At 35.9% G+C, this 144,179-nt stretch overlaps 8 protein-coding genes across 10 annotated transcripts; 4 read left to right on the forward strand and 4 right to left on the reverse strand.

Annotated features, from left to right (window-relative positions):
• Positions 1–718: 718 nt before the first annotated feature.
• On the reverse strand, positions 719–8,440 carry LOC120631596 (probable N-acetyltransferase san). Its single transcript, XM_039901240.1, has 3 exons — positions 8,259–8,440; positions 7,799–8,122; positions 719–2,363 (listed from the first exon to the last, which is right to left on the reverse strand). Exons 1-3 carry the CDS (start codon positions 8,264–8,266, stop codon positions 2,165–2,167), a joined length of 531 nt encoding a protein of 176 aa, XP_039757174.1. The 5' UTR covers positions 8,267–8,440; the 3' UTR covers positions 719–2,164.
• A 2,188-nt stretch (positions 8,441–10,628) lies between these two features.
• On the forward strand, positions 10,629–16,841 carry LOC120631680 (1,25-dihydroxyvitamin D(3) 24-hydroxylase, mitochondrial-like). Its single transcript, XM_039901349.1, has 10 exons — positions 10,629–11,044; positions 12,416–12,653; positions 13,253–13,446; positions 13,890–14,088; positions 14,411–14,481; positions 14,696–14,799; positions 15,077–15,246; positions 15,861–15,926; positions 16,017–16,230; positions 16,683–16,841. Exons 1-10 carry the CDS (start codon positions 10,690–10,692, stop codon positions 16,791–16,793), a joined length of 1,722 nt encoding a protein of 573 aa, XP_039757283.1. The 5' UTR covers positions 10,629–10,689; the 3' UTR covers positions 16,794–16,841.
• Positions 16,842–17,043: 202 nt separating this feature from the next.
• On the reverse strand, positions 17,044–19,317 carry LOC120631682 (protein lin-52 homolog). The gene is made up of 4 exons (XM_039901350.1): positions 19,242–19,317; positions 19,009–19,110; positions 18,669–18,767; positions 17,044–17,515 (listed from the first exon to the last, which is right to left on the reverse strand). Exons 1-4 carry the CDS (start codon positions 19,282–19,284, stop codon positions 17,376–17,378), a joined length of 384 nt encoding a protein of 127 aa, XP_039757284.1. The 5' UTR covers positions 19,285–19,317; the 3' UTR covers positions 17,044–17,375.
• Positions 19,318–20,898: 1,581 nt separating this feature from the next.
• LOC120631392 (40S ribosomal protein S19a) lies at positions 20,899–24,188 on the forward strand. Of its 2 annotated transcripts, none has more exons than XM_039900939.1 (4): positions 20,899–20,960; positions 22,171–22,241; positions 22,875–23,084; positions 23,979–24,188. In XM_039900939.1, the coding sequence occupies exons 2-4, from the start codon at positions 22,171–22,173 to the stop codon at positions 24,157–24,159; spliced, it is 462 nt and encodes a 153-aa protein (XP_039756873.1). In that variant the 5' UTR covers positions 20,899–20,960; the 3' UTR covers positions 24,160–24,188. The 2 variants fall into 2 exon arrangements, with proteins under 2 accessions (XP_039756873.1, XP_039756872.1); XM_039900938.1 differs by having other exon boundaries at positions 20,944–21,055.
• A 39-nt stretch (positions 24,189–24,227) lies between these two features.
• Positions 24,228–27,153, reverse strand: LOC120631745. Its single transcript, XM_039901425.1, has 3 exons — positions 26,539–27,153; positions 25,771–25,873; positions 24,228–24,238 (listed from the first exon to the last, which is right to left on the reverse strand). Exons 1-3 carry the CDS (start codon positions 26,983–26,985, stop codon positions 24,228–24,230), a joined length of 561 nt encoding a protein of 186 aa, XP_039757359.1. The 5' UTR covers positions 26,986–27,153.
• Positions 27,154–28,426: 1,273 nt separating this feature from the next.
• On the forward strand, positions 28,427–84,681 carry LOC120631391 (sortilin-related receptor-like). 2 transcript variants are annotated; one of them, XM_039900936.1, is made up of 28 exons: positions 28,427–28,744; positions 29,923–30,177; positions 38,057–38,218; positions 42,008–42,259; positions 52,551–52,813; positions 55,909–56,096; positions 58,538–58,619; positions 59,970–60,002; positions 62,929–63,192; positions 63,833–65,354; positions 66,176–66,374; positions 67,161–67,285; positions 68,360–68,581; positions 68,916–69,234; positions 69,950–70,164; positions 70,928–71,089; positions 71,960–72,126; positions 72,802–72,917; positions 73,564–73,790; positions 74,714–74,951; positions 75,589–75,864; positions 76,691–76,829; positions 78,026–78,131; positions 79,481–79,606; positions 80,164–80,309; positions 80,829–81,040; positions 81,613–81,819; positions 82,461–84,681. In XM_039900936.1, the coding sequence occupies exons 1-28, from the start codon at positions 28,493–28,495 to the stop codon at positions 82,520–82,522; spliced, it is 6,537 nt and encodes a 2,178-aa protein (XP_039756870.1). In that variant the 5' UTR covers positions 28,427–28,492; the 3' UTR covers positions 82,523–84,681. The 2 variants fall into 2 exon arrangements, with proteins under 2 accessions (XP_039756870.1, XP_039756871.1); XM_039900937.1 differs by lacking the exon at positions 59,970–60,002.
• Positions 84,682–85,358: 677 nt separating this feature from the next.
• On the reverse strand, positions 85,359–90,342 carry LOC120631746. The gene is made up of 8 exons (XM_039901426.1): positions 89,699–90,342; positions 89,099–89,628; positions 88,697–89,024; positions 88,232–88,393; positions 87,102–87,240; positions 86,828–86,936; positions 86,140–86,273; positions 85,359–85,502 (listed from the first exon to the last, which is right to left on the reverse strand). The coding sequence occupies exons 1-8, from the start codon at positions 90,340–90,342 to the stop codon at positions 85,359–85,361; spliced, it is 2,190 nt and encodes a 729-aa protein (XP_039757360.1).
• Positions 90,343–120,515: 30,173 nt separating this feature from the next.
• Positions 120,516–124,977, forward strand: LOC120631662. The gene is made up of 4 exons (XM_039901327.1): positions 120,516–120,637; positions 122,492–122,671; positions 124,178–124,340; positions 124,779–124,977. The coding sequence occupies exons 1-4, from the start codon at positions 120,548–120,550 to the stop codon at positions 124,847–124,849; spliced, it is 504 nt and encodes a 167-aa protein (XP_039757261.1). The 5' UTR covers positions 120,516–120,547; the 3' UTR covers positions 124,850–124,977.
• Positions 124,978–144,179: the final 19,202 nt, after the last annotated feature.

The following is a 144,179-nucleotide window of genomic DNA, read 5'->3' on the forward strand; positions in this document are numbered from 1 at the left end:
TGGAACCGGCTTAAAACTAAAGGGAAAAATAACGGGTCCAGATAACGAAACAGGTCGATCAGTATAGAAAAGTAATAAAGATAAGGATCTTGACTGTTTTTGCTGTAGTTTGTACATCCAATAAATAGTTCGCTTGCAGTCATTGTGTTCTTATTATGTAAATCTTTGTGACGGTTAGAAGTGGCATGCGTGGTTCTCGAACACAAATGAGTATGTAAGCTTGTTTTTTTTTTTTTTGTTTTTATAATCATTTTTTACTTTTCTGTCTCATTTAAAATTAGGCCTACCCTTCTCACATTGATCTTTGTGGCAAAAGGAAAACTTTATCTTTATCATTTTTATGCCACTCCCACCAGTATGGCAACAGTTGTCCTCTTCCCGCGAGTGTCGTACGAGGCGAATAAGAGAATATCGCAGAACTGGCTGCGGCATCCACTATGTTGCTATTACAATCTAACAAAAGAAAATGTTATGTTGAAAATTTGTTATGATAATTTTAAGACTTCTTTTTATTTTTAGACAAACTAATTTAATTAAGAGTTTTGTAAATCAGAACCACCAATGTCATCAGGTGCAAATTTCATTCGAATAGTCGAATTCCAATTTCGTTTGGACATTAAACAACCAAATAATTAGTATTTGGAGAGGGAGTTATTTAATTGGATTTTTACACTTATTCTAATATAAAACCGGCTGTTTATAGAAAAGAAAGACAAAATTGAAATTATTAATCATGTTTATTGTACTAAATCTAACAGTTTTAGAAAACATGACAATCAACAAAAAGATTTTTTAAGAAAATTTTTCGACAGCGGGCAAATTGACTTTTGGTAACACCTATTATTAAAACAGAGAAAGACAGTTTTACATAAAACAAAAAAAATAAGCAATAAAATAATACTTTAACAAATTTGGGTTAAAAAATAAAAATCGTACAATATGCTTAGTATTGACAAAAATAACAACATATTTTTACATTTTTCTTACGTATTGACAAAATCTAAAACGTATTATCAAATAATTGCGAGGTGATATCTTTAAAAAAACCATCCTGTTATGTTTTGAATCAAAATTATTGGGAGCTCTCTATTCGTATTGTAAAGCTTACATTATTATACAAGTACAGTAGTAAAAAATGGACACAGAAATAATGCCATTAAAGTTTAGGTAAAAGAATGCCTAGAGCTAAATTATGTTACTTTACACATACTGGAGAGAAATTTACAAATACTAAGCTATTTTCAAAAATGTATTATAATATTTAGTTTCCTGTAAACATGTATCAGATAGGCGCATATCGGAAAATTTAACAAGATATCGGTCAACTAACACAAGTATCCACATAAGCATTACTAGGATAATATGAACTGTACGCAAATATCATAGAAAAGTGAATAGGCATCTTCTTGGCAATCCATAACAGCATCATCACATTCCACCACATGATTCTACACACCAGAGAACAAAGTTTTTAGAAATTTACATTGCGCTTTTAGTCATTAATATTTTAGTTCAGTAAAATTGTCAATCACACATTTAAAAAAAAATAAGATAACAAGCCCCATGTTTTTTATTCCCTTTCATTTGCCTAACTTGAAGCAAGAAAATGCTATTTGTCATGGAAAATAAGTTCGGCAAAAATATTGTAACAATTTTTCCCTTTGTGACCAGGAAACCTCTCCCAATTACGCCTATGTAGTACTTTAACATATATATTATCTGTACAGTACAAGATTTGACATAGATATTAGAATGAAATCAGTCATAATTTAACTACCTCAATTATGGCCTCAATATTCCAAAACCACAACCCTACTATTCTTAATCCATCGTTACAAATAATTGTTTGTGTAAATATAAAAGTGACTTGATTATGTTCCTTATTTTATTTATCACTTGCTCTTTTAAGCCTCATTTACATGAAGATAGTATCTCGTCCTGTTAGTGTTAAGATATTATTGCTTTTCTGTGTTATTATTCATGTAAACCTCAACTACTTTCATGATCGTTACTATTAATCAAGGGCTTCTTAAATGTGATATAGAATTTAAAAGGTTCAGCTTTTTATATTTCTTTGATTTTTAAGAACGGGATACTCTCTTCATGTAAATGAGGCTTTACGCAATAACAACTTAGTTGAGACATTGAGAATCCTTGGTTAGTTTCAATCGTGTCCATTGGTCTTCGCATGAGGAACAGTCCCATTGACTAATGGCGCAGGCTGTGGTTCTCTGAGGGTCTTTTGTAGGACGTGGGCATCGGCCGGCTCTATCCGTTTGTAGTAATGTTCTTTCGTCTCGACAATTTCAAAGCCAAACTTCTTATAAAAATCTATTGCACCTTCATTGTTGACTTGTACATGCCTGAAAACAATGTTTTTTTAATAAATTTTGTTTGTTAAATAACTACTAACTACTAACTAACTAAATGTATTTTTAGTGTGCGATGGTGGGATCAATGAATATAAACTAGAGACCCTTATCTGAAATATACTTTATAATCTATTCTCTTCTTTATATACCTGCCAAATATACATAATCGATTTGATTTGATATAAATAGGTTAACAAAGTGGAACGACAAACACTGACACAAGATTTTTTATATGTAAAAAATTTAAGATTACTGCCTTCAAAATTTGTGAATTCAATTCAAAAATTGTACCGTTATCACAAGCTAAAATTCACCCACAAAATGATTTACCCACAAATTAAGATTTCGACACAGTTAGGAAGAATATTTAATCTATCTATATATATATAATGAAAATGGTCTTCGTTTGAGGCTCAATCACGCCTAAACCACTGATCGTATCGACATGAAACTACCACCATTCGATGCGAAATTTTTCCTAGATGGTTTATGGCTATCTATTTTTTGAATTCCAACATTCCTTCATTTTTTTATTGCTGTTTTACTTTTATGAACATTTATCCCGCTAATAAAAACAAAAGATAAGCATTTTCTCTTGATTCTTTTGTTTTCATGGATTTCAACAGAGTGTATTAAACGGATTATGGTTTTTTACATTCAGCTAAGAATCTACTCACGGTAGTGGAGAACGGCTGGACCAATTGGGCTTTTTTTTTATCTTCAGAATTGTCAGGAGAAAGTTTTGTATGTAAGAAAATTTTAAAAAAGCCCGATAAAAAGTTAAAAATTTCGATGATAATCGAAGAATTCCCATCTATATAGTCACTCACTACGAAATCTCGGGAACCATAAGACTTAGAAACGTGAAACTTGGTAGGAATATTACTTTTGCTATGTAGAGGTCAGCTATGAATAGATTTTAAGAAATTCATTCCCCAAAGGGGATTGCGGGGGCGTTAACAATGAACAATTCCCGTTTTTAAACTATAGCTCCTATAGACTTCAAATTTGGTAGGAATCTTCTGTAAGAGGTGTAGAAATAGGCTATGAACGAATTTTACGATAGCTCACCCCACAGGGGGTTGCGGGGGTGGGTATTAACAATTAATATTTTTAATTTTCTAGCTAAAGCTCCTACAAGCTCCAAATTTTGTAGGAATTTTCTATAAGTGATGTATAAATGATTTATGAACAAATTTTACGATATCCCACCCCAAAGAAGATTGCGGGGGCGTTAACAATGAAAATTTTCAATTTCCAAGCGATAACTCCTATAGACTCCAAATTTAGTGAGATTGTTCTATATGTAATATAAAAATGATCTTCGAGCGGATTTTACAATGAATCACCTCCAATAAGGTTCGCGGGGGTGGGTGTTAACAATAAAAAATTTCAATTTCAAAATAAAGCTTCTAAAAATTCTAAATATGGTAGGAATCTTTTATTATTCACATAAAGAACATCTCAAAATGGATTTCAATAAAGTCTACTTCCGACAGGAATTGCGGGGGTGGGTGTTAAAATCTAAAATTTTTATTTCTAACCTGTAACTTCTACAGACTCCAAATTTGGTGGGGATCTTCGTGTATGTAGGGATATTCGTGTATTTCCTTACAACAATCGTCTTTTTGGCAGCGGAGAAAAAGTCATTGAGAGGTTTCAAAAACTTAACTTTACATGTAGCTATCCAATCAACGGACTAAGAATTTTACATTCATTTTACTTTTGCAGACTACATAACCGACGAATTCTTTTATTGCGGGATCGCGGAAATGTAACAGATTAAAATGAATGCATTTTCCAAGCACAGGAGATGTGGAAAAGAAATTTAGTTACTTATTCCAATAGAATTCATAAAAAACATGCACAATTAACTTTCTATAAAAAATTGATGTCACGGAGAAAATTTTAGTTAACAGAAAATTCGTCGCACTTGAACCTAGACAGATTTCAACTTCACATATGAGACTTGCAATGACTTTAACTTAAACTTTCAATGCTCATTTCAATTTTTTTTCTTCATGTCAATTATTATTAATTTTTGGAAGAAAGGCACGGAAATGTTATAATGATTGCACATTGAAAGTTACAATGAATATTAGTGAGAAAAATCACCTGGATGAAAGATACAGGCTAAATCGATGGAATTTGGAATTTGAGTAAGTCTAAACAATATCGATGCTTACAGTTCTATCCGCGGGGCCTATTTATGTTCATACAAAAATAAAAAAAAAGGAGAATGATAAAAATATGAAAAAAATAAATAAAAATGAAACATAAAATGTAATTTATTTCCTTTTTCAATTCGCCCAGCGAAGCGGGCGGGAAACGGCTAGTGATAATAATAAATATACTATAACAATACATACATCACCCTCTAGTCCTAAAGCAAGCGTAGCTTGTGATATGGGTACTGAGATGACTGATGCATATTTTTATGAATAATAGACATAAATTCTTGTAATATACAGACAAACACCCAGACACTGAAAAACATTAATGTTCATCACACAAACATTTTCCAGTTGTGGGAATTAAACCCACAGCCTTGGACTCAGGAAACAGTTGCTGCCCACTGCGAAAATTGGCCATCAAAAGAAAGAAAACATTTTATAAGGGTGATTTATTAATTTACTTAATACTGAAACGAGCTATTTAAAGATTGAGCTAATAATCAAGTTTAATTAGGCAATTAAAAATAAACACTCCTTGTGCATGTTAAAAATATTAAGAGCATTACCATCCAAATTAAAAATAATAATCAACTAACATGGGCAATGTTAAATATTAAATGTATACAAACCTAAGACGAATTCTGTTTGCTGTACAAACAAAATGACAAGCAAAAAAACAATAAAAGAGCTCTCAAATTATATTATAGTTTTGGTTACAAAATAAACATGAATTCATGCTAAATCATATCAGCTCTTAATGCTCAACTTTAATTTGGTTCAGTTTTCTTAGCCAGACAAAATAAGTGTAAAAAACTTCACTAAATCCTTATCTCATTGTACCATTTTATAAATTACTTTTTCTTTTCTATTTAAGGAACAAAATTTACTTTTTAACACTATAAAAAATGTGTAAGTGTGTTTGCTTGTTCGACCTTTCCTTCACACCCTAAGGAACCAATCAACTTGTTTTATGGCATACAGCTAGACTCTTCAACCTTTCATTTCAAATACGGACAGAAAAAGCAAACAACAGCGATTCAAATAACTACTAAAATAAAAGACCAAAGTCAAAATTTAAATTTCGCTGCGCTCCGCTGGTGGCCCAGAAATTTAAATGTCTAAGGCTTGGATCATTTTTTAATAAAAATCGTGTTTGCAATACAAAAATCAGGTTCTGAAGTTTGTAGGAAAATATTGAAAATAAATAATGTACAATCTTATATCTATCATCTTGTAATGAGGCCCGCTTCAGCGGATGCACTTTGAACCTCCAGGATCTTTTGTGCTCTAAAATGACAATCCTAAGTTATTACATAGTTTACACAGGTACAGATAACACTGCTCACTGAGATCAGTTTTATCACACTTGAACTTGTGCAGCCATACTCTTTGCATTCTATAGGTCTGCTTGCTTTGCTTTAACTGTCCACATTAAACACTGTATTACACAAGCTGTATTACATATTGAAGCACTAACTATCATAATAACTTCTAGGCAGCTTGTCAAGAGGTTATAATTAAGTACATATTACATAAAACCACTTAGCAACTGGTTTCATGCCTTTTTGTCTATAATAGTAATTAAATAAGCAACAGTGGTAAGCATCTTTGACCAATGATCACCAGGTCCTTCCTGAGATTGGCAAAATTAGTTATCAATTAAGTTTTACTGCTGCAAAATTCCACCAACCTACAAAATTTTTACTGTCTAACACCCCATACACTGGAAACATGTTAAGCCAACGATCTTGATTAATGATACCCAAATATTTAATTCCAATCAATAAAGCAGCCAACCTATAGTGCAACAGTTTTGTGGGTCAATGCTTTAAAAAGCTATATCTATGAAAGAGGCGATATGAGATTAATAGCCTGTGGATGAAATAAAGGATGATAGTTTCATCCTAATATCTATTTGGATGATAAGTTGACACACAAAGTTTATCAACGAACAATATTATTTGTTTTATTAGTTAAAACCATCTTTAGTTTTACTTAAGTTTAATTGGTTAATATTAACACCCCTGAATTGATACTCTTCAAAATGCAAAATCCAAATCAAAATAAACCATAATGAAAAGTAGTACTATTAAGTTTTGTTTCTTTGTTCATTTAGTCAATGGAGTCAGACAGAACCTTTTAAGACACAGCTCAGGTAAGTCAAGCAAATGGGTGCCTTTCCCACTTTAAAACAGTGGTGTTGCATTGCATCTCAGCATTATGCCTTCATTTTCGCTAAACAATATTATTGACTATTCTCTGATGGATCATAGTATGGATCGTCTTTTTTCTTTTACCTAATGATAATGAGAATTGCAGAAGATCTATCCTGTCCAGAGTATGGTGAGGTGGAAATCAGTTTTCATTTCATAGCTGAGTGCCCAATGTACGCTGGTAAGATGGGAACGACAAGGTAAGGAAAGCATAAGTGTAGAAGACCTGGCAAACCTCTCTATAGGGGATATTGTGAGGTTCACAAAAGAGACTGGTAGGTTTCAGTGGGGGATGCTGCCGGGACAGTGCCAGTGTCTAAAACATGGGGAATAGTCCTTACTGAGGACTGATCACCCATCTGGCAATGGCAGGCGTCCCTTTACTAAATATAATATATATATATATATATATATGTGGCTCATTTTGTGTGAAAGTGAAATTGAAAGTGAAATTTAATATATTATTATCGAACACGCTATAAGTATAAACTAACATGCCACTAAAAAATATTTACACTTTGTTTTGTAAGGTTTTTTTTTTATGTTATCTATATTTCCTCTATGTTCTGAAAAATTGGTTAGTCCTTTAAGAATAATTAAAGGATTCATTCATTCATTTTTTTTTTTTTCATTCATTCAGTTAGTAAACCCAAAATTACCAATAATAATAAAATCTATATATATTGATTTACGTAAACTGATTCTGGAGAATTTTCTTTCAGATTTTATATTACAGTGTTTTAATGGTTATAAATTACTTTTTATTTTTATACATAAAATAGAATGTCATTTTAGATGTCTAATAAAGAGAAGATTAACTAAGAGTTGGTTTAAATTGCTAAATGTTTTAATCTCCAAATCGAATTTGGGTGGAGTTATCTTTGGGATTTTGTAACAGGCAGCCCTAGGATAAATTAGGTAGATTAAAGTTAGACATGATAGGTTACTTTTGCTCCCAACATTGTATGTTTGTCTAACCTTCATCCTATTAGTTTTAATGTCACAAATTAAGTAGATACAATATAAAGTGAATACTTACAAGAAAATGCTGTCGAAATTGCCATCCTGCTCAACATATTTTAGCACATGCTCCACCATTAGGCTGCCTATTCCTAACCTTCTGTACGGATAGAGACACCCTAGGGTCATTATATACAATCTTCTGGAGTTCTCTGACATGTCTATTCTACAGCAAACGGCACCCACCACGATATCATTGTAATAAGCAAGTTTAGCCAATTCGCCAGCCTCTAGGACATCTTTGTAAAATTTGTCGTTGTATGACACAGGGAATACTACCGTGTTCAGCTTCTTTAATTGCTTTATATTATGCGGTGTCACGTCGCCGAGTTCTATTTTAGCTCTGAAATAGCAAAGATGTTCTTTTAGCACACGATTTCGAGTGATACTCTAAAGACGTACTTTGATTACACTTGAGGAATGCAAGGGCATGTATATCACTAAAAATATAATTCATAGTTCTAGTAAATGATTATTACCTAGTCATTTTAATAACTACTTTTTATTTTACACTAAAATTTAAAAACTAATATAACACAGTTATATCACACGAGATCACTCCCGCCATCTACTAGTTCGCTTACTCGCTCACTCTTGGTTGCTCTTGGTCACCTTTTGAGCATGAAGGGGTGGTTTCATGGCCACACAACCATACAACGCACATTTGACATTTGACACTTGACAGAAACGGGCCAGTGCTTTCATACTTTTATATTTTGTTTGCCATTAATTTCTTTTCTACGGAAAATAATGTATGTTAGAGCTTTAGTTGAAATTAGCTGTATCCAATGAGAATACAAGTACTAAATTATTAACTAAAAGCTTTAATTTTTATTTATTTTGTCATGGTTTCCTACGGATGTACCGTTAACTGTTTGAGCCGAGGATTATATCATGGTAGGCTGATGGAGTAACCAAGATATAATCCTAAGAAATAAGAATGAATCAACAATGAATGAATCCTAACCCAAGAATTAAGAATGAGTAATATTGAATGTTATTGAATAAGGTATATATATTTTAGCCTCGCGTTGCAAAACACAAAAAGGTCATTTGAAAATTCAACTTTAAAATACCACTTCGTCAAGCGATTGTAGTGCCCAAAGATGAACACTTATTTTCACATATATCCATAAACTAAATAGTTTAGTTTAGTTTATGGATATGATATATCCCTACTAATCCCTATCCCTACCCTACTTTTTATATAATAAATGTCAATGTAAGTTTGTTTGTTACGCTTTCACGTAAACACTACTTAACCGATCCTCATGCAACTTTGTACACATATTCTTGGACGTGTTAGAAGTAATATAGGATACTTTTTATCCCGACATTAAGCTCGGTTCCTTTGGGAGAGGGGATGCAAGTGTTTGACGATTTAACACCATAACTCCGACAAATTATAACCGATTTAAATAATTATTTTTGTACTATAGAGGTTATAATATGTGTTTAATTTTGCCCAAACTTTGTGTAGATCTGAATGTGGTTGGAGATAGAGGACAGAACTCCTCAGCGGACAGCAGCAAACCCCTCATTTAAGGCTAAGCGATACTGAATAGTTTAAATTTTTTTAGAACTACAACTAAATTTCATGCCACATCAAAAAACAAAATCAAACGCAGACGAAGTCGCGGGCAACAGCTAGTACTAACATATAGGGCATATCTACAAAGTAACATATAAAAAAAAATCAATGATATCTACAAACAGTGCAATCCATAGATTTAATATCTTATTAAAGATCGGCAATGAGACAGCCAAAACTTGGTACAACCGTATGCTAGAGAGAGATAGATCAACTATCAGATATCAGAAATCTCACGGACCGCTAAGGACTTTGCATTAGCAGCAGTTTAAAAAGAAACAGTTATCAAAAACGCGCATTCATCGAAATTGTTATTATATTAATAACAATTTCGATGAATTTTCGATATAACTTTATTTGAGGAGAGAAAAAGTACCCAATATTCTTGACCTTAAAATACGTTATATTATTAGAAATAGAAATATTATGGGAACCACATTTTTTCTCCTTTTTTGAAAATGAGAATTCCAGTCAATCACACCAAATTCTTAATTTGGTGTGATTGACTGGAAATTGAGTGTGAATTGACTTCTATAAGATTTTTTACTTGATTTGAGTGATTATTTATTTGAAAAGGATTAGTTGTTTTAATCATTATCGAAGATCCTAATAATAATAGCTGCCTATTGCATAGAGTTCGAATCCTGCATCGGGCCAAAAATGTTGTGTTGTGTATTTTCTCTCGTAATCGTGAGGAAACCTACATGTTTCAACCCAGTTCAATATGATATTGAACTGAGTTTAATTTAATTTTAAATTAAAAAAAAATATATTACCATTAGATTGAATTACGAAGCCAATTACCAAAATACTTAAAGGAAAGTTTAAGTCCTTGTTATAATAAATAATTTAAGTTTGGACAAATAATATTTTATAATGGATATTATAACAGTTTCGTGTCTTTAGATTAAGCGCAATGAGAATACAAACGCTACGATATTTGCCAGACATTGATTTAATTATAGTGTGTTAAATCAAAAAATATTTTATTCCTCTCTGAAATTCTGCAACTTATAAGCTTCAACGAGGATCTAAACCTGAGATATAAACATTACCAACGAGGTAACAAGAAGATTGGTATTAGCTAATTGTTTCAAGTAATGCTTTTTTAATTAAATCTCGAGGTATCATTCTTCATAGGTATGCATAGATATTCTTATTATTTTTAAACTACATTCCATTTATAGGCGGTTAATTCAAATATTCAACTAAAACAATACCTATCTTTTGTTTTCGTGTCAAAACGCTAAACTGACTGCACTGCGTAAAATATTATTAAAAAAAAATTCTAATAAGCAAAGCAAACCTAATAAGGAAAAATGATATTGACCCATTTGAGGCTTCTTCATCCCAATGCAGGAAAATATTTTATTGTTAAACTAAATATTTGGGAGAATGCTAGAATGCATAATAAACCTTTGGAAATCATTACTAGTCAGGAGGATTCTAAAGAGCAACCGTCCGGTTTAATTACCCCTGCTGAAACTGAATGCGATATATTTACTAGTCCACGAGTAGTTCCTATGGTGTTAAATAATAGAGATTCGATAGTTCTGCCATTTGACGAAGTCCCTGGACCGAAGTCGTTGAAGTATTTGTCCACCTTACGGAAATATTTGACGGAAATCGGTACCCAAATTACTGTTGGTTTTCTAACGTTCGGACTTAATATTGGTGAGTTATTATCAATTTATATTATTTACTAGCGGATCCTCCCGACTTCGCCCGCGTATGAGTCAATCGAGAAGCTAGAATAGATCTGATGCTAACATAATAATCATCGTGCCCATTATTATTTTACGTGGTGTACTGAGTTAGTAAGCTGTCATCATAATAGTTGATACACACATACATACATAATTCCTCAATCCATCCTTTCGCATTTATATTATAAGTAGGATGGTATGCATGCATTCATCGTTTTCCCATATGCCTTGCGACTTACTGTTATTTGTGAAAGTTATGTCCTTTATCTCCGACAATATTTATCAGAATTTCATTAAAATTAGACAACACATGCTTGTAGTGCAGTGTGTACTATACACACTTTCTAATAAAAAAGAATTATTATAATCGATTCAAATTTAATGGAGCGATGAAGTTAAATTGATAAAAATTATCAGCCCGTTTCCCGGAGGAAACTTACTGTTTATCGGTATAAAAAGTATCCTATATGTTGACCCGGAATATCAGCTACCAAATTGTATTCAAATCCGTTCAGTAGTTTTAACTTGATGCCCAGACAGACAGACAAAAATTCAATAAAAATCTGTTTTGGACTCAGTATCGATTATAATCCCACGGTCAAAATTTTCAAAATGTATTAAATGTACAGAAATCTTCCAGTTACAGCTTTATTATAAGTATATATTGTTATTTTTAACAGATAGGTATTTTGCTGGGATTTCTGTACTCTATGGTTTTGCGCCGCTTGCCAGCGACACGTTTTATATCGTGCTTGTTGCATCCATCTATCAGAAGTATAGCTATAGTTAGCAACGCTGTACTGTCCGTTGGTAGGTCGCCACTCTAGCACCTCTACCACAACAACAATTTGATAATAAGTTTATGAGATTTGCTCAATTTCATCGCTCGTACGTTGCATGCAAGGAAGGCCTGGGGGATCCTAGTCGGATCACGGTGCTCCTGATAACACAGTAATAGAACAGACTATGACAGCACAAAATACGAAACTGCCGCTTGCGCTATACGTGCGGTGATCGTGTATAGGCGATGCATTGAAATATGTTTCGCCGCACCATCTTACGTAGAGCAACGTAGAAGTTGAAATAGTTTGATTTCGGTTAAAATAACAACATTTTATTTTATATCGGTTAATGAATGATAACTAAGATGTTTTTTTATTCATCAAATTATTAAAACGGCATTCCAATACAGCGGTCCTCGCCAGTTCAAATATTGGAATATTTAAAACCTTTTTTAAATATAAATTGGTTGGTACACTAAATCTATGATAATAAAAATACAGAGTAGTTAGGTACCAACTTACAATTGTAGTCTGCTACTTACCTCTCATTATTTCAGGCTCTTTAATAAACAAGAGGAAATCCATTCGTAAAATATCGACATTATTCGATGAATTCGGTCCAGTGGTTCGTTACGTAAACCCAGTAGGCACTGACATTGTATTGGTCAATCATCCTAATCACATCCAGAAAGTGTTTAGCCTCGAAGGAGAACACCCTGTGAGGTCCACGCTCGAGTCGCTCGAAAACTTTCGTACTGAACATAAAAACCGACTTTACGGAGGGATTTATACTAAGTTAGTTGATTACCGTACTACTTATACTGTACTTTTTATTTTGTTTACAATATAATTTAAAATGAACAGTTTATTTGCGTAGATTTTAGGTACCTACTTGAGTTTTTGGATGATGAGTAAACAATGCAATAGTATCTCAGAATGTATTATCTTCGTCACCTTTATCACTTCAACCGATTGAAGTATTTGTAGGAAGTTCCAAAATCCACGGTCTTGAGCCACTCCCAGCGTCTCGCTTGATGTGGTCGGTCCACCTTGTTTAGGGCGGACCAACGCTGCATTTATAGTGGCTGGGCCACCATTCCAGTACCTTGGAACCCCAACGTCCATTGGTCATCCGAGCTCTGTGCCCCACCCGCCACTTCAGCTTCGAGTCTCGCTGAGCTCTGTCGTAAGGTTATTATATTTGAGAGTTGTATATAAGCTATACTACCTCTTTGCCAGCTCATAGCGCACGGATTCTAGATTTTTTTATAACTAAGTTTAGTTATCAAACATTTGTCATGAAACTACACCGGCAAATTAGGTTGTAGTTGTGTAAATTGCTAAGTTGGTTCGTTTGCAAAAACTAAGTTTAAAAAAATATCATTTCTCTACAGCCAAGGTCAAGAGTGGGCACGCCAAAGATCTGCTGTACACACTCCAGCAAATAATTTGATAACACAGCATGCGCAAGGAATGTACGAAATTTGTGAAAAATTCGCAATAAAAGTGTATAACATTAGAAACTACCAGGATGAGATATCTAAAGACTTGTACAAAGAGCTGCATAAATGGGCATTTGATAGCCTCGGTTAGTTTTAATGAAGCTAAAGTAGTTTTCAATAGTGTCATGGGAACTCAATTTCTAGTTTTGAATATTGGTTAGATCTGTTGGAAGTTTTACTTAAAGAAGCCTCATTGCTGAGGATTGCTGTGGCTATCGCCGATTATCGTGAGACCCAGAATTTTCCTTAACCCCGAGAAGGGGTAACTTCCATCGCTAGAAATATTGACTTTTCCTATCATGACGCCCCTAAAGTAGGCTAAATGAAATTATGTTTTGTTCGGCAATTCTTGTACGATCATTATGCCAATCATTCACTCAAACATTCTCTCCCTAAAGCTTATGATAACAATATTAATTATACATTCAATTAAGCAGTTATTTAAAAGGAAGTTCTCGTGACGGAGTGGAATGTTGTGAAGTCAAGCAACATTTATACAATACTACGTTTCAATAATGATAATTTGTAGGTCTCATAATGTTCTCTAAGAACTTTTCGATGTTAGACACTGACTTGGTGTACAGTCAATGCGACTCGTCGTGGATGTACCATAGCCTGGAGCACGCAACTGAAGCGATCGTAAAGTGCGAGACGGGCATGCATTTCTGGAAGTTCTTTACTACGCCCGCCTGGTACATTCTAGTGAAATACTGCGACAGTTTGGACAGGTACTATCAGTTGATTAATGGAGTAGTAAAACAAACTATAGTAAACCTTTTAAATATTTTGGGTTTTTTGCAATGGGGTCCATAAATGCTCGCATAAATATTATAGGTTATATATTGCAGGAAGTAAATAAAGGTAATTAAAGATGTGGCGCGAAATTTTAATATTATGGTGATACCATAATTTTTTTTTTCTATACCACGAAGCTACCGTAAGCTTACATTCATGAAATAAAGTGTTTGTGTTTAAATAGTGTAATCAAAGATAATTTATAATTTATTTTTCCATGGTAAGAGAAGAACTAATAAAACATATTTTTTTCAGTTTAATTGGTAAAAAAGTTTTAGAAATTGAACTTGAACTCACAATGAAGACACAAAATAACGACAAGCCGTGTAAGTTTTATTTGCCATACCTAGGTGTCGCGTCACCTAAACAAACCTTCAATCATCATGTCATCTGATCACTACAAATCAGGCAAATGTAGAGAGATGTAGAGGTAGTAAATCTTTAAGATTTTAGAATCCAATTGGACAAAGATTTGCGAGTGATAATATCTTTAAATTCTACCGCAGATATCGACCAATATATATATTAATTTTATTACAGCTTTGGATTCTTTGACAAGTGCAATGTTACTTCACGAAGATAAGTTAACAATCGAAGACATAACAACTATGTTAATGGACATGATGCTTATTGGAGTGAATACGGTAACGGAAAGAATTTAAAAATTGTTTATTATTATAATATTAAACAAAATCAAAACTTAGTCGAAATCAAATTATATATCCCAATAAACAGACGATCCAAATTTTTAAAGCCTCCAGCTTCCCTTTAGCCCTCTAATCGCACATTATCACGTACCTACTGCGTACGTTACTAGTATACTGGCCAGTCGAGTACCTCGTCCTTTTAAAATGACCTCGAAAAGACCGAGAGTTTTAAAATTTCACGTTTATAATAAAAACAAACTCAATTATTTCACAGATTACCACATCCATGGCTTTTTTATTATACAACATAGCGAAACATCAAAAAATTCAACGTACCCTTTACAACGAAGTCGAATGTATACACCCTAGTTCAACAGTACATGGTATTGAAAAATTGCGAGAAAGCACTCCTTATCTACAAGCATGTATCAAAGAAACCCTAAGGTAGAGATTAGTGTGCAATGATATTTCAGCAGGTTTTCAGGTTATTCAGAGGACTGAAGAGTAAAAAGGCCACTTTTCTTAGCGTTTGTGGACTATTAAAAAGCCTTTGATTTGGTGGAAACTTGGGCTGTGTTTAGGTCACTGTAGAGATGCCGAATTGACTACCGGTTTATCCAAGTGTTGCAGTGTTTATACAGAAACGCCACTATGTCAGTTCGTATACAGGATCAGACTACGAGACCAATCCAATTGCAGCAAGGTGTGCGACAGAGAGATGTTATCTGCCCAAAACTATTTACCGCTGCGTTGGAGGACGTCTTGGAACGGACTTGGCATCAACATTAACGGCGAGTACATCACTCAACTTCGGTTTGCCGACGATGTAGTCATAATGGCAGAGACTCTGGGAGACCTAAATACTGTAATAAATTGATTAAATTTGTAGTTTCAAAATTTCCTAGTCATTGTAGTCAACGCCTAGTTAATTTAAATAAAAATGAAAAAATCCTATCTTTCTCAAAACTATGCTTTTTAACCTAACACTTCACAGCAAATACACGTTTTAAAAGTGCAGTATGTTGTTTGCTGAAAATGTAATGTTAAATTTTTAACAGGCTTACCCCACCTATACCAATGCTGTCCCGGGTTCTACCAAAAAATATCACACTAGACAAATACAAGTAAGTTGTAACAACTTAGTATAAATGTACAAAATATGTTATCGATTAGATTATACTTTTCCGAACGTGACAATTAAACAATAATTGCAGTATCCCTAGAGGGACATTGATTTTAATGTCAACACAACACGCTTCGCTAAAGGAAAGTAACTTTGAAGATGCTACAAAGTTCCACCCCGAACGATGGCTCAAACCGGACGCTGAGGATTACCACGCATTTGCATCCATACCGTTCGGGCACGGTGCGCGGAAATGCTTGGGACAGAACATGGCTGAAACTATGATGTCACTATTAGCTATAAGGGTAAGAACGGAAAACGCTTTCTTCTATCTCGAGAAAGATAGAAGAAAGCGTTGCGGTGCGGGATGGCCTACAAGGTAAAACTGAGACATACTCACTTTCAGTGGGACATATTTCGATCCCGATTTTCGGTTTTAATTCAGGCAATTAAATTATCATAGATTTAACGGTAGAGGAAAACATAGTGGGGAAACCTACATGACGGAGAGGTTTCCATAACGCTCACTGACGTGGGAAGATTGACCAATCCGCAATTAGCCAGGGTGTGAAATTAGAACTACGGCCTTAAACCCTTCTCAATTTGAGAGGAATCAAGTGCGCTGTAACCTTAGTACAAGATTTGCTGGATAAAATGGACCTAATTTCTGCAGTTTTAGAATTTTGAATTCTTTACTTCCGATTTTTTTTTCCAAATGTTCTGCAAACAATTGTAGGAAAATTTTCTGATTTTTAAGGTTCTCCAAAAATATAAACTGGAATATCACTATGGCGACGTGAATCCTACAAGGAGTTTTATTGCAAGACCGGATAGACCAATCAAAATAAGGTTCATTGACCAAATATAATTAAGGTTTGTTTTATTATCTTTTATAGGAAATAAAAACAAATTACTAAAATTATAACAAGGCTTTATTATTGCTTATAAATTTACACAACACCAGATATCACAAAGGCACCTACACCTCAAAATCATTCTGGTCTTAACCATGGTACTAAGTAATGTACAAGTACAATCAATAATGTACAAGATCTGCCGTCCCTTAGAGAAAAATTTATTTAGTGATTACATTACTTTCTATAAACACAGATTAAACACAGTAGTAGTGACTATCAAGTCACAAGTTTTATACGTTTATAAACATTTAAGCTAGCTGACTAATGCATCTATATGTTATTTTCAAAAGGGATTCCACCGATAAAATGATTTACAATGCATTTATTACAAAATGCAATTGTAATACCAGTTCAAACAGAAAAATTCTTCCGAATGAACAGTGTATATTCTAAACAAATGCCTAGACAGTGTAAACAAAGTTTGACGTTATTGCAAATGAGAGAAACTGCTGTGCAACTTTCCTCTGACATGTTTTTGTATATACATTTTAAAGAGTGTATCAGTAAAATACTTACTGATAATAAAGAAACTGTTATCGGTTTCTCCTAGAAAATATGTTTAAATATTTGCCCCTTGTCATTTCTTTAGCCTCTTCTAAACCCAACTGATAGGCAAGATCATGAAGTTTCTTGACCTCCATTATTAGACTGCTTGTTGTAAGGGTGCCTAATTCTGAAATGAATAAAAAAAAACTTATTATATTGGAACTACAGAGACAAAAAGTTGCTATATTGAGAAGTTATTTACAACTAGGTAAAGTAATTACTGCTATTACAAACACACAGAAGCAAGTCTTAGAATCGCAGGGGGAAGTGAAATTTCAGGTCAATTATTACAATAAAAAAAAATGACTACCTAGTGAACTAGTTTTACAACTTTGGCTTCCCTTTCAGTGGTACCCAGTTCAATCTCTGGCAAGCACCTGTTAATTTTAGGATTTAAATTGAGTTTTTAAGCAAATAAATCTCACATGAAGTCTACCAATCTGCATTTGGCCAGCATGGTGGCTAGACCCTTCTTATTCTGAGACAAGACTTTCGTTTTAACATTCTTTAAAACAGCTGTCCCAAATAACTAACCATTTTTCATTTTTCAAATTAGGCTTGTCTAGAGTCAACAAATCTATATTTTCAGTTAAGCATAAATAATGCATAATAAATGTTACGATTACTCGATTTTATAAAGTCTAGTGAAATTTGAATCCCTAATTTCTAAATAAATACTACCTAGTTTGATAACTATCCTCATCACTGCTGATCAACCAACTGGCAAAAACAGTAATCCTATATATGTTCCCGAGATCCAATACTACACAATGTTTTAAATAAATATACACAATTACCTAGTAGTAATAATAAATAGTCAAATCTCGAGTAAGTTTCAAATGTGAATATATTCATGTCTACTTGTGTCCCTTGCCAGTCAGATTTTCAGCTAGCAATACATTATCATAAAACCAATGCATTTAATTACAAAACAGTATTCACATTACATCTGAATTTATTGTTTATTCAAGAATATTTAGCAAACCTTTATAGGACTAAAATTGGGTAGGTTAGGACAAAAAATACACCTTTCTGTAAGATGTAAAATCATTCTCTCACTTAAATATTTACTAGGAGGTCAAAGTTAAACAGATAAGGTAGAACTTATAAAAAAACATCACCAGTAAGAATTTCAGGTTTTTAAATAGTTTCAAAATAAAATGTTTACACAAACTTGCCACATAATCATGATCACAGCAATTAAAAAACTACCGTTTGATTAAAATTTTACTATTTCTACACACAAATTGAAATTGTATAAGCACTGTTGTTTTACTCACGTTGCATATAAGCGTAGTCTTCTTTCGTTAACCCTTTATTCCATGACGGTGGCGATTGGTTGGGATTCTGTAACGGCGCAAACTCCGAGACACCGGGAACTGCGAACGAATCGTTTGAGCACCTTGAGCGTTCGTCATTTGAAAGATTACTATTTCCATCGCCCATTTCAAATTTTAATGTTTAAAAAGCAGTCGTTATTAACCGATATGCCAAAAATGAAGCGTAATGGAGGTCGGAATGACAACATTAGAATGGTAAATCCCGCCACATTTTAAATTAATGACCATATGAATAAAAATATTCGATAGTCTACAAAATGCAAAACCACAAAGACCTTACTTTGTTCGGGCCATAATTCTGGGGAAGCCCGATCAAGCTTCTCCAAACTTAGGAGGCTTTCTTCTAAAGATGTCAGAGGAATATCATCAGACGTTGTTTGACCTGCAAGAATGTCATTTAAGAGTAAAGTAAGAAATCATATAAAGCACATGACCAATTAAAAATATACAGCAATCGCGGTGGTAATATAATTAATCATTTAGTGAGAAAACTGCACAATTTACGAGTTCTACCTATTTTATCTTCGTTTGCAATAGAATTTTGTTTCGCGGCCATTTTCTCAAATTTGACAACAACAAAACAAACATAGACAATTTAGAAAAATGTCATAGACAAGAAAATCGGATAATTAGATAAACACTAATAATTATTCAAGTGTGTAATGAATAGAGAATGATCCAAAGGGTTAAATTTTTAAAATAAAAAGTCTAATCTAGTCTAGTTAAAATAAATAAGAAAGTTAGGAATCTATACTTATAATAAAACTGTTTGGACGATTCTAGAATTTAATATTTTATATATTTTTATTGGATACATTGTATCATCAGTTTCATCATCAACAGCCTTCAAGCGTCCAACGCTATGCATTAGCCTTCCCAACCGCCACCACATATGGTCCTCCGCCTTTCTTATCCAGCCGCTTCCAGCCACGCCACTTTTTTACCCAACGCAACAAAGCTCACTCCATAGCGTCTTGTGCGACTTTGAATTTGCAGATGAAGTCGGCTGTCAGTTTAAACGACTCCACTCCATATATCATTATAGGCAGGACACACTCATTAAAGACTTTCGTCTTTAGGCATTTAAGCAATTAAAATATCACTTGCTTCAACGGTAGAGAAAAATATCGTGATGAAACCAGCATGCCTGAGAGTTCTACATAATATTCTCAAAAGTGTGTGGAGTCCACCAATCCACATCCGCGTGGTGGACTCCGACCTGAACTCCTTCTCTTTGCGGGAGGAGACTCGTGCTCCGTAGTGGGCCGGTAAAGGGTTGATGTGATGATAAAGATAATGATTTTTTAATTTGATTAAACTTTCTTTGTCATCCTTCTGCATACAGGTAAACTAAACGTAAATTGGCTTTATATATACTAGTTTATTTTCCCTCAAGGAACGCTGGGCTTGCAAGGATCTAGAAATTTAAAACACTCCTGGTATGGCGGTGGCCAGGGATGAAAAAGAACAGAATAGAGTAAAGTCATGTAGATCACGCTGATACCTTTTTCTTCTTCTTCTGACTGATACATTATTATTAACGCTTCAATTTATTTAAGAGGACCTCAGTCAGGTCTACTTCAGGTACAGCTTACAGGTACAGGTTCAGCTTCTGAAATGTTAACAACCGGAGATTATACATTATATATGATTGAAAGTCATCAGCGTAAAGATGATAAAGCAACAAAATATGCTCATAGACAGTTTTTATAAAAATAGAAAAAGAAAGAGGAGACAGTACTCTACCCCGTGGAACACCAATACTGGGAAGGCTGTAAGCTTCGAGGCTAAGAGCAGAAGGAGAAATATTAATAAATTTGAGAAAAGCCAAAATAATTTCAAGTCATTTTTGTATTCTATTTTGTATTTTTGGCTTTAGTATTTCTTCTTCAAGTTCGCATTGGTGTAGTTGGGTTAGGGTTGTCGAAATCGATTATTGTGTACATATATAACTATCGGACCCCAGCGCCATCTGTCGGGCTAACTTGTGAATCTAAACCATGGTAATCAGGGTGCCACCCAAACGTATACCAAAAAACTCATTCAAATCGGTCCAGCCGTCTAGGAGAAGTTCAGCGACATACACACGCGCACAAGAAACAATATTAAACTAACATGATTAAAATCTAAAAACCTAGAGCTTAAAGCCTTGTCATAGAATAAAGAGGAGCGGGTTATTAAAAATAATATATTTTATCTCTTTCTTTTTCCGGCTGCCAACTTACAGGCAAGGTGAGTGTCGTGTTTAAAACCGCATGGTATTTATTAAATTAATCAGTGCGATATCAAAATAGAAGTGTATAAACTGTAAAACAACACTAATTAAGGTAACTGAAATAAATATGTATTATTTAAAACAGTTAGACTATGTGTAAACAATCGCTAAACATAACGTCAATGAACCTGCATGAATGGGTGAAAATAATTTAATCGGGCCTTCATTTTAACGTAGCGAGACGCATATACGCGTATCATTTACGCGTTTTAATTAGGAGTGTTTTTTGTACAAATTTAAAGTTATACTTATTAAAACTCCTGGTGAATATCACAATATTTTCTGGTCTTCAAAACATAACCTAAGTTGGTGACAAGGTTGAATTTAGTTACCATCGCTGAATGCCTTAGAATTAGATTCTCGGTTTAGTCAATTATGAAAAGAGTAGTGCAAATACCAAGTGACAGAACTTCTGTTCTAACTTCTAATGTTCTAGAAAATGTTATGAGAAAATTAAATGATTTTTAATATACTTGTAACCTGAAACCCCTCAAAATCGTGTAGTAAGGTTTGGTATCTAAACAATTAAAAAAGCATTTATAGTACAAGTAAGACCTTTGACCTGGAGTATGCTTTTCAGATGAGTCCATATTTAAGATAATAGAATCTTTGAAATAGCTCAGAGAAGAGCCACTAAACTGCAAAGGAATTTGAGAAACCTTACATATGAGTAATGGCTTAAAAACCTGGGATGCAGCACCCTCTAAAGTAGTTGACAAGGAGTTGATCTCATTGAAAGCTAAGAAATACTCAACAAGTATTCATCATCATCATCATTATCATCATATCAACCCATTACTGGCCTACTACAGGGCACAGGTCTCCTCCCACAGTGAGGAGGGGTAAGGATGCAGTTCACCACACTGGCCCAGTGCAGATTGGTGGACTCCACACACCTTTGAGAACAGTATGACGAAGCACAGCATGCATGCATGTGTTTCTTCACTGCAAGCAAGTGATATTTAAATTGCTTACAACGCACATCACTTAAAAGTTGGAGGTGAATGCTGGGATTCAAACGGCCCCCAGAAAGTGAAGTTGAAGTCCTATCCACTGGGCTATTACCACTTCACAATAAGTATTACAATATTCCAAATTTTAGGGAAATATTTTCTTGTTAAACTATTTACCCTCGCCGCCAATATTAATTATTTGTTACAATTTCAGATGCGTTCCGTCACATTGAAGGATGTTGAACAAGACAAGGTCGTCAAGACCGTTGCTGCTCACTTGAAAAAGTATGTATATCTACAGCTCGACTTATGTAAATTGATTCCAAAACTAATTACATAAAATTGTAAACACAATGCTATACTATTCTTGTCTACAATCACATTTATATATTTCTATAAGATAGACTATTCTTATCAGAAAACATCTATTGCATTTATAATTATTATACTGGCATGACTTATTATATTATAAACTGGCATACTGCCAATGACCCCTGAGGCAAAATTACTGGATTTTTGAAACAATAATTTCATCTTATAATTTTTTATAAGTGTTTTTACCTACACTTGGAGGAATTATTAATTTTATAAATTTAAAATGCATATAAAAATTTTCGGAACCAACAGGATTTGAACCTGCGACTCGGGCAATCGCGGCCTGAGCGCTTCCACCAATTAAGCTATGGTCGCTATAAAGACTGATGTGAAAGGCATATACTAATTTCAGAGTTATTATACAATCAGAGTTCAGGGAGTTTCAAAAACCCCATATAAAATCTATGCTGCAATACATGTAGCCAGAAACTCTTGTGATAAGCTGGCCTATGTAAGAAAATATATGGAGCAAATATTTGAAGAGACAGTTTGGCATTAAGTCTAAAATGTAATTTTTCTTGATGAAATGTTTTGTTGTTTCAGGATTGGCAAGGTCAAGGTACCAGAACACATGGACCTTGTGAAGACTGGCCGTTTCAAGGAATTGGCGCCATACGACCCAGACTGGTTCTATGTACGATGCGCTGCTGTGCTCCGCCATATCTATATTCGCTCCCCAGTGGGTGTCAAAACTGTCACTAAAATATTTGGTGGCCGCAAACGCAATGGTGTCACACCCTCTCACTTTTGCAGGTAAATGTAAAACATTTAATACTTTCTTGAATAGTGACAACATCAGTAACAGTTGGTGTCTAGATTTTGTACATGAAAGGCAGTGAAGATATACCATAAATCAAGCACATCTTCATTTGTTCTTGATTACAGATGAGATAGTTTATAATATTGAAAAATGATATACCCAATGTTTCACAAGTTCCAAATTATTTGCAAGACCTGCTGAAAATTGCACTGTTTCTAAGTCAGAACTTATTTTGTCAAGACTGCTTACATTGCAAGTAAAGCAATATTTAAAGACAAACTAGTCTTAAACTTTGGCTTCTTAGGTTAACCTATCTGATAGATAATTTTGAGTGGTAAATCCATCTGTTGTGCCATATGCTTATTGTGTTACACATAATATGCTAATGTTGTCCCTTTTTTTTGACGGCCGATTGGCGTAGTGGGCAGCGACCCTGCTTTCTGAGTCTACACCCAGGCTGTGGGTTTGATTCCCACAACTGGAAAATGTTTGTGTGATGAACATGAACGTTTTTCAGTATCCCAGACACTTGTTTATATGTATATTATAAGTATTTATGTATATTAATCATAAAAATATTCATCAGTCATCTTAGTACCCACCCATAACACAAGCTATGCTTCCTTTGGGGCTAGTTTGAAATGTGTGTATTGTCATAGTATATTTATTTATTTTAGTTTAATTTAGTTGTTTAATATTCCATTCTAGCATTTGCAGTATGTATTCACACTATAATATCCTATGGTACTTTATGCCACAACCAGTAATATTTCATGATTTACTTATAAGCTATTGATAATAAATACGCTTAAAATTAATTTTTTGCACTCTTTTTTTCTTTGGTATGTACAGTTGATATTTGAAACAATATTTCCTTTTTTTCTCAGATCATCAGGTAGTGTTGCCCGAAAAGCACTGCAGGCGCTCGAAGCGTTGAAGTTGGTAGAGAAAATCGCAGACGGTGGTCGCATCCTCACTGTACAAGGCAGGCGTGACCTCGACAGAATTGCCGCACAAGTCCGTCTTAAGGCGAAACAGGCCGCCAAACAGAGTGTTATTGTTCTGTAATTTTATGATAAATAAAAAATAAAAAATTAGATTTGTTTTCAATTAGTATTTTTGAAGTAAAAAATAAGCTAGAAATATCCTGTAAATAGGTTTACTTGTCACTTCTGTTACTGGTTATCCCTTCGTGTACCAATATACCAGTATTTAAGAAATTTTACAATACAGTCTTAAAATTATCTCTGCTGATTGGTTAGATAAAACACTGCAGATCATTGATTTATTATTTTACTATAGTAATAATTCAGAAAGTAACACAAATCTATGATATTATTTTGAAATTGTAACGAAGTGTTTGTATTTTCATTTATACCTATTTTGGCGCATCCACACATGCCCGGCGGCACGGCCGGCGGCATGGCCGGCGGCCGGGCCGCCGGCCATGCCGCCGGCTCATGCATCTTTTACCTGCGGCACGCGCGGCTTTTGGTGCCGGCGGCAGTTTGCTTGCGGCTTCGATACGGAGTGGTAGTGTTGTCGTATTCATTTAAATAACAAAATGACAGAATTTAACTGGGATGATAGTGCTGTACTTTTATTAATAGAAAAGTATCAAGAAAATGAACTATTGTGGAACCCAAGGCATATGGATTTCAAGAATCGCAACAAAAGAAACGATGCTGTTAGGGATATTGCTTCTGTGTTCAACATAGCATCAACAGAAATTGAGAGAAAACTGAAGAATTTATCTAGCCATTATTTTCGAGAAAAACGCAAATTTGAAGAATCTAAAAGGAGTGGATCTGGACGGGATGATGTTCAATTGCCGAAATGGTTTGCTTATAAGGCGTTATCATTTCTTAATGACAAGAATGCACCGGTACCGACTCTGAACAGCCACACACCTAGTGTAAGTACCCATCAAATTCTTATAATTACCTAAGTAGACTAGTTGGTCGACCATAATAAATTTAAAATACATATTTCATTATGCAATATTTTCGTTAATAGGGGTAGGTACAAAGTTTTTGCTTCGCGTATTAATATTTTAGATACCTACTACCTACAACCCGGTAACAATACATAATACCACGGAGCGCGGGCGAGCATACTCTCGTTTTTGACCTTATGTAGTCGGCATAACACTTACCGAAAGCGAAGTATTCGGGAATAAGCGCTCGTGAAGAGTGTACAGGGTTACTGGTGAGACACAAGCCATCACGACAATTTTTGCTTTCTCATTTTGTAAACCAATGCGTGAATGCAAAATTCTGAATTTATTAGATAAAATGCCAAACGCGTCTTCTACAACCATGCGCCCGCGACTAAGTCTATAATTAAAAACCCTCTCAGGTGATCCTTTTGCATGATATCCAGAAAACGGTTTTATTATATTCTGTGAGATGGGGAAAGCATCGTCACCGATGAAATAAAAAGGTACAGGTGTATTTCTCCCTTGTAATGGAATCGCTTGTGGCAGACTTAAAGTTCCATCTCGTATCATATCAAATAAAGTTGAATTTCGTAGAACTCCACCATCAGATATTCTGCCCTGACATCCAATGTCTACGTATAAAAAGTTATAATTGGCATCGATTAAAGCTAGCAAAACAATACTGAAATATGACTTATAATTAAAAAACTCAGAACCGCTATTAGTTGGACATAGTATACGTATATTATGTTTCCCATCGAGGGCACCTACGCAATTAGGTACATTCCATTTCTGCATGAAACTTCGAGCCACTGATAGCCATTCTCCATGTGTATTCGGCATCTGTAAAAAAAATTGTTTGTGATATTTGTGTGTTTAGTTCTAGTTATATGTATGTAAAATGTGTGTGAAGTTCCAGGTAGGGGAGAGTGGGTAACGGTGGATCAAGGGGTACAGTGGATCGAACGCGGCCTATATAATGCGCACATTTACACGATATAGCATTTTACGTTCTATTTTGTATTGCCCTTGACTCGCTACCGGGGTGCGACGGAAAAGTAAGTATGAAAGCAAAATATTTTGAAGTTTTAAAAATGTAATGCTGCAGTTTGTAAAAAGTATTTAATATGAATCAAAAGTCACATGGCGTCATCAGATATGACTATTTTTTTTAAAGAAAGGGAAATCCTTTCTTTAAAAAAATAGTCATATCTATAAACCTGAGAAAGGTAGCCCTAAGATTGCTATGGCAGTGTGTACCTTATTGATTTTGCTCAGGCTTTATTATAAAAACACATTCTAAAAGTGTTAAATTGTGGCAATATTTAGCTCTACAAAAAAGTTGATTCACTGTTACCCATTGCACTCTCCCCTACAGTATAAAATCAAATATTATAATTGTGTCTTGTACATGCCGTAACTGTGTGAATGTATGTGGTCTGTTTTGTTTTCTAATGTAGGTGTTCAGTTTCTAACTACCTAATGTGTTACGGATATTTTGTACTTACCCTTAAATAATTGGATAATGTAGACACCAAAGTTTGACAAACATCTAGAATTATTAAAGAAATAACTTGTGGAGACACTTTAAACAGTGTACCGAGTGAAAAATAAGAGTCTCCTGTAGCCAGGTATCTCAAAGTAATTGCTAGTCGATCGGAAGCTGACACAGCATTTCTCCAGCGGGTGTCAGTTTTTGATATCATGGGTCCAGTTAAATTCAGTAATATTTCAAATTCTTCACTAGAGATCCTTAGAAAAGTGTTAAATTTCGAACGAATATTTCTTCGGTTTATGTCGTCCCTTCTAAAATCTTCAAGTATCGGGGACACATTAGGCCTATTTCGAAGACTTGGTCTGACCCAATATCTTCGTTTGATTTTGCGGTTCTTTTTATGAATAATGACATACAACACTACACTTGCGATACACGCAACTATATCATAGTCCAACATCTTTCGATTCTACGTACACGACTAATTTCAACGAAAGTCACAACACTACTGCGTAAATTGCAACCGCGACTGCAGGCCGCCGGTAAAGCCGGCGGCAAAGTCAGCGGCAAGGCGGTCTGAAAGTCGGCGGCAAACCCGGCGGCATAAGCCGGCGGCATGTGTGGATGCGCCATTTCAGAAGAGTATCCTTTTTAGATTTAGATTTTATCGTATAAATATTTCACCACAACAACGTGCACGCAACTTCGTCATCCTTTACTTGTTTTTTTTTAGTTTATTATGCTAAGATTGTTTAAGCTTAGAAGTCGTGCGCAAATAATATAACCTGTTAAATCCATATATTGCATTGTAAACCCTTAGTTTACAATTGAGTTTATTTAAACTTTGGGTTAGGCGTTTTATTGAAGGTCAACTACAGTGGCTAGCTAAATTTGGTTATTTGGGATACATGATCGGCATAGTCATTGTTCTTATGGAATACTGGCCCTGTTATTGTGTTTATTACTTTGACTTGGGTATCGTCTTAGTATACCCAAAATAATAATAGTTTACCGATAAAAATAGCCTAGTAAAAATGTTGTGACATTGCTTTTCTTAATTGTTGTCATGTTTGTTTGTTTGTTGTTTTGTTTTTAATAATCTGTGAGATGCCAAAGTCAATTTAAAATGGCGAGGTTGAGGCGGATCTTATTGTGCTGTTTTGGCACTACGAAAAGCCATAAATTAAAAGAAGAAGAGGCGGGAACTTTCTGACGAGGTGGCGCGTTTTTTTAGGATATCTTGAAGTTTTTGTTTTAGATGTCTATTTGGGATAGTTTCGTATATCTAATTACGGTTTGAGTTTATTATTATGCGGAGAGAGACTGAAGGAACCTGGAGGGGAAGATAAGGGAGTGTAAGCGTCCATCGGGTTTTCAGACGCTGATGGTGTCTTCGGTATTCGTAGAGACTGCGGAGGGCGGAGGCATAAATAATATCAGGGGAAATTGAGCAGGGGAGATTGATTGAGAATTGAGAATTTGATTTTTTCACCAAAAGTTATCCCCCGCACATCTCAAGACCTTATAAAGAACATGGAAGCTTAGAAAATAACTTAAGAATATATTACTTCAAAAATTTAAGTCATATGAATTACCCGAAATAGGAAAAATTACTTTACTGAAGACACGGCTTTACGCCTTTACTAACAACCAAATAAGATATGAATATTAAAGGCTGAAAACGTGGCTGTACGGTGATATTCATTTGCCTTTTCTCGAAGAGGAAGAATAAGGAAAAAAACAAACAATTAAAATGGCGGTTGTCACTATCCAGGGTAATGGGTAGGTTATTGCTCTGTGGTTTTCGCAACTGAACCACAGATAGGTTGTCACAAACATTCCGTCACTTATCTGTCATTTGACAAATGACATTACTTTTCATTGTTTTGTAAATCATCGCCGCAACTCGCAGTTTTATCCAAATTACGGTCGAAGTTGGATGACATTGGATTTGCAGTGATGACAAAATGATAGCGGCATTAGGATTTAAAATTAGTTTTATCGCAACAGTGAGTTTATTATTGTGCGTACACTGTAAACAACAATATGGTTCGCCTGGAGGTACACTTTACGTGGCAGATGTGCATGATTCCCAGAAGATAACTGTAATAAATAGATCCACCGATGAGAAAGATATATCTTTGGAAAGAACGAAACGCGATGCCACGATACCACCGCCAACGCTGGAGAAAACTGCTGACCGAAGTATTAGTACATGGGTAAATAGTATTTCCTTTTCCCTAATAGTTCAATAGCTTGGGACCCTTTGTTTTCCTTGTACTTTACTATCGTTCGATGCCCGCATGATGTGACAGTGATTTATTTTGTTGCTTGTCGCTTTCCGATACAATAAGATAATTTGCTTTATATGTTTACTTTGTTACGTAGGTACTTTCTTCTATTTTTATCGTAAAACGTCGAACGTCCGCGGCGTCACTCAAGGAAGACCTTTATTATTTGTTTGTGAAGGGCACTCGAAGCGTAAATAATTATTTTGGGAAACATTACTTGCAATAACACGTAATATTTTACTAACTGCTTAGTACCGTATCTTCAGAAAATCTCGATACATCTTTAACACAACAGTTAAATATTAGTTATTAAATTAGAGGAAAATTTATTAAAAATACTTTCTTATAAATTCAAAATGGGATAAAATATATTAGGTATACTAGCTTAGTTGAGCTTTGTTTATTAAGATTGCATCATTATATGAAACCATGATAATTTTAGTATGCAGTATAGGTAAATGTAATTTTTGTGAATGATTGAAGAGCACAGGCTGAGGGTGAAAACAAAAAGCATATATACCACTTTATAATCCCAGGCAAACAAATATAATGTTAAAATAGTTACTGGTAAAAATGAGAATGTAGAAAGTATAATTTTCCAACAATAATGATAACTCATCTATTTATCATCACAAGGACTACCTTTTAACACTTACTAACAGTAGAAGTAGAGGAAAACTTTACAATTAAAATATAACTTATAAATAGAAATGTAGTAGGAAATAATATACACTTACAATTTACCTTGTTATATTGATAAGAAGTATTTGGGTTAATTATTGTATGCAAACAATGCCTTCTTTGTTTAATTTCTTTTGTTCTTCATATTTAAAGCAGTACTAGGTATCTAAGAATATTTCATTCCATAAAGGACACACATTACCTGGATCCATGGTAATTCTTTATTTGCTCCTTATGAAGATTATTGAACAGTTACATTCAAAAACAATCTGGCTTTGTAATCATGTGTTCTAACTTTCCTAAATCAGATTTACTCTTTTGCTCCAGTTATTATTATTGTAGGTATATAGTATTGGATAGAAAGTCAAAATTAGCCTGATCTATTTGAATGCATAGTTTGTATACTCATAGTTTATTATTTCCAGACTACTCACCTAAATGATAGCCACCAGCAATTAATGGTTCACTGGGTTGGTGAAGGCTCCAATGTAATTATTTGCCTGGCAAGAGACTCCAGTACAAGAAACAAAGGATCCACCTCATCATCCGCTCTTTACATTTCCTATGATTATGGAAAGAATTTCACAAACAAAACAGAGAGCTTCAGGCTTGGAGATGACGCCAACAGTGGTTATGCTCAGCTGGACAAATTCTTCAATCATGCCAAATATCCAGAATTTGTAAGTTTTTAAATTTATTTATTATATAACTTTGGTAACTTGCAACCCTGGGCAGCCAGTTGAGTACCTATGAGTTTTTTACTATCATACATTAAATATTAAACTAAACACTACCTGCACTAAACAAAGACACTTTTGGTTAGATTGCCAACCAAAAATTGTTTGTTGTAACATACTAAAGCAATATAAATAAATTGTAATTGTAGGACATGTTATTCATTGTGAAAATGACAAAAAAAACCAAGTCTATGTTAGGAGTATCTCGACGTGATCAAATCAGAAATGAGGAGATCTGTAGAAGAACTAGAGTTACCAACATAGCTCAGCGAGTCGCGAAGCTGAAGTGGCAATGGGCGGGGCACATAGCTCGGAGAACCGATGGATGTTGGGGTCTTAAGTAGTGGGTCGTAGATGCTGGAATGGTGACCCCGCACTGGTAAACGCAGCGTAGGTCGGCCCCCAACGAGGTGGACAGATGACATCAGGCGAGTAGCTGGGAGCCGTTAGATGCAAGCGGCCCAGGACCATGCATTGTGAAACTCCCTACAAAAGACCTATGTCCAGCAGTGGACGTCAATTGATTGAGATGATGATGATGATGACTTTTATGAATAACCTATATATAGGTATATTAGGTATATTGGATTCATGCTTTGCACTGACAATTATATGCTTAACAGATTTTATTCAGTTTTCTCAGTCTCAAGTTTGTTATACCTTAGAACTCCATCATTTATGACACCATTTGGTTTTTTTCATCATTATCATCATCATCATCATCATCATCATCACATCATTACCGGCCCACTACAGACTTAAGGCAGGCAGTCTATTGCACTGACCCAGCGGATTGATGGTTTTTGTTTAGTAAGATATTATATGTTAAGTAGTAAGGTTTATGGCTTAGGTTAGGTTAGATAGCTAGGGATCCCGGTTTGTCCCAGGGGAAACCAAGAACACAAACATTTTTACCAATTGCCTATTGCACCACTTGAAGTCAATACGTTTGGAATTATTGTATGCATATTTTAAAATATTTTTTCAAATTCCTTTTATATGTATGGAACATAGATACTGTAAATTTACTTAGTCTACTTAAAATTTTCAATTTCAATGACTATAATATCTTGTGTGACAAGAGGTAGCAAGTGGAAGACACAAAAACTGGCGTTTACGCATAAAGCGATTGTTTTCATATAAGCCGATATCCTTTGTTCTACCAAATAAAAACATTATCATCCTTCATCATTCAAACGACGGTATCATTGATAGACGATATCCATAGGCTTTCATTAGCTAAGTAGAGGTCAATGAACTTTGCTGCACAATAACAAAATGCCACTTGCGTCGAATGACCGCATGAGGTTTCGTTTTTCATTACTTACTAGCTAGAACGCATAGTCAACTAACTATTTAGTCATCTACTTATCGAAGACGACGCTATGATAGTTAATAATGATTTCATATAAATATTGGTTCAATTGTTAAATTCAGGCTACATTTTATGTTTTAAGCTGAAATGCATGTCAAGAAGCAAATTTACCTTCGTTTTTGTCTAGTTTTTGATCGTTTAAGATAAGCGATAAGGATTTTAAAAGCAGAACATTATTAGCACGGACTATGGACTGATGGCATCCAATGGACACGTATCTGCGAAGCACTTTGCTTCCTCATTTCTATATTATTAGTGTTAGTATTTTTTCCTTGCCGGCTGCCGTCTTTCCCATCACTTGTATTATATTATCATTATAATAAACCTTCTACGTGCCCACTACAGGGCACGTGGGCACGTGGAGCTCGTGAAGACTTCTCAGGCATCCAGATTTCCTCTCGATGTTTTCCTTTACCGTTCGAGCAAGTGATACATTAGTGGCTTAAAACGCACTTTAACATAGAAAAGTTAGAGGTGCGTGCTAGGATTAGATATCGGATCCCCGATAGTGAAGCCGAAGTTCTCACCACTAGGCTATCGCCGCTTCAGTACAGCCAATACGTTTTTTGAAATAGATACCTATTTTATTATTCACATGCCTGTATACTATCATCTCTTCCTTCTCCATGCACTTTGCAATAGTAGCAAAATCTTATCCAAAATATGGATAGTGCTAGTTGCAGTCAAGGGCTAAGTTGTAGTGGAATTAAAAAAAGGATTTAAGGGTTCATCGTAATAAATTATTAGACTATGGCCGTTTTCACTAAACCTACTAACCTGATTTTGGCGATGTCTGTAAAAATCGTTTCACCAACCTTTAGGTTATAACTAGTTGTGAACGGTTGATGTATGCCTAGGAATCTCCATGTCTTTAGATTAGGCGATTATTATTTAGGCATTGCCTTGTGCAGCATTAGTGAAAACGTGCATACAAATTTTAACATTTGGTAGGTATCTAGTTTCTTGCCTGAGTTATAAAGCAACGTGGTTGGTTAGTATTCCAATTGATCGACTTAATGATAGTTGAGGATGAAGGGGGCCCCGGCATACAGTTAGTCTCAATTTGAGACCCGTATCGTTTTTTTTTTGCTGCGTTGAAATTGTTTTAGTTGCGCCAGTGGTCAATGTACTTATTTCGAAGTCTATGTCCTTATATCTACTAACGGTTCACTGGTCAGTTCTGTATGTTAAAAGGATGGTATTATTCAAGTCTAATGTTGAAATGTCGCTATTGTTTCTTTTTTTTTGATAAGCTAATTACTTGAGAAAATCTGTTACCATTTAACATTACGAAACATTTACCTTTTAAAAATACATGAAAGAGACTAAGGGGAACCTAGAGGTGGTCTTCCTTAAAATCATGACATAAATTATTGAATCTGCTCAGTTTTGGATGAGGAAACAGGGGAATACAAAACGTCGATCTCGTCAGATTTTTATAGGTAAAATCGGTCTGAGTTGCAGTTGTCCCTATCGCACTCTACGAACATGAGGAGTAAAGGCAATCATTTGAACAACTAATTTCCGGCCCACTACAGGCCACGGGTTTGTCCCCACAATAAGAAGGGTTTATGCCGTAGTCGCCCACTTGGGCCCAGTGGGGATTGGTGGGCTTCACACGCCTTTGAGAACATTATGAAGAGCTCTCGGGCATACAGATTTCCTTACGACGTTTTCTATCAGCGTTAAAGCAAGTGGTATTTTGATTGCGTACAACGCACTATAATAGAATAGTTAGAGGCTGAGATTCGAACTCAGCCACCCTAAAGAGAAGCCGAAATAGTCTAGTTTTGAAATAGGTACCTAAATATAAATTATACCTATGTACTAACATAAACATCCTCTTTGCAATAGTAGCGAAATGTTTTCCGCAATATGGCATGAGGTAACTTTAGTCTGTAACTGATTAGCACTTTTCCTCTACAGCCAAAAGTAGAATTACTTACGCGCTGTTAGCGCTCCGTAATCCCAAAGATAATTATCATCAACATTAGATCGCGTGTTTTTGTTTATTTCGCATTAAATACAAAAATCACCTCTACACGATAAGTCACCTTGAAACATAGATTAGATAATTTGACAAACAAATTCGTAAATATATTAGTAACTGTAGCTTTATTCAAAATTTGTACTTCACTACTAAATATTATGTAAAACTGTGATAGTTGGTTTGTCATTATTATACCTAGAACAACAGATTTATGTGCATTTTTTGCGAGGTTTTTGTTATAGTTATCTGATCTATTTTATGTTTACTAGTTTGACAGCTATTTTCGAAGTTATATGCGTATTAAACAACTGAATATCACTGCTTTAACGGCCAAGGAGAACGTCGTGATTGAACCTTTTTGTCTAAGAGTACTCCTTAATGTTCTCAAAGACGCGTGAAGTCTATTAACTATTCTCTTTGTGGGAGGAGACCCGTGTCTTGCAGTGGGCCGGTGATGGCATAGTGACATCGAAAGGTAAACGCGAGCAAAGTTGCGTTCTCATCTAGTTGACAATAATCCCCAATTATTGACACCTGATGAAATGACTCAAGAAATTTATTGCTTATCATATCGTCAGAAGTGATAATAAAAATAAAATTTAACCTATTGGCCAATACTTTTAGATTTTATATAACTGGTCGAACAGAATTAAAGTATGTTTTTGATTGGTATAATTTAGATTGTGATGTTAAATATTGTACGTAATTGACTGGTTGCAAGGACAAACAAATAAACAAACACACTTTCGCATTTATAATATTCATAAGGTAATGGTTTTTAACGCGAAAGTGCTAGTTAATAGTTTGTTGCCTATTAAGGCAAACGTCTTGGCATCTGCATCCGAAGAAATTTGGCACGAATGACATAGATAAAATCCTGGAGATGGGGCATGGAATACTGCATTTCTATCCCGTGAACGATTTATGGTCCCTCAGGAATTTTTAAAACCGATAAAAATGCGGACGAAGTCGCGAGTAACAGATAAATTACGCTGTTATCAGTGGCGTGCATCTCATAGATGCAAATAAGCAGTGCATACCCTGACATCAGGGCCTCTTTGACCATAAGGACGACTTAAAATTTAAAGATTGAAAAAAAATTAAACAATTTATAGAAAACTATAAAAGCGCCATCTAGTTAAAACCGGCCGGACTTCTATGTAAATCAATGGACAAGTCCCGTGTCATGGTTTAGAACTAAAATAGACAAACTGCATAATATTTCGACTATATTTTAATTTTGAGTTGTAAACAGTATCCCTAAATAAAAAGTAACGCTTTAAATATAATTTAAATTTCATAAAATTAGCTGGGGTTTTCACGATTAAGTATCCATTGCCGGGCAAATCGTTTATTCGTCGCTCGAATGAATGCGCCGCGCCGCCGCGGTCTCCATAGAAGCACGGCGATTGAATGCATCTGTCGTTACTTGTGTGCACCAGCACACATGGAAGTTCTGGTGTGTAGTGATATAATCGCGTGCGTGCTTACACAATATTTGGCTCTTTCTATGTGTGCGAGTTTTCCAGGTTTCCAGTATAGGGGTTTCGCTTGTGTGCAAATCTTAAAAGCACTGCTTACGGAAATTTGAAATCCAAATGTATGCTTTGTTTTTTTATAAGCACAAGTAATTTGCTTTGTTTGTTATTGTTTTAAACGGCAATAATTCTTTTTTGTAGTTAAAAAATTTATCAATGAATTTTATTACATTCAAGGTCTTTAGAAATTTATAAGTACCTAATTTGTTCAAAAAGTATATTAAAATAACCAAATTAAAAGTTGCCGAATTATGTTAAATAAATTATTAACGTATACCAGGTGCCATTGGTAACTGATGAAGTAATATTCTTCAAATGACAACTTTTAATAGCATTTGTGTACTAAGAAAATATTACGGACATATTTTGACTATGATATTCTCATTATCGCTGGCGATCGCTCAGCGCCATTATTGTTTACCTTTTACCTTCTGTCATAACAACTTATATTCACCGAATTAGAATTAATTACTGTTTTTTTCGTTTGCTGTACGGTTGTTTGTAAATAGTTACAATTATTATTGTTAACCTTTGTGACAGTGTACTGTTTGTAAATGATTGTGAGGAATATTCTTAGTGTAAGAAAGTTCTTATATTCGGCGTGTGATCTGATGGTTCAGTGTGCTTGGAAAATGTAGGTAAGTTTAGAGCTAATTCTTAACTAACGTTTAATTGAGATTATTCGTAAAGGAAGGAATGCACTTACAAGGAGCGGCACGTAAAAAGAGCTCTGACTGACTTACAGAAACAGGCGAATAGCAGTGATCAATGTTTTGTTTCATTATTTATTTATAATAATACCTATGTTTGTTTATTGTTTACACTAAAAAACATTATTTAATGTAATTGCCGCAATGGCAGACAATTTAAAAAACTCGCTAGTCGGTCGTCTCAGAGCTTACTATACCTACTGGAAATAGGAGATGATGAGAAGATCTACATGGGTATCACAAACAATGTTAGGTTAGGTACCTACTCACAAATAAAATTATACAGTAACATCAAAATAGCATGTTCAGTACCTATTTTTTTTTATGCATACCCTTACCGAAAACCCTATGCACGCCACTGGCTGTTATTCTATTATACATCTTTACTAATATTATAAATGTGAAAGGGCGATTGTTTGTTCGTTTCCTTGCTTGTTTGTTCGTCCTTCCTTTACGCCCCAGCTAAGCCATGATGAACTTGGTTTTTAGCACAGAGTTAGTTGAAATGGCGGAGAGTAAAACAGGCTTAACTTATTATCCCCGGAAAACGAAAAGTTCCCACAGGATTTGTCAAAAGACTGCAATAAACCCGGATGAAGAACGCGGACGGACAATAGCTGCTAGATAATAAAGTTTTTCGGGATATGGACGGGACGGTTCCGGGTTTATTTTCCCGGATAAAAATTATTCTATGTCCGTCTTCGGCTAGAATCATCATTATCATATTAACCCATTTCTGGCCCACTACAGAGCACGGGTCTCCGTCCACAATGAGAAGGGGTCCATCACGCTGGCCCAGTGCGTAACTGTGTTGTCATATGTTAGCCACATATCTTCGTCTAATTTCGCCAAGATCAGTGCTGTGGTTGAGCCAAAAATTAAATAGGTAACGCCTAACGGGGGGGTTTGCCCATAATGACTTATAGTATATCAGTAGATGGTAGTAATATTACAGAGTACGCTGCTGCTTGACTCCGTTATATTCCTTTAGTCGCCTCGTACGACACCCTCGGGAAGAGAATGGGTGGTGACAACTATATTCTCATCTACCGTCGCCACACGGCACATAATCGTGTTTACAATATTAATATCGATTATTATAGTTGTAGTTGTTGGTGGTAGGTTTTAACATAAACACCTGACCTTACACGATTTCAAAAGAACAAGTAAAACTTGTCTGCCTTTGATTGAAGTATAACATGAATTTTTATGAATTTCCGCCGGTTTACGATACGTTCATTTTTTTTATAAAAAACTAGCGTACCCAGTCCGCTTCGCCGGGCTAGATTTTGCTTTATTTTATTTCAATAATAAACTTACATCATTAAATTTTTAATTTAAGTCTCATAATATATTAAATCATTTATTTCTCTCCGTATTCATTATCTTCCCCAGCGGGTGAAGATCATTATCTACACCCATGTACACCCAAAAATAGAATATCATCATAGTAAATAAAAGCTGTATTTGTCAGTTTGACAGTTCAAAAGACAAAAATAGGAGTGCTCCGATCGTCACCAAACTTTACAGAATTACTCGCCAGGTCAATCCGGAGATTCCCTGAAAGTTTTATTGAAATCGGTCCAGTCGTTTCGGAGCCAATACGGAACATACCCACACACTTTCTCTTTTATATATATATAGATCTGTTCTTCAATGCGTATAATTTGTACGATATTTAAAAAAAGTGATACTATTTGTTAGCGGTGATAGTATACGCTTCCGGGGTACCGAGTTCGAACCTCGGCACGAACCTCAAACTTCCGGGGGTTTGTGCGTTTTTAATGTAAGCAATTAAAATATAATTTGCTTCAACGGTGAAGGAAAACATCGTGAGGAAACCATGCCTGAGAGTTATCCATAACGTTTTCAAAGGCTTGTGTAGTTTGCCACTTGGTCAGCGTGGTGAACTATCTACGACAAAAACCCTTCTCATTCTGGACGACGAGATCCGTGCCCTGGAGTGGGCCGGTAAGGGGTTGATAATAACGATGATGAAGATATTTAATTAGATAAAAAAACAGATACCTACAATTGCATCTTTAAAATACACCTTTACAATATTACCAAGCCAATAATAATATGACCTTTACGATAATTTTATGTTGGACTTGGACGATTATAGGTTGTCATATATATAAATAACACGTTCATTTCTATAGAATACAGGGACAAAGTGGCATTTACTTATCGCTTTTTTTTATTTTAGTGCGTATTTGTGGACTCGACGAATAACAAGCTTTATTATACGCAAGATAACGGAATCACCATACATAGATCGGACCTCAGCTTCCACCCTAGCGAGCTGGCATTTGACGAAGAAGTTCCCAACAGATATGTTATCTTGGATAAAGTAGATTCATCGAGAAATGTAAGTATTTTATCCTATAATTAGGTATCTACTATAATAATTAATTTATGTATGTCTATAAGATTAAGATTTAGTAGCGGAAGAGTTTTTCGTGACAGAGCTCGTCCGTGGAAGTACTACCATACCACCATGCTTTCTGTCACAAAGCAGCGTGTAGCGGTCTCCACATTACAGAACTAGATGGCGCTACCAAAAATCCTGCATCGCGCTAGCGAAGTGTTCACGAAGAATGCCTATATATACAATTTCCAAAAATGAATGTTCGGACCTCGGTCCCCGAGCTCGATCATTCGCTCGGAGGAAGATCTTCCTGTTGTTACGGTTTAGCGTATCACCATAGCTCCCGTACAAGCGTTTCTGTCATTTCATTGCTGTGTTCCGCTCTGAAGGGCGTGGTGGCCTATGTAGTTACAGGCACATGGAAGCTTAACACCTACTCCTCGGATTAATAGATAAGACGATGGGTTTCTACTTACTTTATCATAAAAATTAAGCTTAATTTGTTATACTCTGCGAACAGCAGCAGACAAAGATGAATAATTCATTGTAAAGTCAACATCATCTGAGGATGCTCCGGTTTCGGAGCGAAACGTGCGTAGAAAGTGCATTGCGGAGGATCTGTTTGGTGTGGAGTATACGGATTGAAGTAATTATAAATTACAAGATTCTGCTGCTGTGCGCGGAGTAAAGCAAATTAAACTTAATTTTCATAATATATTATGGATTTCCGCAAAGTAGCTTCTATCCAATATTTCCACTTACCATAAAGTGGGCCAACTGCTTGGTCCGTCATATTCACTATTAATAAAAAAAGAAGAATTATTTCTACGACACATACTTAGTCTGCAAAAGACATAATATGTCTACAAGAGACATATGTCTACAAGTGACGCATGTCTACAAGCGACTTATGTCTACAAAAGACGTATCCCCAGCGGTGGACGAATGCTGCTGTTGAATTCAGATAATGAATAATTAAATTATCTTGTGTGTCCAAGAGAGTCGAGTCATTTGCTTCCAGCAACTAAGTTCTTTTTTCCACTCTATGGTGCAGTCTAAGGTGGTAGCAAAATAACCTTTTGTGGGTATACCTGTTCTATTAAATCCATAGCCCTAAACAGATTCTACGCGGTATCGTATTGAAACGGTGAAAATAGGGCTGTAATCCCCCCATCAGATCAGACGAGAGAAAATTTAGATATTATAAACTCCCAAGAATCGTACCTGGAACCTGCCACTTATAAGACCACAGCGCCACTGCGCCAGGGAGGTTGACGATTGTTTATTTATACTAAAATTAAAACCTCTTTAGGTTAATTAATATTTTTTATTGGGAGGACTCGCTATGGTAAATTCATACAAAGTCTCTTATCACTAGGATATTAATAATAATTATTATTATATTATTGTAGATATGAGTCAGTTCATACATCAGGTCTGGGTCAAGTTTCGGTCCCCGATGAACGCTGATATCGTATGTTGTGGGAAATACTAAGTATTCTCTTATTACTCATTGAGGACTCTGCTCATAGGACGTATCATGCTATGCTAGCGTATGTCGCGGGACCTTATTGATGAACGTGGCATAACGTCGGAATAGTTGTGCAGAGATTTTTCACGGTTTTTCCACTTAATGACTTTCCTCTAAATGTGGCAAAATGTAGGCAGGGGTAAAATGGAGCTAATGAAGAGTATGAAATTTCCCACACTCACAGTTTACATAGAGCAGGAGTGCAGAATGCTATTTTTTTTACTACGCATAAAACATACATTATATCAATAAAAAAAACATTACCCACACTACCATGTATTTACACATACACGCATATATAGAGTATATATGCGTGTAGGTAGGTTTAGTAATATTTTTTTGGATTGCCTGAAAATAAGAGGCAAATTGACAGTGCAGCCTTGACAAAATCTGTGATTAAAGATTATTTTGTTGTTACTGTGTTATTAGTTATTTATAATTTCGTTCTGTTACAATAAAGTGTATTTTCATTTTATTATATTAGCCATTAACTCAAGGAAGAAGTATATTCTTTGACAATAGAACCTTAATGATGTTTTAATTTATAATTTAAATTAATTATGGCCGAATATCGACCCGCGGACGACCACTAGTAATGCCAATTCTATGTAGTGTTTCGTAATGCACCTTGGTATGAAACCCACCGTGTGTGAGCCCAGCTCACACTGAGCCGATTTTTTTATTATTATTACTGCAACCTCGAATGCGACTCCTCGAGTGTGACTCGACCATGTGCCTCATGCGTGTTAACATGTGAAATGTTAATAAATACTGGTTAGAAGGAAGAGTGATAAACCGAAATATTCCGGTGCAGATATTATTTTGGTTCATATAACTTTCGATTTTGTTCCGTTCCTAGAAATATTAACTCGAGATATTGATGAACGATCTTATTCGTTATGTTAGTTAGTAATTTAGTTTTATTTAACTAATTCAGTTATACAGAATTATTCGTAGAACTTTAAAAAAACGACCATTCTTTAAAAAAAGTTTAATAACATTGCGGTATTATATTGTAATGTTATTAAACTTTTCCAATGCTTGTAAGTAACTAACTGTCCATTTACGGTACCTATTCCTTCTTCTATTTCCGCAGATCTTCGTCAAGTTTTTAAAATGTGAACTACATTTTGTTAAATTCTTTTTAAGGTACAATTTATTGAAATGGGCTAAAGTTTCACGGATAAAGCATGTAGTAGGTAATGTCGCGAAAATAATAAATCGATGGTAACCTTCTTTTCGCAATTCTTTTCGAACAAAATCATGCTTCACTATTCGCCAAATATAATGAGGAATGAAAGGATTGTTTTAAACCAGTCATAAAAACAAACCAGTAATTAAATATTAAACAACTGCATATATGACCTGGTGGCTAGGAGGTTCCATCTCTGATCATGTGCTGGATCTGGCCAGTACTTCTTAGCCGGAATTAGAAAAGAGACTTACTCTTCTTGCGTGCCTCGAGGAGCACGTTAACCTGTCGTTCCTGGTAATTATCATTATCATGTGATAGTGACCGTTAGTTCACGCCAGCCCTAAATCAATGAAACCGTCTCCCCGGAAAAAAAAAACATTTAGAGTAAGAAGGCGTGTGCCTGGCTAGACCATTTAGTAGTAGCACTGCTTTTGGTGACAGAGCTCGTCCGGGTAGTACTACCGTCTACCGCAGTCTTTAATTCTTTGCTGGGTTCCATTCTTAAGCGCGCGGTTGCCGGTTGATTAAACAAGGCGCCATTTTGAAGGACGTGTTCCTTACATGTCCTGCGAACTTACCATCAGGTGCCCCATCAGCTTGGTCCGGCAATCTTCTATATATATACAAAAGAGAAAGTGTGTGGGTATGTTCCGTATAGGCTCCGAAACGGCTGGACCGATTTCCATGAAACTTTCAGGGAATCTCCGGATTGACCTGGCGAGTAGTCCTGTAAAGTTTGGTGACGATCGGAGCACTCCTATTTTTGAACTGTCAAATACAGCTTTTATTTACTATAATGATATTCTATTGTTGGGTGTACATGGGTGTAGATCATTATCTAAGATCATTATCTTCACCCGCTCGAGAACAGAATAAATACGCAGAGAAATATGTGATTTAATATATTATGAGACTTAAATTAAAAATTTCATGATGTAAGTATATTGTTTAAATAAAATAAAGCAAAATCTAGCCCGGCGAAGCGGGCTAGGTACGCTAGTATTAAATAAAAATTAAAAGGCCGAGAGTGATGACGATGGTTAAAGTTATAATTTTGTTCTAGCTGTACATGACCTTGGATGGCGGGAAAACCTTCAAGTTGATACAAAGCTACGTGAAAACGTTCCTATGGTCTTCAGCTCCGGGCTATTCCAAAATGTTCTACGTGGAGAGATGGAAGCCAGGTGGAAACAGCACGGTTCTCAGTGTTAACGACCCGGCCAATATCATGGTGAACGCCCACGAACTGTTCGCGGACGCTAAGGACTTCCAGATCAAAGGAGATTTCATGTTCGCCACCAAGCAGTCGAAAGAGGTAAGTCTTTTATCTGCACTCCTAGTTTACTTTGAATATATTATACAGAAACAAAATCGTGTAAGTTGATAATCAACGAAAATATATGCATAAATAAATATACATCGTAATTCATAAAGTTGCAGGTAAGCCTTGTTGGTTTTTTTTTTCTTGCTACAATAGTTTGAACTTTGACTATAATTTGATGCTATCTTTAGTCCATTAGTTTACTCTGCATATTATAATGCATCTAGATACAAAAACAAAAAAAAGATGACAAACAAAGAAAATATATGCATAAATATATGTATACATCGTTATTTATAAAGTTACAACAAATTGCAATGCAATTTTGCATAACTCCGAAATATGAATTGTATTTGCTGAGAATTTAACTCGGTCTCCACAATAGTACAGGCGGAGCCTTTCTAACTAGACTATTGCCGCAATTCTGTATTAATTTCATAATATTGTGTTAAATTCATGAATCGTAATTTGCCATCACCATCATCACCTTCAAATCAATCGATAGACGTCCACTGCTGGACATAGGACTTTTGTAGGGAGTTCCAAATTCCACGTTTCCGTGCCGCTTAGATCCAGCGGCTACCTGCGACGCGTTTTATGTCGTGTGCCCACCTCGTTGGGGGTCGAACAACGCTGCGCTTTCCAGTTCGGGGCTGCCATTCCAGCACCTTGGGACCCCAACGTCCATCCTTTCTCCGAAATATATTAGATTTTAGTTGAATAGCACATTAAGCTGTTAACAATATTGAAAAAAGAACTTTGCTTTTATCGGTTACATAAGTCGGTAATAGTATGATAATATACCTATTCTACAGTAACTATGTATCGCAAGCGACGCGTCGGTGCACCGTGTATGTAGCACCTTTATTTGAACCCATAAATCGATTAGTCTGATGCAGCATGACATAACGTGTGAGGTGAGGTGTACACTTTCGCTGAACAAGGCCGAGATAATAGTTGCTCTTCATCCAATCAAGCTCTCGACATCATGTTTTATTCATAATATTGCTCACCCGGGCGTTTTAATATTCACAAAATGCGATCGCGCGACTTTTCAAGGTTCCTTGTGTGATTATTATGTATAATTAAGTTAATGCCTCGGTGCTCTAGTGGTTAACAATGCGGGACACGAAGTCCTGGGCTCGATTCCCGGGTTGGGCTTGAACCGGGACTGGTTGTTTAATGAGCTCTTCGCAAGGGGATAAACACTCCTAATTCCCTAGCTCAGATCTGGTTCTGAGTTTTTTCAGAAGATAGAAAATCGGAGATCATTACGTTCGATCTCCAGGTCGGACCTATAAACAGTATCGGGTTTTCTGTCCAAAAAATATCTTAGTACCACACTGATGTTTGGCAATTTTCGCATTTATCCCCGTGCCTTGTAGACGTTGTCCCGCGCCTGATCTCGGTCCGCTCGTATCGGAGCTGCCGTCTGATTGGGCTATAAGAGTGAGGAAGTACACCTGTGTGTTAAACCACGATATACTCTATCTCTATTCTAAATTTCAGTCAATTTATTGCGGAGTGAAGGAGTTAAAAACGTTCATACTTACCTACATACAAACTTTTGCTGGTAAGTGATGATACAGTCTAAGATGGTATCCGGCTAATCGGTATCTACGCAACGTGGTATCCGAACTATAAATCTCTTAAAGGAACGTTTTTCTCGGTAGGTTGGTAACTAGCCACGACCGAAGCTTCCGACCAGACCAGAACAGAGAAAATTCAAAAATTTTAAATTCCAAATTACAAATGAAGAAAATCGATTTTCAATATAGTGTATATTATTCCGCAAGTCCAGCCCTTTAATTTTACACCCGTATAGAGGGAGTTTTACAAAATGATGTAATTCGCCAGTTTGGGGTTGCGGCCATCTTGGATTAGAAATTTGCCAGCATGTATGGTATTCTACTAGACAAGCCCTTTCATTTGATACCCATATAGAGGGAGTTCTGAAAAATTATGTGATCCGCCATTTTGTGGCGGCGGCCATCTTAAACCGATTTTCAGACGTAGCTAAGAACACTCCCGACTAATTCACCTTTCAAACAAAAATAGAAATCAAAGTCCGATCATCCGTTGATCCGGGAAATGCGATGCCACAGACTGACACACACACAACAGACAGGTCAAACCCCCCGTCGTTTTTGCGGGGTTTCGGGGGTTAAAAACCACAGCGATGCGCCAGGGAGATCGAAATTCAGTGTGATACTAAACGCGCATCTGTTATTCCCTTATTATCCCGCACTGACAGTTGTCATTCCACTCTAGCGGCGGCGCGGCGCGAGGATGTAGTTACTAAAGTGAATAATGCGAGACAAATTTGTCCCGTTTAGTCCTTTGAGTCTAGAACGTTCTCGTTGAATCACAACTTTGACCTCTGACCTAAAGTGATACATGCATTATTTCGTCATTTTATTTACCTACTAATAGTTCGATACATTTCTGTTTTGTATTTTCTATTAATGGTATGAAATGGAAAGTAAACTGTAGCTTTTAGTAGTAGTAGAACTTTTAGTAGTAGTAGAACTTTTAGTAGTACCTACTAGAAGTAGACCTTTAAGTAGAAGTAAAGCATTTTGCGACACAGCTTGTCAGGGGAAGTACTTATTCTTATTTCTTCCACCAAAGAGCATTGCTCCGTTCCGGAATGAAGGGTGTGGTAGCCGGTGTATTTTGCTTTTATAATAATAATGGGCGGACCTAATAGGTTTCCCACCTGATAGTAAGTGGAAACCGTCATCTATAATTAGAGCAACACTTAGCAAAGCATGCAAGGAACACGATCTACAAATTTCTGCCCTGTGTCTATCAACTTGTGGCGTAGGTGTTAACTGGAGCTATTGCCCTTTTGAAATGTGCTAGTTGAGTTGCTAGTTGAGTTGTCCATCGTCATGCTGATTCGTCTACAGCCGAATCTGCATCACGCTGGACGATAAAGAGACGTGTGGACCATTTTTTTGTACATTTCTGTAATGCTTCTTGTCCAAAAATGACGGCCGACTTGCGCAGTTGGCAGCGACCCTACTTTCTGTGTCTGTGTCCTAAGTCGTGGGTTCGATTCCCACAACTGGAAAATGTTTGTGTGATGAACATGATTGTTTTCAGTGTCTGGGTGTTTATCTGTATATTATGTGTATTATATTCATAAAAATATTCAACAACTATCTTAGTTCCCATAACACAAGCGACGCTTACTTTGGGGCTAGATGGCGATGTGTGTATTGTCATAGTATATTTATTTATTATTATGTTAAAAAAAAAAAAAAACCATGATATAGATTGTTATTCTTGTAACCTGACATTTTCCTTTTCGAACAGGAAAGTCCGAACGTCGTCGATGAAAATCAGTTCACGGAATACGATTATTGAATAGCTTAGGCGTACGAGTAGATGAAGCCACTACGTTTAAAAAATATATGTTTTTGCATAACAAGATTAGGTACGGTGGTTTAATGACATTAGGTAGGTTAGAGAATAGTTTGTGTTTGTACTTGAAACAAAACATCGGGTATAATGAAAATAATAGACTTTTTTATGAAATCTCCGAGAAACTCCCGATTTTAGATGTAAGGTCTTCTTGTCTTCTGATAGCCTCATATATAGCGACACAGGAAAAAGAAACGGTCACTCTTATGTACGAAATAATTTAATAAATACCTACTCTATAGACTGCATATGCAACGTATAACCGAGATACGAAACAATTTTAAAGGATGCATAAGATGCATAAGTATATTTCATAAGGAATCCAGCTGTATTAGAACCTATTGGTTTGGCGCGAAGCGATGGCAAGAGACCTGATGGTATGACGCTCATACCTTGGAGGCTTGGAAGGTCACTTCTGTGGGATGCAACTTGTGTTGATACCCTAGCTGCATCACACATCCAGGCCACTTCGTCAATGGTAGGTGCGGCTGCTTCCAGTGCCGAGCAGGCCAAGAGGCGTAAATATGAAAACCTGGATAGCAGCTTCATTTTTGTGCCTTTTGGTGTAGAGACTTTGGGACCGTGGGGTCCGGAGGCAAGAGCCCTTTTCAAAGAATTATCGAAAAGGCTTATCGAGTCTACCGGTGATCCTAGAGCGGGCAGTTACCTTGGCCAACGAATTAGTTTGGCCATCCAGAGGGGCAATGCTGCCAGCATCTTAGGAACTGTGCCTCGCTGCGGTGGTTTCGAGGACGTTTTAGATTTTATTTAGTTTTTAAATAGTTTATTTTAGGTTATAGTTATGTATTAATAAAAATTATATTTTAGGAACTTCACTTAAGGAATCCGGTAAAAATATTAAATATATTTATTTTTCCATACAAACGAATTCAAAACATTCTAAGACTGACATTCTTTTCTTTTCTACTGCAGATAAAAGACCGACACACAAAGCACCTACACTAGGCGACGCGTACCTAAAAAAGTGGCAAGAGTCACATGATTTTAATTTTCCTTGTGATGTTAGGGCTGAATCTGATATTTTACAGTAAAAACTTTGGCAGCGGGTTACTCAAAAACTATTAGGTTTGACGAATCTTAAAATAAAACATCGCGCAATAATGCACCAAGATACTGGTGTATCCGGAAAAGTCCTGGTTTTAGATATAGGATCTTATCTCCTGATCGGAAATGCTAACGGTCAGTCTTTATGTACGACCAAATTTTATAAATATACACGATTCGTGCCATCTCAATAATGAACTTATAATGACTGATTTACTGATAAAGCTTAAAGTCAAATATTGCGCAATAATGAAGCAGTGAACAGCCTAGTAGTTTAAACTCCGGCATAACTTTTGGGGTTCGAGTTCGAGTCCCAGCAGACACCACTAACTTTTCTAAGTTATGTGCGTTTTATGCAATTTAACACACTCGCTTCGACAGTGGTGGAAAACACCGTGAGGAAACCTGCTTGCCTGAGAGTTCTCTATAATGTTCTCGAAGGCGTGTGGACTACGGCCCTTCTCTTGCCTGGGAGACCAGTGGGCCGGTAATGGGTTGATATGATGATGATGAACAAGACGCTTTTCTATGAAATCTTCCAGAAAATCCCGGTTTTAGTTAGGTCTCATTGTTCCCTCATACATAGCGGTTAAAATTAAGACATCAAGAGAGCTGCGAACAATAAAATGTAGTGCGACACAGGAAATGTTAACGGTCATTCTGGATGTACGACCTGATTGAATAAATACGGACTATACCGTACTATATAATAGTACCAATATCGATTGTCTAACAGTCGACTAAACCGCTAAAGAAAACAACATTTTGTGACGACGTATTTCTTAAGGGTTTAGGAGTGCACTTACGAATTACGATAGGTAATTCTGTCATTTTTTTTTTGATTGAACTACAAGTTAGTAACACACCTGGTGTTAAGTGATGATGCATTCTAAAATGGTTGATGGCTTCTTAGGCAGTAGGGCACTTATATTTAACCCATACCTACACGATATCGGAACCCTGAATCTCTTTGTCGATTCACGAATTGAGTGTACTAATAAAAGTGAGGATCTAAATATGTCTATAGTAATGTTACAAAGCTGAAGAGTTTGTTTGGTTTAACGCGCTAATCTCAGGAAATAAGTACTGATTAGACCATTTATCGAGGCAGGCTGTAAAACCTCACGCCCAAAAGGAGCGGATTGCAAAAACGGGAAAAATCATTACTTTTGAGAATTCGTGTTGCGCGTGATGTGCGAACGTTTGAAGTTAAGCCATAACGGAATTATATCCATTTTTTTTTTAAAAGTTTGCTACGTCGTCGGCGTATCTTTTAAGAAGATACGCGGATAAAGTCGCGGACGGCCGCTTGTACGGAATAAAACTGAAGAGTTAGTTATTTGTAGCATCGCGATATTTTCGGGTACAATAATCGGATTTTAAAATATATTTTTTTCAAAGTTAAAGTCAAATTTTCTTTATTCAAGGGCACTTTTGTTGCGTTTATTACATATAAAATGTGTATACAGTAGTGAGTAGTGATGACGATAACTGCATTCGTATTACATTACATTTTGCATTTGATATAGAAATTCTTGCGGGAGATATTTATTTACAAGCTAGTCGCTACGATCCTTACGGACCCAAGCAAAAAGAAAAAAAAGTTAGATAGTACGAACGTAGCGTAGCTTATGGACTCTGAATTGTTTACAAGTAAAAAATTTTTTTTTAATTAAATGGCGGGGGAAGCTAGTTATAAAACTATTTTTATTTTTTATTATAGAATGAAATCTACGTATTTCTGTTTTAGAAGTATAAATACATTATTATTATACTCTTAATAATAAAACTATAGAATAAACATGGCAACTGAAGTTTTGGCAAGTATTTATTTCATAACTATCCACATAAAGTGGCTAAGCAAACTATTTACAAAAAAAAATTTAGTTTTCTTAAGTATTTCTTCAAAATTCATCCCTAGGATGATAGAAACAAGGGGTGAATATTCAAAGAGGCAAGGAATGATTTGATTATTCCGATTTGAAATAAAAAGAATAATAGTTTGCAGAGATTGAGTACGGACGGTTCACAGTTATTTAACCTCCAGCTGTAAGACTGTAGTTATATCAATATCTATCTATTTATTTATTTATTGTTGTTTAATTAGAACGGACTAAGCCTAATTGTACTAATCAAATGAATTGATTGCAAAACTAAAAAAATACATTAAATTTGGAATACTTAAATTCGGTGGTGATATTTTGTATATAATCACCACAGAGATAGGAAGTCATGGAGGCGGACGTAGGCTTATTCCGGAAATTATCGTAGTTCTACGAAGTAACTGGCGGCGTTGGCACCTTGCAATATTACTTATTCGAAAGTGTGAATGTTTCCGGTCTCTTAGTTCATTATTTATTGCCATAAAAGATAAGTGATATGAATGTAATACACAGATCTTTTATTATTTTAAGTAAACAGACCAGTCCTGGTTTAAAAACCATTAAAAAGGAATTATAAAACTTTTATTTACTAAAGATTGTCTGGTTATCCGAGGTAATTGAATTTAATGGTACTTTCAAAGGCAGTTAGAGCAGTACATAGTACATAGGCCATACGGGCCATGCCATGGGCTACTTTTCATCCTAAAAATCCATCCCTAATGCTGTTCGCACACAGTCAAAATTATTGTGAATTTTTAAACTAGGTTTATTTTAGATTACATAGTTTCATCGACTAGGAACGCTATTGTAGGTGTATTGTAGGTGTGGAAGCTTAAATTTAGTGGTACAACTAAGCGCAATATCCTTATCTTATCAGTGTACCCCTACGGTTTGAGGATGAATAATCGTATAAGAAAGTGTTACTTATTGAAAGATTGTTTGCAGTCGCTGGCAACTACTAGTAGGTGTACTGTATGTGTGGAAGCTTTTATTTAGAGGCAATATCTTTATCTTACCAGCGTACACCTACGAATTGGGGATGAAAGATCTTATAAGCAAATACTTATTCAAAAATGCAAACATAAATTTGTTGGCATTTTTATTAAGTAACACACATATTGTATTAACAGTATGTGTGGAAGCTTTATTTTATAGTAATGCAACTAAGTGCTAGTCTTATCTCGCAAATGTACACCTACTGCAGGGCTAGCACGGGCAGGAGACAAAAATTATATCCCCAGATTATATCCCCTGACAGGGGATATAATTAACGTGTCCATCTGCTAAAGTACTGAAACGTTATTATTACAAATAAATTATTTGGATGTTATTTCCACTTGTGTGCAATGCTCTGAGATTTGATAAAGCTGTGGGAGATGATACATTTTTATCCTTTCCGCGGGGAGATAATTGTCTCCTGCCTATGCTACCCGTGCTACAGCGCTAGCACGGGCAGGGGACAAAAATTATATCCCCCGATTATATCCACTGACAAGGGATATAATAAACGTGTCCACCTGCTAAAGTACGGGAATATGGAATAGGAGAAGGTTACCCTTTTATTATTACACATATATTATTTGGATATTATTTCCACTTGTGTGGCACTGTGGGAGAAGATACATTTATATCCTTTCCCCGGGGATATAATTGGTGTGCTGGTGTGTTAGCTGTGCTGGATGGATTTTAAGAACAACTTTACACACCTTTATATTATGGTGTGGCAGGTTTCAACAATAACAAAGCGCATATTATGTTTTCCTCGAACCGTGCATTAATCAAAACAAACTTAATGTTTAGTCTAGTGCTATTCAAGGTCTGGTGGGCAACTTACGCCGGCGGTTGCTATACCGACAAAGACGAACAACCGCGATTTTGTGTGGGTATTGCTGTGGTTCATTACATTGCCATACTCCTTCTGTCTTAAAATTTCAAAGAATACTTATATATATATAGAGTTCTACATAATGTTCTCAAAGGTGGAGTGGAGCCCACTAATCCGCACTGGGCCAGCGTGGTGGACTACGGCCTTAACCCATTCTCATTGCTGGAGGACACCCGTGCCCTGTAGTGGGTCGCTAATGGGTTGATATGATGATGATGATCATGACGCCTCGGGTGGATGGACACATAGCTGCAATTCGTTGCAAGTGTTACTTGCAAGCCCTGCGATGTATTGCTTTGTATAAAGGCAATGGTTTTTGTCTTGCTATCAGTTGGACCATCTTCGTCCGCAAATAATAACGATTAAAAAAGGAAGATTCTAATAGCTCTGTGTTGGAGTTATTAGTCTTCTGTTACAGTAATTTTATAAGAAAGTGGGTAAATAAATAACTTTTGATAACTATAAATTCATATTTGCCAGATATTTTATAAAACTGATAAGGATTTCACTACTACATTTATACTACATAATACAAATTACATACCCTAATAATTATAAATTAGTTAATAGATAGTTTTCAAGAAACAATAAAAATTATATTTGCTTAATAACCAATGTTCATGACATTGATTTGGTGGGTATTTTTATATAAATATGACTGCATATACCTATAGACTGCAAAGATACCTCTCGGTGTCTCAGTCGTTTATCACTTCAGAACCCTGTAACTTTTCAATGATTCGGTTTCCTGGTTTATTTTAATAAAATAAAGTCGACGAATTCATCATGAATCATGTAACTAGCTTTTATTGTGAGTCACAACTTAACTAACTTATTAGTAATACTGAGTTTCTAGTAAAAAGTTAAGTACTTGTTTATACATTATCACAAAAAGTTATGCTTTTTATAGAATGTTCATTCAAGTAACTAATAATTATCTTCGTTGCAATTGCTATTAACTGTAATAAGTTTATGTGCCTTATGAGTTATGGTAGCCTGGTAGTGCTGAGCGATGTTGTTCAGCAAAAGTTCTCGGGTTCGATTCCCGTTCCTTTCTAGCTCTGAGCCAATTTAAACTTTAAATCAATTGAACAAATAACCTTTTAGGGTTCAAGGTTAACTCTGCTATGTACATTAATTAATCCAGACTATCCGATACATGTATATCTACTTTTAGATGGCGATGTGTGTATTGTGGTAGTATAGAAAAAAAAACATTTAATTTGGATTTACAAATTTGATGCCGCTGATTAATATACATAAGTACATATTTTATTTGTTGCATGAAACGACTGCAATTGATTGATTCGATAACGACGCCGCACCGCGCCTCTTAAACTCGATATAGGAAGCTTCTTTTTCACACAACTGTTAATTTAATTGTATTTATATATATATATTTTTTTTGTTTGTAAAATAGTAGATATTAGTTAGATTAACTGGGTCACTGTTGTAAGATGAAGAAAAATTCACCGTGTATATTATATAGTTTAGGAATAGCTTTTTTTTTTTCAAACAGAAATGCCAAGTGTCAAGGTTACTGTTACTATACTAAAAAGTAATTTAGTACAGTACTTAAGTTATGTAACGTGTTGAATGGTTTTTTTATCATCAGAATGTTTTGGGGTCAGGTGTGACCCGAGATATGAACAATATCGCATCAAATTTTGTGACAAATTCGATAGAAGAACGTAGTGCTTTACAGTCTTTATTAGGGTTCCGTATCAAAAAGTTAACTTTTATGTCTTCGTCCGTCCGATCGCTACTACTAATAGGTATACTAATACCCGATTTCAGTTCTGTTTATATTGAATTATTTCTTTAGATAATCTACAGATTACGAAGTTTTTCATAAAATATAAATATGTATCTGTTTCATAAGCCCATAAAATTTTATCGTTTTACTTTAATACTTTTTGTTCTCGAATACGGAACCTTCGCAACTTTTGCAACCTTCGGGTACTGAACTCTAAAAATGGAGTATATAGGTGAATTCTTTATTTCATTGTTAACTTTGTTTCAGAAAAACTCTCTGGATCTCTACATCTCTCACCAACGAGGCCCTTTCTTCAAAGCCGAATTCCAGACTGAGTTGGACCTAAACAAATTCCACATCGCAGATGTGACTGACAAACGTATATTTGTCTCTGTCATGCACACCGAAAACTTGGCTAACTTGTACGTGTCGGAAATAAGCAGGAACTTCACACAGTACAACTTCGTGTTGAGTCTGGAACAAGTGCTTTGCTATTTCCCTGATGGTAACTGGAAGGACAGTTGGTTGGAGTAAGTATTCATATATCAGTTACTAATCTTTTTAGGACCTCCCTGGCGGAGCGGTGAGCGCTGTGGATTTTAGTTGGAGGTCCCGGGTTCAATACCCGGCAGGGGAAATTTGGTAGTTTATAATTTTAGAATTTCCTGTGGTCTGGTCTGGTGGGAGGCTTCGGCCTTGGGTAGTTACCACCCTAACGACAAAGATGTGCTACCATGCAATTAAGCGAGCCGGAACGATGCCCCGTGAAAACCGTAAGAAGGGATATGGGTTTAATAAAAATGCCATACCTCTAATGGGTAAGCCCACTACCATTGAAGACTGCATCATCATTTCATCAACGTTTAACTTAACTGATCATGCATTATTTAAAACGGAGTAAGGTAATCCGCCTTCAGTTATATGCGTAGAATCAAATTCAGCCGTTTCTTGGGTTATTTAGTTTATTTAGTTACGGGAAATGAAATTAAAATCGAAATAAGATTTATTATATATAAAAGTTTCGAGTGACAATTTTAGATATTGGTTTCTTATGAATAATAATGGGTAATTTATTAAATGTCAAGAGCAGCGCTGTTTTGTTGTCCAATAATAAATATACACCGTTCAAAGAGACAGTCTTATCATTATGTATGCTTTAACGACCGAAATAACACAGCAATACCTATAAATAGTTTTCCTGTTCAGTGTAAACAAATTATTTGCTTACATCAGGCCACAAGGTCCCTATGCCGGCCGATTAGCGCAACTTCCCTGCTTTCTGAGTCCAAGGCCGTTTGCAGATTCGATTCCCACAACTGGACAATGTTTGTGTGATGAACATGAATGTTTTTCAGTGTCTGGGTATTTATCTATTTGTTTTTAAGTATTTATTCAGGTATATTATTCATTAAATTATTCTTCAGTTATCTTAGTACCCATAACACAAGCTTCGCTTACTTTGGGGCTAGATGGCGATGTGTGTATTGTCGTAGTATATTTATTTTAATTTTTTTTCAAATTCTTAAATATAATATAAAACACTATTAAAAATTAAAAGAAAAAACATCCACCCTCCGCTTGCGTGGCTTTTAAATGCCCAAGCAACCGGCGGTCAGGGCTCCAGAGTGAGGAACCTCCTCACAATACGCGCCGTGTCGAGGATTACTGCCTTCTGTATCCGACCCTTGATCCAACAACCAAGCGAAAGCTTCTTAAGATGTTGGTCGAAGCTTTTCGCGAGAAGACCATTGACTGAAACGACTATCGGAACAATAACGGTCGACTCAACATTATTTATTATTATTTATTATATAAAAACACAAAATACTACAGTTCATATTCAAAGGTTACATACTATTATATTCGGCCTTAGCCCTCGACTACAACTTGAGTGTTTCCTTTGTGTGATTCCTATGCTCTGCAATAAAATTGTACCAAAAAAAAAAAAATACCCCACCTAGTGATACCGCAATCTAAAATAGCAGCGGGCTAACCTGTTATTTATAACATGCAAAACAAAACCATACGTAAAACTAAGAAGAGACTCTTTGACTCGCTTCTAGCGACGGTACACGATGCCCGCAGCGTGGCTAGCATGGACAGGGAACTATTATATCCCCGAGGGAAGGATAAAAAATTATCTTCTCCCACAGCTTTATCGACTCGCAGAGCACTGACGCACAGTGGAAGTAATATCCAAATAATACAATTATGTGCAATAACAAACGGGAGTTAACTTCTCCTATTCCATGTTCCCGTGCTTTCGCAGGTTGACACATTCATTATATCCCTTGTCAGGGGATATAATCAGGGGATATAATTTTTATCACCCTAGCCCTGACAAGCAATAAAATTAACGTGTCCACTGACCAAAGCACGGCAACAATAGGAGAAGTACCTTTTATTATTACACGTATAATATTTGGATATTATTTTCAATTGTGTGCAAACGCTCGGAGAGTTTAAAAAGCTGTGGTTGGAAATAAGATTTTATTTATTTATTAATACTTTTTATATGTACACCACATCAAGTTCAGATACAAAAGAGAACAAACACTTGTACTAGTATGTAGTAGGATACAAACGGCGGCCTCATCGCTAAGTAGCGATATCTGACGGGCAACCTTAGGATTAGGGAAACTAACAAGGAAAACGAAAAGGTGGGGTACACTGTTTAAAACTTGCATACGAATAACACAAATTTCTAATTCAAATTCAAAAATGTTTTATTCATGTAGACCTTATTACAGGCACTTATGAAGCGTTCATACATTTAACATGTTACACTAATGTTAGTGATGGTGATAACTGCATTCGTTAACTTACAACTAAAGCTAGGAGGTTTCCAAACGCGCCCTGCGCTGAGAAGAGCCCACAACAAACTTAGCCATAAATGCATAAACCAGACAACAACAATACTATTGATAAATTTATATTAAATATATATATATATATATATATTCTTTACCCGGAGAGAAAAATACTAGTGCAGTGCAATGTGTACTTTTGACCTGCACGGGGCAGGTCAAAAGTACACAATGCATGCTGTATGTTGGTAAAAATTATTAAAAACTGCAATTCTTTACAGTATTTTAATTTGTTATGACCATCTTATGTGTCATCAATAATTATTTTTCGTGGAGAACATTAAAATGATAATATTAAAAAAAACCTGACATAATCAACATATTCACATTATAGGAGAAACCCCGTGACTATGAAATTAAATCTATAACATCGTCATCAATAGCTTATAACAGTTTACCGTTGGACTCTCCCAATACTTATACTTTATACTGTCAAAAATCATCTTTAATTTTTAGAAAGTCCTATCAAAGCAATGTTTGTTTTGTGGGTATGAATTGATCTTACTTCATAGCTAATTAATTAATTGTCGCGTTTTGGACCCTCCTCGCTTTAGTATTAAGTTACCACCTCGCAATAATGGAGCTGTAATGTATAAACGCTTCTTAATTACTTTTGATATGAGTAAAGAATTTTTGAATTTAGAATTGGTGATGCCACGCCAATCTCTTCAGTGCTTAATCAAATTTAGTTAAAAGAGAGAAGTGGACTATGCATCAATATAGTTAGATATAAAATAATAGCCTTTATACTATTGCAGAGACGTAACAGAAGATCCATTCACGGACCTATACCGCGTCGAAGGACTAAAAGGCATATACATAGCGTCTAAAGTGAACCACAAGTCACAAGTTTCTAACATAGAACCGGAACATTTGGTATCGCTGATTACATTCGACCATGGAGTCACATGGTCCCCGATAAACCCACCAGTGGAGGATGAAAACGGTAAGTTCAAGAATTTTCTATTTTTTCATAAATCAACTCTTTACCGCGGAGAGGAGGGTCTTCGGAACGAGTAGGTATTAGAGCGTAACCAAAACCAGTGCCACCACGCTGGACTGTGTGAATTGGTACATTTCACGCGACTTCAAAAACATTGCGGAGAACTCTCAGCGCGGCTAGCATGGGCAGGAGACAATTGTATCCCCGGGGAAAGGATAAAATAAATAAATATACTACGACAATACACACATCACCATCTAGCCCCAAAGTAAGCGTAGCTTGTGTTATGGGTACTAAGATAGCTGTTGCATATCTTTATGAATATAATACATATAAATACTTATAATATACAGATAAATACCCAGACACTGAAAAACAATCATGTTCATCACACAAACATTTTCCAGTTGTGGGAATCGAACCCACGGCCTTGGACTCAGAAAGCAGGGTCGCTGCCCACTGCGCCAATCGGCCGTCGAAAATTCAAAAAAAAATTAATTTCTTCAGCAGCAATAATATCCAAATAATATATGTGTAATAATAAACGGGGGTAAACTTCTCTTATTCCATGTTCCCGTGCTTTAGCAGGTGGATACGTTAATTATATCCCTTATTGCGGGATATAATCGGGGGACATAATTTTTATGCAGTGCAGTGATGTATTTTTCCATCACTGTTAGAGCAAGTGATATTTGATTGCTTAAAACTCCGGAAAGTGCGTTTTGGGGATCCAACTCAGTCCCCCCCAAAACGAGTTTGAGTTGGAGTCCAAACCGCTGGGCTTTCACCGCTTTTATATATATAAAGTTACTAGCGGATCCCAGCGCCATCTGTCGGGCTGATTTGTGAATCTAAACCATCCAGGGTGCCGCCCAAACGCATACCAAAAAATTCATTGAAATAGGTTCAGCCGTTTAGGAGGAGTTCAAGGACATACACAAGCACACAAGAAATATATATATATATATATATTTAAGATAAACAATAGGGTAAAATAAAGCAACGATCTAGACAAAATATCTTACTTCCCACCAATAATATTGTAAGTGACAGAGATACGATTCTTTAGGTTTTGATTGCAGGCCGTGGGCGGTACTTATCGAATAACAAACAAACCGAATTAGTTCATAGATTCTTAGATTTAGTTACGGGTATTACTTTCATTTCTACTACGTGCGTCATGGCCAAAACGCTGACCATTCAAATAAAGTTTAACAGAAAAATATATTAATTAAAATAAACGAGCTAAGTTGCATCATTACATAGGCAGCTAAACTTTTGCAAGTTAGCAATTAATAAAAAATCAGAGGTTTCTGATAAAAGCTTGCTTCATAAAGATGTATTTGACGGCCGACTGGCGCAGTGGGCAACGACCCTGCTTTATGAGTCCTAGGCTGAGGGTTCGATTCCCACAACTAGAAAATGTTTGTGTGATGAGCATGAATGTTTGTCAGTTTCTGGGTGTTTATATGTATATTCTAAGTATTTATGTATATTATTCATAAAAATATTCATCAGTCGTCTTAGTACCCATAACACAAGCTACGCTTACTTTGGGGCTAGATGGGCGGGTGTGTGTATTTTAGTATATTTTATTTATTTACTAGGCTATCACTGCTTGTTAAAATAGTGACAATGACTGCACTACTTTTACAACTGTCAATTTTGTTTAGTTTAGTGATTTGTGTGCAAATTTCAAAATTCTAATTCAAATTTAAAACTTCTTTATTCATGTTGGCCTATCACAGGCACTTATGAAGCGTTCATACATATAATAAGTTTACATAATTGTGAGGGGATGGTGATAACTTCGTTCGCCAACTTAAACCTAAAGCTACGAGGGTTCCAATCGCGCCGGGTCAAGAGCCCACAACAAACTTAGCCGGGTAAAATTGTTTTTGTTATCACCATCGCACAGTAAATTTATATTACGCTATGAAGTTAGAGCGATTCACACCCAAGCTTTTTTATCGTAAGTAAGTAAGGATTACTTAACGTTATGATAGGAAAAAGATTAGCCACCAATATGCTAGTGCCCAATCTGTCGGTTAGAGTATCACGAGTGTAGCACAAGGAAGGTACCGTTTTTGAACACCATCCTGGTGAAGTGGATAGTGCTGTGGATACCGCCGTAGACAATTTGGGAATTAATGATCTCTCATTTATCTCTGGGATGTTCTGGTGGAAGGCTTCGGCGGAGGCTAGTTACCCTACCGACAGGACATGGCGCAAAGCGATTAAGCGTTCTAGTACGGTACCGCGTAAAAACTGATTACGAGTATGGGCTTAATATAACTGACATACTCCTAACAGGTTAGCCCGCTAACTTCTTGGACTGCATTATCAGTTAGCACTAGGTATATTTCCAGTCAATGCCTAACGTGTAAATGAATTTAAAAAAATGAGGAAAAGCAAGTTTAAATCATCATATTTTTTATTTACAGGAAATCCACTTACTTGTCACATAGATAATTCTTGCAGTCTACACTTGTGCCAGAAATTCAGTCAGCTGTATCCAGTTACGAGGTAAGGATGATATAATCAAATCTAATAAACCTCACTTACGTATGGGTTTATATTAAGTAGTTTAAACTGTGGTAATGTAAACGAGTTTGACCCTTATTCCTTAGAGACAAGGTGCTTTTGTGTTTGTCAGTAGTGCCCCGTAATTATATGCATTACTCCAATTACAGCAGTAAAAGTTTATAATGTCAATTTATTCTGAAATCGTACCTATGTATAGTTCAGGTTGTTTATTACTTGGAATTTACCATAACCTGTATCAAATGCTAGTATAGTGAAACAAATTAATAAGTAGGTATTATCTATATATAAAAAAAAACTTGTTATTTATAAATCTGAACAGACAAATAAGAATATTAATGGTATGCGATCTACGTATTTATAAATATTGGACGGTTAAAACAACTGATTATTATGCATAAGTTTAAACAATGTGTTTTATTACAACATGGTTAACATAGAATTGATGTTTTTTTTAAATGACAAATTTGCTTAGAAGCAGAAAAATTCAAAATTTTTCTTGGCTGCTGTTTTCGTTAGAATCTGCCTTCCGAACCGGTGGTAGAGTCGCATCGAATGTACAGACTTGCCAGAGTTCCGAATTGCTTATAAAGCAGGCTAACTTGTAATAAATGACGACTGAATTTGGACAACTGATGCTATGATACCATATTTATTTGTTTACCATTTTTCTTTGATTTGATCCAGAACAAAGTTTAAAATCCTTATTCTATATCCTTATTGGCTAGAATAAGTATTGAACTATTAGATGTATATATACCATTGTCTGTTTACTAACACCGAACTATTAGGTTTGAAAACTAGAACTATTGCAAGCACGTGAGTTTTACTAGTGCTTCATATCGGATAGAACTGCTTCTAACGCGGCAAAATAACGCCTGCGCGTTACTTTGCGGAATTCTACTATATAAATACAGTGAAATCTAGCTAAATTTGCTATACTCCGCGAAAAGCAGAAGAATCTGTGCGGTGGAATTTATAATTTTTTCACTCTTTATTCTCGTACTTGCCGAAGATCTGTCTGGTGCGGAGTTAAAAGATTGGAGAAATTATAAATAACGCCGAGTATAACAAATTAAGGATGATTTTCAGTGTAGATGCTGATATTTATAACGTCTAAATATCGGTACTTTTCTTATATTTAATTCTTTAAGATACATCCAAGTAGGTTAATATTTTCTAAATTAAATCTTTCGACGTTGATAACCTCGGGTTTGTTTTAATGTTTAATTTCTGCTTTGTTCACAAGTCGAATACTTACGGAATACATAAATCGACATAGCAATTAAAGTAGTTGGCATACATAATGTAATAGATAACAATTCTTTGCAGTCAACCTGGAAATGTCACAGACAGTGAGCCGAGGTAAAAAAATATGAGATATAGAGAATGTTGTTGTGATAATACATTTTGCATTACACATAGGTAGCTTTTGTCAATATTTTTAATGAAATTTGAAAAAATAACTAAAAATTCTATTATGTGGGATGATTTAACTAGGATTTTGTTTCATTGTGTTTTTGCAAATATTTCATTTGTGTTTTTGCTTGGGTAGTTTAGACATAGAAATCACGTTCATTGTAAATCACTTATTCACGTTTTATTGCATCGCCTCGTATGTGATTATGTTCGCTAATTATATGCTATTTATTTTTATGATTGGGCATATGCCCATGTTGTTTCATCACGATTTGTTTTCGTAGAACTTAGATGTGTGTACACTTTGTAGTTCGTTATAAAAAATACGAATTAGATCTTTATCATATCACGTGGGTATAAAGCTAAGTTGGGAATATCGCACGTATTGAAAGCAGTTCATAATAAATATCAACTGGCAGTTCATATAAAAAATGGCTGGATTTCCGGAAATATATGTAAACATTCACCATCATCAGCTTATCGGTTTACTTTTGCTACGCACAAGCGTCCTCTATCACTGGGAAGAGGTATACAAGGTGATTTTTTTTTACACTTGGCAACCCGTTTCATGTACCCAATCTACAATAACTGTAAGCAGTACTCTAAATAATTTAATACACAATAAATAAAAAATAAAACAAAAAAATTGAGAGCAGCTGATCAAATAAAGTACTTATTCCAGTATTACTGCTTGATAAAACGATTTAAAAATTGATACCGACGCCGCACCGCGCCCCTTACACTCGATATTGGATGCTTCTTATACACCAAACCACAAATTTAATTTTCTTAATTTTTTTATTTACCAATAAAAGGGAATTGGAAAGATTAATTGGGTTTTAGTTGTATGTCGTAAACAAAGTCACCGTGTATAAAGCCTAGACCTGACTTTTGCTCAGTTCAGGTCATTATGCTTGCGTTGCATTATGCATTCGAGCGATCATCACATATCAAACAAACATAATATATGGTTAGAATGTTATAACAGGTAACGTTATAAGGTATTCAAAATAATAATACCGCACAAATAACAGGTTTTAAAACTACAAGTAATAATTCACAGGCAAAGGAGAGTGCCAAAACACATTATATTAATGTAGAGATTATATAGATGGCCATAACATATTCATTTATGCTTATATTCCATATAATACTATAAATGCGGAAGTGGGTGTGTTTGTCCTTCTTAAAAGCCCTAAGTTAGCAACCAGATCAACTTAATTTTTGGCATAGAGTTAGTTTAAAGGATGGAGAGTAACATAGGCTAGTTTTAGTCCTGGAAAACTATTAATTTCTTAAGAGTATTTTGGGTGGTCCTTAAAATGTAAACAAACGATTTGGTCACCTCGGGGAGGACTAATTCACAGGCAAACGAGAGTGCCAAAAAACATTATAGTAGGTATTTAGTTAGAAACTTTATAAGGCGCCGCTACTCGTTCTACATGACAATCAAGGACTGCCAAAGATTACTATAATACGGCCATCTTTTATCGTCGACATTAACTCACCGTTTAGTTGCGCTTTCAGGGGAATCGGTCGATAGTAAACACCATTTATATCTTGCAGTTGGACAAAAGGGAAAAGTTCAAACTATTGACCAATTCCTCTTTGTTTATTTATTTATTTATTTAGGAAGCCAACGTTATATACAATGTTTTAAAATTATTATAAACATAACAGTAATATTCTGAATTTTACATTGTATACACCACTTACAGGCTAACTCTGCATGCATCATAAAATATAGACGTTCTTCAATATACAGAACCTAAAACTAAAGAGATAAATTAAAAAAAAAATATAAAAGATACTACAAACTAAAATAAAATAAAAATAAAAATAAAAGAGGATTACGTAACAAACAGTTTTTTAATTTTGCGCTTATAACTCAGAGCGGAATTGTGAAAAATATCTAAATCAGCTTTTTTAAATGCACAATTGTAGGCTGAGAAAATTCTATTTATTGTTCTTTGTTATTCTCTGAGTATTATGTCTTACAGCTAGGTACACTATTTTTTTATACTCCATATTTACATGTAAAGCAAATTAAATAAATAAAAAACACAAGAATACAAAATAATAAATAAATAATAAGTCTTTATTGTGTCTCATTTACAACGGATTCTTATAATGTAACGAACGGTAACAACTGTATTAGTTAAAACTGTGTTTCAGCTATTAACGCCCACCTCCGGGCTAGGCAGCCTTATCGCTCTGTAACCAGCTCTTCCAGGCAACCTTAGTATTAGGAAGACACAAGAAAAACCGACTGCCAGTCGTGCATTATAAAAAATATACAACCAAAAAAATATATAAAAGAATACATGCAAATAATATAACAAATATATAAAAATAATATTTAAATCTAGTTAATAATGTAAAATGTATATGTATATTTAAATGAAAGTGTATGTGTTTTAAGTTCGTTGAGAATTTATTATCATTAATGCGTGTAAATAGAATAGAAGCAGGTAAATAATGGCGTGCGCTGCATACATGAATTAAAAGCACTACTTACTCTAGTGCGTACTCTAAATTATCCATGCAATTCTTTGTTCAAAGTTGTACCAAATAAAAAATGTGTTTAACGTCGCCGAGCTTTATAACTTAACTTAAATAATTAATTAATTAATTAATTAATTCACAGGCAAACGAGAGTGCCAAAAAACATTATAGTAGGTATTTAGTTAGGAACTTTATTAGGCACCCCTTCTAGTTCTACATGACAATCAATCTTAATTTTTTTTAACTTTGAATACTGGGCATAAACCTTTTGGTTGTTTTGTTTATCATTTTATCTTATATTTAAGTACTTCGCACCTTTCAGAACTACCTGTCGATGACCGTTTCTTCTTCTTCTATCTTCTTTCAGATCGGCTAGCATAATGAGTTCTAAGTCAGCGCCAGGTATAATAATGGCCACAGGAGTGCTGGGCAAATCGCTAAAAGGTATCCCTGGGGTTTATATAAGCAGAGACGCCGGTCTGAGTTGGAGGCGGATATTGAAGGATTACTACTTCTTCAACTACGGCGATCACGGCGGGGTTTTAGTGGCTGTAAAATATTTTAAATCCAGGGGAGAAACCAGAAGGATATTGTATTCTACTAATGAAGGCATCGAATGGAACTCTTATCAGTAAGTTAAATAATTGGTTCATATTATGTAAGTTTATTTGCATTATTGATTATTTAACAAAATTAATGATATTGATATTGGATAGAAGCGGGCATTACTTTGCGGAAATCCAGTATATAATATGAAAATTAAGCTTAATTTGCTATACTCCCCGAAAAGCAGGAGAATCTGTTTGGTGTGGAGTATAAGGATTGAAGAAATTATAAATTACACCATACAGATTCTCCTGCTTTTGCGGAACTCTCTAAATTAACTAGTTTTGTAAGTCTATAAATAGCGCTATCCCTTTTAGTAAAGAACATGGTGAAAAAGACGGCACTACTGTAGACCTGTCCATTTAGTTTTGTTGAGAGATTCGTTTACAACGGAATCGACATCACAATCCATTTATATTTATTCTGATAACAAGAAATAAATTAAATATTGTCTGAAAAGGGTTAAATATGCCACTTTGTACAATACCCTTTGTATTGTTAATGAAATTAAAACTTAATAAAGTGGCATATTGATGAAATATATAGCTGATTATAATTTGAAGAGGTACTTGTAGTAGAACATAGGGCGTACGTGATAAGACTGCGGAATTTGATGTTAGTGAGATAAACTTTCCAGCTAAGTAACTCCTTTATCGCGTTCTTAGGTTCAACGCCGATGACCTGCGGATATATGGACTAATGACCGAACCGGGCGAAAATACAACAACTTTCACTATGTTTGGCTCTGCCAACGAACAACATCAATGGATAATAATTACAATCGATCTATTAAACGCGTTCCCCCGCAATTGTACGCAGGATGATTACAAATTTTGGTCTCCTACGCCGCCTAACACGGCAGTATCCTGTGTACTCGGCAAACGTGATACCTTCGAAAGACGATTGGCTCATACAAACTGTCACAACGGCGTTGGCTACGAAAGACCGGTCAAAAAAGAATTGTGCGAATGCAGTAGGCGTGATTACGAATGTGATTATGGATTTGTACTTTCCCATAAAGTTTGTATCCGTAATCAAAGCTTAAGCTATGACCCATACGCTACACCCTCGGACTGTCGTCCAGGACATTTCTACCAAAGAACAAAAGGTTACAGAAAAATTGACGGGGATGTATGCACTACATCGTATTACATTGCCTACGAACCTGATCTCGTACCTTGTCCCCTAGAAGAACCTACTGAATTTATTCTGGTTGCTCTAAGAGACAGAATCGCGCGTATCGATTTATCGGATAATTCAACCTTGATACCGGTTCGAGGCCAACAAAATATAGTAGCGATAGAATTTGATATGAAGAATAACTGCATTTATTGGGCCGATATTGAAGTTGACAAAATCATTCGACAGTGTTTCGATAACGGAAACGCACAAGAGACCGTTGTCGATACAGAGCTATCTAGTATAGAAGGTATGGCTCTTGATTGGATTTCGAATGTACTTTTCTTTGTTGACGGTCTCAGAAAGAAAATAGAAGCTGTAAGGACTGATCTCTCTAGCCGGGGTAGAATGAGAGCTACGATTTTGGACTCTAAAGTTCTTTCGAAGCCTCGTGGTATTGCCGTACATCCTAGAGCAGGATATCTATTTTGGACTGACTGGGACCGAAATAGCCCTTCTGTTTCAAGGTCTAACTTGGACGGAAAAGACGTCAAAAAGCTGTTCACAAATTCAATTGTCAAATGGCCTAACGGTATAACCATCGATCAAATGGCAGACAGGATATACTGGGTTGATGCTATGGAAGATTACATAGCCAGTGCAGATCTGAATGGTCAATATTTTAGAAGGATCCTTTGGAACGATGATAAAGTGACGCATCCGTTTGCCGTTGCGGTTTTAAAGAATAAGATGTACTGGGACGATTGGAAGGCAAAGTCCATATTCACAGCTGATAAGGACACTGGGGCTAATATTGTTACGATCAATGACTCTTTGTCTGGATTGATGGACTTGAAAGTGTTCGCTTATTTCATGCAACACGGCAGCAATGCTTGCTCTTACAAGAATACAAGTTGTGATACACTCTGCTTGGGCGGTCCGGGTAACAGTTTTAGCTGCTTATGTCCGGATGGGTTCAAGAAAGTTAACGGGAAGTGCATGTGCCCTAGCGGTTTAGAGCCGGCCCCGAACATGACTTGTTCTAAACAAGATGGTTCCTGTAGTCCGGTGAGTAGCTAGATTCATGATACTGTACATCATCTTTAATAAATAATAAATAAATATACTACGCATCGCCATTTAGTTCTAAAGTAAGCGTAGCTTGTGTTATGGGTACTGAGATAACTGATTAATAGTTTTTATGAATAATATACACATACTTATAATATATAGATAAACACCCAGACACTGAAAAACATTCATGTTCATTACACAAATATTGTCCAGTTGTGGGAACCCACGGCCTTGGCCCAGAAAGCAGGGTCGCCGCCCACTGCGCCAATCGGCCGTCGGCATCTTTATATCCTAACTGATATTATAAATGCGAAAGTGTGTTTGTTTGTTTGTCTTTCTTTAACGCCTTAACTAAGCAACGAATCAACTTGATTTTTGCCATTGAGTTAGTTGAAAGGACGCAGAGTAACATAGGCTTAATCCCAGAGAAACTAACGGTTCCCACGGGATTATAAAAAAACCGTAATAAACGTTAGTTAAAATTATATATTTTCTCAAGGGGGTCTAATTCCGATCCCTGGGTCAGCAATTCTGAGTACTATCCCGGAATTTAGAAATACACCCCCGTGCCTCCGGAGAGTACGTTAAGAGGTCGGCCTTGCGTACCATCTCTTTTAGGCCGTGTCGGATATACCTTTCCATCGCTATGAGACTGAGGTAATAGTTAGTGCAACTGTGTTTTGCGCACACACTTTGGCACTATTATATCTCGCGTAGTTGGAAAAACTTTTTGGACAATGGAAAAACCACCGTGGCCGAAATCGGTCAGCCAAACTGTTGTTTCTTTTAATTTCAATTGTAATCGTACATTTTAGGACGAATTCACCTGTAAGAACGGCGTATGTATTACAAACACTTGGCGCTGCGATGGTAACGACGACTGCGGCGATAATTCCGACGAGGCCAGTTGCACGTGCGCGCCGCATATGATTGCGTGCGAAGACTTGCACTGTTACTTACCGCACTGGAGATGTGACGGCGACACAGACTGTCTGGACATGAGCGACGAGAAAGGTAAATATTAAAGATGTCTGATTGAAGGCAATTCCTTTCAGTTCATCCTTAGGAAGATATCGCACTTTTAGTTTACGAGTGCTTTGAAAGTGGAACAGATGCGCAGAAAACACGCTGCGGGTGCATTACACATAGTCGTGGTCAAGTCGAGAACTTATAATTTAATTTTGATGACAATAGATAGAAGTAAAAAGTAGGTATTTTATTAATGTACCTAAGTACTGTACTTAAAATTTTTTATTCTTTATTGTACACGTACATAATGCCATCTTCTCTTGAAGACATCCAGAGAAGTATTATCACTCACGGAATGAGGCCGCCAATTTAAATGTTTGTCATGACCCCCTCCAAATACTGCAACATCCTCGCATTTTTTGTATAAAATTTAAAAATACTTGAGTATTTGTAAAGCCATTACAGTACATAATTATGTAAACAATTGTCTACAAGATCCGCTTTGCAAAAAAAAATTAGCTCTCCTATTACATCACATTATTTCGAATCAAATAGCTAAGTCTGTAAGTATTTTTTTTTTAAATAAGAGACATAAGTCTTGCGCTTGATTGTGAATAAGACTTCAGTTATGAACTTTAGTAGGCTATTTATTTTTGTTACTTAACAGTTAACAGTTAACACTCCACTTAAATGACAGTTATCAGTTATAGTGACAGTTTTTTTTAACCGGTCGTTATAATTTAGGGGGTTAGCTTGATAAAATAAAGATCATTTTTATAATATGTTTGGGGTCTAAGTGTGTTTCGTTTCTACGTTTTAATTCTCTTGCAGATTGTGCGAAGCAAAATTGTTCAGAGAGTCAATTCACTTGTGCTAATGGGAACTGTATCGAAAAGAGATGGATGTGCGATGGAGATAACGATTGCAAGGATGGGTCTGACGAACAAAACTGCACGGTATTTATTTTTCACAGCTGTAGATATTATGTCACTTACGAATGTACTAGGAGTATATAAAGAAGAAGGGATAGTAGCGTCCTCTGTGCTCATACTACCGACCAGTCTTCAGCTTGGTGAGTATGGACAAACCCTTCCGGTGAGAGAGGCCTTTATACCAGCAGTGGAATTTTATATGCTAAAGATAAAATGGCTTACCTCGGATTACTTTCCAAAATTTAAAATTTAGTTTTTTTTATTTCTCTTAAATCTATTTGTATTAATAAAAGCGATAAGTATTTTTATACCTGAAAACCACACATAATATTATTAAGCTTTTGTTTTTGCGTTCTCATTAAAAGCGTTTTGTACACCCGAAATGCTAATGACATCAGGCTGTTCACTACAGTCCGAAGCTTGGGCTATTTTGTTTTTTTTTCCATTTATTATAATTATATATATATTTATATATATATATATATATTATCATCATATATATATTTATATATATATAATTATAATATATGTAAAAAATATAATTAACAGACCAATTAGATAGTCCACCTGATGGCTGTGGAAAAACATGGCCTTATAAACAAAGCAACACTTCGTAGAGTATACGAGGAACACGTCGTGCCACGTGGCGCCCTGTGTCCATAAACCGTAGGTGTTAAGCCTTAATAATATGCCCTTATTAAATGTCCCACTGTTAAGGACAGGCGTTTTCTTCAATAAGATAAACATGGCTCAAGAGCTAAAAAATTTAAAATTTTAATAAATCAACTTTGTAGGCCCTCGTTCGTCGAACGGTTAGCATGATCAACTAGAGATCACGAGGTCCTGGTTTCGAATTCCGGGTCGGGTCAGAAATGATAGTGTATTTCTTTTAAATAATTTTCTGTACCAGCCCGAAATTAGTGGTGACAACCTCAGAAATATGCTCTACGAAGAACTGTAGAGCATATTTCTTCGGTTGTTATAACTTACTAGTAATAGTTTAAGCCCACCGATCAGCATTGGAGCAACGTGGTGGGTCGAGGCCTGCGCGCCCAACTGTTGGACGTTAATAGTGATTGATGAATATGACTTTTGTAGGAAACTTTACCAAAGCGACCGGACGAAGCAAGCTGCGTATCAGGCAACGTGTTCGTATGTGGTAACAAAACCAACGGTTTCTGCATACCGAACGCGTGGGTGTGCGACGGAGAGAAAGATTGCCCCGGCGCAGAGGACGAGAGAGAAGACAGATGCCAGAATTATACGTGCGCGCCCTATATGTACCGATGCCCCAGCGGAAAGTGTATTTATATGTCTTGGGTAAGTATTATTTAGTTGTGGGTGGCAGGCAGTGGCGTGCACTTCATACATGCACAAACGCACTGCCTACCCTAAAATTTATATATAACTCCTATAAGAGGAGTATTTTTGCAATTTTCCTAGTGTATGCATACCTTGGTAAGAAAACCAGTGCACGCCACTGGGGGCGGGAATTGAAATTAGTTACGGACAACCCATATATATTTGGTGCCGGAATGGCGACTGGGTTTTAGTTTCACATGTAAATGGCACAGACAGTATATAATGTTACCCTAAAGCCTGTTTAGTAATATTTCGGTTCTCATTTACATGTTGTATATTATGTTAAACTCAGGTGTGTGACGGTGAGAATGACTGCGGTGAAGCCGAGGCGTCTGACGAGAAGGATTGCGCGCCTAGAACTCACACTAAACTACTTCCACGGCCGGATAAGCTAGAATTCCCCAACAACGGTAGCTGCGCAGACTGGATGTTCATATGTGACAATGGCAACTGCTTGCCGTACTGGTGGCGGTGCGACGGCGTCAACGACTGCGAGGACAATTCCGACGAAGTCGCCTGCGGTTTGGTTTATCATGACAAAACGGCTGTCAGTCCCGAGCACGACGCGGCCAGGCAAAAGTGCGGCAAGAGCCAGTTCACATGCTCCCCTGGTAAGCAATTTTTAAAATTATACGTCTTTGAAAAGTTATGACAGTAAATTTTTACGATGCGCGCGCAAACCGCCACTAAAAACCGACACCCTGAAGATAGCTATACGGTTAGACAGTGTACACTTTTAATTGTCAAAGTTTGAGGGCTCATTCCGGTGATTTCATTCATTCAATTGTACAAACATCTCAAATTTTAATGTTGAGGGAAACTTGATTTTCCGATAATGAGTCTATTAGTATTCCAATTTTAATTATGTTTATAATATCCATTTCTTTAATTATGTAGAAATATTTTTTTTCTGACATTTAAATAAACTTTATTGAACTAGATAATGCGTTACAATAAAACTTTCTATGTATTAAAAACCGTTCTTCTATTTTGAGTGTAGTTTTTTCTACAAACGTAGAATAAGGCGTAAGAAAATTTTTTTTGGAAATATTTTTATCTTTTTACGCCAAAGGAGTATAACTTCTAACGCGTGTACATAAGAACACACACCTTTTGAACCATCAATTATGTGATGAACATGAAAGTTTTTCAGTATCTGGGTGTTTATCTATGTTTTTTTAAGTATTTATGTGTATTATATTCATAAAAATATTCATCAGCTATCTTAGTACCCATAACACAAGCTAAGCTAACTTTGGGGCTAGGTGGTTGTCACATGGGTGTTGGAAGCAGTAAACTCTTAAAAATCTCACCTGTTATATGCAGGTATATGCATCCCTCTATCATGGGTGTGCGACTCCACAAACGATTGCTCGGACGGCGCAGACGAGCGTAGTTGCACGCGAACAATGCCTGTCGTGCCGCGGTGCAATGCGGACAGTACGCCGTGTGCGGATGGATTTACGTGCATTCGTGACAACCAGCTGTGTGACGGCGTGATAGATTGCGCTGATCACAGCGATGAGCAGCATTGCGCTAATGTAAGTAATTTCTGAAGTGAAAACTTGTAGGTATATTTTTGATGAGATAAAATCTCTGGACTCGCGGCGCCTTTACGAGACGCAGCTATTTGAATTTTTGGTTAGAGAATGTGACTTTACTATGTCCAATCAACACAATATTAGCACAACGAGATATCAAATGAATGAATGAACGATTTATTTACTTCTCCACATTACTTATAAGTATAAGTAAAATATAATGTTGCTTACGAGCTATTTTGTTACACAGTTATAAAAAGTACAATTGATGCGGTATTTACGAGATATTTATATAACTTCGAATCAAAATTGTTTATTTCCTATTTTAGTTGCCATGAACCTTCTATTTTAGATTTTAATAATTTTAATGATAATGATGATGTTACAAGAGTTGTCGAAATTGTTAACTATGATTTGTAAAAGAATCATTAATGTAACAAAACCAACAACCCAATAACCCTAGTACCCATCTAAAAAATGTCTAACGCGCCAAAATAAGTTTTAACGTCCGGCGGCACTCCCATAATTGATAAACCCATAATTTTTTTAGCAATTAGCCCTTGACTGCATTGACCTCTCTCTGACTTGGTTTGATCTCGAAGGGATACCGAGCATAGCTCTCTCCATCGCACTGAGGGATTTTGACGAAAAGATGTCACGAAGTTTCCCGAATTTTCCCGAAGAGTTTCGCCATATACTTGGTCCATCAATAATTACTAAAAAAATAAATCTGGATTTTAAACATTGTCCATATTTTTGACAGAAACACAAAACGGCGGTGGTTTGCCCGTCACGCTATTTCCAATGCGATGACGGAACTCGCTGTCTATGGCAAGTGATGGTGTGCAATGGCCACCAGGATTGCTACGACGGCAGCGACGAGGCCAACTGTACCTCTGAAGCAAGCGAAGAACACCTTTACCAGGTCAGTACAACGAGAAGAGGGCTATATTGAAATTGGGAATAACAGTGGCAGAACTTCAGAACGTTAGTTGAAGTGTGCCAAAACACATTCATTTTAAATGGAATAAAACAATTGTTTATTCAACTGCGTGTTTGCCGCTTACTGTAATCTCATCTGGTAGTAGCCACCTATATCAAAGAAGATAGCTATAATAAAGCTTGTGTGAGTTATTTTTTTTATCACCATTTAACGTGATCGCTGTATCAGTTCAGTTGGGATTAAATATCCAAGTATTATGTTATAATGTGCCGTGTGGTGAAGCATATCAGAATACAGGTGTCACCTCCGCTCCTAATGTCGCACAAGGCGACTGAGGGAATATGCCCGAATCCTCGCGTTGGCCTCTCGCCTTTAGTACAGCAGTTTTATAGGCTACTAGCGGTCCCTCGCGACTTCGTCCGCGTATAAGTCAACCTTAGAAGATTTTCCTCAGATTTTTTTTAGAATTTTTATAGGGAAGTAACTTGGTCTTACATGATTTTATCAAAACTTAAACCTTTTACGTAGCGCACGCAGCGGAAGCTCTCAAAAGAAAAAACCCCCCATATTTTGAAACAATCTTCATTGGTGCTATGCTCTTGTTGGTCTCAGATGGAGATGACATGTAGCCTTCCTCGATGAATAGGGTATCCAACACTGAAAGAATTTTTCAAATCGGACGTGTAGTTACTGAGATCATCGCGTCAAACAAACAAACTCTCAAACAATCAAGTAAACAAACAAACAAACAAAGTACAAACAAACTCTTCAGCTTTATATATTAATATAAGATTGATGGATTATGTTTACATTAGGGTTGATCTATAAATATTTCAATGTTATATCTCTCAGTTCCTAAGCATTGGAGTCGACCAGTCGTCCATCAACTCGACAAGCTTCCTCATATCATGTTGGATGGCGCAACAGAAGATGGTCCTGTACACGTTCCTACCTTCCATAGCCAAGGTCAGCGATGGAGTTTGGAAGAACATGACTTGGACTACCGACAGTGTTTACAGGCAAGTTTTATGGTACAAGACATAAATTACAAATTCAAATTCAAAAATTGACGATTTATTTTATTACTGGCATTTAAGAAATTCATACACAAGAGATAGATGCTTCTCAAGCCGAACGCTTAGACTGATTGTGCTTAATCGTTTTTTATGCGCTCCCGCTTGCACGCTCGGCTCAGGCGAAACGTGACATTGAGTCATGCTTTTTCGCGCGTTTAATTAATTTCAACTTTCATTTGCCAAAAAACTTTTATTAGTACTTTATCAGTCAGTGTGACAGTTCTGATAAGTACATTTTCTGGTACTATGCTGGTTTCTGGTTCTTCTTAAATTTTTTTTATTCCACTAAAAGTTAGCCTTTGACTGCGACCTCACCAGGTGTTAACGGGCTAACCTGTTACCGAGTAGGACAGTTATATTAAAAGCTTACCCCTAATCAATTTTTACGCTTTATCGTACTGGAACGCTAAATCGCTTTGCTGCATGTTTTTGTCGGCAACCAGCCAGACCAGAAAAAAAAACAGAAATAAAAAAAATCTCAAAATTGCTCTGCATGGAAACGAACCCGGGGCCTCCAACTATAAACCACACCGCTGCGCCAGAGAGGTCGTCAAAAGTGTAACCACCATAATGTCAATTCATATTGTTAAATCATATTTGAAATTATATTTGTTACAGATTCACGGATTTGGAGCCATACACTAATTACAACGTTACGGTTTACATTCAAGACAGCAAATCTAATAAGACCTATGCATCTATGAAGTACGTCAACACAACCACCGGGGAAGGAGGTATATGATTATTCATTTATTTTCAGAAATGTTCATTATTGTAACAAAGATGAAGCATCGATTATATAATAGGAAGAGTCTATAAACAGTTAGGTATATTATTTTATTGAAATATATTATTATTACAGAAACAAAAGACAAAGAGAAACACATAAAAAAATAGGAAAAAAAAACTAGTTTAGGTGTGCAAAGGCGGTCTTATCGCTAAAGCGATCTCTCGGACAACCTTTGGCGAAAGTAGTTCTTATAAGGAACGGGTTGGTGCGGCAATACAAATGTATTTATACTGATTGAAAAAAAAAATTAAATTTATTGCTAGACACAAAACATAACAGCGTGCTGGGATTCAAACTCGGCCCCCAGAAAGTGAAGTCGAAGTCCTACCCACTCTCTCACTGACTTTCATCATCTCACTCACTCATCCACTCACTTTATTTTTAAACCTGACATAATCTCGGAATATCTTTTTGTTCACACTTCAACTGGAAGCACCTTTCATATGTCAGAATGTGACAAAACACTGCGTAACCATTCCAACCTTATAACATGACTATGGTTAAGGTAGTTTGTACGTAAACTGTGAAAACATGAGGTTTGTAGTGGGTAATTTATCCAAAGACTATAACAGTGAATTTCGCACCACCAGTTCCTTCGCCGCCACGCCGTCTCACCGTACGCCAAATGGTAGGCAGTCGAGTGAATTTGATATGGGACCCACCAAGCGATCCGCGCGGAATCATTCAACACTACACAGTACATTATGTGCCGCCACTACCGCCAATGGAAAAGATCGTACCCGCTGCCGACAACAACGTGTCTGTGTCATTCGTCATAGTTGGATACTTCAAGCCTAACAAGAACTACTCCTTCTGGGTAAGTAACATTTATTCTTGATCTCTTTTCCTATTACGGTAAAACGCCGCCGCCTGTATCGGTTTAATTCTGTGTCAATAAAGCTTTTGTTGTAATGACCTTGAGAAATGGTTTAGCTTCCTACGATGTAGAAAAGTTACAGAAAAAGTGACTTCCATTGATTCAGTTTTCCAAAGCCACTTTTAAAAAAACGATCGTTGCGTTTCTGCGATTAAGAGCTTTTGATGTGAAATATCTAAATTCAAAGTCATTATTTTATGGAAAAAAAATGTAATGCTTAATCTTTTTATTATGCCATATTTTATTCCTGTCGGAATCTATTATTCTATGCATGTAACTATAGGTTATATGCATAGAATAATAGATTCCGACAAGATAGTTTTCCACTTACCATCAGGTGGGCTATCTGCTTGGTGCATAAATTATTACTATAAAATATGTCCTCGAGGAATTGATTAAGATAATTTCTTCTTTATGGGAATACAACAAACTATTATACTAACCGTAGCTGAAGGAACAAGACCGGTATTTCAAAGGATACTACTCGATCATCATCAAAGCATTCAATCGAATCGATCATTCAATGCTTTGTTGATGACCGATTTCTGAACGTTGCAAACTAAAACGCGATCTAAAATGCTACGTGGCTGACATAACCAAAATAAAAAAAGTATAAGATTTTTTGATTTAATAAATAATTAACGTTAGTCCAAATTTGCAGTAGTTGTAATTTTGACAAGAAAATTAATGTAAGAAAAATCTAGCAAGACAATTTTACCTAATCGTCTACTGCGGACAACCGTCAGTCAAAAATAACTCACTTTTTCTCTGTAAAGAACTTCTTATTCTTGCTTCTGCAGATTTTCTGATTCTTTTTGATGCGTTGGGCTAGTAAATTCTTATGACATGAAAATACTATATAGGTAACCGCCACAAACAACGGGTTTACGTCGGAGTCAACCGCCATTATGAATTTAACATTCGACGAAGGCGGCGATGTTGACGACATAGTCAACGCGAGCATGTCGCGTCTCTCTCCCACCTCTGTGTCGCTGAAGTGGAACAAGCTGAGAGGGGTAGAGGGTTACCTTGTGGAGACGAGGTTGCCGCGCCAGTATCCGCAACCGCCCGTCATCAATACTACAGATAACAGAGTCATTGGTGAGTCTGTTTTATCTCACTGACAACCTTTCTGTAAGATTTTAGCTGAATCTGTATTACTACTAATTTATTTATTTATTTATTTAAACTCTTTATTTGTACACCACTACACAGTTAGGAAAATAAAGGACGAATAGAGAGAAACACTAAGACTGGAGTAGAATAAAAAAGGCGGCCTTATCGCTTAGAAGCGATCTCTGCCTGCCTGGCAGAGATCGCTTCTTACCTTGCCTTAGGATTGGGACAACAAGAGCGAGAACAAATAGGTGGTGTTGTATTTTAATAAACCTACATTCAAATGACATTCAAATTTATCTTCTTGGATATTCAGTTCTATGTCAATCATGTCAGTCTCCAGGCTACAAGCAAGCTGTACGCCAAATTTTGTTCAGTGCATTATTCAAACCGAAAATATCGAAACATACAAAAAAAGTTAATTATGCGTCAGTTTACAATAATAGTGAGAATACTTAATTAAGTTTTAAAAAACCTGTATCTCCCCGCTCTTCACCGCATGCTGCTGGAAGCTGTCGCCCGACGTTTTTTTTTTTTAACTTAATGTCCTAAACGGCATTTCTAGTGTCATCTTGTTAAGATTTCTATGGCCAGTATGCTATAAGAATTCTGAATTTTTCAGTGCGATCCCTTCCCAAAAACGTACAAATATACATCGACATCAAGGCCTACAAGAACGGGATAATCGGGCAACCATTCACGATACCCATTGTAACGGAAGGAATTTCCGAAGAGCCAATTCACCTAAACGCTGAACATGTCAAAGAGAATCGATCTTCAGTGAGGTTGTCGTGGAGCACGCCATCCGTAGATCAGAATAAGGATAAAGAGCTGCAATATGAAGTACATTATTTACTTTTTAAGGATTTAAGACAGCACACTGGACATTTGGAAAACGGTAAGCATTTTACTTTTCATACCACACGCTCGACAACGTCTTATTCCATAGCCTCGGCCAAGGTCAAATACCTCAATACATCGTATAGGCTTAGCGGGTAAGTAATGTTGTACTGGAGTCCCTCAATAGGAAATATCGTGCACGGCGTATCCGAACTAAATTGGCTCATTCACATATTGCTATCTCGCTCTACCGTATGATGGCTTCCATGACACTCACGCGAGCCTATAAAGCCCGAACATGCGGACATGAACATAAAAATGCTCCCAAAACTTTATTTTATTGCCTCGCGAGGTTGAAAAAGGTGCCGTCGTTTTAGGCGCCTCTAAAACCCTCGCGAGTTGCTCTAAACTCCCTCGTTTTCGTTTGTATGGGATTAATCCCGGTGCCCGTAACGTAAGACATTACTTTATCTCCTTGGTGAACAATTTATGTGACCTTAGCAATAATTTATGTAGACTTGTTCGGTCGGAATCAGTTCAGGCACATAGGTCTCACAGACTATTTTAGTTTCGATCGATTTGAAATTTGCTGCAAATATATATTTTTATATATATTTGGAAGTTGTGTTAGTTACACCATTTATAACTCAAGAACGGCTGGACCAATTTTTATGATATTTGATTTTTTGGATTTCTCTTAGTCCGGAATAGGATAATAAGTGTAATACACAGTCATCAAAAAAAAAGGTCCGCGGTACGAAGTTCGCCGGGACAGCTAGTAATAAATAAAATAAAATATACTTAGTTCGTAAACGTACAGATATATATAATCTGTACCTTTTGCATGTGATTAGCTGTAATTAATATAGAGAGTAATTTCGCAGATACAGAGGTCCTGACAAAGAATACCAGTATAGTGATCGAGGGTCTACAACTTTGTGAGACTTACGTTTTCTCCGTTGGGTTGGTCGGAGCCGGGCAGCTGTCTGTATTTAAGGAGTTCATTACGAAAGAGGATCCTAAGTAAGTAAAATTTATATTAGTTCGATTAAGTTTACAGACAGTGCTTTGTCTAATCGTTCTTTATTTCATTTCCTATTTTTATTTGTTATTGGTATGAAAAACTTACAGCTAATAAAAGAACGTAGGTGATAATAGTAGTTATGTTTGACCTGTCTTATACGTATTGTATCAAAGGGCCTACCATATGACAATAACAGATGACAATGCTGTAATTGTGTTTATAAGTCTTGTTTTAATTGATTGGATTAAGAAGGAAAAGAACAACGGTAGAGTTTCTTGCCAGTGGTCTTCTCTGCCGAAGACAGCATTCCGAACTGGTGGTAGAGTCATGTCAAGAAGCACAAACGAAGTAGCAGAGGATTGCCAATTACAATTTTTGTCATATATTGACAGCCGGTCGGCGAAGTGGGCAGCGACCCTGCTTTCTGAGACCAAGGCCGTGGGTTCGATTCCCACAACTGAATCGAAATGTGTGTGTGATGAACATGGAAGTTTTTCAGTGTCTGAGTTGTTTATCTATATATTATAAATATTTATGTGATATTCATAAAAATATTCATTAGCTATCTTAGTACCCATAACACAAGCTTCGCTTATTTTGGGGCTAGATGTTGATGTTTGTATTGTCGTAGTGTATTTATTTATTATTTATTTATATAACTTCAAATAGAAAGCGAGAAATTCTCGCATAGGAACAATAGTTAAGAGTTCATGAAAAATAAAAGTTTATAATAGGAAAGACCTACATTAAGTTTTTGTTACACTTATAAATGTATTTCTTTTAGTTTTATTTATTTATTAAGATCTCTAACAACATAAAAATCACATGTTATTAAATATATTACACACACTAACATGAACTGATATGCAAATCAATTATAAGTGCATATAGCATTGACAAAGCGTCATGTTAACTTAATTTGACGACGAAATTTAAAAAAAAAAGAACAAGAATAAATAACACATTGCAAAATGATAGCTACAGTTTAACTCCCTGAGTAAGTGTCCGTTCACAACTTTACAAACACAATAATTTAGCTACGAAATTTTGAAGATTTTAAGAAATAAAAAAAAATATACTTTATAATAATAAATACAAATATAATTTAAGTTTCCATTTAAAATACAACACGTATTTAAAATGGAAACATAGTATTCCACCTCATATTGATAACGATTGTATTATTTATTTACAGAGCTGCCATAAGGGACCTGCGCTTCGTTTTCGACGAAAAGAAGTCTGAACTTCAGATATTGTGGAAAGCAAACTGTGATGTCATTACTCAACCAATTTCATACAGAGTAAGTATTTTAAGTCATCATAATCTACCGATATAGACCCACTATAAGGCACGGGTCTTGTAGTGTAGTGTAGTGACATGAGAAGGGTATAGGCGGTAGTCCACCAGATTGGCCAAGTTGTATTTTACGTACTTTTCCTTCTTCCACACAAGTACTACGTACTTAATAATGTAGACACGGACTATTAACTGGTACTAGCTGACCCGTGCAACTTCGTTGCACCAAATCGGCTATTACCGGAAAACACAAATAAAATGACATTTTCTAAAAATGAATCCTAGCTAGATCGATTTATCGCCCCCGAAACCCCCTGTATACTAAATTTCATGAAAATCGTTGGGGACGATTCCGAGATTCCTATTATATATATACAAGACAAGAATTGCTCGCTTAAAGATATAAGATAAATTGAATCGTAGTAGTTAGTTACAAGTAGTGTTAAGTGACAATAATATATAATATACTAGCGGACCCCAGCGCCATCTGTCGGGCTGATTTGTGAATCTATACCATCCAGGGTGCCCCCCAAACGCATGTCAAAAAATTCATTCAAATCAGTCCAGCCGTTTACGAGGAGTTCAGTGACATACACACGCACACAAGAAATATATATATATATATATCTTAATATATATAAATCTCCTGTCACGATGTTTGTCCGCGATGGACTCCTAAACTACTTAAACGATTTTAAATTAAATTGGCACACCGTGAGCAGTCTGGTCCAACTTAAGAGATAGGATAACTTAGATCTTTAATTATAGTCGCAATTTTATTTTATTGCAAATTATTTGTCTATAATTAATTGACAGTCACATGTTGTATATATATATATATATATATATATATATATATATATATATACTACTATACTCATTTAAGGCTTAGCGATACTGAATACTTTAAAAACAAAATCAAACGCAGACGAAGTCGCGGGCAACAGCTAGTATTATATGTATATAAGAATAAGAATAAGATAATAAATTCCAGTCAGCCACTTATGAGTGAGTACCTTCAAATCAAGAGTGAATAGACATCTTCTAGGCAAGCGCGCCCCACCATAGGCTGTATCATCGCTTACCATTAGGTGTAATTGCAGTCATGCGCTCGTCTATAAACAAAAAAAAAAAAAACAATAGTGGCGTAAAGTATAGAGGTTTAGATTAATCTTATAAACTAAAAATAATATAATATTGGGATAGTGTATAAATTCCATCACGAATCTGTTGATACAAAATCACGTTCATATAATATGTGCTAACAAATATTTCCTTACAAGCTGAGCACATTTAAAATACATACATTTTACCTCGGGCTTGTTTGGTACGAATTGTTTATTTGTTTCGCAGTTGGATATAACAGAGCTCACGAACGAAAGAGTAAGCCGCTATGAACTGAAGGCGACTGAGAAGGTTGCTTTATCGCACGTTATAGAGAATGTACCATTGGGTGGGCGATACAACGTCTGCATACACGTAAGTTTTTGTTTTATTATCACCATCATTATTGCCTAGTTATCTGCCACAGGCCTCCTACCGTATAGGTGAGAGGGACGTTTTAACGACACCTTTTTTATATACTCATAATCTCTCCAAGACTCGGCGGTGGATAATTATAATATAGTTTAAGTGTACGATGAAGCAGAAATTCCTTCAGCAAAATATGATATTTTTTATTAGTGTTTTTACCTACACTTGGAGGAAATGTGCATATATAAATGCATATAAAAATTTTCGGAACTGACAGAATTTGAACCTGCGACTTTCTGGCAATCGCGGCCTGAGCGCTTTCACCAACTAAGCTACGGCTCTCCTACCGTCGATGCCTAAATTAGTATATGCCTTTCACATCAGTCTTATAGCGACTGTGGCGTCATCTAGTAGGAAACTGTGCAGTTTCGATCTACTTTTTCAAATGTCCATATTACATAGAGACACGTTTGAAACACGTTTGAAAGAGATGACATGAATTTTATAAATATAAAATGCATATAAAAATTTTCGGCTTATTTTTTTTTATTTTTTTTAAACAGACATCAGAGCAAGGTTCAGCAGAGAAGTGCGGTTTCGTCCGTAGCGGGGAAGTCGACTCACCCCACGCGGTTGTTGCTTGGTTATCTCCCAATGGACACCTCATGGTCAGCTGGCAGCATCCCGAAGACAATCACACCGATCCCAAGTAAGTGACTGAATCTCTATCTTTCCGTAGAAATTGGATATAGGTATGAATGAATGAATGAATGAATGAATACATTTTTATTGTACACCACATAAACATATAGAAAAATTGAAAATAAAATAATGTAATAAAATAGGTATTTATGTATATATTAGACCATTCTTGGCACTACCTGTTCCCTTGCTGTAAGTCCTTTCTACAAAGGTTGCCTGTAAGAGATAGCTTGCAGCAATAAGGCCGCCTTTGCATTTCTACATTGTTTACTGTATACTCCTTAATGTTTCTTTTCCTGTATGTTATACGTGCAATAAAACACTTTATTGTATTCTTCTACTTCTTCTTCTTTGTTACCTGCGTAGCAATTTACACCTAAACTATCTTTTCGAAATTAACTTGTATCCTGAAGGATATTTTTTATCCCGGAAAACTAACATATCCCTCGGGGTATTGTAAAAATAAAAAAATACAAAGATTCCTCTGCGTTGAACTCGCATTTGACCGAATGTTTTTATTCCACAGACACAAATACCAAATAATAGTCTCAGACAAGGAGATACCAGAAGATCTTCTGCATCCGACTGACGACATGAAAACAGCCCTCGCTGACTTCTCGCCTCTTCTGATGACGGCTAACAGCGTTCCGAACGGCCCGTTGTTCGTGAGCGTTCGGGCTATTTCGAAGGACGGATACTACAGCGACTTGAGTGAAGTGCGCACGTTGACTATGGAAGGTGAGTGAATGTTTTTGGACAGATTACACACCTCTCTAATCTCTTATCTGTGGTCTAGATGCGTATCAATAAACTTGCCTCTTAAAAAGAGTAGAAATTAATAGAGGCGCTACAAACGCAAACTTTCATCCTGAATCATGCAACCCTTGTAGTATTTCGGAATAATTTGATAATTTAATAATTTTAATGAATAATTCTTCTCTCTCTTTTATAATGAATAAGTATTGTCTCTTTATTCATTGTAAAGTCCGATGCTTCGGTTATGAACGAAACGCGAAAGAGCGAAACGTGCGTAGGAGTTTCGCAGTGTACACCAATTTAAGCTTAATTTTCATAATATATCATGGAGTTCGGCGAAGTGACGCCTGCTTCTATCCAATATTTGAAAATAATGTATTATGAAAATTAAACTTAATTTGCTATACAAAAAAAGTTTCTTCTGCGCGAAAACTTACTTTTCGCGGTGTATAGCAAATTAAGCTTAATTTTCATAATATATAATGGTTTTTTTGCAAAGTAGCGCCTGCTTCTTCCCAATATTTAAAAATCTGTGTCTGTGTAAAATATCCCAGGTGCGGAAGCCTTTGAGTCTGATAGCACAGCGTCCGGCTTGGGTGCGGTGTGGTGGGGAGCGGGTGCGGCGTGCGTAGCAGCCATTGTTCTGGGCGGGGCGTTACTTCATATGGCTCTACGACATCGACGACTCGCGCGATCTCTGCTACGCCTTGCTGCAACGCCGCGCTACGACAGCCGACGCGGGCAGGCGACCATAGACCACGGTAAGTTTTATCTTAGCTTTAACTTAAACTTTTGCTCAATTCCTTTCCCTTGGAACACTTTTGACTGTACAAAATTTTCATTAAAAATACGCGGTGACAACCACAACATTAAATATGATTACAGGAAATGTGCTCCTAGGTGATATTTTAAAAATATTTTACACATGTAAACATTTACACGTATAAGAAAGTCATTAGAATTAAATGTTTCATGAAATATAATTGTGTGATTGTGTAACATTTAAGCAATTCAATATTATTTTCTCTAACGTGAAGGTAAACATTGCAAGATAACCTCCATACCGTTCAGGTCTACCTATCCGCACTTGGCCAGCGTTGTTAACTTCGGCTTAAAACTGAAACTGAATGTTATACGAAAACTAAAGTTTAATTTATCGATAATTATCCTTACTTATATTATAAATGCGAAAGTATGTTAGTTTTTTTTATTTGTCGTGCCTTCACGCTCTAAGCAAGCAACGACCTTGATTTTTGGCTTCGATTTAATTGAAAGGTCAGAAAGTATCTTAGGATACTTTTTGTCCTAGGGAGACAAACGGTTTCCACGTGGTTAATAACCGGAATAAACGCGTGCTATGTAAAAGACTATTAATGTATAATGCTTTTATCGGCGTTTGCAGATGACGACGATGTGCCCCCAATCTCCGGGTTCTCGGACGACGAGCCTCTGGTGATAGCGTAAGCTGCATTGTGATACCGTGATCTTGTCAATGTCGGAGTCCGTAGCTGGGATGTTCGAAAAAGTTTTTACTAATACATTTTTAGAGGTACATATAATTGTTGACGCAAATTTTTAGTTTTTAGACTAGAAAGCTAATTTGTTAAAAGTGTGGTTGTTTTTCATTAAAACTATTCTTGAATTTTTTTTCACACTGATTTAAGTAAATTTTTGTTTTTATACTTGCAAAAAATAGTCTTGCCAAATGTTCAAGATATATTTGATTAATTTTTTCTTTGTTAATGTTTTTAATTAAATAAGGAAAAATTCGGTAATTTCATTTAAATTCAATATTATTGTTTTTGATTTTGGAATTTAAATTGTGTTTCTATATACGGGTTCATAATCCACTTTGTAATTAAAAATTTGGGATATCTTAGCTACGGCATTGGTCTCATAGTATTTCATATTTATTATCTGTATTACGTGTTATGTACAAGGTAATCTTTTTATGCATTTGCCAGTTAACGTTTATTAAAATTATAGTGATTGTCTATGTCTTTAGTAGTAAAATAAAATAATATTTATCTATGGCGACAGTGAAATAAAAGTTGTGTTAGGTTGTATTGTAAATTCTTTAAGGACTGTTGCCCGTGTATAAACTTGATTAAATATTCATCGTAACAATAAATAATTATAACGTTTGATACTATGTTATAAATCAACACGATCCAATATTGTTTAATGCTCAGAGTATTAATTATTTTATTATGTACTTTTTTTATTTTAGCTTTAAAACTGGGTAATAATAATGGCGGTAGCTTTGAAATTTGTTAAAAGTTATAAACAAATTGATACGCAAAAGTACACTTTAATTTTATTTTTTGCTCATAAAATTTTGATTAAACTTTGAATAGGAATGAAAAAAAAAGACTATAAAATGGCTGTTATGAAAGACTTGGAAGAAATAATCAGAGTTTTGTTTTAACTAGCGTATAATTTAGTACAATGGTCAACACGTTTTCATATATACATGTTCGACACCAAAGATCAATATAAATCTAAGATGTACAAGTTATAAATAAAAGCTGGGTTTAGACGGATTGATTTATCGTGTTCATTATTATTATTTAACATGAAAAACAACATTTATCTTTCAGAAATGGGATTTTATATGTATGTAGGGGATTGTTGTTTCGAAATTATTTGCAGTATATTCTGTTGTATGTCTTTATACGATCTATTTGAACTCACCACAACAATGTAACCGTATAGTAGTCCCTAAATAAATAGGCCCAAGATGGCGCCGAATGATGTTGTAAAAGACTGAAAGTATACCGAGACATATTTTAGACCTCAGTAGTCAAATTACAGGGCTACGCGTTATGACGTGGCTCCAGTGCAAAGACTTCGGTCATCTATCAGTGTGAAATTATAGCTAAAACAATAAAAAAAACTGTAAATTATCATTTATTTGCAGGACTTATAATAAGCAAACGTCCTGCAAAAATGTAATAATAAATGTAAGTATATATCTCATTATTTGGTCCTAACATTATACTAAATCAATAGATTCAAGAGTATAATAATTACTAAGAACAAAGATATTACTAAAAACGACATATTTTAGACCTCAGTAGTCAAATTACAGGGCTACGTGTCATGACGTGGCTCCAGTGCAGACTTCGGTCATCTATCAGTGTGAAATTATAGCTAAAATAAGAAAAAAAACTGTAAATTATCATTTATTTGCCGGACTTATAATAAGCAAACGTCCTACAAAAATGTAATAATAAATGCAAGTATATATCTCATTATTTGGTCCTAACATTATACTAAATCAATAGATTCAAGAGTATAATAATTACTAAGAACAAAGATATTACTAAAAACGACATAATTAAAAAAGACTATAACATCATCATATTAACCGATTACAGACTACAGGGCACGGGTCTCCTCCCACAATGAGAAAGGGTTAATGCCATAGTCCACCTCGCTGGCTGAGTGCGGGTTGGTGGACTAACATAGCAGCCTTAATTTTTTTCTACTCTCGAATCCTTTTAAAATGTCGAGTCATTAGAGTTCTTCTCATGAACATTGTCTTAAAATTGTCACTAACGTTACCGCTGTTAAAAATTATACCAACAAAAATTTAAAGAAACTGAATAAAAGCTATGAAATTACGCGGATGACTTGTTGATCCATTAAGCAGCGGTGGGTGTAAACTCCAAATCCTGTGAGCCCTGATTTTGCCCATCCGTGGGATGATTTTAGTCTTTTACAACACTTCTCATACATCTGGACTTAAAATACCTAAAAATAGAATGTTGGACAGTTACAAGTGATGCGCTATACCGAGTTGAACAATACAGAGTAGATGGATCTCGACATTCCCATTATTTTTTTGTGAAAAGATTTGTTTTAGTTCCTATAGTTTTGTTATGTCGCGTCATCTTATGTCTTCGTGCATTCTATGAAAATTAATATCTTCATGAAACAATAATTTATAGTTAATTAGCATTAATGATATTTAATATTCGTGAATATTAAATTTTTGTAGAGTGCTCGTCATTTATGATAATTTTTTCGAACTATGATATTATACTAAATAAATTATATTATAGGAAAATTATGTGTTTTATTTGCTACGTTACGATATTTTGTTTCAGGCCATAGCAATGCTTTACGTAGATTATATAAGTTTATAAACACTTTATTTCCCTTATGATAAATTCATAAATAAGTAATAATCGACAATAAAAAAAACTTTAAAAGTAGTAAGTAGTAGGTAATATTAGTATTGTTTATTTCTTAGTAAATAGGTACAATAATTTTAATTTAACTTCACTTAGATAATTTAATTAATTTGTATTTCGCGCAAAGTGTTGGTCACCCATTCGAAGGTCGGCAGCAGTACAACAACGTCTTCTCTATACACAGCCACGCCAACGACCGAAACACGATTTCCTCCTTTACATAGTAACGGTCCGCCGACGCCAGTCTGAAATTAGGAAAACATCAAACTCACCCTTTGGTAAAAAACATTCCGTTCCTACCTCTAGTTAGATCTTGGCCTGATCTCTCAGTTACTATCATGGAGTATAAGAGAAGAGCGTAGAACAGGGGATGCCTAATGTAAAATGAGACTGAGGATTTTGTAGATTTCCAAAAAAACCGCAGAGTATGTACAAAAATATAAATTTAAGTTTAGAACAAATTAGGTTTCTTGATTTTCAACAACGACATTTTATTCGGCATCGCTGCAGTTTTAACCTTGAAATTGCATCGATAGATTAGTTAAAAAGAAGATACTATAATAGATAGTATTTAGTACATAGTAGTGGAAGAATGCAGCCATCTTGTTTGTAGTAGTAGTTGTTTGTAGCTTTAACTCAACCTGTACATAAGTCGACCATTTATGTACAGCATGACAGTTTTTAAACAAAAAATATTTTGTATAGTTTACAATGTGACAATTTTCAATTTGCCATAGTAGAATTTGCCAATTGCTAAATTCGCCAAAATATTCATAGGAAGAGGAAATACGAACCTACCTATGTACCTATTTCCTCTTTTCAAATAATTCGGTAAGTCGATCTAAAACGCGCTAGACAAACGTTTGCTTGTTTGCTACTTACGACAGTCCCACGTGTTTCTACCGAGGCACAAAAGGCGTTGGCGGGTAAATCGACTTCAGGCGACGATACTTTTTTGTTGCAATTGCGAGGAGTGAGTATAGCCGCTTGCTGCCATTGGGGCCGTTGTTTTAAAGCTGAAAACATATCTTCGTCAAACCACAACGAATTGAGAACCTTGCCTTTTTGGAAGTTAGTAAATATTTAAGTTTACAACCATCAGTCGTGATTCATCTGTCTGTTCATCTGTACTTCTGTCTTCTGAAAGCTGGAAATGAAACTAATTGTTTTTTAGAAGTAGAGCTTTTTGGCTCGTCTGGGAAACTGATCGTCATATCAACCCATTACCATCCACATACAGGGCACTTCTGGGAAACTAATAGCGCATGCTTATTTCTGCCGCAAATCAGCATTGCTGTTTTGGTCTGAAGGGCGTGGTTGCTGGTATAATAATAAACACATGAAGCTAAGTACCCACATCACAGGTTGATGGACGGCGGAACTTTGTATTTTTCGTAATCTGTAGTTGAATCTGCTAACTAATATTGCAACAAGACAGTCGAAAGCATTTTGCAGGGCAACGCAACTAAACTTTTAATCTTTCCTATTATTTAATGCCTATTTTATACTGTTGATATGAATGTTAGATTCCCTTTAGATCAAGGGTCTGCCTTAAGATTTGTCTGCTCACCTTGATCGTACCCGCCCCAGCCGACGAAATAACACTCGTCGCCTACATGTGGGTCAGCTAGACACGCCGGCAAGACTGTTGATTGTAGCCTTAATGGCCGCTTCCAGTGCTATTTTAGGACAAAATAATTAAAGAAAAAAATAGGTTTTCACAGTGCAGTTAACTCTAATACAAGGTATACATAGTTGGATCTCGAATGGCGATTTTAAATCTTAACAGAATATACATATAACAGATTACAATACTAATATAAAACATAAAAAAGGAAACTTACTAGGACTGCGAGATCGTTGGCGAGATCGTTTGCGCTAAACTGCGGATGAACATGAATTGACGCCATTCGTTGTTGGGATTGTGAACGCTCTTTGAGATTCCAAACACCTGCTATTGCGGATATATCGCCGGTCGATTTTCTGAAACATGGTGCGGTTTTATTTGTTTTAATAAAAGTAAATATATTCTCTGCTAAAGTGGCATGCTTTTTCCTTAAATAAATTATTGACATTAATTTAATTACAGACTTCTGAATAACAGAGATTGTAATACAACATCTATTTTTTTTTTTTTTTTTTTTTTTTTAAAGTATATAGACAAGTGCTTGACTGCAATCACACCTGATGGTAAATGATGCAGCCTAAGATGAAGCGCGCTTGCCTAGAAGATGCCTATTCACTCTTGATTTGAAGGTACCCAGATTATAGGTATCAGGGAAGACGGAAGATGGGAGGGCATTCCAGGCCTTTGCGGTGCGGATCAGAAAGGAAGAAGCAAAACGCTTCGTACGTGTTGATGGTATTTCAACCACGTAACGGTGCAGATTCTTTCGGTGCCTCGCAGTTCGATGGTAGAAAGGAGATGGTTTGTCCAAATCGAATAGCTCCTGAGCACACTCTCCGAAATGTATCTTGTAGAAAACAGCCAGACAAGCAACCTTGCGCCGGTGTTCAAGGCTTTGAAGTCTACTGACTACAAGGTCGTTGCCAATGAGTCTCCTAGCACGACGATCCACCGAATCCAAAGCATCGAGCTGGTACTTGGCAGAGCCATCCCATAAATGGCTGCAGTACTCCATGCACGACCGAACCTGAGCTTGGTACAGGGTTAGAAGCTGTTCTGGCGTGAAGTAGCGCTTAACTTTGTTGAGGATGCCAAGTTTTTTGCCAGCAGTTTTAGCTTTGGACTCGATGCATTGTCCAAAGCTTAGATTGGACGAAATGCTGATACCTAGGAGCTCAATACTATTCGTGATTGGCACAGATACATTTCGGAAAGTCGGAGTTAGGGGGAACGGACTCCGTTTGGCGCCTTGGCCGTATGCCGTCACGAAAAATTGCATGACGCTCGGGTCATGGTTTGTCTAAGCCAGACACTAGATGTACACTAAAATCTAGATGGAGCACTTACCCGAGAACACAACTAGCTGCTGTAACAGCTGCCCGTGGATGCACAATAGTCGCGTAGCACAGAATGTTGTCTGGATCTTTTGTCAACACAACGATAATTAGCCAAGGGTCGCAACGACCTTCTACTGCGCCTTTCCCTACGCAATAATATAATAAGGACACACTTATCTAAAATTTATTTTCAAAATACATTAAATTATACATTGTATTAGTAAAGGTTTAATTGGGCACCTAAATCTTTTAGAAAATATTGTTTAAGTAATAATAGTATGAAGAAATAAAACAATTTAACTTGCGCATGTTTCCGTCGGGAAATTGCTTGGCGCTTTTCATATTCAAATCGATTTTTTTTAAGTCTTCATCTGTGTCCTTTCAAGATTCTTCTGGATAATGAGAAGGTTTAGGCCTTAGTCCACCACGCTGGCTAAGTGCGTTAAACATTGCTTATATCAAAGTTATAAGAAACTGGACCTTACCACAATTTTTGAATACTTGCTGGCTTATATCAAAAGCGTCAGTGTAGTCCAAATCAGTATTTGTTATAAACGGAGATGTGTTTTCACCAGATAGCTCTTCGTCGTTCTGGTAAAAGTTTTCAGTTGTCGTCTTTCTTAATAATCTGTTTTTATTATCTGCTAAATTTAAAAGTTTGAATCCTTCCAATACGTGAAAATCGGGAGTTGAGTGAAAATGAATTGTTTGACTTTCCGACGTTCCCAAAGCATCGTCAATAGTCGATGGAGTCATTAAGCGTTGTGGATGACGTCTAGGTTTTGGGGCATTCTTACGATTACCTGGAAGACAGTTACAATAAATTAAAATATTAATTATATTCTTTTAAAAGATTATCTTATGTTACCAGTATTACCAAATCGCGGATCAATAGTTGAATAACCAAATCCATCTCCGTCATCTTCATCACTATCATCATCTATACCACCATAAGAGAATCCTTTGTTTGTTTTTAATTTCCAACTCGTCACTCGATCTTCTTGATCAGAGTACAGCCCAACTAGTCCAGGTTTAGGTAATTCCACAGCATAGTCGTCTTCATAATCATTAGTGTTCGGATTATTTTTATTAGACTGTTGGTTCGGATCTCTAAATTTTTGATTTTTAACATTCCAATATGGATCAACATAATCATTTGGAGTCACAATTTTTTGTACAGGTTTTGTTCGCAAAGTTGTACTTACTAATTTTGCCTGTTGCGTGTTGGTATTATACTTTCGCAATAACAAAGCGTTTCTTTGCTTTAAAGCAGCGCTCAATATTTCGCCTGGATCAGAACGCTTATACCGCTTGTAATGAAAATTAGGACTTCGTGGTTTTGATGATGTTAATGGAAGTACACAACAAATTTTACACGCATCTGACGGAATGTTTTTTGGGCAAGAACTGTAAATAATTTTTTAGATTAGTAAAGTTTTGATGTTTTTTTTTCAGATTTTCAGACATTTTTACTTACCTAGGCGAATTAATAAATCCCTTTCTTAAAAAACATTCATTTGAATTAACAAACGTGCAAATACTTTCCGTTTCAGTATCTATTCTTTCTTCTTCAAACCATATTTTGTCATTTAGAATAACTTTAGGTATTCTTTGTTTTTTATCGTTTTGATTTGTTGAATTTGAATGCTTCGAATCATTTTTTACTTTATGTCCCCATGAATTTTCAATGTCTTCAGGAAAAATAAATTCAAACACGTCTTTATTTTTTTTACTTGATTCTTTCCATGAAATAGCGTTTGCTAAGTTTTTCACTTTATCTTTGTAATTAGGTACAATACTGTTATTTTTTATGGAAATATCTTGTTTGGCTAGTTTTGTGCGATCAACAAACACGATAAAAGGTAATATTTTGCTCTGAACTGATAACGTATCTGTGCTTTCATTGTGTCTCTTTTTCTCACCGTTATTTAGCGCATTGTCTTGGAATACCACTTTAACACTTTCATCAGTTTCCAATTCGCTAATTTCCTCGAATTTAGGTTGCGGTGGTTCAATATTTTGTAGCTCCGCAACTTTTTCGTGCAACCACCAAAATTCACCGTTTATCTGGCACAAAACTGAATTTGATAGCACTAGGGTGATAAAAGCGAGCGAGAGCATTGCGGGTGTTTTTTATCGCGCTCGCGTTATGAATGTAAATAGAGATCGCGCACAAAAGGTGATAGGTTAAATTTAAAAGCGCAGGATGTTGCATCAAGTGCGTCTATTACTGAGTGATTTCGATAATTACGCGGCTGTTAGTACGGTCGCTATGCTTTTCGCGAATAATGTTTGACCCGCTATGCGTTGGGCTGCGGGCAATCACATGCAATGTAATGGACAATTAATTTGTGGTCAATTATCGAAATTTCCTCATATGTATGTGACTTACTTGTAGGTATAGATAGATGGTATAGTTGACTCGCGAAACATTACGCAACTTTGCTACCGCTACGAATTGCACTAGTTAATTCGCTACTACTTCACATGGGTGGCCTGTAGGTGGTATTCAAATTCGAAATTCATTTATTTCAAGTTGTACTTTATAAAAACTTTTGAAACATCAAGTATGTCTGTTTTTTATGACTCTATCACCGGTTAGGAAAGCAGATTCTACCGAGAAGAGCCGGCAAGAAACTTATTACTTGCTCTTTTCCATCGTCAATATAATTTACAATTATTTGTCTATCTTACGGGAGATGAGAGGGTAGCTGGGTGTTTCATGGCTATCTTGTTATTAAGAATTTAATCAATTGTATAGTAAACTCGCTGTAATTAATGTAATTATTACTGTAATATCTATGGTATGTTCAAAGGAGCCTTGTCAAAGCGATATATTTATCTATTAGTTATGACTACTTGTTTTCAGAATTATTTCAAATAGTCACCTAAATGACTGCCCACTTATAATTAACCTATGGAGCAGTAATATTAAAAGAGTTTTCACTCTTGATACCTCTCTCTCCCACTTTTGATGGGGTGAAACTTTAATCATTTTGTGTGTCTATCATTGTATCGCCCAAACGGTTGGTGCAATTTGTATTCAGGCTTAGCCTAATTTAACTTCTTGGCGCTGAGCGCTGTTGTGCTATAAGAGAGAGGAGCCGGGTTCAAGTTCCGGTAGGGTCAATTTGGGATTTTTTTTTTCTAAATTATCTTCAGCCTGGTCTATGGTTGGCTTAAGCCTTACTATTACGTACCGCCCAGCGATTTAGCGTTTAGATAAAAACCATCATCTATGTCCACTGCTGGACATAGGTCTTTTGTAGGGAGTTCCACAATACACGGTCCTGGGCCGCTTGCCTGACGTCATCTGTCCACCTCGTTGGTGGCCGACCTACGCTGCGCTTACCGGTGCGAGGTCGCCATTCCAGCACCTTAAGACCCCAACGTTCATCGGTTATCCGGGCTATGTGCCCTACCCATTGCCACTTCAGCTTCGCGATTCGCCGAGCTATGTCGGTAACTAGTTCTTCTACGGATCTCCTCATTTCTGATTTGATCACGTAGAGATACTCCTAGCATATCTCTCTCCATCACCCGTTGAGTGACTCTGAGCCTTCTTATGAGGCCCATAGTTAGCGTCCATGTCTCAGTTCCGTAAGTCATCACTGGCAACACGCACTGTTCGAAGACTAAGGACGCACTGTTCGAGATAAAAACCAATTAGTACAATTTTATGGGTTTAATATGCACGAGATAAGCACGCTACCATAACTTTCCATCAGGTGAAATTGCACTCAAAGGTTAACTTGCAGTCACATAAAAATAAAAAGATTACCATTATGAATAATATGCTCTTACACATGCGCTCGAAAATTTTGGTAAATTCGTAAGAATTCACTCTACCGTTTGTTTAATGCACTTACGTATAAATAGTCATACATACCGTTTGTTTAATGCACTTACGTATAAATAGTCTGTTTAAAAAAAATAGTAGTAAAATAGTCATAGATTTAATAAATATTAAATCTATGACTATTTATGACATATTTAGAGTTTGACTGTACATAAATTTATCAGAAAAGGACGGGTGAATAATTGAACCGTGACCTAAATATTAATTGATATTTAATGTTAATAGGTATTGCTTCTAAACAAATTTTCCAGTATTCCGTAATTCCACCTACATCTATACAGTGCATCTATACAGATATTATTGACGTGTCCATGTGTAATTTCGATACAAAAATAATCACTTGCTTATTTTAATTTTGCTGTTTTAGGCCAGAAACTAATCCAAAATACTAAATATCTGCTATATAGTCACAACAACATATAACAGTCCACTGTTGGACTAAATTCCCCTCTCATCTTAGTTCCAATTCGTATTATAATTGCCTTTTGCATAATTTTGCGTATTTAGTTTTTTTTTTTTTCTCTTTTAAATTTTTTTTTAACTTGAATAATTATCAAGCATGTTGTAGCTACCTATAAGTTGAATCTCTTTAGCTCGCTACCTGCATCTTAGACTGAATCATCTTTGACCATCAGATGAGATTGAAGCCAAGGGCTAACTTGTAGTGGAATAAAAAAAAGGCTCAAATCTGATAAGGTACTACTTTTTACCGTATGAAAGGATTAGCGTACTTTTTCAGCTATTTAGGAAAACGTCCGGCTTCCGTGAGAAAACAGAATATTCCGCAACTGAAGTCACGAGCTAATGCTATTAGTAGTTAATTAAAGTTGATATATTACTCATGCCCTACTGACCTACATAAAACCTGGTATCCTCTAAGGATATGACTGATCCAAAAAAGGAAACCCACTGTTAGACTTTAATTTTAAATTATTCAAACAATATTAATGCATATCTCAGTGACTCAAAGTTTCAAGATTTTGATTGCTAGCATTTGTTGCAGTTTCTGTGGTCAATCTCCAGAGATCTTCCAACTACGCGGGAAATATTGAATAGTATTATCGTAATAAGAATTTGTTCATAGAAAAACCCGATATACTTATTTAAAATTGAATTCGTTATCATTTGAAAATCTGCCATAATACTTTCCTACTATAAACAAAATAAACGCTAAATAAAGCTAATCTGCAGCAGTATGTAACCTAATATGTAACAAATGTTTATCGAAATTAATCTAGTTATTATTCATTGTCCTTAGTTTATCTACTTAATAATATTGCATGTTATTTAACGAAACATCTTTGGACGCGTAACTAAACTAAAATTGTACATCCTTTTGCAATGTTTCTTGCAAATAATTTTTATGTCACTTGCTTTAAAAAGGGTGAAGGAAAACACCGTGAGGAAACCTGCATGCCTGAGAGTTCTCCATAATATTCTCAACGGCGTCAGAAGTAACCTTCACTTCACCAATCCGCACTTGACCAGCTTGGTAGACTACGGCCCAAACCCTTGTAATTCTGAGACCCGTGCCCCGTAGTGGGCCGGTAAAAACTTGTCGGTGCGGGTCACCAAGCCAGCATCATAGGACCTCAACGGCCATCGATTTTTCGAGCTACCGAGATATGTAGCTGAAAAACCGAATCTTCTTCTGTTTTACAGCTCGCTTGATGTTAAATAAACATAACAATTTCGTCCTACCCGAAGCCGAAAATGAAATAGTTACCAAATATTACCTACTCATCTCCTAGTTTAATTTGAAAGTACAAGCGGAACTAATGGAGTTAAAATGTTATAATTTCCAACTTCTTGTTTAAAAGAAAAGCGGCTTACCGGCCATTACAGGGCACGGGTCACCTTTCATAATGAGAAGGGTTTAGATAGATAGATAGGTAGATAAAGTTGCACAAATTACAGATAAAACAAGAAAACAATATATAAATATATATCAAGCGCAAAGGCGGTCTTATCGCTTTAAGCGATCTACTCCAGACAACGCTTGATGGATAAATCAAGTAAAGGAAAAGTCCTTAGACCGTTGTCCACGCACTTTAGATCGTTACGGAGATCTCTCAGGCGTGCAGGTTTCCTCACAACGTATTCCTTTATCATTAAAAGCGGTAAAAGCCTTGTGGTTAGAGGTCTCCCTTGCGAAGGACCGAGTTCGATCCCTGGCACGCACCTCTAACTTTTCGGAGTTAGTTGCGTTCTTAATTTATGAAATTAAAATATCATTTGCTTCAGTGAACGAATAGAGCTATATAAGAAACATCCCACCCACATCCTAAAACATTTATGACAGTAACAACATTGTACAGTAATGTTCTTTAACGTTTGTAAACGTTCAAGAAATCCACAAAAAACCTCAGCCGGCTATTGTTTTTGTTATCACTATCTCACAGGGTCCATTATTTATCGACAGCAATAAAGCTTTTCATAGTTTTTTAATTCCTTACTGATATTTTAAATGAGAAATGTAAAAAAAAAATAGAAAAATATATTTTTCGTTGTTTTATTAATAAAGAATGAAGATGAGAAAAGTTTCTAGTTTGTCCTTTCTTAACGCTCTATCTAAGCAACCAATCAATATGATTTTTGGCATAGAGTTGAAAGGACGGATTCACAAAGGTTACTTTTTATCCAAGAACAACACGGTTCCCACGAGATTTCTAAAAAACCATAATAAACGCGAAAAAAAGAACGCGGGCGACAGCTAGTACCTACATAATACATTCAAGTAAATAATAGGCAGGTAGGTACCACAGAGTATCGCTCGAAGGTAGAGCCTCTCAGAAAATAACCTTTAATAGTTCATGCAGAAAGTTCAATTAAGGCTTTAGTAAGGCTTCTAACTTCTTTTGATTATAAAACTGCTGCTCTTGTTGTAAGGAGAGATTAAGCGATTAGTAATTCACGGACAGGAAGTTTACACGGTTTAGTTATAGCACAAGAAGTATTTAGACGGCCGACTGGCTCAGTGGGCAGCGACCCTGCTCTCTGAGTCCTAGGCCGTGGGTTCGATTCCCACAACTGGAAAATGTTTGTGTGATGAACATGATTGTTTTTTAGTGTCTGGGTGTTTATCTGTATATTATAAGTTATTATGTGTATTATATTCATAAAAATATTCAACATCTACCTTAGTACCCATTACACAAGCTACGCTTACTTTGGGGCTAGATGGCGATGTGCGTATTGTCGTAGTATATTCATTATTATATTATTATTATATGTTATCACCTTCCATAGTACTTTCTGTATGTTGTATTTATATCTGTGAGGCAATATGTACTTGCCTTTTTAATGAACAAATGAATGAGTGAATGAATGACTCAAAAAGATCGCTATGCAGCGATAAGGCCTCTCGATTGTATAGGTACGCTGTGTTGCGCTTTTCTTTGTTTTCTATATTTATGAACGGTGTAGGTAGTTATGTACTATGTAGGTATATACCTACTTTAAAAGGGTAGTTTCATCACCAAGCCGGTGATAACAGTTTTTATTATAATGAAAATGTGTCTTCCACATATGTTTTCTGAGAGAGATACTTTTAGTTTTAGGGCCTAACTAATAAAGTAAATACATAAAAATAATAATCTGACGGCCGAATGGCGCAGTAGGCAGCGAACCTGCTTTCTGATTCCAAGGCTATGGGTTCGTTTCCCACCACCCACCATACTGGAAAAATGTTTGTGTGATGAACAATAATGTATAATGTTTTCCAATGGCTGGGTGCTTATCTGTATATTAAAGTATTTATGTATATTATTTATAAAAATATTCATCAGTCATCTAAGTACCCATAACACAAGCTACGCTTACTTTGGGGCTAGATGACGATGTGTGTGTGTAGTATATTTATTATTAATAATTGACATTGTTAACGTTCATAATCAAATAACATTGCATATAGGTTACAGTGGTATATGTTCGGTGTATCAAAACGACTATTTCTAAGTTGGACGTGACTTAGAACGGAACTCAGAATAACATATTTTAGTAATAGTAGAGATTTTGTGACAGAGTATGTCCAGAGAAGTACTACTACCATACTTCATACATATTTCTGACAACAAGTAGTATTGCTGTGTTCCGGTCTAAAGGGCATAGTTGCCGTTGTTATTGCAGGTACAGGAGCCTCACATATACACCTCAGCAGGGCTAGCATAGGCAGGGGACAACAATTATATCCCCTGACAGGGGATATAATTAACGTGTCCACCTGCTAAAGCCGACCTGCTAAAGACAGCCGATTGGCACAGTGGGCAGCGACCCTGCTTTCTGAGTCCAAGGCCGTGGGTTCGATTCCCCAAACTAAAAAATGTTTGTATGATGAACAGGAATGTTTTTCAGTGTCTGGGTGTTTATATTTGTATATTAAAAGTATTTATGTATATTATTCATAAAAAATATTCATCAGTCATCTTGGCACCTATAACACAAGCTACGCTTACTTTGGGGCTAGGTGGCGATGTGTGTAGTGTCGTATTTATTTATAAAAAAAAAAGCACAGGAACTTCGGAAAAGGAGACGCTTACCGTTTATTATTACTTACATATTATTTGGATACTATTTCCACTTGTGCTCGACTGCTCTGAGAGTTGATAAAGCTGTGGTAGAAAATATTTTTTTTCTTTTCCCCAGGGAGATTATTGTCTCTGGCCCATGCTAGCCGTGCTGGTTGATGAACTCAGGGTGGCACTATGAAGGACGTATTCCTTGTGTGATGAACATGACTATTTGTCATTATAATTTTGTTGTTCGTATATGTGTACTTACGAGTATATATCTATAGTAAATTTATATAATCTTATATAAATTTACTATAGATATATAATATTCTATATCTAATTTTATTTATATGTCTATATTTGTAATTTCTCCTTTACTACGATGATGATTTACTAAAATGATTGTGATGATGTGTGTGAGATGTTTTGCTCTGTTATAGGCGATGGTTTTCCTCTAAACATCTGCCAATAATTAATAAACATCAAAAATCAACTTATGGCAAGTGGCGTTGTAGCCTAACGTAGAGCGAATTTGTTTAAAGGATTTCTATTCAATCATGATTCGAAGGTACTATTTAATTAAGGCAAGTCTATGTACCGAGTATCTTGGTAAAAGCTTGGTAAAAGCCAATCCAATATAATTTATTCACTAACGACTGGCTTTGTACCAGTTTTGCCAAATTGAATTTCGAATCGAATTTAATTAAAACTTTGTGATTATTTTGCTGTTTAGTTGATTTGCTCGAAATTATTCTCGGCATCTCGAAATTATTCTCATCATCGTATTGAAGCTGCCCGCCAAGTTATATTGGGACAAAATGGTGGGTCAATAATCTAATTATCTGTGAGAATGGAGGCGTGTTCTCCAGTAGTGGGACATTCATAGGGTGATGTTGATGAGACTTTTTATTTTATTCCAATACAAACAAACCCTTGACTGCAAGCTCACCTTCTGGTAAGTATTGATGCAGTCGAAGGTGGTAAGGGGATAACATGTTAGGAATTGGCAGTTATATAAAACCCTTATAACTAATCGATTTCTACGCGAAATCGTACGGGAACGCTAAATCGGTTAGCGGTACGTCTTTGGCAGTAGGGTGGTAACTAGCCACGGCAGAAGCCTCCCACTAGACAAACTACTGTTAACTTTTCATCGATTAGAGGGTGGTATATAAGTGCCGAAGCGGTGATAGCTCAGTGGGTGGGACTTCGACTATTCTTTCGAGGTCCGAGTTCGAATCCCACCCAGCACGCACCTCTATCTTTTCAAAGTTATGTGCGTTTTAAGTAATTAAAATATCACTTTCTTCAACGGTGAAAGAGAACATTGTGAGGAAAACTGTTAACTGAGAGTTCTCCATAATGTTATCTAAGGTGTGTAGAGTCCACTGATCCAGCGTGGGGGATTATGGTCTTAACCCCTTCTCATTGTGGGAGGACACCCGTGCCCTGTAGCTGGCTGGGAATGGGTTGATATGATGATGATGATGGTATAAGTACCATGAGATAACGGAAGAACAGAATACAGTTGTCACCATGCCTCTTCTTCCCGCGGGTGCTGTGCGAGGCGACTACTTGAATATAAAAAAAAAGTTGGTGGCAGCGTCCTTTGTGTTATTACTACAATCTATTGCGATCACAGTACCATCTGCCCAGCGCGGTGACTAAATAAATAAATTTACTACGACAATACACACATCGCCATCTAGCCCCAAAGTAAGCGTAGCTTGTGTTATGTGTACTAAGATGACTGATGAATATTTTTATGAATAACCAGCGTGCCCAGTCCGCTTCGCCGGGCTAGATTTTGCTTTATTTTATTTAGACAATAAAATTACATCATTAAATTTTTAATTGAAGTCTCATAATATATTATTAAATAATTTATTTCTCTCCGTATTCATTCTCTTCTATATTCTCTTCTCGAGCGGGTGAAGATCATTATCCACACCCATGTACTGGGTGTAGATAATGACAATAGAATATCATCATAGTAAATAAAAGCTGTATTTGGCAGTTTGAAAGTTCAATAATAGGAGTGCTCCGATCGTCACGAAACTTTACAGGATTACTCAGCAGGTCAATGCGGAGATTCCCTGAAAGTTTCATTGAAATCGGCCCAGCCGTTTCGGAGCCTATACGGAACATACCCACACACTTTCTCTTTTGTATTATATATAGATATAGATAAATACTTATTATTACCTATTATTTTGAAAATTTTGACCGAGGGATGCTTTATAATCGACACTGAATTTTTGTCTGTCTGTCTGTCTGTCTGACCGGGCATCACGTGAAAACTACTGAACGGATTTAAATAAAATTTGGTATAGTCATAGCTGATATACCTGGTGAACATATAGGATAGGTACTTCTTATCCCGATAAACAATAAGTTTCCTCCGGGAAATGGGATGAAATTTTTCATAAATTTTACTGCATAGCTCCGTTAATTCTTTTCTTTTTTTATTTGAAAGTGTATACTATCAAGCATGTTCTGTCTAATTTTAATGTAGATTTGATAAATATTATCGGAGATAAAAAACATAACTCTTCACAGATAACAGCAAGGCGCGAGGCATATGGGACAACGATCGAATGCATGCGTATCATTCTACTAAATAATAATATTATAAATACGAAAGAAATAAAGTAATATAAATAATAATTTTGATTGACTTGATTGAATTTAATTTTAATTTTGACCTGCAAATTCAGTTTAAAAATAATTAAATTGAATATCGCTATCGCTTAGAAATTGCGACGGGTATAGAATAACACGTACGGCCGCGAATAACATAGTTTGGAAATAAAACAGGTCAACTTGGTAGGTAGCGCCGCAATTAGTTTTTAGGTTTTTTTCTAGGTGCAGACGAAGTTGCGCGGGTCAGCTAGTAAATAAATAAATGTCCTTAATAAATAAAAAAATAAGCAGTGAAATTTTTTCAAATGGCTTTTGATGATGATGATATAATTTGTTTCTCTATTAACAAATGGAATTCAACATGTAGATTCAAAACCAAACATCTAAGAGCATCTACGAAATAACTTTTATAACTTATGGTTATACAGAATCTTTTGCCGAAGTTTTCATCTTAGACTCGATAGAAGTTAGGCACTTCAAAAACTTGTCGTGCCTCTCAAATTGATTTCGTTTGAAACTTTAAACTGGGAACGCTAAGAACTGATAACTTTATTTTCTGTCCGTTTTACTAAACATACTTACGGCATTAATTATGATAAAAGGACGTAGTTTTACGATATAGTTCATTTTTATAGAATATTCGTTTTCATATTTTAATGGGATTATATATTCTTAGGCAGTAAGATCTTCTTCTTCCTTATTTTTCTAGGAGAAAAATTTACCACGAATCTTACAATATAATTTACTTTTTAGTAGATTTCTATAGTGGTACGTAACAGTTTTTTTAAATATCTTAGTAATTAATATATTATGTTAACGTTACTTTTAGATGAAGACATAGTTTTTAGGGTTCCGTACCTAAAGGGTAAAATGTCACCTTATTACTAGGCTTGGCTGTCCGTCCGTCGCTCTGACCGTCTGTCCATCTGTCACCAGGCTGTAACTTGAACCGTGATAAACAGATGAAATTTTCACAAAGTATTTCTGTTGCCGCTGTAATAAAAAATATGTACTAAAAACAGAATAAAATTAATATTTAAGGAGCTCCCATAAAACAGACATAATTTTTTTTCGCGATTATGGTACGAACACCCCGAGCACCCCCGACTCGCACTGGGCCAGTTTTTTTTTATTTTATCTACATTTAATATTTATTGATATTAATGGCTGCCCACAAACAGACCATATTTTTGGCAATATATATACTAACGATATGTTTTATCAATAATATAATCTGCAATTCTTTAATAGGGCGCACACAGGCAATATTATTGACTATATTCACATTATTCACAATAAAATTGACGTGTGTTCGGAAAGCCTATGGGGTAGGACTGTTATAATTTTAGGCTTTTTCATAGTAAAAATAAATAAAAAAAAACAATTTCCACAGATCCCGACCGACCAAATACAGACTAAAAATAAATAAACCAGTTCCTTCCTACCTAAATAAAAATATTCAATCTTCGTGAATTCCACACACGTCCGTTAGTAGGTCCATCTACTTTATTTTATTCCTTTACAAAATAAACGTATTCAAATTGGTTCGCCCAATGCGAATCAGGAATGCTTGCGAAATGACGTGAAAGTAATTCTGTTATATTGATTGAGCCATTCCATAATGCGGTGCAATCATCAACTGCACTGTGACCTGCTCAATGATGCTTTAAGGTAATTTATTGGAAATGCGCTGGAATGAGGGTTTTTGATGTTAAATTCTTTGAACTGAACAATTATTAAACAAGAGTGTAGTATATATTAATTAATTTTCATTTATTTTGCTAAATATGGGTTTATTATTGGTGTTTAGGATATAAAGTTCCAACATATTCTGTTAATACATCAACATGCAAAATTTAGACATTAAGTCATATTAATAATAATCTTATTTGTTATCAATTATATAAAATAATGTTCTGAGATTTATAGTGTCATATTAGATCATTGTCATTGTTAGTTATTCAATCAGAATTCTATTCAATCAATTTTTAATGTCAAATAAATACAATTAAAATTAAATTAAATTAATTAACATGTCAGAAAATTGAGGTCACGCACACATGCAAAATTAAGCAGGAACCACAGATATTTCATGATAACCATAGCAGTTAAGGTATTCTGCGATGGTATAAAATGATTTGTCACACAACCATAGAAACAGTTTCCTTTTAAAGGTTTTCAAGGGTAGTTTTTTTACATTTATTTCAATTTTATTATATATTTGGCAGCTCATTGCGTAAGGCGATTTTAAAGTCTGTGTATTTTAGTATTACTAATTTATTTGGATATCGCGTGATACTGCTTGGGTTTAAATCAGTCTTCTTTTCAAAATACTCAATATTTCTATGTACGAATACACATACCTCATATATGTATAAGGAAGGTAAAGTTAGTATTTTATGTTTTTTAAATGCAGATCTGCATTATTCAGTAGGATTCATTAGGAGAATACTTCTGATACATTTTTTCTGCACTATAAAAAGTTTATTTAAATTAATGGATGAGCCCCATATAACTATACCGTAGCGTAAGTTTGACATAACATAACCATGGTAAGCAGCAAACGCCACTTCTACAGAGACAATCTGTCTTAATCGTCGAAGTGGGTATACAAATTTGTTAATTTTACAGTGTTCATCTGATTTAATACCTATAAATTTTACATTATTCTCTATGTCAATCGATACGTTATGAAGTTTGCCTAGTGCCAACGGGTTATTATAAAACTTCCGGTGTTCGTCTGTCTGTTAGCGGGCTGTTCCTGAACTTTGACGACCTTCCACCTTCTTGACGCAGTGGTGAGCTCTGTGGTCTCATAAGCCGGAGCTCCCGCATTCGATCCCTGACGGGGAAAAATTGGGAATTTATAATTTTTGAGTGTTCAAGTGTTCGATTCCCACAACTGGAAAATGTTTGTGCGATGAATATGAATGTTTTTTAGTGTCTGAGTATTTATCTGTATATTATAAGTATTTATGTATATTATTCAAAAAAATATTCATCAGTCATCTTAGTACCCATAACAGATGCTACTCTTACTTTGGGGCTAAATGGCGATGTGTGTGTGTGTATTGACGTTGTATATTTTTACATTTATTTATTTATTTTTATATATTTATACATAGTAGGTAATAGACTTAAAATACACGGTATTGTTAACATATAAAAAAATACAATAATAAATCATCATGAAAAGTATTAAACAAAGTTGCAGTACTCAGTGCGCAAAGTTGAATTTCTTTAGTAAAATTTGCTGCTTTAATTTACAATAGATAGTATACCTACCACTTATCTAAATGAATATAATTTTGCAGCGCTCCATACAAACTGTGTAGCATGAGACTACATGATCACTAAAAGTACGTGCTCATTTAAAATTCAAAACATGCCTGAAATACTAACATTGATATGAAGTTGAGTTTAAAAATTCATCCAACACGTACCACCATAAAAATATGATTAAAAAAGTTATTGCTTCCCACGCGCTCGGGGAGTGAGTTAAAATAAAAGGAAATACGTACTACATATTATGCGGTATACCCCAGTAGACATTTGTGTGATATGAGTGTGACATCTATCGCATATTTTACAGGCTTTTGTAAATTGAGAAGAAAAAACGGATTATGTAGAATTCTGAGTCTGTAGACACAGAATAGTCATTATTGTCTCTTGGCTTACTCGTGATATTAAAGTCCTCGCCCTCCACTGACCTATTGTTTTATTTATTTATTTTAATAACATTGTAGCATACAAACGGACTTAAAGTAGGTACAAGACCAAATAAACGTTTGCCCTTAAATTTGGCGGAGTGCAACCAGGCAAAGGTAATCGTCAATGCGCCATCGTAACCAAAGAGTATACTAATAAAATATGATTTTAACTATTTCTTTGATGAAGACCAGACAAAAAATCTGCTTCAGATGTATATTCCTATAACTCTTACATATGAGCTATAAGTAAACCAAATTAATTGTTCTTAGACCTCATACGAGTACATTATTGTCGGTACTATAATAAGCGCAATAGAGCAGCGTGCTGGGTCTAAGCTATAAATCCTTTGTGAGAGGATGCTTAAGTTGTGGGAGTTAAAAATACTTCTGTTAACATATATTTATTTTCTTGGACTTCATATAGCATTATTTTCACGCATTAAAACATGCACAATAGAGCAGCGTGCTGGGTCTAAGCTTTAAATCCTATGTGAGAGGATTCTCATGTTTGGGAGTTTAAAATAGTTCGGTTTACATATTATATTTATTTTCACAAAAAGAACACGCTGTTCTCATTATAGAGACAATAAGTTTACAAATTAAGTAACTATCAAAAGTAGTAGTAGGTACAGAGTAGTATTAAAGTTTTTTATAACAGAGCTCGTCCGGGGAAGTACGTACTACAGCCACGCTTATTTCCGTCGCCAAGCAGTATTGTGTTTCGGCCTGAAAGGAGTTGTTGTCAGTTTAATTACAGTACCATGAGGCTTAACGCCTCAGATTGATGGACACATGACGGCACTTTGCAAGTTGTGTTCTTTGCAAGGAAATACCCCGTGACGTGGGCTTTGTGAGCCATCTGCTTGGTCCGTAAATTATTATATAAAAAAAAAGTATAGTAGTAATTTAGGTGTTACGATAAAAAAAAAGAATTCTTAGTATTATATACTTATGAATATTAGCAAAAATATAATAATGCATTGTTAAGCTAATTGTTAAATAGTTTAATATAGCTAAATTAGTTTTGAGTTTGGTAAGTTATTGTATAGCTCACCACCTTCGGTAGATGATGGTGATGAAGAAGTAAAGAATTTGCAAAGAAAAATCTATTGACCTCCGCATTGTTATACCTAGAAGCGATATAAATGGCAGTGCGAAGTCCGTTTTTGTTGGAATGTTGATCTCACAAATCTCTTTCGGTCGAACGGATCGCGTCGGAGCAGTATTTTAACTGGACGTGTAAAAACGTTCCACCTACGAAAACAATCTACCTTTCCTAGATTGGTTTTGGGTTCTGCCGTAGATATTTTGCAATCAACGCTCTATCCATTGGGGCGTCTAGGTATTTTTTAACTTCCAAAGTTTGTGTCGCCACGGTTCACATTTTAAATTCAAAGTTTATTAATTTCAGGTAGGCCTTATATAAGCACTATTTATCAAGTCTGTCTGTTTGTAGTGACTACCATTGAGGCAAAATCTAAAGACAAGAAGCCAGCAAGAAATTCAGTAGAACTTACACTCTTTCAACATAAATAACAACACTTCTACAATCAGCCATCACATTTTTGCAATGCGTGTTTTCACTTCTGGAAAGGTTTAAGTTAAAATGGTTTTTATCATAAAACTCCGCTAAAGTAGCTAAACTGTGTATAATGTTTGTAACAAAGTCTAAATGCGGTTTTACGATGTGATTCTTGTTCTACTTCTTCTTATTCTTCACTCTTCCAGCATATCAATAATTCCTATCAGCAGGGTCGCTGCCCACTGCGTCAATCTGCGTCAATATAATTATTGACGCAGTCTCATGAAAAAAAAATTGTTTTCTATTGACATCGCCTAAATCTTTAGGCATTCCATTTAGGCGATTCCTAAGTTTAGTGAAAAAGGGGAAAAGTCACCCATGTAACGTTTAGGAAATTTATAGAAGGATCTTTAGCAAAAGATTTCGTTACAAATCCATAACTTTTATTTTTTCAATCTTACTCAAATATGACAGTCAACTTTTCGTGACGATTATTTTTCAGTAGTTTTCGTTAAAAAAGTTTTGAATAAAAAAAAATTCATTAAAAAATGCACAACCGAGCTTTATTACATGCTTCACGCAGTGGGTAAAAGCAGAAAATTACTGAAATGCTGTAATGGTGCCAGCTTTGTTCTACGCGTGACCGCATTTGAAAAATTCAAAGTACCTAAGTTGCCGCACTTTATTTCCATTTATATTTCAACTGTGAGTAAAATAATCTGAATAAAAAATTAAAATATAATTACACTATATTTGAACAAAAGTTAATATTCTTATTTACGATTTATGGCGTTAGCATTAATTGTTTGTCAAAGATATTCAGTTTAATGATATGCTATAAATGACTATCATCACATCAACCCACTACTGGGCTTTTGAGAAAGTTTTAAGGCCGTAGTCCAACACGCTGGCCTAGTGCGGATTGGTGGACTCCACACACCTTTGAGAACATTATGAAGAACTCTCAGACATGCAGGTCTCCTCACGATGTTTTCCTTCACCGTTGAAGCAATTTACATTTTAATTACTTAAAACGCACACAACTTAGAAAAGTTAGCGGTGCATGCTGGGATTCGAACTCAGCCCCTCGAAAGGTAAGAAGCGATCTCGGCCAGTATAATATATATAAACCTCTTGAATCAATCTATTATTCAAGAGGTTTATATGTATTATACTGGTTATATATATAATTAAAAAAACCCGATTAAAATTCTTTCCTAAAAACTTTTAAAGATCTAAATATACGTAGGGATAGACAGAAAGCGACTTTGTTTTATACTATAAGTGAATTATGAAGTAGGGACCTGTAGATTATTTTTAGCCAAGGTGCATAATACCTTGGGGAGCTTGCATCCAGCGGCTCCCTGTGAATTGTTTGATGACGTCCGTCCACCTACACTCTAAAAAAAGAAAGCCAACTTAGAGAGATTTTCTCTTAGTTGACGTTATATAAATTATAACAATTATGATAATAAACATAACAACAAAAGCTGATTAGTTATAGCAGCAAGTTCATTAAAGATTGAGCTAACAATGTAGGTACGTTCATTGATTCTAACAAATAAATACGTTGTTTCTATTATTATTTACTTCTTTGTATGATTAGATCATTTTTAATTATTTAGTTTAAACAAGTACGTAAATTGAATCAGTTAAGAATATGCCTTAGTTAAGTAACAATAATAGGAGCAATACAGTTGCCCAGTCCATTGAATTATGATAAACAATCATTATCATCTTATTTGATGTATCTATGTTCTTGTTAGGCTCGTATGGAATCAAGATGCTTGATCACAACAATCACTATCTTGTTAGGAATAACCAATTTTTTTTTAGATTGTATTCGGGATCTACAAATGCTAATAAGATGCAATTATTTTAAAAAGAAAAACAGATCATTCTCATTTTCAACCTTATACCGGCGTTATACAGGGAACCGGTATCGTCTCAGAATGAGGGGGCAGTAGTCCAACCCGCTGGCCAAGTGGGGGGATTGTGGCCTTCACACGCCTTTGAGAACATTATGGGGAAATTCTCAGGCGTCTAGGTTTCCTAACGAGGTTTACTTTCAGTGTTGAATAAAAAAACGTATATAACTCTGAAAAGCTAGAGGTACTTCTGAATCGGAGGCCAAAGTCGTTCCCACTAGACTAGTACCGCTTCATCATAATTTCCACCCACCAATCGTAATCACTACACGATTGGCTTAGCGACAAGGCTGCTTGGAAGCAGGCCTCTTCGCTTTCATCTCTCACAAAACAGAAAAATTCAAAAGATTGATAAACTATAAAGTGGTAGAGTCACTACAAACAGACTGACGACGTTACAAAAGTGCTTATAAACTAGGCTTACTTGAAATAAATGAATTTTGAATTTTGATTTTGAATTACCGGCCCACCACAGGGCACGAGTCACTTCTTTCAATAAGAATGGGTTTATTACTGCTCACTAAGTTTTATTTATTTCTAGAGATACTACAGTAGAAACAGTAAAAAGGTCTACTGCGACGATAGATAATTCATAAAAATCCTCTTAGACCATAAACTATTTTAAGCAGATGTACTAGATTCATGAATGCCCAGTGAGCCAGTGATATACGATTGTTCGTTGAATGAGCACGGTTGGGCGCGGGATTACGGGCAGGGCCCTCCGGGGAGCAGTGCCGGTGAAATATGTTCCTTTTGATCCATACTTGCAGGAGCTAGAACCGGTAATTAAACGATTATAGTCTTACCAGCTTCTGCCCGCTACTTCGTCTGCGGACTTCAGAATTGTTTCTAAAGCTTCGTTCGTATAAGTACATGTTCTTTTCCATATCAAAGGCTACATGCATGCAAAATTTCATCCAAATCCGTTTTGCTGTTTTTGCGTGATTGAGTAACAAACATCCACACTTTCACATTTATAATAGAAAGTAGGATTTGATATGCATCTTATCTGAGAATCTGTTAAATGAACCTAGTCTGTAGGATGGCGGGAGGCTTCGGCCGTTGCTAGTTACCACCTACATGACGTGCCGCGAAGCGATTGAGCGTTCCGGTATGATGTCGCGTAGAATCCGATTAGGGATATGTCGTATTCCCTAACAGGTTAGCCCGCTACCGTCTTAGACCGCATCATCACTTACTACCCTTACGGCTAGCATGGGCAGGACACAATTATCTCCCCGGGGAAAGGATAAAAATTTACCTTCTCCCACAGCTTTATCAACTCTCAGTGAAAATAATATCCGAATAATATATGTGTAATAATAATCGGGGGTAAACTTCTCCTATTCCATGTTCCCGTGCTTTAGCTAGTTGGACACATAAATTTTATCCTCCGTCAGGGAATATAATCGGGGATTGAATCTTTGTCTCCTGTCTGAGCACGTCTTTGTCTCTAGGGTTGTAACTAACCACGGCCTCGTAAGTCTCCTACCAGACCAGACTAGGGAAAATTCAGAAATTTGGATAGAAGCAGGCGTTACTTTGCGGAAATCCATAATATATTATGAAAATTAAGTTTGCTTTACTCCGCGAACAACAGAAGAATTTAAATGACTGAGAAATGACTTTACAATGACATTGTAAAGTCAACATCTCCTGAGGAAGCTCCGGTATCGGAGCGAAACGTGCGTAGAGGGTACATTGCCGAGGATCTGTTTGGTGTGGAGTTTACGGATTGAAGAAATTATAAATTACACCATACAGATTCTTCTACTCTTCGCGGAGTATAGCAATTTAAGCTTAATTTTCATAAATTCAGAAATTATAAATTCCCAAATTTCCTCTGCCGGTAATGGAACCCGGGACCGCTTACTTAAATTCACAGCGCTCGTAGTTGTGCCAGGGAGGTCGTCGCCCGTCGGATTTAGTATGGATACAAAGAATCAATTTGGCATTGAGTTATTATTAAATTACATTTAATTTGAAATTCTACCTCAGTAATTTTCTATACTGCGTCTACCGGTAAAGCTCTACCGCACCCCCTTTAGACTTAGTATTCTACTACGATTGCATGCTAATCCAATTAAGAACGCGATTTAGCTTCCCTGTTATATAATTAGATCTTACTGAAATTCAAATACCTACCTAGTGATGCCTTTGTAGGGGTCAGGGCAAGTGAAAACACAGATCTTAACTGACTTGGCTGGCAGAACGTGTGTATCGGTTGGCGAAATTTAAAAAACGATGCGGCTGCGGTCGGTTGCGGTGAACGTCTCAAATTTTAACCGCCGCGATTGTGCGAATGTCGGTTTGCCACCCCTGCCACCTACGTTCAGTTTTTAGCACATTGTTTATTACAAAACCATAGAAAACATTGATTGCAGCCAAAATTATTTATTTATATTTTATTAATTAATTATTAACTAGAGGGCTGTTTGCTTCGATAACAACCTGGAAAAAATTGTTATTCTCGAAGTTTCCATTTAATTACTGTTTCTTTAACAATTATTTTTTAATGATTTGTTTTTAAGAACAAAAGAGGATATTAAAATTAACTCTAAATAAGAAAGCTTGATATCTAGTTATAGAGATCAAGCGGTGATAGACTAGTGGCTAGGACATCGGCTTCACTGTCGGAGTACCGAGTTCGAATCCCAGCACGCAGCTCTAACTTTTGTAAGTTAAGTGCGTTTGAAGTAATTAAAATATCACTTGCTTCAAGTTTAATCGAGATTCGCCTCTGTGTTTATTTATAACTAGCAACACTATTGTCTATGCTTAGACAGGTTTAAACTAGTTATTGACTTGACCCCTGGTTCCAACCCTTCTCTAACTTTTCCAAGTTTTGTGCGCATAAAAATTAAACTTTATTTGTTATACTCCACGAAAAGCATGAGAATCTGTATGGTGTAATTTATAATTTCTTTAATCTTTATACTCCACGCCAAACAGATCTGCGGCAATGTACGCTACGTGTCTACGCACGTTTCGCTCCGAAACCGGAGCATCCTCAGGAGAAATCCTTAAAATACACCATACAGATTCTCCTGCTTTTCGCTGAGTATTTAATTTAGCTTAATTTTCGTAATATATCATGGAATTCCGCGAAGTAACTCCTTCTTCCGTATAATAAACTCTTCTTCCGTAAGAATTAAAAAAAATGCTTATAAATATTTTTATATAAAATATATTTTTTTTTTATACCACTACAAGTTAGCCACACTTGGATAGCGTGGTGGACTATGGCCACAACCTTTCTCATTGCGAAATGAGACCCGTGCCCTGTGGGTCTTTTTTTTTTATTGCTAAAAAAACGCACAAAACTTAGAAAAGTTAGAGGGTGCGTGCTGGGATTCGAACTCCCCCCTCGAAAGTGAAGTTGAAGTCATACCCACTGGGCTATCACCCATTGTTAAGCGTCATTTTTTATGCTTATAGACGAGCGCTGGACTGCAACCACACTTGATGGTAAGCGATGATGCGGCCTAAGGCGGAGCGCGCTTGCCTAGAAGATGCCTATTCACTCTTGATTTGAAGGTAATAAATAAATATACTACGACAATACACACACCGCCATCTAGCCCCAAAGTAAGCGAAGCTTGTGTTATGGGTACTAAGATGACTGATGAATATTTATTCAATGAATAATATACATAAATAATGATAAAATACATATAAACACCCAGACACTGAAAAACATTCCTGTTCATCACACAAACATCTTCTAGTTGTGGGAATCGAACCCACGGCCTTTGACTCAGAAAGCAGGGTCGCTGCCCACTGCGCCAATCGTCGGCCAAAATGGAAGCTGGAAGAGCATTCCAGATCCTAGCGGTGCGGATCAGAAATGAAGATGCGAAGCGCTTCGTACGCGTTCGCGGTATATCGACTACGTAGGGATGCATACTTACGATGCCTCGCGGTTCGATGTTAAAAAGGCCATGTGCCTGTAATGACACCGGCTTTTACAACGATGATGATAGAGACAAAATCCTTATTAAAATTGACAAGTTTCCATAACTAACCCTGTATGTTAAAATATACCGAATTGTTATACGCAATTGTGAACAAACCATAACTTTTTAAGCCCACTTTGTAGGCTCTTTACTGAAAACCGAAAAAACAATGCGGGCGGTAAACCGCAGTCGTTACGGCGTAGTCCCTTTACATCCCGTCATGCGAACAGGATTTAGAAAACAGTACAGTGACAACTGCAACGTATTTAAGACTTTATTTCAACGGTATAGAAATGATTTTTGTTTGATGCCGCTTACTCAGTCCCTAATATTATATCATAAGCTTAGGAATATTTTTTGCGTTTATTTCGTTAGATAGTATTGCGCCTGCAGTGAATTTAAAGCGTGGTCTGTGAAATATGCAAGAGATTTAGATAGGTACAGTTTTATTTCAACTCGGTCCCATAACTGAAACTCGGGCATAATTTTTAGCTTTATCTCCTTTTTTATGCTTTATGTCATTTTTATGTTTGCTATTTGCAAAATCTTCAACATCAGCGTAATTAATATTATCCTGCTGGCCTTGTCTCTGATAGTAAGAGGGAGAGCTCACACGCCACGCTGCTTTCATTTGGGATGGTGGGCTTTAGTAACATACATCTGTTAGTTAGCATGTGTAATCATGTGTTTTTGATAATTGGTTCTGCGTTTGAGCACATAGGTAGCAAATAAACAAACATACACAACCTTGTTACGGTCGTTTCCATCGGTGTTTTGTTTTGTATAACTAAAAACTTAGAAAGTAAAACTAACTCATCATAAAATTTCATCTTAATTAAACAAAAACAAGCGAAGAAGCGCTGATAGCCCAGTGGGTAGGAGCTCGACTTCACTGTCGGAGTACCGAGTTCGAATCCCAGCACGCAGCTCTAACTTTTGTAAGTTAAGTGCGTTTGAAGTAATTAAAATATCACTTGCTTCAAGTTTAATCGAGATTCGCCTCTGTGTTTATTTATAACTAGAAACACTATTGTCTATGCTTAGACAGGTTTAAACTAGTTATTGACTTGAAACTCAACTTCGAAATCTTTAAACATACTAAAAGGGAATATATTAGTCGTGACTCAATATAATATGAAATGACATTAAACTTAAATTATATTTATAAACAAAAATAACCTTAGTGTAGACGTCCGGTTAACATGGGCTTTGGACCTCAAACGATCCTCCTAATCCGACCTCCGAATAGCCGGACTATAGGAGACACCATGCTGCCAGTCAAACGAAAATAACCTAAAATAACTTATATACATTACTTATATAAAAGTACCAAAATAAAACTAAATAAAATCTTAAGCGTCCTCGAAACCACCGCAGCGAAGCATAGAACCTAAGATGCTGGCAGCATTGTCCCTTTGAATGGAAAATAAACGAACAGACCATGAGGTGGAAATATAAAAACCTTCAGTTAAAACAGCAGTTTCATTTTTGTGCTTTTTGAAGTAGACTTTGGGACCGTAGGAACTGGGGGCTCGATTTCTTTATAAAGAATTGCCAAAAAGAGTTATCGAGTCTACCGGTATCCTAGAACTGGCAGTTACCTTGGCAAAAAAATTAGTTTGGCCAGCTACTTGACTAAAGGAAATGTAAAACTTATAATGTAACTAGCTGTTGCCCGCGACTTCGTCTGCGTTTGATTTTGTTTTTAATGTATTCAGTATCGCTAAGCCTCATATTATATCATAGCCATAGTAGTATATATATATATATAACATGTGACTGTCAATTAATTATAGACAAATAATTTGCAATAAAATGAAATTGCGACTATAATTAAAGATCTAAGCTATGCTATCTCTTAAGTTAGACCAGACTTCTCACGGTGTGCCAATTTAATTTAAAATCGGTTAAGTAGTTTAGGAGTCCATCGCGGACAAACATCGTGACAGGAGATTTATATATATTAAGATTGCGTTCCTTATTAACAGTTATTTATTATTAACAATAAGAATTGTTATTGTGAGATCCCCAATCCTATAAGAGCAACTGCTGATTTGCTTGCCGGAAGAATTTGCCTGCTTAACCGACAGTCACTACAAATAGTCAGACTTGGCGTTCCATACTTATTTCCGTACTTATGACAACCATATGACCGACTGACACTGTATTAGGTACTATGCTACGCGACGCGTACTTACCTAATACAGTGAAAGGAGGTGGACAGTAGTCACATGATTTTAATTTTGCATGTGATGTTAGCTGTATCTGATTAGCAGTGGTTCATTCAAAAAACTATTAGATTTTTGGTTTCACAGATAAGTCAAGATAGATACAACATAAGACAGTACATAATGTACCTCTAAAGCCTGTAAAGTATTTGCTCGTTTAAATGCAATTACGAAAAGCGCACACCTCCAGTATTTTGCCAAATACACCTCTTTTTTATAAAATTTTATCTGAATGTGTATATAATGTTACAACATATAGCATCAAATGTTGCTTTAATTTTCGTTAGCTAAGTTTCTCGTAACCATAACACAAAATGTATTTTTTTAATTGTACACTATTCTATACAATAATTAAGACCATTTAATAGATATGTGCCCTTTTCGAAATTGTATGTTTGTATTTTAAATAGGTACCATAGTCAGTTTAATAGATCGCTATACCAATATTATGTTTAGGTAACATGGATTAGCTAAGTACAGTTGCGGAACATTGGTCAAAGGATACGTCCACTTTGTATATTAAAACATGTGCTATAGCTATTTATAGAGCAGCCATACATACAGTAGGCTTTGTTAAACAAACTGACACCACTGGCGTCAGCTATAATAGAGCAATAACTCTTGTTTGCTTGATTGCTTTGTTGATTCCCCGAACACCGCGCTCATTGCTGCAATGTATTATGCACGTACAAAATGTACTGTATTGTTCTACCGCTACGAAAATTTAATGAGAGTTCGCACACGTGCTATAATTTGATTTCAAAATTTTTAATCATTTGCTCGAAAACGGTATCTAAATTACGCTATAGTTAAGCTTATATAAATTACAAATTCTATATTTAAATAGGCCTCTATTTTCGTGTGGAAATCCTAATGGATTTCACCACGCGGAGATAAGCTTGCTATCCTGGACTTCCACTGTTTAAAACCCCACATTTTGGAAAACAGTCGCAATCTATGCAAATATATCTATGAATATACCTATCGTACACAATATTTTTAAAGTGCCACTCGGTAATTACATTTATTATCTATATATATATAATGAAAATGGTCTTCGTTTGAGGCTCAATCACGCCTAAACCACTGATCGTATCGACATGAAACTACCACCATTCGATGCGAAATTTTTCCTAGATGGTTTATGGCTATCTATTTTTTGAATTCCAACATTCCTTCATTTTTTTATTGCTGTTTTACTTTTATGAACATTTATCCCGCTAATAAAAACAAAAGATAAGCATTTTCTCTTGATTCTTTTGTTTTCATGGATTTCAACAGAGTGTATTAAACGGATTATGGTTTTTAACATTCAGGTAAGAATCTACTCACGGTAGTGGAGAACGGCTGGACCAATTGGGCTTTTTTTTTATCTTCAGAATTGTCAGGAGAAAGTTTTGTATGTAAGAAAATTTTAAAAAAGCCCGATAAAAAGTTAAAAATGTCGATGATAATCGAAGAATTCCCATCTATATAGTCACTCACCACGAAATCTCGGGAACCATAAGACTTAGAAACGTGAAACTTGGTAGGAATATTACTTTTGCTATGTAGAGGTCAGCTATGAATAGATTTTAAGAAATTCATTTCCCAAAGGGGATTGCGGGGGCGTTAACAATGAACAATTCCCGTTTTTAAACTATAGCTCCTATAGACTTCAAATTTGGTAGGAATCTTCTGTAAGAGGTGTAGAAATAGGCTATGAACGAATTTTACGATAGCTCACCCCACAGGGGGTTGCGGGGGTGGGTATTAACAATTAATATTTTTAATTTTCCAGCTAAAGCTCCTACAAGCTCCAAATTTTGTAGGAATTTTCTATAAGTGATGTAAAAATGATTTATGAACAAATTTTACGATATCCCACCCCAAAGAAGATGGCGGGGGCGTTAACAATGAAAATTTTCAATTTCCAAGCGATAGCTCCTATAGACTCCAAATTTAGTGAGAGTGTTCTCCAAATTTAGAGATATGTAATATAAAAATGAACTTCGAGCGGATTTTACAATGAATCACCTCCAATAAGGTTCGCGGGGGTGGGTGTTAACAATAAAAAATTTCAATTTCGAAATATAGCTTCTAAAAATTCTAAATATGGTAGGAATCTTTTATTATTCACATAAAGAACATCTCAAAATGGATTTCAATAAAGTCTACTTCCGACAGGAATTGCGGGGGTGGGTGTTAAAATCTAAAATTTTTATTTCTAACCTGTAACTTCTACAGACTCCAAATTTGGTGGGGATCTTCGTGTATGTAGGGATATTCGTGTATTTCCTTACAACAATCGTCTTTTTGGCAGCGGAGAAAAAGTCATTGAGAGGTTTCGAAAACTTAACTTTACATGTAGCTCTCCAATCAACGGACTAAGAATTTTACATTCATTTTACTTTTGCAGACTACATAACCGACGAATTCTTTTATTGCGGGATCGCGGAAATGTAACAGATTAAAATGAATGCATTTTCCAAGCACATGAGATGTGGAAAAGAAATTTAGTTACTTATTCCAATAGAATTCATAAAAAACATGCACAATTAATTTTCTATAAAAAATTGATGTCACGGAGAAAATTTTAGTTAACAGAAAATTCGTCGCACTTGAACCTAGACAGATTTCAACTTCACATATGAGACTTGCAATGACTTTAACTTAAACTTTCAATGCTCATTTCAAATTTTTTTCTTCATGTCAATTATTATTAATTTTTGGAAGAAAGGCACGGAAATGTTATAATGATTGCACATTGAAAGTTACAATGAATATTAGTGAGAAAAATCACCTGGATGAAAGATACAGGCTAAATCGATGGAATTTGGAATTTGAGTAAGTCTAAACAATATCGATGCTTACAGTTCTATCCGCGGGGCCTATTTATGTTCATACAAAAATAAAAAAAAGGAGAATAATAAAAATATGAAAAAAATAAATAAAAATGAAACATAAAATGTAATTTATTTCCTTTTTCAATTCGCCCAGCGAAGCGGGCTGGAAACGGCTAGTTTTTATTATAAAAAGGGACTAAGCCGATATTGCAGTCTATATTATTGGTTCCACATACGAATGAAAGTTTTCTCTCCAGAGTAGTTTTACTATACATATAAAAAGACAGAAAGAGTAAGAACGAAGTAAACAAAAAAACCTCGTGAGTATATTTTGTAGTTTAAGGATCTCAGATTCACCTACTCCCTAGTAGAGTCAACACTACGTGTGAACACATAAGATATAATATTAGAGTAATAAGTCTAATTTTATTTTATTGCTCCGCCGGTTGCCAAAATTCCGTGTTTATTGCTCAAATGTATGTATATTACAAAATATTCTGCACAAGATCCGCCCGGGGCATCGCCCGTGAGTCATATTCACGTGTACTAATTGTTAAAAAACTAAAGTAACTGTTTAAAGAAGGAGCCACCAATTAACTTAAAGTGAGTTCCAATCACTGACTTCTATTAAAGTGTAGTAGTATAATAGACATTAGTGGTTCAAATCTACTAAAAATGTGTGTCTGTTTGCTACCTAAGTTGGCTCAGTCACTGCAACGATCTGATGAAATTTAAAATTGGTGCGTATAATACAGCTTGCGTTCTGGAGATGGACATATTATAATAAACGGTGTCCGGTTTTATCGAACGCTGAAAATAAAATTTTTTTTAGTAATACCGGTTAATATGGACCAGTTTTTTATAGTATACCAGATTTTCTGAGACAATCGAATTTTATCAAAATCCGTTTAGCAATTTTCGCATAATTTGGAGGTAAACATAATAATCACTTTAAGTTATTATATGCAAGGACGGCATACCTGCAAACCGAATTGCTACGAACAACAAAGTAGGACTGAAACATTCCTCAAATGGTTATAAAGCAAAACTATCTGGAACATTTCCTTTGTGTACGATTTCCGATGAAGAGGTTCTAGGACTTAAAATATAAGGGGTATATAAGCCCGCCGCACCTAAATTTTCTTTTAAGCTATAATTGACAGACCAAGCAGGTGGCCCACCTGTAAGTTTACAATAAACGCTTATAATCAGAGCAAAACTTCGCAGGGCATGCAAGGAACACGTCCTGCAACTGTGTCGATCAACCAGAGGCGTAAGTAGGTGTAAAGCCCCAAGTGTCTGTAATCACACCAGCACTCACGCCCTTGAAACTGGAACACACCGTTACAACAATGCTGCTTAGCGGCAGAAATTAGCATGGCGACGGTACTTCCCCGGACGAGCTCTGTCATAAATGTTCTTATTTCAAATCCTCGATTTTCTGGGATGACATGTAGCCTTTGCAAATCTATGTACCTACATACCAAAAACAAACACACTTGCACATTTATAATATTAGTAGGGAAATAAGGATTGTTTTCTAGGAAAATAGAAATGGAATAAATAAAGTGTAGTGTAATTTTATGCTTTGAATTTTTAAACGCAGCCATTTTCATACAAAGCAGTTCATATATGTACTTGGTTTTTGTAATTTTCTCGTATCTGCATATATGCGTACAATCGTACTTACCTGTCGTTCCATTAAAATGAAATTTATTATCGCAAAGGAATCGTGTAAAACATCTAAATTTAAACTTAAACTCTTTACATAGGTAGGTATATTATGTATTTATATTACTCTTAAAAGTCTAATAAAATTGAATGTCTGTAAACCGTAATAATATTATTGCTTAAGTAGACGCTTTGTTTAACGAACGCTTATCTAGCTGCTTTTCATAGTGACATGCAGTGAGCTTACAATAGTTAAGTACATGATAATAATTATGGCCGCCAATGGACTGACATTAGTTAGCGTCAGAGTGTTGAGTTTTTTAATTGCACGCGTTATTTGGTTTGGTAATACATATATTTATATATTTATTATTTATGTTCTAAGTGACATTGGTATTTATTTTCAATAAACCTCACGTCTATATTATTATAATTTTGTACCACTTGAACTTCGGAAATAGCTGCACTTGTTATTTGCGTATATCAAGTATTTTTGATTACAAATTATCTATCTCTCTCTAATTTGCCTATGACGTCACGAGTGCGGCCACGGCGAGCGTTTCCGCGCGAAATAATTTATTCAATAGAATTTGCAATTTATATTAAGAAAACCTTTAATTTCTGCAAAAATAAGATATTTTTGGATATAGGAGATACTTCAATATGCCTTTTACAGCCAAATTTGGCTTAACACACGCCGCAGGTTGAAGGTCACAGGGTGCCAAAAAAAAATGTCTTTGCATGCCCTGCGGAGTGTTTGTTACTCTGTTAATCGGCAAACGTTTTCGACTTACAATAGGGCGTTACTTAAAAAAATAAACGAAACAATTTCTTTCTCTTTGGAATGCATGTGATAAAATCCGGAGTATCACGAGGACATTTCTATTCCTTCGGAAAATTTATAGACTGTGAAAATTCTGCTTACAACTCGAGCTCGAAATGACAAACGTGACTTGGATGAAGAATTATGGGGCCCCGTGGGTTCGCTACTAAACAAATTCAGTAGGAGCTTAAGTAGAAAGTTTGATGTCTCGTGTGAGGATATTGTCTTTTATATGCGTTTTAATCTTAGGGTGGGAAATGGATATTACGTAAGGATAGCTAGAGTTTGGTAGCTTTCAATAGGTCAATGATAAAGTTGCGCAATTGCATATTAAAAAAAAAAAGATATCTACTAAGAACAATAAATAATAAAGTTACTTATAAGTTAAAATGTCAGTTTTTCTCGTTAGACTCATTAAAACCAGCCAAAGAAGATACAATTATTTAACCTTAGACAAGAGAATCAGTTATTAGAAAAAATTATGTTGTCAACCTCTTCACTAGCATAGAGATAGCTTGTATCTTGGATATGGACGTAGGCTATTTTTTATTCCAGAAAATTAACCACGCGTGCTTTTCCATACCCGACTTTAACACGAAAAACAGTTTTTTAGTTACAGACATCATGGCACCGGGCAGAGGATAATTTTTACCCCGTTTTAAACAAAAAACTCCAGTGGTATTTTTCCAAAACCGAAATCATTGGAAGCGGAAGCTACTTAAAAATATTAAAATAGCTATTTATACAACTGTTACGTCATAAGGGAAATTTTAACTTTAATGTTTTTTTATAAATATTCTTACCATCATCATCATCATATACACCCAATACCGGCCCACTACAGGGTACGGGCTTCCTCCCACCATGAGAAGGGTTTAGGCCATAGTTCACCACGCTGGCCAAGTGCAGATTGGTGGACTCTACACGCCTTTGAGAACATTGTGAAGAACTCTCAGGAAAGCAGGTTTTCTCACGATGTTTTCGTTCATAGTTGAAGCTAGTGAATTTTGAATTGCTTAACACGCATATAACTTAGCAAAGTGAGAGGTGCGTCGGATTCGGCCCGATTCGTTTTCACAAACGACAGCGAATGCAATGCCTAAGTAAGTAACGGCTAATCAAAGAACGATTTTCACTAGGCAACTCGTATAATCTAATCTGTCTAAGGTTATTGCAACAAGAAGTGGTAATTTGTGTTTGTATTATCATACGGAATTTAGGTTATTAATAAAACAACCGAATTTATATTTTGACCATCTGTCAAGTGTAAGTTATGAAAACTCTAAACTTTAATCGGTGAATCGGTGTCGTATCTTTATACGGTGACACTGATTGTTTCCCTAGGAATCACCTAATTAACTAGCATACGACTAAAGCGATTCCTAGGTTTAGTAAAAATGGGCATTAAACTCTTTTCCTTTTTAATAATGTCCATTGTCTAGTTTGACTTTTACTTTTGTCAGAAATCTGGCATCACCTAAATAACTAGGCATCAGATTAAAGCGATTCCTAGGATTGGTGAAAACTGGCATTAATCTCTTTTCCTTTTTAATGATGTCCATTGTCCAGTTTGACTTTTATTCTGTGGCAGAAAACTGGCATAGCGCTGAATTCCCTTTGATTAAATTTATTTCGATTTTTTGTTTCACCCCCCTCTTAAATTATACTCCAGAGAAAACGATTTCATTCGACCGCAATGACATGAATTGAAGTATGTTAATATATTTTGGTCGCAATAAAACGATTTCTATGTAAAAAGTACTGCCGGCTTTGGGATTTAATATGCAAAGTGAACTCTATGCAAATTGCTTAAATTGTTATGGTATTTTTTGTTGATTTGCATACTTTACATACTTTTTATTTTGTTATGACCATCTCTCAGTCTAGTTAATGTTGAGCTATGTAGTTAGAGCGATTCATACCCAAGCTTTTTTATCATACATGTAATCCTTAATATTATAACAGAATTTTTCTATAAGCTTACGTTTTATACAAACTTTGAACTTATTGAGAGACACCTCAAGGATTTCATGTGGCGATTTGTCATAAAATTATATTCAATTTACCTTAAATGAATTACTAATTTTATGCAGCCTAGTAAACTGCACTAGAAGTTTATTTTTGCTTCCAATATTAAGATTGTTACAGTAAACTTTCTTTTTAAATTTTGTTATTTATTCAGACTTATCATTATCATCATTTTCAGACTATCATAATTTTTGACGACCTACCTGGCGCAACGGTGGGCGTATGTATAATATACGTATTCTTTAATAGGTACTACGGACTATAAAACATAGAGCTAAACGAATTTATTTACAAGTCATGCCCTAGAGGATGCTTTTCGGCACAGCAGCCAAGCTGATCCTTTGCGCAAAAAATTTGCCAGCACTTTTGATACAAGAGGTGGTTAGATACTCATAAAATCCAATAGTAACAATTCAATCAATGGTTGTGGCAATTAACCGGATTAATGTCTCGATTTGAGGTTATATCTAAAATACAATCATAACTAAAAAACCAAAGACATCTTACTTAAAAAAAAAGATAAAATGGATGTATGACAGATTCACTGTCATGTTTACTTAATTTTTTGATTTGATTGATTTTGTATAAAACTGGATTTAATTTCTATATTTTTTAATCGCTTATGTGTATACAATGGAAATGCTGCGAAATGGAGTCTATATACGGACGCAGTTTAAGGGAGGGCGTGATTTTAGTCGGTAAAGCTTCTGTGGTAAAACCATTTTTTTATGCTCTATCTAGAGTTAAGCCAAGGAATTATTTTTCATTATCTATACAGTATAGTTTCATTAGCCTGACGAGTATAGTTTCATTATCTATACAGTTAAAACCACCCCTGAAAAGGGAAATATGTAAAAAAAATTCATGCAATACCTAAAAGTCCAATAGTTAAGAACAAGCAAACAGACGTCATTTGACGCGATTCCTCATTTAACATCGTTAAAATTAAATTCGTTGGGCTTTGGTTATTGCAATATTACATGCTCAACTTCGAGTGTTGGATCTGACGACGCTCGAACAGACGACATTTCTCAAATGGTCATGAATCAAAAGTATCTGGAACATTTCCTTTGTATACGATTTCCGTCAAAGAGGTTCTAGAACTTACATAAGACGGCTAATCACAATTTTTTTAAGCAATTATTGTCAGACCAAGTAAGCTAAGCTACCTTTGCAAAGGTATGTGCGTTTTAAGAAGACCATCGCCTTTAAACAGAGCAAAACTTCGCAGGGCATGCTAGCAATAATAATAATAATAAATATACTACGACAATACACACATCGCCATCTAGCCCCAAAGTAAGCGTAGCTTTTGTTATGGGTACTAAGATGACTGATGAATATTTTTTTATGAATAATATACATAAATACTTATAAAATCCTGATGAGATCCTGTTCATCACACAAACATTTTCCAGCTGTGGGAATCGAACCCACGGCCTTGGACTCAGAAAGCAGGATCACTGCCCGTTTTTAACTTTTTGTTGGACACATTGCACTGCATTTGCACAGAAATTTTGGCTGTATGAGGGTTCTGTATGTTTTTAATTCTGTGGAAATGGCGGCAGTTCTTCCTCGGACGACCTCCGTCTCACACAGCTCTGCCCTACTCGAGAAGTTACAGGTGCGTGCGGGGGATTAAACTCGGTCCCCCCGAAAGAGGCATAGATTTAACCACTAGGCTATCACCGACATTATAACTTCATACTCAATATTAAAAACTTGAAATAAGTTGTCTGCCTTTAACGCAGCGTCTTGTTGCATATTTTTGCATAGAGATAGAGATTGGCTTCTTTTCCACTCTTAAATCCGCGCATACGAATTCGCACGGCTCGTATAAAAGAAAAAGAAAAAACGCAGAGGGTATGTGGCACCCACCAACGCACTCACCATTGCGGCAGTTGTCTAGGGAGGTCATCAAAACTTACTAATTACATGATCCTAATTATATGGGTATATGCTTTTATAACATGATATAGAAGGTAATATTAGATCTACCTTTACCTAAGTTTAAACAAAATTTTATAATTTTTATTAGTGTTTTTACGTACACTTGGAAATCGAAACTGTTTCTTTTCGTTTCCTACTAGATGGCGCTACAGTCGCTATAAGACTGATGTGAAAGGTATATACTGATTTCACCATCGACGGTAGGATAGCCGTAACTTAATTGGAGAAAGCGCTCAGAAAATAATTTTTATATGCGTTTTAAATTTTCAAAATTTAAACCATATATTAAAACACATTTAACAAATCGTGAAGTAACTACACTATTGATAAATTCCTTAACGACAAAGCTGATTGGTAGCAGGCCACTCGCTCTCATCTCTCACAAAACAGAAAAATTCTAAAGATTGGTAAACTATAAAATGCAATCTGCTGAGTTTCTTGCCGGCTCTTCTCAGTGGAATCTGCCTTCCGAACTGGTGGTAGAGACACTACCAACAGACTGACTTGACGTTCTAAAAGTGCTTATAAATTAGGCCTACTTAAAATAAATGAGTTTTTAATTTTTTTTTAATTACCAGATCAACGAGGCAACGATAGTAATAGTGTAATATTTCAGGTGATTTCAGCGGTGATCCTGCTAGCCAGCGTCGTGTGCCTTACAACAATATATATATCAGATGTCCAGATAAATATATATCCCGTAATGGCCGTCAACTTGATTCTTGGCTTAGTTGCGTCTGGCTTTTCTGTTTACAGCATTATAATATCTCTCTTATTGCTCTGGAGAGTTAAGCAGGTCAGTATTATCATTCATAAATACCCTAGAGGAGTACACTGCTGGACTAAAGGCTTCTCCCAGGTGGAAATATATATATATATATATTCTAATATATGATTCTAATTATATATATATATATATATATATAATCTCGGAATCGGCTACAACGATTTTTATGAAATATAGTACAGGGGGTTTTGGGGGTGATAAATCGATATAGCTAGGATTTATTAATATTGGACTCTCGGAATCATTTATCATTTATATTGGACATACGACTATTTTTTTAAGTCGACTCATTCGCGGACGAAGTCGCGTGGGTCCGCTAGTATTCCCTTATTCTCGTATGACACCCGCAGATAGAGAAGGAATAGTGACATGTGTACGTTGATCTGCCGTCAGCCGTGCCGTGTTTTACAGTAAACTTATAAACTGGGTAAATACTTTAGATATTTATAAATTCATATTTGCCAGATATTTTATTAAATTGATGAGAATATATTTCAAGAAACAATTAAAATTATATTTGATTAATAACCAATGTTCATGACATTGAGTTGGTGGGTAATTTGATATAAATATTACTGAATTATCGATACACTTCAGTCCTACATGGACTCGAACGATGCGAAGATACCTCGCTGTGTCTTAGTCGTTTATCAAGTAGTATCATTCATCATCATCATCCACTTCAGGGCACGGGTCTGCTCCCACACTGAGAAGGGGTTAAGGTTGTAGTCCGCCACGCTGGCCCAGTGCGAATTAGTGGGCTAATATTAGTATCACCATGCGGTTAGAATAGGATGCAACAACAAAGAGAAAAAAAAAATAACTGCTCTAGAGCTAATAAAAAAAAACTGGTTAAATGAGTAGGGTTCGGTCGTGAAGTTGCCCGTCGTAATATGCAGACTGATTGCTTTTTATTTGATACTCTAAATATATATCCATTCCAATTTCCACAATATTCCTAACGTATATATGGTTAATATTATAATAACATTATAAAAAAATATAAATACTTTTTCATCAATAAGAAGTAAAACTTTTACTATTATTTATTGATGAAAAAGTAAAATGTTCCTAGGATTCCGCAATTTCATTTAATATAAATAACACTTTTACATTTTATAAATATTTTCATTTGTTAAATATAACTATACATAATTGAGAGTAGAAAATTGAAGATTAGATCAGCACATGTCAATATAACCTTTTCATTGAACATTATAGAATGTCGCAATCGTCAGAAATATCCTTATTTATTTATTATAAAAGTTATGAATAAACAAGCCTTATCAGAACGGTTATACAAATATTTCTACAGGTGGGTAAGATATCGCTTGTTCTATTCAGTTAAATCCCACTGACAAGTTGGCAATAAAATTCATGAACCCGCGTAATGTTTTTTTGACACCTGTAAGTCTTTTGCTAATTTGTTTGTTGAGGTGAACCGGCAGACCGGTCCACATGCAGACTGCAGTGTATTGTATGTAAAAACAAACATATACTTCGCTTCTTCCACAGAGTACAAAAGGCAATATTTTTATTTGTTCAATGTGGTACGTATCCCAAATGTCGATGTTGGCATTATACTTACTGCTTTTCGTCGCTAAGTTGACTGTATGCATCGCCAGAAAACATTATTTTACTGCTGCATTCACTGTTATAATCGGAATTTTATATGAAGGTAAACACTTATTTTATATATGTTAAAAAAGCGATAGTGTTATGTTAAGTGATTCCGCCACCGATGAACATCTAGCCCCGAAATGAGTTTATTAGCTATAATCCTCTTAAGAAGGATCAGAGTCCATCAGCGGCCAACGGAGAAAGCTGTGCTCGAAGTATCTTTCTAAGTGATCTAGTAGCATAAATTAAATTAAATATAAATAAAAATGTATGTGAGTTTTGCGAAATATATATTTCTTCACTGTTTAGCCCTCGAATGAAATCTCATCTGGTGGTAAGTGATGATTCCGTCCGAGATGGAAGCGGGTTAACCTGTAATAATTAAATTAAACCTTTAACCGAAGATCGAACCTGGGATCTTCCATTTATAAGACCACTGTGCCAGCGCGGACGCGAAATAAATCGAAATCAGATTTGTTGTTTTTATGTTTTTCAGGTGTAATGAACTATTTTGCGATTGTGGTCAACAGTTACTTGCATTCTTTACATCAAGAAAGATACCTGTAGTTATACTGAGCAAATCATTTCAAGTTTAAAGGGTCGCTGGCTGTATGGTGATATACCTTTGCCCTTTCCTTATGGGAAAGACTGAAAAAAAAAATGTGAAGCATCGTTTTAGCCAATAATTGTTTTAAGAAATGTTTTATTATTATACAAGTTTAAACGTATTTTTTTTATTCCACTTTAAGTTAATACTTAACTGAAAACTCACCTGGTGTAAGGTGCTAAGTCGGTAGAGATATAATCAGTTTCTACGCGGCATCGTATCGGAACGCTAAATCACGTGGCGTAACTGTTTTGTTTGGTAGGATGATAACAAACCAGTAATAAAATAATAGTTATTTTTTTTTAAATTGAACATTCATTATTTTAATACATATCCGGTAGAGTATCTCTACATGGTTAAATAAAAATAAGGAGATCGATAGTCGAAAGACAGTATACCTTATTGTTCACCGAGAAACACATACCGCAACGTCATAAAACGAAACATTACAAATAAGTTGAACCAGAAGAACCAGAGCTCAACGCGTCGCGAAGCTCAAGTTGCATTATGCGAGGCACATAGCTCGGACAACCGATGGACGTTGGGGTTTCAAAATGCTGAAGAGTGACGTCACACATCACGGTCTAGGTAGACTCCCCACAAGGTGAACAGACGATTCGCAAGACCAGTCGCAGCAAGTCGCTGGATATTACAAGCGGCACAAAACCGTAGATAGAGGAAATCCCTACAACAGACCTATACCTACCTAGTGGACGTCCTGTGGTTGATAAGATAATGATGACATATCCAGGGCACACATTTGAGACCGTTGATTAAATTAATTCAACCGGGACATTGTTTTTATCAGTTATTTATTCTCAATATAGAGAATGCGATTTAGGCAAGTGATATTGTATTGATTAAATTAAAAACGCACAAAAATGTTAGAGGTCTCTGTCGGGCCTCAAACTCTTTCCCTCCGAAACGGAAACCGAAACCTTAACAACTATGCTATCACCACTCTTTCTACAAAGGTCGTCTAACCTTTATACATTAAAAAATTGTCGCGTACTTTCCCTGCTATGTTTATTTAAATCAAAGCGAAGCCAGCTGTTATAAAATCACTTTATTGAATTAAGATTGAAGGGATGTTTTGATTTAAATAAGATTTGTTTAATGGCACCCAGTACTTAATTGCCTCGTTAGGAAAATCAACACTATATTCTATTGAAACTCTCCCCGAAGGAAGTAAATGATATCTTTAACTGGATAAAGCTTATCGACGAAGTTCAAAGTAGGTAGATGAAAAGAGGACCTATCGACTTTTTATGTTTCGGCGTTTATTTCTGATTTTGAACTCCTTCTGGATATAAGTTATTAGTTTAACTGTTCAGCCATGCAACTGTATTCTACTAATATTATCCTTCTTCCTGCTCATATTATAAACGTGAAAGTCTGACCAACGTAACTAACAAAAAAAACTGCCAAGTGCGAGCCGGATTCGCGCACGAAGGTTTCCATATCATTATCTATAAAATCGGCAAAAAATAATGTTTGTGGTATGTTAGCTCCCGTTATATATTAATTTTATTTTAATTTGATTACTTATTTTTAAAGTGTATAAGCAATACTCAGTACTCTGTGAATAATTCAAGCATCGACCTGTTGCCGTTATCAATATCGAATAAAAAAAGGCCCACAAAATTCACGAGTGGTGTAGAACCTTAAATACTTGTTTTATTCTACGCCAGACAGACCGACCGACTGACAGACCGACTGTCCGTCTGACTTACTGACTGCGAAACGCTAAAACAAACAGATTTCTCATTTGCAATTTATATTTTAGCTTTTAAACTATTTTGATTCTGCTCAAAATAATAATAATGTATAATAATGTGCCTCCAGTATATGTATTTTTTACAATAACAGCCAGGCGCTAAAAGCTGAAAGGAAAAGTAATACCGCACAGTCTTTGTAGGCACACTAGGGCGTTATGTTTAAATCGCAGTTTGCCGTCATAGCCTACTTTAAAGTTTTTATATTTATAACTCTTAGGCAAGAGCCGTTTTACAAGCATTTTTATTGAAAAATAATGTCTTTGTGTGGCAGCTCTTGTGCTAGACACAGATCAACTGCTCTTATAACTATGATGTAAAGTCTTAAAAGCAAGCTTATATTAGAAATTTACATGAAACGCTTGATTTTGACAATTAGACGTAGTATTTATATACCCAGTGGATAAAGTGCCGGACTATAAATATATTTCCATTTACTCTCCGGTCTGTACCTATTACTGGTCCAAGAAATTTAGTTTTTTTCACGGAACACCGGTTATTTACTTGTGAGTTTTCACTTGGAAATTCATTCCTTTATGTGTAAGGTTAGGTACTGTATTAAAATGGCATTTTCTATGACACGATGAATCAGCACAAAATAACTAATAAGTAGTAGGTAGCGTAGCACGTGACCTTTACGTGGCGTGATGACTTAATATATTTCCAGCTTTATTCGGTGTTTCAACTAGTCTTTGACTCGATTAATTTACCGAAAATACCTTGGGTATATGCTTATAAGTTTCAGTTTACAATTGAATAACTAGAAGTAATTCCTTTATGTGTTTATGCATTAATATTACATTTAATATTACATTTTCTATAACAATGCAAAGGATTTTCTATGACAGGGCGCATTGTATCAATTGGCTACACGCTAAATAAGTATGTTTCCGCCTTAATTCTGCGTTGGAACTAGTCCTACAGGTTTAATTTTCTGACAAAACCTCGGCTAATTGGTTATGTTTTTACTCACAGTTAATCTACTAGTCCATATACCTTTTTGTGTTTCTTTATTAAAATGACATTTTCTATGACAAGATTCTTCGGTTACGTAGCATGTTGTATGTATGTTTCCACCTTTATTCATAGTTTGAACTAGTTTTAAAGGCTTAATTTACTGAGAAAACTTTCGTTATTTTTCTTGTGAGTTTCAATTCACTGTTCATCCACTTGACTCATTATCTTTATGTGTTAATATAGAATTGTGTTTAACAAGCCCTGTATCTACTGGTTTAATGTAGGTACGTTTTTTTTTATTTTGCACTGGAAAAAGTCCTAAAGGCTCAATTTTCAAAAGAAACTCGATTATATCCTTAAGTTTCAGTTTACAGTTTATGTACTCGATGTACCTAAGACCTTTGTGTTTTAATTGACGGGACACGTGGCGTATTGTAAGTATATTTCCACGTAAATTCAGCGTTTGCATTACCCCTAAAGGTTTTATTTTCTGATAAAAGTTTTGATGCTTATAAGTTTATATTTACAGTTAATCACAAAACGTTATATCTTCGAGCGTTATTGCATAACAATAGCACTCTTAAACGACGCGCATCTGGTTTCGTAGCATGCGGTAAGTATGTTTCCACCTTTATTCTGCGTTTGTACTAGTCCAAAAAGCTTAATTTTCCGACTAAACCTCGGTTATTTGCCCGTACATTTCAGTTCACCGTTAATCCACTAGACGCAATACCTTTGTGTGTTAATGTATTAAAATGGCATTGTTCAGAAAATGTACAACAGTTTGCTTTGTTGTAAAAGCTCCTTGTCCCGAGCATCGTTATAAGTAACATGCAGTGGCAAATTCAGGTCATGTTAGAGAGGAGTGCAGTCTAATTAGGATACTAATTGAAGCGTCTGGGTGCTCGAATTAGGCACAGAAAGAGCCTTGAGTGTGTCTGCACATTCCTAGCAGTTACAATAGTCTATGCTTGTTATTCTCAGACTTATGTGAGAGTTTTTGAGATTGTTCGGGAAATGCTACACGTGAATAGAATTTTGAACCTAGAACGCGTTAAAAATGATTACTGCTCTTACCCCCTTAAATTATAAAAGTGCATTGGAATCTTAGTTTGAATAGCTGTGTTTTGTAACGTTTGAGTTTGGAAGGTGCTGTCAGTTAAGGTGCCGTATGGTGACGGCAGCTAAGAATAAAATAATAAATAAAATAAATATACTACGACAATACACACATCGCCATCTAGCCCCAAAGTAAGCGTAGCTTGTGTTATGGGTACTAAGATGCCTCATAAATATTTTTTGAATGAAATACATAAATACTTAGAATAATACATTATAAAACCTAATGCAGTTTTATTAACATATGCATTATCTGAGAAGGCTTTTTGACTTTTTTATCATCTAGAAGCGCCAAGGAGGTATTGTTTTTAGTAGTTAAATGTGTTATCATTTTCTGGAAAACTAATGATCTGATCTTGACTGAGATAGATATTGAGTCAGAGCAGGTTTTTTTAATAAGGTTAAGGTTATTTAACTTTATGCAAATTAGAAGAACATTCAAATTGGTCTAGCCATTTTTGAGTTTTTTGAGATCTGAATTGCAAATCATTTTTATATTCTCGTATAAGATCATTACTCCCTACCTTTTTATAAATGATTTCATATATTTATTCAAATATATAAGATCATAGATATAAGGATTGAATAAGACAGTTCTTTTAAGATTTTGAAGAAGAAGAGAGATATTCAGTGATTACGTTGGTTTTATACATGCTTAACAAGACTTATTAAATCAATGTGCTTAACCAACGCGATTGTGTGACATATGTCGACGCATCAAAGCCGTAAACCCTTGACGCCATAAAAAAACTATCAAGAACATTACGCGAAAAAGATAAAATTATATGGCCGGTATAAAGTGTGATGGCGGTAAAATTTTTCAAGAAAATCTTAAGCCCGCGCAGTTTGAAGTTTATGACTTTAACCTGCACAGACTTCTCTCCTTCATCATATGACGAGCAATAAGGTGGTCTTCTGTATCTTTATGAGGTTTGAGAAAATTAAATTGTAAGCGGTAATATCCTAATGGGTAAGACATACCTCTCTTTCGCAGGTACCGAGTTCGATCTCTGCCAAGCACCTTGAACTTTTCGGAGTTATTTGCGTTTTAAGCAATTCAATTTAACCCCTTTTTTGACAGTGAAGGAAAATATTGCTCGAAACATGTATGCCTGAGAGTTGTTCATAATGTTCTCAAAGGCGTGTGAAGTACCTTTGGTAGGGTTTACCTTACTATGGTTTACGAGAGGATATCTCATAACGTTTAAGTTGGGACGGCCGATTGGCGCAGTTTGCAGCGACCCTGCTTTCAGAGCCCAAGGCCGTGGGTTCGATTCCCACTACTGGAAAACGTTTGTGTGATGAGCATGAATGTTTTTCGGTGTCTCGGTGTTTATATGTTTATCCTAAGTATTTATGTATATTATTCATACGACACTATACCGAAGATATCCCAGACGTCAGCCTATACGAGATTAGTGTGGCTCTCAAGCAGCTTAAAAATGGCAAGGCGCCGGGTGATGACGGAATAACGGCAGAACTCCTGAAGGCAGGTGGAAAACCGATACTGAGAGTCCTTCAGCGATTGTTTGATTCCGTTATTCACCAAGGCACAACGCCAGAGGCATGGCACAGGAGTGTGGTGGTTCTGTTCTTCAAAAAAGGTGATAATACCTTGTTGAAGAATTACAGACCCATCTCGCTGCTGAGTCATATCTACAAGCTGTTTTCGAGAGTCATTACGAATCGTCTCGCTCGTAGGTTTGATGACTTCCAGCCTCCCGAACAAGCCGGTTTCCGTAAGGGCTTTAGTACCATAGACCACATTCATACGCTGCGGCAGGTTATACAGAAGACTGAAGAGTATAACCGGCCACTTTGCTTAGCGTTTGTGGACTATGAAAAAGCCTTTGATTCGGTGGAAACTTGGGCTGTGTTTAGGTCACTGCAGAGATGCCGAATTGACTACCGGTATATCCAAGTGTTGCAGTGTTTGTACAAAAACGCCACTATGTCAGTTCGTATACAGGATCAGACTACGAGACCAATCCAATTGCAGCGAGGCGTGCGACAGGGAGATGTTATCTCCCCGAAACTATTTACCGCTGCGTTGGAGGACGTCTTTAAGCTTCTGGAATGGAACGGACTTGGCATCAACATTAACGGCGAGTACATCACTCAACTTCGGTTTGCCGACGATGTAGTCATAATGGCAGAGACTCTGGGAGACCTAAATACGATGCTCGATGGCCTCAGCAGAGCTTCTCAACAGGTTGGCCTACGAATGAACATGAGCAAGACGAAGATTATGTCTAATGCTCATGTTCCGCTTCAACCAGTAATCGTTGAGAACACTGCACTCGAAATTGTTGACGAATACGTATACCTAGGACACACGATCCAGTTAGGTAGGTCCAATTTCGAGAAGGAGGTGAACCGCCGAATCCAACTCGGATGGGCAGCGTTCGGGAAACTCCGTGCCATCTTTTCGTCAGAAATCCCTCAGTGCCTGAAGACGAAAGTCTTCGAACAGTGCGTGTTGCCAGTGATGACCTATGGCTCTGAAACATGGTCGTTAACTATGGGCCTCATAAGAAGGCTTAGAGTCACTCAGCGGGCGATGGAGAGAGCTATGCTCGGAGTATCTCTACGCGATCGAATCAGAAATGTGGAGATTCGTAGAAGAACCAAAGTTACCGACATAGCTCAACGAGTCGCGAAGCTTAAGTGGCAATGGGCCGGGCACATAGTTCGGAGAAAGGATGGACGTTGGGGTCCCAAGGTGCTGGAATGGCAGCCCCGTACTGGTAAGCGCAGCGTTGGTCGACCCCCAACGAGGTGGACAGACGACATTAAGCGCGTCGCAGGTAGCCGTTGGATCCAAGCGGCTCAGAATCGTGGAACTTGGAACTCCCTACAAAAGACCTATGTCCAGCAGTGGACGTCTATCGGTTGATGTGATGATGATGATGATGATGATTCATAAAAATATTCATCAGTCATCTTAGTACGCATAACACAAGCTATGCTTACTTTGGGGCTAGATGGCGATGTGTGTATTGGCGTAGTATATTTAGTTTAAAAACATGACCTGTGCCCCTTACTAGGTCGGTAAACAGATCTGCTGTAGGGAGTTCCAAAATCTACGGTCCTGGGACGCTTTTTTCCGGTGGCTTCCAGCGTCTCGTTTTATATCGTCAGTCCATCTCGTTGGGGTGCACCAACGCTGCGTTTACCGGTTTTCCGATTTTCTTTCTTTAATTACAATTTTCTTAATAAATCATGACTATAAAAGAGGAAAGCAGAAAATAAATCTTATCTGTCACCAGTAATTTCATCTTCATTGAAGGGTGACCGAGTGTATTGAGGAAATGAAAAGGGGACAGCCCCTCTAATGTGCACCGCATTGGTACACAATTCTATTTATACGTCTTGTTTTGTAATTAGATAACTTTGTATAAGTACAGCTAGAAATAATAAGTATTAAGTACGTATTAATAAACCGACATCGGGTGGAATAGCCTAGTGGCTTTGGCTGTCCTTTCGAGGAGACTGAGTTCGAGCCTCCGCACGCCCCACTGACTTTCGGAGTTTTGGATGTGCGTTATAATTTAAGCAATTTAAATATCATTAATGGAGAGAAGCTGGCGTTACTTTGCGGAAATCCATAATATATTATGAAAATTAAGCTTAATTTACTATACTCCGCGAACAGCAGGAGAATCTGTATGGTGTAATTTATAATTTCTTCAATCCGTATACTCTACACCAAACAGATCCTCAGCAATGTACCCTCTACACACGTTTCGCTTCGAAACCGGAGCATCCTCAGGAGATGTCGACTTTACAATGGATAATTGTTAAGACCATTTACAAATATCATTTGCTTTCAGCGGGGGTGGAAAACATCGTGACAAAACCTGCATGCCTGAGAGTTCTCGATAATGTTCTCAACCGCGTGTGAAGTCTACCAATCTGTGCCTGGCTAGCGTGGTCGACTCGACGAACACCTCATTCTGAGAGGATACCCGTGCTCTGTAGTGGGCCGGCAATGGGTTTTTAATGATGATGATGAACAAACCGACGTCGAGATATGAACAAGTTACCAAGTGGATTACTAATTGACAGTGTGAGATGGTGATAACAAAAAAAAAACACCCGGCTATGTTTGTTGTGGGCTTCTTCTTATATCAGGACGCTTTTGGAGCCCTCGTAGCTTTAGTTTTACGTTTACGAATGTGGTTATCGCCATGATCTCACTACCGTGTAATTCTTATGTACGCATCAAAAGTGCCACCTATGGTACTTGAATAAAGATAATTTTGATTTTGACTTTGACTTTGACTTTAGATGAATACAGACAGTATAATAATATGAATCATGGACTAAGGCAAAGTACCATAATAATATAAAAATTCATAATTCGTTTAAAGGAAATTGCATGCAATTCTACAATAAACTACCCATTTACATCTGGGAGATGTCTCTTAAAAAGTTCAAAGTTTGTATTTAACGTAAGCTTATTGAAAAGTCCTATTGTTTCTGTTTCTTCTTAAATATTTTCAAATAACAATTAAAGCACCCGACTAATTTTGTTGTGCTCTTCTTCTTAGACAAGGACGCGTTTGGAACCCTCTTAGCTTTAGTTTTCAAATTACGAATATGGTTATTGCCATCATCTTACTACCGTGTAATTCTCATGCAATGTACGCATCAAAAGGGCCACCTATGGGCCTACTTGAATAAAGATAAATATAAATATACTACGACAATACACACATCGCCATCTAGCCCCAAAGTAAGCGTAGCTTGTGTTATGGGTACTACGATAGCTGTTGAATATTTTTATGAATATAATACACATAAATACTTATAATATACAGATAAACACCCAGACACTGAAAAACAATCATGTTCATAACACCTAGGACACACCTAGGTTGTGGGATTCGAACCCACGGCCTAGGACTTAGAAAGCAGGATCGCTGCCAACTGCGCCAGTCGGCCGTAAAAAAAAAAAATTTTTGACTTTGACTTTTGACTTTGACTTTTACTTTCCGTCCTACCCAATAAGTAGACTTCAGTATAGACTTTTTACTTTTTTCTTTATTACGTGTTAGTAACATTTGACTTCAATTAAATACAGACCGCATAACATGAAAAGCACTAAACATCATAAGCATAAGCAGCAATAGGGCTCGTACACTCAAATAGCCCACAAGCATTTTCATAATGCCTCTCATACGCCAATATAGCTGCACAAAGGGAAGGAGTCTTTTCTTTCGCGTCGCCTTTCACCGCAGTTTAAGTAGGCTACATCATTTTCCTTTGTGCGGGGCACCTCCTCGTACAGTGTATTAACATCCCGGGCATTATATTTGACGGCCGAGTGACGCAGTGGGCAGCGACCCTGCTTTCTGGGTCCAAGGTCGTGGGTTCGATTCCCACAACTGGAAAATGTTTGTGTGATGAACACGATTTTTTTCCGGTGTCTGGGTGTTTATCTGTATATTATATTACAATAAATACTTAACAATAAAATATATAACATAAATACTTAACAAAAAAATACACATAAATACTTATAATATACAGATAAACGCCCAGACACTGAAAAAAATAAAATACTACTTGAAATAAATGAGACTTTAAATTGAGCTTGAACATTGATATTATATTTTAACTCCGGGCTTATATATAGGTTTTTCGTAATAGTTTTCTGATTGCAAAATCTACTAAGATGGCTAGATCAGGGTTCCTGGAAGGTATAAAGGAGGAGATCAATGTTACGCTTTGGCTGCAACATCTCTGTTTCTAATTAGAGAGGCGGATTTGCTTAGCTAAAAGACAATGGCAACTAGTTTGTAGCCTAACTTTAGCTTTCATATGTACTGTATACAAACAAGTTCTGCGTAGTAGAATATTATTTATCTTAATACTAACTTTATCTCCGGCCTTCTATAACAAGAAGGGAATTTTCATCCTGAGTCATAAAATTTCGGGTTTTTATCTTGAGTGGGAGTAATTTCCAATTTTTGAAGACCTCCCTGGTGGCAGCGCTGTGTTTTTAAGTGGGAGATCCCGGTACAATTTGGGTCTTCGTAAATTCTTAATTTTCTCAGGTCTGACTTAGTGGGCTTCGAGCAGGGATACTTACCATCCAACCAGCAAAGACGTGTCGCCAAATGTTTTAGTTTCCTGTGTTTAGTGTTGTAGAAAGGAGTTAGAGGTTTTAGGTAAATATAACGGACATAACATAACATAAGTAATTATAAACAAAAAGTCGATATACACAGTCGACTAACAAGAAACGGACATTAATTAGTGATATCTGCATATCGTCTGAGAAAAGTACAGATATCCTTTGTGGGGATGAGTATATGCTTTTATAATATGATACCGAAGGTAATATTAGATCTACCTTTACCTAAGTTTAAACAATATATTAAAACATATTTAACAAATCTTGATTGATAAATTCCTTAACGACAAGGCTGCTTGGATACAGGCCACTCCGCTCTCATCTCTCACAAAACAGAAAAATTCTAAAGATTGTTAAGCTTTAAAATTATGTTGGAAAAGAGCAATCTGCTGAGTTTCTTGCCGGCTCTTCTCAGTGGAATCTGCCTTCCGAACCGGTGGTAGAGTCACTACAAACAGACTGACTTGACGTTTCAAAAGTGCTTATTAATTAGGCCTACTTGAAATAAATAAATTTGGAATTTTTGAATTTTTTTTATTGCATAAACCGTAAAAGCCTTTTACAATCTTAGACTGCATCATCACTTGCAATCAGGTGAGATTGCAGTCAAGGACTAACTTGTAGTGGAATGAAAGAAATTTATCAGTGAGTTAATCAGTTCCCTACTTTCCATAGTTTTTTACGTGAAAGAAAACAGTGCTGAGCCAATATAGGAATTGCAAATTCCCAATTGGCCCAGTGCTTTACAATAAACACAAAAAAATAAGCACAAACAATTAAATTGCGAGGAACTAAATAGTACGGCGACTCGACAGCTTGGAAATAAATTCAATTTGTCAAAGTGCCTTAAGAGTTGGGTACTTACCGAGCTTAAAAAACAAACCGTCCGAAGAGTCACAAACTGATTTAAACAGAATTAGAGGACTTATTTAAAACATCTTTAAGATTCAGTCCCGCATTGTGCAGTCGAGGATTACTTAACAGCGGTATTGTTTTCCATCCAAACCTGAATGTAGTTTCCCCATCCTTTGTATTTACACAAGTTACTCAACATAACATTATGAATGTCCTGCTTTTATCGAACACCCCCTCACAATTTTATACGCCCTCTCTGAATTTATTCTTTACTTAGCTATAGTTCGTTTTTCAAGCTAAAAAGTATCCCATGTTCGTTTTCTGGATATAATTTATCTTTTTGCAAGGTTCCCTTAGCGGTACGTCTTTGTAGGTAGGGTGGTAACCACAGCATAAGAACCTCTTACCAGACCAGACCAGGATTATTTAGAAAATATAATTGATATATTTAAACATCTTTGAGATTCATTCCCGTATTGTGCAGTCGAGGATTACTTAACGACAGTATTGTTTTCCATACAAACCTGAATGTAGTTTCCACATCCTTTCTATTGACACAAAAAATACTTAACATAACATTATAAAATATGTCTACAGGTTCTATACGGGCTTATAAGTGGAATATATTGTTTACTTAGTTATATTTCAGCCTCTGAAAGAATACGTTTTAGTAGCATCCAATGTTAATTTTCATTATATAAACTCTAAGAATACAGACTCTAGATTCGGGGTCTAAGCTGTTCTTTATTGCGAAATTTCGTCAAAATTGACTCAAATTCAAATTCCAAAATTCTTTATTCATGAAGGCCTATTACAGGCACTTGTGAAGCGTTCATACAGACATGTGTTGTACTTATTTTTTTTTCCGTTAAGAGTTCGTTCCATTGTACTACGTTAGCGATACATTTGTTTACACCGCCAAGATTTGTTTCACGTCGGATAATTTCAACCATTACTCATGTATCATTAGCAAAAAATTCTTTATTGAATACTTATCTGGATGTTTAGGTAACAAAAGCATTTTTTTTAAATCACACTGCAACTTTTTTTGGGTTTTGTTTCGGGATAAAAGTTTTCTATGGTCATCTAACCACGAGATATAAACTATCATCATCATATCAACCCATTACCGGCCCACTAAAGGACCCGGCTACTTCTAACAATGAGAAGGGGTTAAGGCCGTCCACCATACTGGCCACGTGCGGTTTAGTAAACTCAACACACCTTTAAGAACATTATGGAGAACTGTCAGGCATGGTTTCGTCACGATGTTTTCCTTCACCGTTGAAGCAGGTGACATTTTAATTGCTTAAAACGTAATACATAACTTAGAAAAGTTACAGGTGAATAGAGGTTCGAACTCGGCCCCTGAAAATTAAGTCGAATTCCTACCCACTGGGTTATCGCCGTTTCCCTCTCTTCTTACTTTTTATAACATTAGTTTACAAAACAGACTATACAACTGAAAGAAGATCATATATGACATTGACACCAACAGCCACTAAATGTAACATGGCTGCAAACGAAAAACAAACAAACACAGTTCCGCATTTAAAAAGCACGGATGGTGCTAGCAGAGTATAGAGTAGGTACAGGGGATAAGTATAATGTGAGTCTGCGGCTAATGGAAGGAATCTTCAGTATTTAACTCTTTTGTTTGCTGCTGTAACAGCTGCCCTTTATAGCTGGGATATAATTAGAACAATTGTATTAAGCTTAGAATGGCGTCTGCGATCTAATTCTAGATGTTCTTTAGTAACAGAAAATAAAACTTTGCTATAGGTATATTGAAGCTTACCTTTTAAACAGATCTTTATTTGAAAATAATATTCGAGTAGTTACACTTCATTCAGATAAACATTGTCTTAGCATTGTCTTTCATTGGATGGCAGGGCTTGAAAACCGGTAAAAAATCAAAAAGTTTCGGTCATTTATCCTGGTAGTGACATCACTTAGGTTAAGGTTCCGGTTTCGTAGATTTCCATAGTAGGTATTGGGGTTTTCTGTTAAGATTAGAGAGCCCGTAAAGATCCCAGTTTTTATCACTCACATGTGATAATAGTCATTAAAGCCCACCAACCTGCGTTAAAGCAGCGTGTTGGGCCTATGCTTTAGAACTATTAACAGGCTCTGTTCTGGTCTAGTGGGAGGCTCTGGCCGTGGCTAGTTACCACACTATCGACATAAACGTGCCCTTAAGCGATTTACTGTTCCCGTGCGGTGTCGCGTAGAAACCTATTTGGGATATGACGACCATACTCCTACTCCTTAACAGGTTAGCCCGCTACCATCATAGACTGCATCATCACTTATCACCAAGTGGTGGTCAAGTGCTCACTTGTATTGAAAAAAAAAAGGCTGCGGGTGTATTTCTGTTATTTTAAGTATTTTTATTTTATTTATTAATATTTAAGTAAGAAATTGATACTCATATCAACCGTTATTAAATTTTTATTCTGCCACGTATTCCGCACATCGTATAACGGACAAAAGAATATGATCTAGATTACAGGCGTATCCTCTTTGACCGGATTCTTGAATAGCGGCGGTTAAAAGAGGTGCTAAAGAAAGGATCCTCCTTTGTCGAACCAAATTGATGCTTGAGAGGCATTTCAAAAATGATATTTTTGAATTTGTGATAACGGAAAGAACTTGTATTTAAGTTTCAAGAACTCGTATTGAAGTTGAAAGCGAATTAAATGAACGTAGTAAAATTGTTAGATCAGTAAATTTATGCGAAGAAACTACTTGTAGATATATAAATGTATATTAGAATAATGTGGCCGTTCGCTTAGAAGAAAAAGTAATGTAAATTTTCGAGCTTCCTTATTTTCCTTGATTAGCTGGTATAATTGTATGTAAATTGAAAATGTGAAAACCCGTCTTTTAATATAATGTACATAATTCTAATAGTTAAGCCCTTACAATTATTTATACCTACTCATATTTAGGGAGTTAGGGGAAGGGAAAAATATGAAATCCGCCATTTTGTGGCGGCGGCCATCTTGGACCGTTTTTCATCAAACATAGCTAAGAACACTCCCGACTAATTTACGGTTTAAACAAAAAAACAATAACAAAATCGGTTCATCCTTTCGGGAGATACGATGCCACACACAGTCACTTCAAACTTAAAACATCCCTCGTCTTTGCGTCAGGCGTAAAAAAAAATACTTATATAATTTCAAACAATGAATTATATTATATTCTATTCTATTCTATTCTAATAAGATTTGGTGTTGTAACCAGGCTCTATGGGTGTTGCCATGGTTGCTCAGTAATATTGCTCTAATGGTCCCACTAATGTAATTTTTTGCTCTGGTTTTAGTTACAGAAATGTTAAAACGTCTGTATTAGATGTTGCTGTAAGATTCTGATTGAATGAGCCAGACGCGAAAATTACATCCATCCTTTGAATCGAAAGGTTGTGTTGTAGTGGACTCTAATCAGGCGGTCGGTCTTAAACGAAATTATTTATTTATTTACATAAAGTTTACAAAAAAAAAAAAACTTATAGCTAGAATCAGAAAACCACCCAGGTTTGTAATATATGCTAACAGAGAATTAAGTCTAGGTACGATACAGAACATTATTGCCAGTTTACCATGTTGTGTATAAAAATGATCATAAGTGACTTAAAAAGATTTAGGACAAATATACTAAAGTAAAAGATTAATATATGAACATAGCCTAGCGCTTGACTGCAATCTCATGTGATACTAAGTTATGATGCGGCCTATTACTCCTAATTTGAGGAACCTACATAAGCGGTATCGGGGAAGAGGGAAGAGGGGAAGCTAGAAGGGCATTCCAGATTTTTGCGGTGCGAATTAGAAAAGAGGAAGCGATGCGCCTTGTACTAGTCAATGGGATATCAGCTACGTAACGGTGCAGATCATTACTATGTCTCTCAGTTCAAAGGAAAGGGTTATATAGAACCAAATTGAATAACTCCTGTGCGAGTAAGCGAAATAAATTTCGAATAGACCAATCCACTGCGTTGCATTCGGAAAAAAACATTTATCTGAATTTCATAACGCGCCTTAAGAAATATAACTTCAGTAATAACACTCACCATTATCGCCATCATCTTAACTGAGGGACGTCCACTGCTGGATAAAGTCTTTTTTACGGATTTCCCCACATCAGGCAGACACTTCTTGCGACGCGTTTTATGTCATTTATTTACATTTTTCAGAGAGGGCCCTAACGTCCATCGGTCGTTGTCGGTAAAAAAAATAGCCTTTGTACAACTTTTACATACACTGAGAAAGGTAACATTTCATCTTGATCTAAGGTGTTTTATAAAGCAAACAATTTATTAATTCTAACTTTTCACCGTATAACATACTGCAAGCGTTCAAACGCTCTAAACTTGCTAATATACGAGCATTTTCCTGCCAAGAAAAATATATACTCAGTGTAAACAATTTTACGCTGTTCAACTTTGCAGTAATATACCGTATCAATAATAATATATTGGAGTTCCGATCACCCACCGCCGTCGGTAGTTCGTAAAGCTAAAGAAAATTGACGAAGAAAATACCAATAATAAAATGTTGACTGGTCGTTGCAATTAGTGTTATGTCCTCGAGTTCAGTTACCCTATTGTAATATATCGAGTAAACAAGCTTAATTTTGTAGTAAAGTAAATCTGTAAAAGTAAAGTGAATCTGACGAGACTTTTGACTATTGTTTCTCCATATATATTGACCTATTTACGCTGACGTGCCGTAAGTTTCCATTCAAGCTTGGTAAAGCAAACATTTTTAAGTTAGTTTATTACAATTTAGATAGTAAGTGTAGTTTTTAGTTGAATACTTATTTTAGTTTTTATTTTTTATAATGTGACCGGAGATAACAACGATAATGCTGTATACACCTATAATTGATTATTGTAATGGCACTAGACAGAATTTGTAATTCTAACAAATAATTTTATTTTTTACTAGCTGGTGCCCGTTTGACTTCGGCGTTTGTTTTTTGATGTGGCATTCAATTTAGTTGTAGTTCTAATACATTTTTAAGTATTCAGTATCGCTAAGCCTTATAGGTGAGGTTTGCTGCTGTCCTCTGAGGAGTTCTGTCCTCTATCTCCAACCACAGTTTGAGCAAAATTAAACACATATTATAACTTCTATAGTACAAAAATAATTATTTAAATCGGTTATAATTTGTCGGAGTTATGGTGTAATATCGTGAAATACTCATCCCCTCTCCCAAAGAAACCAAGCCTAATGTCGGGACAAAAAGTGTCCTATATTACTTCTAACACTTCCAAGAATTTGTGTACAAAGTTTCATGAGGTTTTTCATTTAGTAGTTTTTGCGTGAAAGCGTAACAAACAAACTTACATTGACATTTATAATATTAGTAGGGATAGGGATAGGGATTAATGTAGTTATATTTATTTGCTAGTGTATCTTATGAATAAATAAATAAATAAACAAATAGTGAGAATGGTACTAGAGTTCATAGTCAATAATTGAAAATCGCCTTATAGTAATAAAAAACAATCATCTGCATCAACATATTAACCCATTACCGACCCTACAGCACACGGGTCTCCTCCAACATTGAGAAGGGTTTAGGCCGTGGTCTACCACACTGGCCCAGTGCGGATTGTAGGACTCCACACGCCTGTGCGAACAATAACATTATGGAAAACTCTTAGGCATGCAGGTTTCCGAACGATGTTTTCCTTCACCGTTGAAGCAAGTAATATTTAATTGAAAAACTTAATAAAAACAATTCCGACTATAAAATTACACTTAAAGTATAATGTTCATTAAAAATAATATGATATGGTAAACTTCAGCAAAAGCATTTTACTTTTTATTTGAGCATGAAATTTCACGAACGCTGCAGTTCTTCAGAATAAATTTAATTTGACAAAGTGCCTTTACTCGCAGTGCTCGAAAAACAAGCCGTCTGAGGAAATCACAAACTACTGTCACAAACTATTTAAAGGGCATTTTACACGCTCATTATTTTCCTATTTATATAGTAATTAATTCCTTTCATGCACTGATGTATATTGTATGTACATAATGTTAGTAACTCTGATTCTCCTACGATGCTTCATAGCATAGCTATCTCGATCGCACTCCAAGTGAATCTGAGCTTTCTTGTGATTGGTGTTGAGTGTAATATGTATATTAGGCTGAAAGAACGTAAACTATACATAATCTATTTTAAAAAGGAAAAAAAATAGTCTTGAAAGAAAAAAAAGACAAAGTAACCTCCAGTGAAAATATCATCGAAATTTGGGATAAAATAAAAAAATATTATTGTTATTCATTATTACAAATAGACACTCCAATTGCATTCTATATGTATGTATAGATTAAATAATATCTGCCCTGTCGTACCTACCTACATAATGTTTAATGAAAAGCTTAATTTCTTTTTAATGCCTGCATTATCTTCTGGTTCGGCATAATTTATTCATAAAATTACATTCTATTACATCGCCATGTTGCTTTAATTTCATTTAATTTTCAAGGCGGTAACTTCTTCACGACGGCTTTTAGAAGGTTAATGAACCGCCTCCTCTTTTTAATTTGTGTATATCTTTATAACGAAATAAGATATAGGAGAACTGTGCCTTAAACTACACGTAGTCAGCCTTCGTCTATTAATATCCCACCTCTGAGTGAAGGCCTCCTTTCTTTGAGAGAGGAGAGAGGTGTTTAAGCTTAAATGTACCACACTGCTCCAGTATGGATTAATGGGTTTTACTCTTAGTAACGCGGGCCAATTGTGACCAATCACAAAACTTCTATTAGAGCGCGCTTTGTGATTGATCTAACGCTGGACGCAAACTTGGACGCAGGTTGGCAGCCGCTATGTAACTCACCATTATCAACCCATTATCGGCCCATTAAAATGCACGGGTCTTCTCTTAGAATTAGCAGGGTGTAGTCCACCACGCTGGCCATGTTCGGATGTACTTCACTCCTCTGAGAATATTATGGAGAACGCTCAGGCAAGCAGGTTTTCTCTTGATTTATTCCTTCACCGTTAAAGCAAGTATTGATTCCTTATAATGCACATAACTCCGAAATGTTATAAGGGCTTACCTGGAGGAAAATTTGGCTCCAAAAATGGAGGCTGAAGTCTTAACCACTAGGCTATCATCACTTTGCATAATTATAATAAATTCAAGCTCGAGCGGTAAATAGTTCAAAAGCTGATAAGCGACATTGATGCAAATGGTTGATAGTTGATACAAACTACGATATTGATTCCTAAGTGCCGCATTCAAGGAGCGATTGTCCGTTGTTTAGTACGAGCGAAGCGGAACCCAATCATGAATCTAAGCGAATCTGTATTGAAAGATCAATCAGTATTCCGTATATCTGTATAATAGAGTTTTACCTAGTTAGGAGTTAGTACTTACCCGGAGTAGATCTGTCGAAAAAGTTCTAGTACTACTAAAATTCCGGCTTCACTTTCGAGGGGCACCCAGTTCGATCCCCGGCACACACCTCTAACTTTTCCGAAACCGCACTTCTGTTGTTTTTGTTGGAAGTATAACTCCAACCTTTATAATTTGTTACTTTGATTTAATATTTTTGATTTTGGATACATTATTCATTTCAAGCGGAGCGTAAGTAGAATTATTAAAGAAAATAATTCCTTGTACTGGGAATCATTTCAAGCATCATAATGATTATGTAAATAGTAAAACAATAATTCTCAGTTGTTGTGAGTGTGCACACTTACATTATTTACAAACCTAGTGGGTCAGTTTCTTGCCGGTTTCTTCTCGGTAGAGTCCCTCACAAACAGACAGGCTTGACGTTTAAAAGTGCTTATAGCGTAAGCCTAATCGAAATAAATGAATTTTGAATTTGATTCGAATTCCAAAATAAAAATTCCAGTAATTCTGTCGATTAGTTCTGTTTATGATTTTATTTGGGATTTTTATTAATAAAAAAGGCCCGACCTTTATAAATAAATAAAAGAGAAGAAGAATATATACGTAGTGGACGTACGTAGTGGTAGCAGCGTTATTGAGTTAAATCCACAGTTAACAGAATAAACGTTGCGCCCCAATTCCTTAGCTGCAGCGGCTATGAATTTCAGCTTGGCTTAAACGATACTTAGCGTTTATAGTAACGATATTGTTTGCGGTACCAAAGTAACTCAGTCACAATTTTCTTTTACTTAATTGCATAATTATTTACCTTACCTATAATGATAAATTAAATATTTTAATACTATTTGGAAGGAATATGTACATAAATTCTACATAACCTCTAAAACTACTAAAAAGGCTAACTTTACTTTTAATTCAAATAGGGTGTAACCTCAGGATTAAGTCCGATATTCAAACAAAAAATACTCAGTATGCGAGCCCGGAGCTTAGGAAATTTCAGTCAGAGTTTGTATATTGATACTGATATTTTTGGATACGGTTATGCAAAAAATATATAT

Source organism: Pararge aegeria, chromosome 18 (genome assembly GCF_905163445.1).
Source record: "Pararge aegeria chromosome 18, ilParAegt1.1, whole genome shotgun sequence".
In the NCBI taxonomy this organism is placed as follows: Eukaryota; Metazoa; Arthropoda; class Insecta; order Lepidoptera; family Nymphalidae; genus Pararge; species Pararge aegeria.

Coding starts and splice junctions, on each gene's coding strand:
- LOC120631596 (XM_039901240.1), bottom strand. Junction 2,364..7,798: donor AATTTCGACAGCATTTTCTT/GTAAGTATTCAC, acceptor CATTGTTTTCAG/GCATGTACAAGTCAACAATG.
- LOC120631680 (XM_039901349.1), top strand. CDS start 10,690: ATGATATTGACCCATTTGAGGCTTCTTCATCCCAATGCAGGAAAATAT. Junction 11,045..12,415: donor AACGTTCGGACTTAATATTG/GTGAGTTATTAT, acceptor TCATTATTTCAG/GCTCTTTAATAAACAAGAGG. Junction 15,927..16,016: donor ATCACACTAGACAAATACAA/GTAAGTTGTAAC, acceptor CAATAATTGCAG/TATCCCTAGAGGGACATTGA.
- LOC120631682 (XM_039901350.1), bottom strand. CDS start 19,284: ATGGCCGCGAAACAAAATTCTATTGCAAACGAAGATAAAATAG. Junction 18,768..19,008: donor AGAATTATGGCCCGAACAAA/GTAAGGTCTTTG, acceptor ATTCGTTCGCAG/TTCCCGGTGTCTCGGAGTTT. Junction 17,516..18,668: donor AGACTACGCTTATATGCAAC/GTGAGTAAAACA, acceptor TATTCATTTCAG/AATTAGGCACCCTTACAACA.
- LOC120631392 (XM_039900939.1), top strand. CDS start 22,171: ATGCGTTCCGTCACATTGAAGGATGTTGAACAAGACAAGGTCGTCAAG. Junction 22,242..22,874: donor GTTGCTGCTCACTTGAAAAA/GTATGTATATCT, acceptor TTGTTGTTTCAG/GATTGGCAAGGTCAAGGTAC. Junction 23,085..23,978: donor ACACCCTCTCACTTTTGCAG/GTAAATGTAAAA, acceptor TTTTTTTCTCAG/ATCATCAGGTAGTGTTGCCC.
- LOC120631745 (XM_039901425.1), bottom strand. CDS start 26,985: ATGTTGGACTATGATATAGTTGCGTGTATCGCAAGTGTAGTGTTGTAT. Junction 25,874..26,538: donor CATTATCCAATTATTTAAGG/GTAAGTACAAAA, acceptor TTTTTTTTACAG/ATGCCGAATACACATGGAGA.
- LOC120631391 (XM_039900936.1), top strand. CDS start 28,493: ATGATAGCGGCATTAGGATTTAAAATTAGTTTTATCGCAACAGTGAGT. Junction 63,193..63,832: donor ATCGAATGGAACTCTTATCA/GTAAGTTAAATA, acceptor TCGCGTTCTTAG/GTTCAACGCCGATGACCTGC. Junction 67,286..68,359: donor CTGACGAACAAAACTGCACG/GTATTTATTTTT, acceptor TGACTTTTGTAG/GAAACTTTACCAAAGCGACC.
- LOC120631746 (XM_039901426.1), bottom strand. CDS start 90,342: ATGCTCTCGCTCGCTTTTATCACCCTAGTGCTATCAAATTCAGTTTTG. Junction 88,394..88,696: donor AAAAATTGTGGTAAGGTCCA/GTTTCTTATAAC, acceptor ATTTTAGATAAG/TGTGTCCTTATTATATTATT. Junction 86,274..86,827: donor CTGGGGCGGGTACGATCAAG/GTGAGCAGACAA, acceptor ATATGTTTTCAG/CTTTAAAACAACGGCCCCAA.
- LOC120631662 (XM_039901327.1), top strand. CDS start 120,548: ATGTGTATACAATGGAAATGCTGCGAAATGGAGTCTATATACGGACGC. Junction 122,672..124,177: donor TGCTCTGGAGAGTTAAGCAG/GTCAGTATTATC, acceptor CTTCTTCCACAG/AGTACAAAAGGCAATATTTT. Junction 124,341..124,778: donor AATCGGAATTTTATATGAAG/GTAAACACTTAT, acceptor TATGTTTTTCAG/GTGTAATGAACTATTTTGCG.